Source organism: Xiphophorus couchianus, chromosome 4 (genome assembly GCF_001444195.1).
Source record: "Xiphophorus couchianus chromosome 4, X_couchianus-1.0, whole genome shotgun sequence".
NCBI classification, from domain to species: domain Eukaryota; kingdom Metazoa; phylum Chordata; class Actinopteri; order Cyprinodontiformes; family Poeciliidae; genus Xiphophorus; species Xiphophorus couchianus.
Window position 1 is genome coordinate 5474812 of NC_040231.1, and position 144179 is coordinate 5618990.

At 36.4% G+C, this 144179-nt stretch overlaps 5 protein-coding genes across 6 annotated transcripts; 2 read left to right on the forward strand and 3 right to left on the reverse strand.

Annotated features, from left to right (window-relative positions):
• Positions 1–6848: 6848 nt before the first annotated feature.
• Positions 6849–22145, reverse strand: ttc17 (tetratricopeptide repeat domain 17). 2 transcript variants are annotated; one of them, XM_028014207.1, is made up of 25 exons: positions 21944–22145; positions 20713–20802; positions 20417–20586; positions 20202–20313; positions 19710–19841; positions 19240–19349; positions 18999–19146; positions 18445–18584; positions 17896–18056; positions 17288–17400; positions 16407–16559; positions 15535–15650; positions 14463–14619; positions 14271–14342; positions 13752–13976; positions 12945–13164; positions 10697–10813; positions 9946–10241; positions 9688–9841; positions 9474–9594; positions 9143–9302; positions 8774–8857; positions 8110–8229; positions 7869–8012; positions 6849–7769 (listed from the first exon to the last, which is right to left on the reverse strand). In XM_028014207.1, exons 1-25 carry the CDS (start codon positions 22112–22114, stop codon positions 7638–7640), a joined length of 3618 nt encoding a protein of 1205 aa, XP_027870008.1. In that variant the 5' UTR covers positions 22115–22145; the 3' UTR covers positions 6849–7637. The 2 variants fall into 2 exon arrangements, with proteins under 2 accessions (XP_027870008.1, XP_027870007.1); XM_028014206.1 differs by having other exon boundaries at positions 10697–10816.
• Positions 22146–22212: 67 nt separating this feature from the next.
• On the forward strand, positions 22213–32199 carry traf6 (TNF receptor-associated factor 6). Its single transcript, XM_028014208.1, has 8 exons — positions 22213–22376; positions 24805–25156; positions 25438–25588; positions 26061–26219; positions 27609–27680; positions 27931–28008; positions 28088–28411; positions 29713–32199. The coding sequence occupies exons 2-8, from the start codon at positions 24834–24836 to the stop codon at positions 30316–30318; spliced, it is 1713 nt and encodes a 570-aa protein (XP_027870009.1). The 5' UTR covers positions 22213–22376; positions 24805–24833; the 3' UTR covers positions 30319–32199.
• Positions 31270–56352, reverse strand: trpm5 (transient receptor potential cation channel, subfamily M, member 5). Its single transcript, XM_028014204.1, has 26 exons — positions 56222–56352; positions 53096–53163; positions 50601–50754; positions 50329–50509; positions 48799–48965; positions 48499–48676; positions 46504–46568; positions 45968–46153; positions 45586–45685; positions 45343–45461; positions 43721–44062; positions 42942–43085; positions 37982–38105; positions 37613–37758; positions 36813–36925; positions 36621–36722; positions 36179–36434; positions 35414–35532; positions 35127–35259; positions 34855–35029; positions 34499–34667; positions 33415–33593; positions 33063–33195; positions 32795–32867; positions 32588–32678; positions 31270–32486 (listed from the first exon to the last, which is right to left on the reverse strand). Exons 1-26 carry the CDS (start codon positions 56246–56248, stop codon positions 32341–32343), a joined length of 3690 nt encoding a protein of 1229 aa, XP_027870005.1. The 5' UTR covers positions 56249–56352; the 3' UTR covers positions 31270–32340.
• A 2689-nt stretch (positions 56353–59041) lies between these two features.
• On the forward strand, positions 59042–59638 carry LOC114142693 (cyclin-dependent kinase inhibitor 1B-like). Its single transcript, XM_028014095.1, has 2 exons — positions 59042–59459; positions 59553–59638. The coding sequence occupies exons 1-2, from the start codon at positions 59042–59044 to the stop codon at positions 59636–59638; spliced, it is 504 nt and encodes a 167-aa protein (XP_027869896.1).
• Positions 59639–69286: 9648 nt separating this feature from the next.
• Positions 69287–115139, reverse strand: kcnq1.1 (potassium voltage-gated channel, KQT-like subfamily, member 1.1). The gene is made up of 17 exons (XM_028013905.1): positions 114474–115139; positions 106265–106355; positions 98986–99112; positions 98459–98537; positions 96904–97000; positions 91153–91293; positions 86199–86309; positions 84379–84474; positions 84077–84193; positions 82634–82772; positions 80107–80163; positions 76701–76818; positions 73100–73175; positions 71175–71269; positions 70913–70959; positions 70722–70783; positions 69287–69861 (listed from the first exon to the last, which is right to left on the reverse strand). The coding sequence occupies exons 1-17, from the start codon at positions 114827–114829 to the stop codon at positions 69595–69597; spliced, it is 2076 nt and encodes a 691-aa protein (XP_027869706.1). The 5' UTR covers positions 114830–115139; the 3' UTR covers positions 69287–69594.
• Positions 115140–144179: the final 29040 nt, after the last annotated feature.

The following is a 144179-nucleotide window of genomic DNA, read 5'->3' on the forward strand; positions in this document are numbered from 1 at the left end:
AGTGAGTATTGTATTTATGTTTGAACAGTGCAGAAAATGTATAACATCTCATGCATATTGACTTGGCCTACAAATGGCACAGCGGGCTCTGCAGATAAAAACTAACATTAACACAATGAAGCTTTTGAACAGGAAGACTTACTTTAACCTAAATAGTGTATGTGTGTGCCAACATCTGGTGCATTTTTGGTTAAAACATGATTGATCTGATTCGGTGATTTACAGTTTTTCCACTGTCTTTAGTCAGAAAGTGCATAGTAGCCATTTTCTATTCCTTCCAATCACACATTTATTGACAGGATTATTTGCTTTTTAGAAAAAAAACATTCTGAGCTATTTTGATCAAATGACACACTTTTGTAAGCTGTTAGCTAGTTGCAGTTTGAACTAATTGTTTTTGATAAATGCGCTAGCTGTTGCCCAAATGCTAAGTGATGTGAGAAATGCACCAAAGCGACTGAGAAAAAATAAATTAGTGGGGGGTAAAATAGTCTTAAATTGTAATCAAGTAACATAAGTATTACTTGAAAATATTACCTGATTAAAAGTAAAAAAGAAAATGCGATGCTGTATAACTGTGCCGATAAATATACACTGCTCAAAAAAATAAAGGGAACACTTAAACAGGTGTTTAACACTTAAAGTGTTCCCTTTATTTTTTTGAGCAGTATATTTTTCTAAATTAACTGAAGTAAGTGCAACAGAGTAAATGTTGCTACCTATGGCTGATTGTTTTATATGTAAACGCATAATAAAAACAATTAGATCTATACTGCCCTGCGACAGACTGGTGACCTGTCCAGGGTGTACCCCGCCTCTCGCCCGGAACGCTAGCTGGAGATAGGCACCAGCACCTCCTGACCCCACTAGGGACAAGAGTGTAAAAAAATGGATGGATGGATGGATGGATCTATAGTAGGCATTAATATCATGTACATTGTATTCCCTTTGAACTTTAGCCCTTCTGTGGGTAATCAATGCTGCTATTACATGAAGGCCCAAGAAGTTTGATAGAAAACTTCAATAAACACCACTATTATGACCCATTAACCCAGCAAACCAGTCATGGATCATTTTTGGAGACACTTAAAGCAAAGTTAAGTGATTAAACATTACACAAAAGGTTTAAACATTTTACAAACCACTACTCAATCTGAAATGAAACAATGGAAATAGTGTAGTACAACTACAATCCTACCAAAACATGGCTGTCTACCTAAAATGACAGGCCTGGCAAGGATAACATCTGGCAGAGTGGCAGCCATGATAACTCATGAACAGTTGCAGAGCTCCAGAACTCAGGGAGAACTGTCATGTCTAACAGGATAACTGTTAGACATAAACTTAGAAACCCAGCTATCATGGAAGAGTGGTAAAAAGAAAGCCAATTTTAAAAGAATGCTGTGTCATGCTTGCTGTGACATGCGCAGCAAGCATGACACAGCATGTGAAGAAAGAAGTTCTGGTCTCTGGATGAGACCAACATGCAGACAATACTTTACCACACACTTTCAGCCTGAAACGTGGTGATGACAGAATCATGCTGTGGGGATGCTTGTCTTCTGCCGTTATGGAAGCTGGTCAGAGTTGATTTGAAGACAGTTGAAGTCACATCCAGAGCAAGGAAACATGTCCTTAACTTGAGACTAGTGGAAAGATTAAGATTTCAGCACATCGTTCAGAGGTGCTGGAATCTGAATGATTCCAGCACATGGTTTAGTTCAAACCATATTCTTGTGTTAGCATATTCCAGTCAAAGTCCAGACCTAAATCTAACTGGAAGTATGTGCTAAGGCCTTAACATTGATGTTTACAGATGCTTTCCATACAGTCTGATTTTCTCATTTTTATACGTGTCTTGCATTGTTAAAATAAAAATCTGCCCTAAATAACTTTGGAGTTTTTTTGCCTCTAGAGATACCCGGGTTGGAAAACAAGTCCAAATCATCACCCCTCACCAAAATGGTTGACAACTGGTAGTCTGTGATACTGTTAGATTTGGGTTTCTTCAGATATGGTACTCTCTTTCTTGGGCAAACATTTCTACTTTTGACTTTCCCTGGCATAAGGAGAAAACCTGCAAAAAACCTTCTGGAGTCTACTATGTTGTTCTTGGGTTCTTTGCAGTCTGTTTGAACATTGCATAATCTGAACCAATGGGTAACTTGTCATAAGGTCTGTTCCCGAGAAAATAGTGATGGTTTTAACTGTTTTCCATTTGTAAATTACCTTCTCACTGCAGAATGAAAGGTTTTTAACTGTTTGGTAAAGGTTCTTATAACTTCTCAGATCGATTAGCAGTGATAACAGCTTCTCTAAGGTATCTTTCTCCTTCGACATTATGCTAACACACATCTGTATAATTTAGATAGCAGACCTTGTAATTGAAAGCATTTGATTAACAATTCACAGGTGATATTTTCCCATTGGATTCAGTGGCACCATAGATGTGCCAAACAGCTTTGATCTGTGTTTTCATAAATATTAGGTACGATTTAAATAATGTTTTTCCCTCAACTTATCATATAAACAAATTTGACAAGAGAGAAGGATTCTGAATGAAGTGTAAGGGACTCACTGGTGAGCTGTCCATGGTGCTGAAGACCTGTTCAGATTGGAGTTTAGGATGATCTGCACAAGGCTGCAAGATGTTTGTGGAGATCAATTAAATAAAAATAAAATTAATCAACAATCTTTTTGAGATATGTTTTTTTTTTCCTTTTTTTAAGTAAAAACATTCAATTTTCTGTTCCTAGTCTTTATAATATGATGTTTGTATATTCTTTGTAAATACACTGACTGAAACATGACATTAGTTCATTAGACATTAGATGATGAACTAATGATAAATATGTGTTGCATTCCTGCAATACTTAGCTTTAGTAAAAGTGAGAAGAAAGTCCCTGCTGTAAGAAATTCAGCACTAAATGCCAATGAATATTTTGTTGCACCATAATTGCACCATAAACTATGGTTAAAAACAAAGCAAAACCCACAGAACCCATTGTGAATACATGCATTCATGTATTTATTTACGTACTTCTTGCAGAGTTCCCAGGGACCCGGTGTCTATTGTCAGCAGTCAATAGGCCAGAGGTGAGGTACACTTTGGAGGTGCCTTAGATACAACCAGACAACATAACAGACATTTCATAACTAAGCACAGTAGCAACAATTTCAAATGGGATCTTTGACCAATTAGTTTCTCGTCGTGAGTCACAAAGGAAAATGCTTTGTAGGTATGATTTTGCAACTTTACATTCTCCATCAACCCCTCTAGAGTATTCCTTTATATTTCCATAATCTATAAGAGAACTACTTCTGTGATTCCATGTTATAATTTACTGTCCAAAAACAGACCCTTTCCCTTTTTCTTTTTGGTGTATGAATAAAACTTGAGACATGGTTCCTGCTGTTTTGTTATGAAGTACATGTAATTTGTTGTTCAAGAGTTTGCTTTATTTGCAAGTAAGAAAAGTAAAATAAATAAAGAAGCCCAGATAAAATAAAGAAGCCCATTCTAGTAATCCACAGTGGAGAGATGGGATACACCTTGAACAGTTCATTAGATTATCGATAGGTGAAGGGAGACAAGTCATAAAATCTGAGTAATACTGCAATAAAATATCTATTTATGGCCAAGATAGGTAGATTTTTGCTCAACTAATAAACTGTAAAATATGATTGAATTGTAGACAAATAATTGAATTGATGAGAACTGTCTCAATTTTCTAGTGAACACATAAAATGGAATCTGAAACAAAGATTCAGCCTGTGTTTGAAATCTTAATGCACTTTATCTCAGTGCCTTTAAAAATAGTCTTTCATGTCCATGTAGGGAACTCACAATTATTACATAATGTCTTGCATCACTTTCATTCAGTGTTTCTAAAATAAACCATGCTGAGCTAAATTTACACTTGCATACGCTGAGCAAATTCCAACATGCCTATGAGCATCAAAAGTACTATAACTACTATAACTATAACGACATATGACTGAAAAGTCAAAAGCTATTCCTTTTGAGAATCTACAAAGCTGATTTATTAGGAAGTGAAGGCAGCATTCATCTGTCTGCAAAGTGTAATGAATATTTATATATACTAAATCCCAAATAGTATTTTTTCAGTGAAGCTATTTAACTGGTTACTAACATACAAATGCAAAAATAAAAAAAATAAAATAATTTTAGTGAACTCAAAAGCTAATAAGTAGCTCATCCTTTGAAAAATAAGAGCAGTTTCTTGTATTTATTTAAAAGTACAAGCTGTACAATTTGTTAATTCAAATGCTGATATATGGAGAGTGGTGGTTGCTGTGGAGAGGATATTTGAATCAAAATTTAACATATCTGGTATATAATGTTTCAAGATAAGTAAGCTTGTGTTGATATAAGATTAACGCATCTTGTCTGCCATTGCGGTAAAAAAATTAGCTGCCTCAGCTTCAAAAGACTTAACAAAGGACTCCCAGTGAGAATACAATCGCTCTGAAAACACTCAATGGGAACAGAGCTTTCACACACACCCATTCAATGCAGTGTTTCTGTGGTGTGCCAACTCACATGCCTATTACATAACAGGGCTCCTACTCCCAGGCCTAACACCCCTGACAAATCCATGCACGCTTTGCAGCACATGAGCTATTTATACACTGCACCCAAGACAGGGATGGTCAAAAATACTGCTCCAGTCAATTATTCATTGAGAAACATTCCAAAACAAGAGTGAAAGAAGAGGTTTGGCTACACAGACATGGAGAGCGGGGATGACAGTAAATATGATCCATTTGCAATGCAGCAGGTTTTGTCCACAGTGGATCTAAAGGAGAGGGGAGGGCTTTGTAGCTCCAAATTTCCCCTTGCATGTGCTTTTCTTTCTGTTTTTTTTTATAGGATTCCGTGCATACACTTCAGCTCCTCTGCAACCATCTTGTTACTTCACAGGATTCTAAAAATAGCAGCTTGTTTTGTGCTGGAGCCATTTTTAGAACGAGTATTTTCAGGGGGAAAAAAAGCCAGCAGGAAAAAAAGTGCCTTTTCACATGAATACTATGTGGCTGTTCCTTCTTATGTGAATGAACACAGTGTTCCATCCTTAGTTCATGACGCTCCATGCTGCAGAGGCAGCAGCACATTCCAAGGCATAGCTCTAAACAGCCAGGGGGTAATTAATATCTCAGCTTTGTATTGTTTTAAAATATATACAAGTGAAATATTGTCTTATTACAAGATAACCTTTTTCATACTTCACTATAATAATATTATATATGTAAACTGATAAAAAAAAAGATCCTTAGCATATTTAAAGAATGCTGGAAATGCAGTACAGAAATTTAAATAGTTTATGTTGGAAGTAACACCAGGTCCAAAATGTGAGTCTGGTTAGCAGCAAACAAGGACAAGTTGAGTGACAATAGAACTTAACAGAAAAGCTTGTTTAAATATGCAAAGAACTCATTCTGGAAACAATTTTTTGCAAGATAGATCATCACTGCAGCCATGTAAGATTTAAATAACAAAAGAAAAATAAATAAAAATGCATATTCCGCAGTCTTACGGCAACTAATAAACAACAACACAAAAGAAGATGGGGAAAAAGGTAGCCAGTGAACATCACTCTAAAGATGGAGTTTGCCAGTCAGCATCTATGTTAACATTTGGTGTATTTTTTGGAATGTAAATTGCCAAAAGCATTGGTCACTTATCTTTACATACACAATTTTTTTTAATGACATCTCATTTATGACACAAACTATAACTGGGCAGTAGATCTCTGCAAATCTTACTCTGAGAACCTCAGAGATCTTAAAAACTTGTATTTATGGTATAAAATTATATGACTAAGTTACATGTTGGGGGACAGTATTTACTTTGGTAACAGGACAAGAAGTTGTACTGAATTCATTTAGGAGCATCAGAATAAAAAGGTGGTTCAATTTCTTTTCAAATTGAAAATCATTTATCTCTTTTCCTTGAATCAACAATCATGTACTTTGGACATATTTTCTCATTAGCAACTGCAGACTTCAATGTTTTGTAGACATGTTTTAGACAAAGGTCCAAATTCTTCAGAGTAACACATTCTATTTACAAAATTAATTTAGACTGTATAGCTTCAGAGCTACGTTCCACGTTTTCCAACAATAGAACTTCATAACAAATAGTTCAGAACCTGAAATGAATTATTTATTCCATCCAGTAAAATCTGGACTCATAACCGACTATTTTAAAATACTTCTACAACTTAAGGAAATTAAAGGCATATAAAATCACTTACCTCATCAAATAATAAAAAAATCTATGTGCTTCAGGAAAGGAAATCTGTCAAAAAATTACTAATAATCTTAGAAAATATTTCTTACCAGTAGAAGGTTTTACTCAACCAGGATATGATGAATTTCCTGATTGATAAAGTTTTAATGGTCTCACTTTCTGAATTTATATATTTATTGCAAGAACAAAAATCTAAATCTGTATGCTCTAAAAAACTGCTTCACTCAAGTGTGTTTATATAACATATATTATATAATGCACAGTAATTTTGTCCTTGTCCTTTGAAGACATATTTTAACAGTATCTAAAAGATTAAGCGTTAAAATGAAAGTGGTGTCGTCATACTGAGAGGGAGATAATGTAGGAGCTGACAAATGATATCTGGCTAGAAAAAATCCAGCAGTGCCACCATTAGGCCAGTGACTTGTTTTGTATGAGTTTAAACCAGGAATTTTTATATAGGAGCAGCACAAATGTTTATAGCTTATGCTAAACTAGGAAGAATACAACCAAGGTTTTCACTTCCTAGGGGAATGCATACATCGCACCAAGAAATAAAAGAAAATCCACAAGCTGCCTTTAAAACTGTACATTTAATACAGATTTCTTTTTAATAGACTGTCAATGATAAATTCTTTTTTGTCATGTAATTTCCACGTTGAGAAGCAAATGAAATGACATGTCATTTTCACTCTTATATTTAAATTAGCTTGTAGCAAAATCAGTTTGTAGGTCCCATATAAATAGGAATGACAAAAAGAAAAAGTGCATAAACCGAGAATTCCCATTCATTGAAAAAAGCACAGAGAGGGCATTATCGCTCAATTAAAACTCGTTTAACTTCTGAGTTGAGAAGCACATTCCCCTATCACCTCAGCAAAAGATTTCTTGCAAAAATACTGTAATACAGCCTTTTCATTTAGAATTTAAAACTGGCACCAACAATATGTCATTATTCTTGAAAACAGAGGAGCAAAACGTTATTTTTATTTTTAAAATGTCTTCAAGAAGAATAATAATAAAGTGTTCTGGTTGGCCCAGGTTGAATTAAAAGTTACATCAGAAGTAGTCAGACTTTAAATGTATAACTTACTTTGAACCCCACATATTTTTAAAGTTAAGCAAACAGAAAAAAACATGATATGAGCATCACAAGGTTTTGATTGTTAAATAGCAAAAGTCTTGCAGTTATGGGGCTAAATTATCTACAGTTCAACCTAATTAACAGAACCTTGTTCGACCACCAATGAAGAAAAGGGGCCTGGAATACACAAAATTAGGACTGTTGACTTTCAACTTCCTGTGGTAGAGAATGTCTGAATGTGTGCATGTGTCTGATGTGTTTATGGTCAGATTGAGTGGTTTAGGGTTGGCGACGCTCCCTCTTGGTGAGCAGATAACACTGAATGGTTCTCAGTCGATCTTTGGCAGGGGCGAATTCTGGCTGCAGCTTCAAAGTGGATTCATACCAGTGCATTGCTTTCTCAAACTCCTCCTGTTGCAGAGACGAAACAAAAAGATTTAAGATACTGCTACAATACAAGACCAGAAAACATACATCAGAACCAACAATTATTTGATTTAGTGTTGTTACCATTGCAATATAAACATTCGCAAGGGTAAAGTGGTTCACGACAAAGTGCGGTGCAATCTCGACAGCCATGCGAGCGACTGTGAGGGCATCCTCCCATAACCTAGCGTTTTGAAAGATGTTGGCCAAGCTGATAAGTGGTACATCCTGTTCCATAATTTGAGCAGAAAAAACACAATACATATATTTTATTTATGGATTTATTACTGGCTATAAGTAGACTAAATAATTGTGTCTGTCTTGCCTTCATGTGATGAGGGGCATTGTTAAGGGCTTGCCGCAGGCAGTCGATGGCTCTCTTGCCTTGACCTTTCACTCTCCAGTACAGTGCAGCCATGCTGGATAACACCCAAGATGTCTGATTCTGATTGGAGAAAAAGAAATCTAAATTAATTGAGTTTGAAAAGTTAATACCATTTTAGTTACCTGTTCACTTGTTGCAGACCTGTTCATGTTTCTCCTTCCCAACACAACTCAATCAGAAAAGAAAACTTGCATGTTTTATGTTTGAAATTGTAACATAAAACAAAGACATTTAGCAGAACTGACTGAAAGACATAAAACCACCAAGTCTTCAATCTCTCAAGGTTCTTCCTTTAGACATTAGAGAAAACTTGGCTTTGATGTTAGAATATCTGAAGACAGTTTTACTCCCTCCATAAAACAAAAATAACAATCAGTAAATATACAGTAAATGCATAGCTCTCAAGTGGTTGCCAATTAGCAATGTTCAATTTAAAACTCAATATATATTATTTTTGTCTGTACTGCATGGCATTTAAGATATTCTGTACTTACAATTCCATCCAAACGGTGTAGAAAAAAAAATTGTCCGAAAAAAAAAAAAAATTACTGGTCATAAGTAAATATTACTCCTAAATTCTCCTGGATCACCTCAGTGGACTTACCTTCTCCAAGACTTTAGCAATGCGAGTTCCCACCTGCTCAAATGACTGGGGAGGAAACTTATCTTTCCCAAGGTTCTGCAGAACCTTCAGAAGTGACAAAAAAAAAAGATCCCAGTGAAACTCAAAATATAATCTGATACTTGGATATTTGATTAATTACATAATCTGTAATTTATCAAACTGGATGTGTGAAACAAAAGGCTTTTAAATAAGAATAGTAACATTTTTAACCACTTTAGTCAGAGTGATTCGGTTTATTTGGTTTTGCTTTAATATTAACTGAAACACTGCCTTCATTTCAATCTCACACATACAGCTTGAATTGTTTTGGTCATTAGTTTGTGTAATCATTGGCCTCAGCCTCTGTACCTCTCGCAGCTGGGCTTCCCCTGTGTAGTGGATGGAGGCGCGGTTGGCTACACCTGCCAGGTGGTCAAGGGTGTGCATACTGGCAGGTAGGTTGGCATTGCATAAAGGTTCAGCTGCAGGTTCTTGGAGTGGGGTGGCAAAGTCTATGTGCTCTGTGATGCTACATTAAAGTGGTGATGAGACACAAAATGAGAGATTAAACACCTGTTTTACATGCTTCTAATTTAACACGATAAACAGACATCATGCTATTTTGCTGCTTATGCCTAAATAGGAAAATATATTCCAACTACTGTGATTTTGACTGAATTTATTATGTTGACAGACTTACTCAATATTCTTGGCAGAAACAGCCAACCAAGTACTAGCTACAGTAGTGAGGTCAACCCTCCGTGTGCGCTGGCACTCCTCTGGTCCAGGCCAGCCAAGACTTGTATAGTCTCTCCAGCGACCTGATCAAAAAGCATAAAAAGATCCTCATCAAGTACCATTTTTCCCCATGTTTCTGCCTTATTAGGCATATAAAAAGCAGGTGTTTTTGCTACCTGAAGGACCGGGAGATGGAATAGTTGGACCACTGATTTCCAGTACAGAGCTCCCTCCAGGTATCGACTCCTCGTTTTGACTGTCATCAGTCATTGAGACACTTTCTGACCCATCTGCCTTTGATTTACGAACCCGTTTTACCTGGAAGGTGATCTAAAAATTCGCAACAAAAACACACATTCAAGCTTAATAACTTCAGTCACATTCTCCAAATAATTTTTATTAATTCAGAACAAAAGCTCAGTTTTCACTCTTACCCACTCTGCTCCCTCATCATCCTCACAGTTTCCAAAACACGGTCCACTTCCTGCTCGGGCCCCCATGACGCGGTCATTCTTCAGCACTCTGATGCCTTGCAGGTCTCCGCGTTTTCCTCCCACATCCAGCGCTCCCTCAAATGCTCCCATTAAGTCCTCCTTCAGCTGCCATTCCTCCTCTTTTTCCACTCCTCCGTCTCCAAAAGATGACGACATTTTGGCAGTTCCTGTGGAGGAGGGAGAAGCCTGTTGCTGTGTTGTCGCCTCACCTGAGCCATTACTGTCTAGGATTACATCTGAATGATTGGAAAAAAGAAGAAAAGCGTTGAAAACAAACAAAAAGAAAACTAATCAGGATTAAATCATCATCTGCAGTTTTTTTGTTCATGAAGCAAATTCCAAAAGCATCATTATGAGCTAAACTAAACAAAACAGTTTCAGTTCTGGGAATTAGGAAAGCATAACCTATTTATTTATTGTGTATAACATAATGTCACATGTTTGTTTCTTCTTCTTAAATACTTTTCTAGACTGAAGTAAAATTGGGTTGTACTGTAATATCAAGCTGAATTGAATTGAGAAGAATGGGATTATACTAACGGTTGTAATGTATCAATGTGGAGGAAAAAGGTTTAAATACTCTTGCAAAGCACTGAATGTTAAAAATAAATTTAATATTAATTGTGGGCTAACCAGTTTTCCTAACTGTTTATTAGTTTTCATAACAGATCAAATAAAGTTCTGATCTTACTCTCAAAGAGCAACATGTCTTCAATGGCAGAACTGGCAGTTGCGTCCTGCTTCTCTTCACTGTCCTCCCATTCCTCCAGCTGTATGCCAAAGTCTTCCTCAGTCATGCAGGTTCCATCTTCTGGATCAGCGAAAAAACTTCAATTAGTATTCTTAGCATTACTACTTTCATTATATTCACATTGGTGGTTTTTAAAACATATCAATAGAAACCAACACCTTATTGTAATTTACATATAAAGTTCTGATTATATGATAATCTGCAGAATCATCATTTTGCTTCAGCAACTGTGTAAGACAAAGTCATTTGCACAAAAGCTCAGGAAGATACAGATTTTACATATGCAAAGAAACCTGCAAATTTCACACCAGAAAATATTTTGTATTTTAAGAAACACAAACTATGGTTCCTTTTGTAGTTTTTTATCTTCTGTACTCTGTTGACTTTCAGTTTTTATTTGAGCTACAGTTCTTTTTTTACAGCACAGAAATTGAGACTTTTATTCCACTTCCTTCATGGCTCCATATTGCATTTGAAAACAAACTCCATTTGTATACATTTTAGAAGTTGAGCTGTTGAATAAGAGACTCCTCAATTTTAAAGAGTTTGAGCAAACATAAACAGACACATTTCCGTTCAAGCACCAAGGAGCTACCTCTGTAATCTTTACTAAGAAAACAGGAGTGTTGTGTTAGAGCTTGTTTGAACTCAAGTACTCAAGAACGTTTTACCGCAACAATATTTAGCTTTAGAGAATAAAATATAGTCTTATCTAAAGCTACCATTAGCTATTTTCAGCTGCTTAAATTATTGAGAAGCAGAATTTCTCCACTTCAAAGCACTTTTCTCCTCAGCTGCACCGAAAAAAGAAAACGCATGGTTTCTGTTCAAATAAAGAACACATCATACATCACAGCATTTTTTACAGCAACTCTAAAGGTCCTCAGAGGGGACAACATGAAAGCACATATCACACAGACTCCTTTTACTTCCTCTGTCCAGCAGAAAGCTGATTTAGATTTTTTTAAATCTGGGAAATTTCCCATTTAATCTTTTTTCTCTGGGTTCAAAAGTTTATTGTCACCAACATATTCTGCAATGCAAATGTATTATTTACCTGTTCATCTTATATATATATACATATATTTCAGTGTAGTACCAGTTGGAGATGCAATGAAAAAAAAACAGTGGCAGTTAGCAGTCCACTTGGTGGCTAATGATGCCACCTTGTGGTACAAGTAAAAAGTTAGTGTTTATCAAAAATAAGAGCAACTTATTCTGTTCTGATTGGTAACTCTTAGTAATGGTTTGAAATTTAAGAGCTCATCCCTAAGGCTAATAGATTTCAATTCAAACTGAAAAAATATGTGGAAAAAAATAGGACTGGGCTTAATTCTTTGATTTTGATTATTTAATTAGAGAAAAAAATGTAACTCCTTTCATTGCAGTGTGGATTGTCAAAACAAATAACATCTGAAAATGTGTTTAAATGAGAATATACAGTATGTCCAAGTGCAAATGAATGCAGCATAAAGTGATCTGTGACCTATGAGGATAGAGGACCTCCACTCTGGTGTGTTTGACTGATGGCATGGAGCAGCACCATTTGATGGCGGTTTTGCATGATAAAACAGCAATAGGTAACACAAATGTTAGTTGAACAGCATTTTTGAGAACAAACTTCATAGATAAATATTATTACAGAGACATCGCAACACTTTTATTTATGCAGTTTGGGTAATTATGCTGTATTCAGACTGGGTAGAGAGGCATGTTAAGAAAAGGATTCCGATTTTTTAAGTCGCATTTCAAATAAAATGCAGTGGCTGTAAGTGTAAAATTAAATACTTTGACTGAAAGCCCTGTATTTAACAAAATACATTTTATTCTCACAGTTGTGTGATTTAAAAGAGAAAAATGTAAAGCTGCTTGTTTGCTTGAGGCGAGACATTTTGAATATAACTGCATCTAGATTGGTTAAGTTGGATAAACTACAGTATGAAAGAAATTAGAGTACATCGTCATTACTCCATTCCTACATGATTCATGAAGTATGAATCATGTACTTCTCCTAGTCATCAACCAATATCTATTTAAATGTAAACCTTTGCGTACGGACTCAAATACTTTGTTTTATTAAAATATGATTCATTATTTTATTGCACCCCACCAGTGACAGGTTTTTTTTGTTTGTTTTTTTCTACATATTTTGAGGAAAAAATGTCCTTACTCTGTTTAGGTTACTTACGTGAACAAGGTTGTCGGTGGGAAAGATTGTAAAGCGAAGGGTAGAACTGAAGACAGCGTAGTAAAGGCAGGTTGGTGCGACATTGCTCGCAGGCAGCAATAGATGAGAAGGAAGACGACGAGGACAGGGTTGTCTCCAGAATGTGGCGAAACAAGGCCAGAGCACCTGTCACATTGCTCTGGGCTAAATGCACATTCACCAAGCTGAGCAGGGCGTGAGGCTGAGCGAGGAAAACAAAACGAGACAGAGAGGAAGTTACCTCAGGTGTAACATGCGAATCTTGACACGGAGATTTAACAGACATCTATGAATCTGACACTGATAGATAAAACAAGGTATACAGTCTAAACATCCTTGTTCACAAATTGCAGTGTTTAAAGTGACATCTCTTAACTTTCAAGGTGCACTGCTCTTTGAGTGCACCAAGTTTACCTGAATGCAGCATATGCAGGGGATGGAAAAACAACCCCACACAAAATTGTAATTTTTGGCATTTGAACTAACTTACATTAAACAAGTATAAAAACTGCAATATGTGAGTTAGAACAAGATGTAATTATTAAACACTTATTCTAGATTGTTTGAGACCTACAAAAACAAATAAAAAAGCAAAAACTATTGTTTAAACTATTGCTAAAATTTGTCATGTCTCACTCACACCCTGGATGTCTAACCATTTTTTATTCATATTCACAATCACAATTTCTGAAGATACAAACCAATCTAAAACCAATTTTTCTTTTTAAGAAATTTCTTGAATATGCTGTTTTAAAATGCATATTACTTTATAAACCAACTTTCATTTACCTCAGATGTATTGAATGTCAACACATGGTCCAGCAGCATTTGTGCATGGGGGGTCAAACCGTAGTGCAGCAGCAGGTTAGCAGCATTGGTGAAGGCCATGTGATGGTGCGAAGGCGGAGCAGAGTTCAACACCTGACGCAGGCACTGCAAGGCACGACTGCCGTTGCCTTTGGCCTGCCAAAATAGAGCTGCCTCATTGTTGACCAGCCAGTGGGGTATAGTGGCCTGAACAAACAAATTAGCTCTTAATAGGAAGACTTAGTAAAGTGCAGAATAAATTTAAATAGGAGTATGTGGATGTAATATGTAAGCGCATTTTGAGAGGTGACAGATGCCTTTTATCAACCAAACAAAAACTTAAGTGTCTGAACAATGGCTGAACATTGTGTGAATAAAATTTTTGATGTTAAAGATGAATAAAGTGTTTTATATTGTTTATTTTTTACGTATATTTTGCTGAGACTGTCTATATTATTGAATGCAATATGCTGCTGTGAAAAAATAAAAATGAGAGTTTACTTCTTGTATAGCTTGTGCTATTCTGTCGCCAACTTGCTCCAGTGTAAATCCTCCACTGCGTAAATGTAGCATCTGTAAACAAAGATGTGTATATATCATTTAACTTTATTTTGAAAAGAGAGTAGAAATAAAACAACACAACATTTAAACCAACACAGTCGTATATTATTTAATCAATGAACAAACTGATACCTCAGATGCAAAGGAATCTGGCAGCTTCTTTTCTTCCAGGGGCCAGTCTAATGAGGCGGGGAGGAAAGCTGGATATGGTTGAGGGACAGGACTACAGTCTGGTGGACTGTCTACTGAAATGGGGCCAGCGCTGCTATACAGGAGAGTTGCCACTGGGCTGAAAAGAAATAATTCAATTGTGTTATGAAATGTTTTTAATGTGCAGCCAATGTAGCACTAAAATTATTATTTTTTGTTGTCGTTTGGTCTGTAGTTTCTCAATAATCCAGAGAACATGCCAATGTGAGATCAATCTATGAGTAATTAGGAAATGTTAACAGACCTAAATGACATTGCCCAACATGCTTTAGATCACAGAGCAATGTAACCACAGATGCCTAAAACAATGAAAATGGGAATATATTGCAAATGATATTTACTAAAAATATTTAGTAATATTGTGCATCCCTATTTATACACAAATAGGGCTTGTTGTCAGTTATATTTCTCTGCCTCAGTGCAGAGTATCTTTGGTGTATCTCAAACAAGAACAGCTGATAACAGAAGTTCCCGGAGGCAGTTTTGCATAGTGACAACTTAATTAATTCTGACTGGTTTAGCAAGGTCTTAATTTTTAAACAATCACAACAAAGATATTTTCCAGAATCACGATGCTTCTAATTTGCAGAAGCATCAATCAAACTAAACAGCTGATGAGATTGCGCAACTAACCAAATCTGGCTAAGATAATAGGTCACATTAAAGTTCTACAGAAAACAAACAAAAACAAAGTAGCAAAAGCATCCACACACAATGCATGAAGAAAACTCAGCATGCTGTAATTACTTCGGTCTTAGTAAAAAGGTTTACTCGGTGATGTATATACATATAAGTCACCAAATAAGGTTTTATTGGATCCAAATTATGAAAGAAAACCATAAAAAGTATTAAAATTCACCTAAACATAATTACCTTTAGAATCATTTGAAAGAGACAAAAATATCTTTAGGTGACAGATTAACTTTCCAACTGTCAATTTAAGTTCTTGGTTAAAGAATATTTATCAAAAGTCAATCAAATAATGTGAACTAACCCCAGGCCCTGTGCTTCAGGCAAGAGGAAGTAGGTTGGTAGCAGATGGGCAGGTGGTATACTTGGGTACTGATGGGCACAGTCTGACCTCTGAGGCCACAATGTCCTCTGTGTGTCCTAAAACAAAACCACATTTTCAATCATTCCTAATCAGAAGCAAAGGCTTTAGTAAAAATAAGACCAGAAAAAACATCTAACATAATTTACTGTTCTGGCTACAAAATTAAACAAATCTACAGTTTAGATCAGCAAACCATAATCTGTCAAATATTAGAATGATGAATCAAACAACGTATTATATTTAGCTGGTTCACAAAAAAATGAATTGAAATTTATTCAATAACACGAGCAGTTTAAATCTGTGACCTTTCTAGTTTATCTCTAAAACATAAAATTATTGCAAGATTGCATATAATATTGGATATGATATAATATTGGAACAACAGTGCAGATGTTTCTTTCATCCTGCTTATGGGGATCCTCAAGGCTCCATTCTCATGCCACTTTTATTCAATATTTTTATACTATTCTTAACTCAACTTCTGTGGTACTAGAACATACATTTTAATTTCTGAGACACTGAGAGTGTAGGTACCTACAAGTACCCAGTTTAGTTTTTAGCTTAGTACTTAGTTTAAAGACCACACACATGCAAAAAACTTAGGCATCGTCACAGACCCAAAACTACATTTTAACAACCAGATAATACAGTTTGTTACAAAATTAGTCCTTGTTTTCAAACCAATACTATAAGGAAGATATTTCTGTCAACAGAAAATCACAAAAAAGTGCATAATTTTATGTTTATCAGGTCTGCTTAATTTAATAGTCTCTGTAGAACAAGTACAAGTAAAGTGTCAGTGTTCCTCTTGCCTGTGTGTACTCCTGATGGCCACCCCAGAGGGCTGCAGCAGGGTCCTGATCACCAGACACAGTGGGACGGAGCTGGGGGCTGGAAGCTGTCTGGTTGGAGCTGCGTTCTGATACAAGCGCCACACTGGATGCTACAGACAAAGCCTCTCCAAACTGTAAACCAACACAGAGAAAGAACTTTAGATTCAGCTAGCTGATGCATCAGTTTTTTTATTAACTGTGTTAATAATAATTTGTCCTCAAATATCTCTTTAGGGTCTCATAGTGAAGTACTACATTACTCTCATTTCAGTTAAATATAATAAGTAATAATAGGTTAAATGTGTCAAAATAGAACTCAATATTTTCTAGATACATCCATTATCCAAAAGAAGGTATCTTGGATTAATGTAGTTTTTGATCAAATATATTAAACACTGCTGTAGTTTAAATAATCAGACTGAATAGCTTTTGACAATTTAATCTTTGATTTTAAACTTTCCTTCAAGGTCTGTATTTTCCCTAAAAAGCAAGGTGAATGTATGTAACTGGGAGGTTTTATAAGAATGGTAATAACATATCTTTGCAGTAGAGAGAATCAGGGGTGGAAACTTTCTCACCTCCACACCCAAATCATGTTCAAAGTTCCTGAAATATTCTTGGCTTTTTGGCTTGTCTTTATCGAGGTGGGGAGGGAGTGCTTTTTCACTTCAATCACTTTTATGGTTATTGCCATAATGAAAACTCTACTACTGGGTACAATAATTTGCTTACATGATATTCACAAGTGCCATAAATAAAACAAATATACACTTATAACAATAAAGAATAAGAATACCTGCTTGTGTGTACACTTTTGACTTACACTTCATGTTCTACTTTTTTTCTATCCCAAAACTCACTTGGACATGGTGGACATGTTCAAAAAGATCACCCCGGTGATAACGCACAGGAAGATCGAAGGGGCAGTACAGACGGCGTTGCTGCTGACCTAGTGGGCACATCTGATGATTTCCTGAAAAAAAAAAAAAACCCTATGGTGCTCAACACTTTGGCATTATTTGTGTCTTACAGCTCATTAGGCAAGTAAATAATGACATTATGATTATATAAATAGTTCTGTTTCAAAACACAAAATGTGTATTGTTGTTGGAGGGAGGGTGTGGTTCATAGTTAAACTACTAAGGTGTGACTGACAATAAAATGCCTTGCTGGAATTGCTGACAAGTGCTGTAAAAAAGCTGCAATTCAAATTTTTCACAAGAGTGACATCTTTACACACATTTCACATCAAACGTTTCTTTAGATTTATGCTGTCCCAGTTTCTCTCTGCTGTCCTACTACACAATGTCCGACAGTATTGGAAGTTGTATATTAATTTCCAATATAGTAGAACTGTGTTGGAACTACTGTATGTGGAACTTTAAAAAGTGAAAGCACAAATTTTAGTTTTTGTTAAATATTATTTTTCTTTCATGGCCTAGTTTAGCCAAAAGAAATTGTATCTCACCAAGCTGAGCTTCCTTGGCCATTTGGGTTTCATGGATAATATTGCGCAGAATCTGCTCCTCTTGCAGCAGCTTGTGTTTTTCTAGTGCCTCCTGTTGGCGGAGGTAGTGGTCATGTTGCTTCTGGTACTCCTTCAGTTCATTCAGAGTCCTCTGCAGGGATCTGCAACCAGACAACCAAAGATGAAAAATACAGAATAGTTGTCAGAAAATATAAACAAACAATTGACAGTTTGCCAAATCTAGGCATTTCTCAATTCCAAGTATTTCTACTTGTTATCAACATGAAACTTATTTTGCAATGAAAGTAAATATACATTCAGCACACTGTCACTTTTGACAGCAATTTTTCTTACGGATATTCGTCTGGAAAGGAATAACAAATTACAAAAATGCTTTGCAGACATACCAAACAATCTGATGGTACAGAAGCTTATGGCTTAATCTTGCAATGTACCCAGTTTGAACTCTCATTTTCTGTAGGGAATGTAGGTTGCATGAAAAAAAGGAACAAAAAACCTGCAAGAGCCTCCGCACAAGCATTGGCCTACCTGTGTTGAGCTTCTAGGCGCTGCTCCAGCTTTTGCTGACAGAGCACAGCATGTTTCCTCCTCAAGGCCTGCTCAAAGCCTGGCTGGGCCTGCAGTGCCTGCTCGTAGCACAACACTGAGTGGTTGTATTCCCCAAGCATCTGGTGAAACAGCAACAGAAGAGTATAAATCAAGACAATGAATGCAGCGCAGGTCAAACATACTGTATATATACTGTATATATATATACAAACAGCAGAGTATAAATATCAAAGCATTGGGAATTCAGTTTATGTTGTGGTGAAGCAGTTTTTAATTTAATGTACAAATCTGTTTTCTATAAACAGTAGTTCCTGAAAAATAAATGTCCTCAATTCCAACTATGTTTATAGGCAACAGAAACATTACATACACTTAGTTTAGGAATATATTGTCTTTTTTAAGGTATCTCCAACAGACAGAGGCAAAAAAGCAGAGCTAGAAAGTGTTTACACTTAAGATCCTTTGCATATGACCACTCTTTGAAGTAGACATAAGAGCTTTCAGTGAAGCTGACAGGTTTCACTTTTACTTACAGCGTAAATGTTGCCCAATGTGTAATGACTTGTAAAGAGATCTGAGGTAAGGTCTAGGGCAGCGTGGGCAAGAATAGCAGCATCAGCTGAGAAATGGGCCCGGTGCAGGATGTTGGCCATGTTTATCAGCGCTATATCCTTGTGCTGTCTGTAAGAACAAAACACACATTGACACACCTGTGAGCATACTCACAGTACACAATATAGTAGTGCAAAGGCCTTTTGGCCCACTAGTTATTACCTTGGAGAAAAATGTAAAGCACGCACTACACAGTCCACTGCCCTCTGAGGTTCATTTTTCATACGCCAGTAAAAGGATGCCATGTTATACAACACCCAGGAAGAGGAATTCTGAAAAACAAAAAGCGTAAAGTAAAAACATTTTAAAGCTCTATAAAATGCTACCTCATAGCATTGATGCACATTAAGCTGCACTGAACAATGAATCTCAGATGCCCATTAAGGCTCACATGCAGATGAAGATGCAGAATGCAAATAGAGTATGTACTGCGTTTATATTTCTTTCAAAGGTACAGACATTGTCACATGCAGACTTCAGTTGAACACAAAATAAACTCAAATAACAATCTCAAAAACATCTCAGATAAGGTTTTTCAAAACAGACCCAATTCTATAAAAGCAGCAAATTATTGTTGTCATTTTGTTTTTTTAATACACTTTAAGGAGCAAAGTTGTTCAGGAAAAGTTTACCTTCAGGAAGCTCTGATGAATGCGGTGGCCCACTTCATCAATAGTGCGGCCAAACTTTTTAGTTAAAGAACTAAAAATAGGATCATCCTTAGAAAGAAGAGGGGAGGTCAAGTTTGCTCTCTCCTGTACACCCTATGATAAAGCAAATGAAAATACAGATTATACAGAATTGTCCCATGTTGTACAGTCAGCACTTTTCTAAAAAAAAAAGAAAAAAGAAACTTTATTTCAAGTTGTTATACAACAAATAATTACCCTAGGGTCCTTGTTCATAATCTGTTGTTGGAACTAAACTGAAATTTAAAATATTAACTTTAATTTATGATTCTCTGCAGGTATCTCTAATATAACCTCTTGCTTCTGTTTTAAAAGAAAATAATGAGGGCAATGTCTGTCTGCAGAGCATAGCATATCTCTCAAATACTTTTGCTCAGATTATAAACGCATGCTACAAATTACTGAGTGCAATCAAAAAATTAAACAACTACTCACCCTGAGATGCTGGAAAGCATGAATACTATAAGGTAGTTCAAAAACTTTAGCACAGTCTGGCTTTTCTAGATCTGGGGGCAGAGCAGATCGTGAATCGACATAATCTTCAGGGCTGCAATGAGAGGAGAAGAATTTGATTATGTCTTAATCAAATTCCACTGTCATATTTCTTGTAAAATCACAACTACTTGTTTTGACATTTTATTAAAGCTTACCTCATGTCTTTACTCTCCAAGGAAATATAAGTACCATCATACAGATCCAGGTCTCCCAGTGGCACCTTAGCCATTATGCAATCTGAATCCTCTTTGTAGTGCCGCTGCTCCAAACCTGTATCTCGGTCTTCATTCTCCTCAATGTGAATCTTTTGTGCTACTAATTGCTTCTGCTCACATAACGTAAACAAAAACTAGTCTTAAAATTAGTAACGCCAAAATGAAATGCAAAGGAATGAAAATATCCAACTGTCAACTCTTTGACTACAGTAAAATCAAAAGAGAAACCCACACACCTCCAAAGTCTTGAGGTAGTTTACACGAGTTTCTTGTCTCATGAAGATTACCACATCATGAGGATGTTTTAGATTTAAAGGAGAGTCCACCTGAATTGGAATGAGGCAGTGGATTAATCTCTGGATGTAGGGAATGTAAATTAAATATTCATCTGCCGCTGCCATGTTCACAAAAACTGTGATTTGCCATTGTGGTTTGCAGTTTTGAAAATTTTATAAACATATCCAGAATATAATTTACTGTCTATGAGTTCATACTTTGAAACAACATAGGTGGTATTTATTGCTAAACTTCTCATCCACCAAAACTGTTTTTCATTCTTCTAAAGATAAGAAGCTAAACAGCCATAAAAAATGTATATGCTAATTTCAGAATTGACATATGATATAAGGGGCAAAATTACTTTTTTTGTCTAAGGCAGAATATTGAGTGCCTAATACTAATAGTGAAAACGAAATGCCACTGACTATTTATAATAATAGTCAGAATAAATGGATTTTCACAAGTCAGTTACCTGACATGTATTATAACCTCTTACACGCAGAGTTAAGAAAAATTGTTAAAGACCAATTGGTAATGTCTGCAAAAATGATTTAGATATTTTCTATTACAAGAACCCACATTTCCAACAAGTTTAAAATGTTAAATGAGAGGATAAATGATTCTAGAATTTAAAATTTAAACCTTGTAGATGCCCTTTTTTCAGTCCGAATGAGTGATCTTGGTATCATCCACAAGCATTTAGAAAATCTGCAAACCTACTCGATGAGGTTAACAGCACAATTATTGTACTTGTCCACATCTTGAACTCACTCCAGTATTGCTAACTTATCCTGTCAGACCCATTAATTAGCGCGTCACTTAAAACAGGAACTATGTGTCTCGCGTAGATTAATTGCTTCTTAGACGTTTCTATCAGATGAACGTATGTTGCTTTGCGATGATGTGGTCATCATCTTGAACTGGACTTTCACAACCGATTGACAGAGTGACGTTATCTTACTTAAACACGTCAAGCTACGATACTTAAACATTTTGATTTTAGACCAACACTTGCACCCTTTCTATAAAACAAGACCAGGGCTTGTAAGTTTTAGTAGGTTCCAATAAATACAATTACAGAGCAATGCAAAAAGTCGTTATTACTAATTTATAGGGGGGAAAAATACTTAGCTGTTTAGGCTAACCACATAACGTAAGCGTTAGCAGGTAGTAAGCTAACTGGCATACTTGTTGTTGAATTTTCCCATCCTCTGTGACGACCCAATGTGTCGTGGCTCCTCCGGAATCCACTATAAGTACACAAAGAAAGACGAAAAGCTTCCCCTGGAAGGACGTTTTCTGTGTGTGGTTGACACGGCAGGGCAAAGACTCAGGACAGATTTTCCTGAGGTCCGCCATTTTTCTGTCTCCTGCTGCTCTGCGGCAACGTCAGTCTTCTACCGCGTGATGGTGCTCGCGTGCCCAGCAAGCGAAAAAATCTAGCAGCCGGAGTCATCTTCGATGACGTAGGAAAAGAAAAACAGGAAATCCGAAACTAAATGTTCGGCGCTTTTCAAGGCAAAGGTGGCTAAATTTCGGAGATAAAACCCGGGCTTCCACCAATTCAAAGTTATTTCTACTGCACCAGGAGGCGCGTGGGTGTGTGCTCTCAACAGTTTACGTCAGTATACGTGTAATTTCTCTTTCTTTTAGTCTCTTCTTAGTGCCGCTAGGTTCGAGGTTGCAGTTCCGCATCTGGAGGCATGACTGTCAGGTGAAACAATTGCTAACTTTTGTGAGCATAAGGTTATGGCTTGAGAAATGGGTTTGACGTTGAATAACTTTGCTAGCAGGCTAAGTCACAACAGCTAATAAACATTTCGTTCGAACTTAGTTGTAAGTTAGATACAAATTATAACTTTAGCCATACGAAGTAGTTTCTAAAGCCTCCTTATTAAAAAAAATCAATTAGAATTCATAGGTGAGTAGATTAAGGCACGATTCCTGTGTATGTTAGTGGTAACCGATTGACAGCAAATAAATGTACATTGATTGGTCAACTATAGTGACAATAACATAGTTGTAAAATACAGTTTATTTACACTTGTTTATAACGCTCTATTTGTTTTAGCTTGATTTATTTCGAACATGACTGGAAAATAAAAGAGTAAAAGAACACGAATACAACGCTGATATAGTGATATATTCGAGCCTCCATTATCTTAAAGCCTAACGAAGAGTATGTCTAATATGCATGTTGTGCATCAAATACAAATACCCAAGACCTATAAAAATGTCAAACCCTCCTTGTTTAAACACAGTTTCAATTAAATAGCTTCAAATCTTTTAAGTTAGTACATTTTTGGACATCCCTGCAATTCTCCACTGAGACTAATCCACCTTTCACTCTACGTACTTATAGAATCAAAATATTTTCATTGTTGTTATATCGCTAAAAATGTCAAGATTATATTTTCATCTCTGGTCATAGCTGCCACTGAAAACATTTTCTATGCATTTACAAGCAGCAGGTTGTGTCTTACTTTGTACATTATTTGTGTAGTTTTGTATTTGAGCAGATCAACAAATCTTTGCACATTTGATTTTTAAAATTGTATATTTTTCACAAAAGCCAACATTGTTAACCATGCTCACTTCTCTTTTTTTTGTAATTTTTTTGCAGTTTTATAGTTAACGGTTTAAGTGCTGTTTTATGGCGAGTGAGTGACTTCTACTCAACACTCCAGATCTGGTACAATAGGAGAGGAGGACAGTGTTTGAAGTGATTTGTGATTTCACAACAAGTGTATTCTCAAGACTCCACTGGACAAATGCATCCCATTCATAAACAATCCTTCCTAGAGTAATTTGCATTAAAATTCTACTTATCATGGCAATTGGTAAGAGGTTATCAAAATAACCTTGGACAATTGCTATAAGTCATTGACTTTGTAGCAATATCTCTTTCTTGGCAAGCATGTGCTGACATCGGACGATTGTTAGCATAAATCGTCTATTAACTTTGCAGCAAGCCTTCATTCTGAGCAAGAATGAAATAAGCAGTTTAATTGGAAGCTAGTTCTGTATAATATAAATTCATAAGTACAATAAAATAAACAAAGATTTGTTTTCACATCAGTTAAAAGTAAACTAATTAAAGTATTTAAAGTTTTAGGTCGCCAAGCACAGAACCACGCATTTCTGTATTCATTTCTTTTTTAAATATTCTGCTTTGTTGAACCTTTTGGAGAGATTTTCATTGGCAAAAAGGGATGAAATATACTGCTCAAAAAATAAAGGGAACACTTAAACAACACAATATAACTCCAAGTAAATCAAACTTCTGTGAAATCAAACTGTCCACTTAGGAAGCAACACTGATTGACAATCAATTTCACCTGCTGTTGTGTAAATGGAACTTTGTACAGAACAAAGTATTCAATGAGAATATTTCTTTCATTCAGATCTAGGATGTGTTATTTGAGTGTTCCCTTTATTTTTTTGAGCAGTGTATGTTTTTATTTTTTTCTAAAATCACCACAGTGTTTAATATAAAGTCATATGCCTTTGCACATAATAATAACACAGCTGTGTAGAAAATAGGCAAACTGCTTGTTAAGAAAGATCACTTAAATCAAAAGTAGGGATATATAAATGTTGGCTTTCCTTAATTTGGCTTAGTGAATTAATGGAGGAAATTAAAGTGTTGCTATGTTGATATGAGGAAGTTAAAATGGGTGTTTAAAAAGAACATGAGGTAAATAGATGTTTTTAACCTGTTAATATATAGATTGATATACTGTATCAATTATTTTTTTCTTTGTCTTGTCATCTGAGTTTGAATAATAGTGTGCCATCCATTTTACAGAAACTAATAATTCTTTCAAAAGCTGTATCATTGAATCAAATGATCAACATCTTTGTATAATTGGGTTGAATTGGCTTTTGTGTTGTATTTGTTGTGAGCTGGCATCATATAACTTCACTGTTGAACTGAAAATCATTTCAACTGTCATAAAATAAAAAACTTTTGAAACATTTTTCTGTCAGTGTAAAGAGCAATTATTAGTTCAATTTAATAAAAAAAGGTATTGATTTTTGTCTTCTAGCTTCGATTTGGCACTCAAACACTGTACAGATGGCTTGCTGTGAAAGCAATAAGGGGAGTTTGGAGGAGGACAGCTATGACGGACCAGTTGGATCGCTATCTGAATGTGCCTTGTTAATGCAGGAAAAAGAAAGGGAATCCCTTTTAAGCCCATCGGAGAGTCCTGGCACTTTAATGAACAGCTCATCTAGTAGTCTTCAGAACACTGCCCCACTTCAGGGTTATGATGTGGAATTTGACCCACCCCTTGAGAGTAAGTATGAGTGCCCAATCTGCCTGATGGCCTTAAGAAATGCCATTCAAACACGGTGTGGTCACCGATTCTGCAAGAGCTGCATTGAGAAGTCTATTCGGTAAGTTATTGTCTTGTATTTTAGACTACATCAAATAACTGAAATAGGATTTAACCAAATTGTTAATGCAAAACAAAAGGTTTATTCTTGAAGGATTTTTGTTTATTTTTTATTAGCAGCACAGTCATCTGTAAATTCCCTAGTCCTAATAATACGCTTCACTTTTGTGAATATAATGAAACATTTCAATTGTTTTTCTGCCCAAATATAAAGCCCCATTTGGATGCAGATTATGTTAATGCCCTGCCTAATTAATTGCTACTTTTCCTCTTGCAAAACAGTGATGCAGGACAGCGGTGCCCTGTGGACAATGAAATGCTGTCAGAAGACCAACTGTTTCCTGATAATTTTGCCAAAAGAGAGATTCTATCGCTAACTGTTCGTTGTCCAAACTCTGGCTGCACTGACAAAATGGAGCTACGACATTTAGAGGTTAGAAGTTTAATGGAAGAAAAACACATTTCTGATGCAGTTCATCCAACAGAATAAATATGACAATTCCATCGAGCTTTTTTTGTGAAAGGACATTGATTTGCAAGTTTAAAGAGATTTGGATGCTTGCATTCAGTTCCAAGATGAAAAACAATTTTTAGGTTGCAAAGACCTTATTTTACTAATCATTGCAGCAACCACATACTCTCTGTGATTGTTCTGTTCCCGCTAACAGTATTCAGTCTTTTTGCATTCTGCAGTCATTATTTTTTGCTAGTATTCCCTCTGCTTAAATTACATTAAAATATTTCTGATCCATGTGCTACATTGAATTTTATATCCTGTCTACTTTAAGTAACAGATTTATTTCTGTCCCATCTTATTTTTACCTTAAGTGACTTGGAGTAAATTGAATTGAGTAAAGCCAGTCATGTAATTAAGTTAACTCATTTACTTTGTTCTTTCCTTCCAGAATCATTTGGCTGTGTGTCAGTTTGCCACTGTGCCTTGTCCGCAGTGCCAGCAGCCTATAAGAAAGGGCTACCTAGAGGAGCACAAAACTGTTGAGTGCCAAAGAAGGCCCATGTCTTGCCCAGACTGTGTGGCATCCTTTGTTTTTGAGGATAAAGAGGTACTGCTGTCTCACTACCAGGCATGAAATTGTGTGAAATATAACTATAAGTTAAAAAGAAAAAAAATATATTTAAAAAAGGCAAATCATAAAAGGTTTTATAAGCAAACCTTGTCCTCGATGACATTTTTTTTTACAAATTTTATTTATGAATCTACGCAAAGACATAGGATAAACACCACTTCAATCTAGTAGCAATTTTCAATTGCATGTTGTACACATCATTATAGCTTTTGCAATTCTTCCCTTTATAGAAGTAAATCAAGTTAGCTAGGCTAACTTTCTGGGTAGCTACTGTAGCTACCCAGCTCAGCTGCTGTGCAGTCATTTTGCCCTTATTTTGTCAACTGGTGATTAAAAATAAAAATCAATCCAATAATTTTTTCCTTTTATATCTGCTTATTTCTTGGAGAGTTGTTGAGTAGTTTGAAAATGTCTGGAGTTATAGGTAGGACCTCTAAGCCTGCTGCACAGCATTGTGAAGTAATATGTGGGACCTGGGTATCACTGTGCTATTCTATGTTCCATATAGCTCTGGCATGAAAGACTTTAAACTAGTACCTACCAATAAAACCAGTACTACATTTAATGCATCTGGCCTAACAGGAGGTACTTGGTACCACCATTGTTTAGATATTTTTACAAGATGATGAGATTGCAACCAGTGGTGTAAACTTAGTTTGCATTATTTTGTGCTTGTGTAAGCAGATTTTCTCTAGTGCAAACAAGTTTTGTACATTAATATATAATTTTAGGGGCGTCCCGTGGTGGCATAGCGGTTAGCGCGACCCGTATTTGGAGGCCTTCAGTCCTCGACGCGGCCGTCGCGGGTTCGACTCCCGGACCCGACGACATTTGCCGCATGTCTTCCCCCCTCTCTCCTTCCCCGTTTCCTGTCAGCCCACTGTCATATGTGGGACACTAGAGCCCACAAAAATACCCCCTGGGAGGGGTAAAAAAAAAAAAATATATATATATATATAATTTTAAAAAATCTAAATCTATCCATAAAGGTTCACAATGGTTAAGGCAGTTGTGTATTTATTTATTTATTCTTTTAATTAATGCAGTTTGTTCATAATTGGGTATTTCACTAAGTGCTGAGAGAGATGCTGTTCTAAAAACTGAATTGTTCATTTGAAAATGTATTATGATCATGCTTTAAATTGCTCAGAACATAAAAAATAGCTTAGAACATAAAAAAAACTACAAAAATTTTCTGTGCTTACCAAGTGCTCTTAGTGAGCTCATTATGATTTCTGTAAAATTAATTTTTAACATTTGTCACTTTAGTATATCAGTAACTGCCTCATACCTATTTATTACTGTTTAACAGTACTGATGATGACAAGGGTTGGTCTTTTAATCTCATTCTGGTTTGTCGCTTAGCTACATGAGCAGCAGTGCCCATTTGCAAGCGTGAGGTGCCAGTACTGTGAGATGGATCTGATCAGAGACCAGGTGAGAGTCACAGTTGTGTCTGGTGCAGGAAATGAGCTGTAAGCTGTAAGGCTTACTTACAACTAACAGCTTCCCCTTTGCTCAAACTTTAGGGAACTGTTCCTCATGTAGTCAATACACACATGCAATTGAATTACAATATGTTGGCTCCGTTGTAAAATCTGAAATTCATGATGCATTGTTATACTTTTTATTTACACATTTAATGCTGTTTTTGTTAAATAAACATGATTCATGTTATGTTTTTCAGATGGAATCCCATTGTGATATAGATTGCCCAAAAGCCCCCATTGCCTGTAACTTTAGCATGTTTGGCTGTAAGGAGAGGGTATGTGATTTGTTTTGTTACACAATTAAACAAATATATTTCTAAGAGTGTCTGACCACAAATTGTTTTTACTTTACAGATGCAGCGACATGACCTGGCTCAGCACATGCAAGAGTTCACACAGATGCACATGCGTTACATGGCGGAGTCCTTGCGTGGCCTCAGCCTCAATGGCACGTCACCCAAACCTCTCAGAACTCTAGGGCCGTCCATTTTGGCCGAGGATATTGGCGCTGCAGCACCAGCGGCAGCCTGCAGCGGGCTCAGAGGAGCTGTGAGCTGCAGCATCAGCTCCGCCGCACCCCAGCCCACTGATGAGATGCAGAGGATCAGAGAGATGGATGGGCGATTGGTGAAGCAGGATCACCAGCTGCGTGAGCTCATCATACTGAAAGAGACACAAGTAAGAGCTTACCAACTGCTCTTAGTGATCTCATTAGGATTTCTGTAAAATATCTCCACTGATTAAAATCACAGTATCAGTCCAATCAGCAAACCACTGAAATGTTTTTTTTATGAGTTAGATGAACTTTATATCAATAATTCTAAATAAACGTGAGTGTGTCTTTTCAGTCAGATTAGCTACAATTAATGGCATGGTAATTTCAGTCCCTTATTGTAGAAATGCTGGTATATTTCTCTCTGTCTAGCTGTTGCATTACTTCTGCCTGCTTGTTATGTAGGCTTACGTTTGACTTTACTTTGTAAACTTTGCATGTAGGTCAGCAGAACATTATTGGTTCCTTTTGGGAGCCAAAAATATGTTAATTATATCACTTTAACAGATATCATATTAGATCTCTGCTAATAAGTACGTTTCTTTCAGAAAGAAACTGCTTTACATGATCTCACTCGCAACATATTCATTTTATTTCACCTCTCACTCATTTTTGAGTTATATTTTTGTAATAAGAAAAATATTGGTGCCAAATCTTAGGCTCTGAATGCACAGATATAAGCATGGTATATTCTTATAAATGATATAGAAAAAATGTGTGGCCACACAACATATTGCAGCGCCACAAAAAATGATGTAGTAGGTGTGCTGGGACAATAGGCGGTGTTGGAATAGTGACAGAGAACAAAAACATAGACTGTCACCACATTTATTTATGAGCGTGAGGTGCATGCAGGATAGAAAGAGAGAGATGGAGCTACAACATTATCATTTTTCTTTTCTGTTGTGTTTGTTATTTTGCTTTCCCAATTCTAGGTATATTATTTATGTATTCCATAAATGTGAAGAATTTTCAATGTTCAGTTATATAAAAACTTACAACATAAAAGTGAGGTTTTGAAATGTATCCACTCTGGGACCTGGTTTCAAAAATGATCGTTTCTGGTCTCCCAAGAGTCCGAATCTGTGTGGACTCAACCTAAAAGTCAAAAACATTTTGCAAATGCACCTCTCTGTTTGGGTGGGGCCTTAGATTTCATGTATGAAAAATTAGGATTTGGATGAGGATTGGTCAGTGATTTAAATGAAAGGCAACATTTTTGTAAATAAATGCTCAAGATGGAGTTGTCACCTGTTGCTATCTCCATTCAAAGAAGGACTTTCTTCTCATTTTAGCCAGGTTTTCACTTTTTTAAAAAGGAAGAGATTACTTTATAACTTCTTAAAGTTAAGACTGATGGATTATGATACGCTGCTTAATTTACTTATTATGTTATTACTAACCTTATGCTCCATGTCATTGGCAGGCAGGGCAGCTTGCAGAGCTGCGTCGTAGGGTCTCAATGCTGGAGGAAACCGTGAAGGAGCTGGAGGCCCAGCAATGCCACGGCATCTTCATCTGGCGCCTCAGAGGTTTCTCTACCCTCCTGCGCAACCAAGAAGCAGGCATGACAGTGGTCGAGCACAGCCCTGGCTTCTACACAGGCCGTCCAGGCTACAAGTTGTGTCTGCGCTTACACCTGCAGACGCCCAACGCCCCACGCTGCTCCAACTTCATCTCCCTTTTCGTCCACACTATGCAAGGAACTTTTGACGGGCAGCTGACTTGGCCTCTTCAAGGAACGATCCGGCTTGCCATCTTAGACCAGGGACCTGACTGTCAGCATCACATGGAGGTCATGGAGACAAAGCCAGACCTGCAAGCCTTCCAGAAACCCGTGATTGCACGCAATCCCAAAGGATTTGGCTACGTCACTTTTTTGCATCTGCAACAGCTGAGTCAGAAAGCTTTTTTGAAAGATGACACTCTGCTGATCCGCTGCGAGGTGACGCCACGCTTTGATAGCACTTTTCATCGGGAGGGCCCAGCCGTGCAGCCAAGAGGACCTGAAGCATCGATTTCAAAAGAATAAGATCAAGCTTCTTTATTTGGGATTGGTGTCATTTCGACTGTATAGAGCACAAGTACCAGTGTTTCAGTATTGCCTGTTTATCATAAAACATACACAGCAGAAAAGAGAAAATCAAACCACGCTTTCATTCATCAAAGTGAGTTTTCTGATATTTATTTGTTCTCCAATGTATGAATCTTTGTTGTTTTCATGAATGTCTTTTAAGGGAGTCTATGTCTTCCTCTGAAAATCTGATCTGATTTAATCTTGCCGTTTGTTAGATGCATGGGAGTGGGTTTGGTACGATTTGAAGCGATGTGCTTCTAAGTAACAGCATAAAATTAGTGGATTACCACTTTGATGCAGATTTGAAGTTTGTGGAAGATAATTCTAGTTATCTTTTATCAGCTTTAATATTTAATTTACATTTCAACTACTATTACTCTTAGTATGTATTAACCTTTGATTCTAATCAATACTTTACAAAACCTATTGTTATTTCCCCAGTTATCTCTAACAGATTTCTTTAGAAGTGAGAAGGCATGCTGGAACTGAGCTTTTTTTCCCCCAAGTTACAAGTAAAAGCATAAAAAATGCGTTCAGCTCTAAATCTGAGCATAGTCGACTTTTACTCAAAATGAGGAGTCTGCCTTCTAAATTCAACACATTTATATTTATGATGTGGACTTGATAAATCTTAATATTATGTGCCTGTCTAAAGTTCATCTTAGTCCGTAATTTCAAAATGTACATGTTTTTCTTAGGTAAAGAACTGAATAAAAGAAATTAGTTGGATCAATAATTAGTTGTCATCTAAGTAAGTGTGGAAGGTCTCAAAATACAAGTCTCTTCATATTTTCTTGTGAAGTCATCCATTGGTCCATATTGAATGCAGATATATCAAGTGCAGAATGCAGGAAAAATGAAAGATTGCAAAAGACTTCAAAGAAAAACAAAACGGTGAGCCTGTAGAAATGTGGAAATGATTTTATTGAGTCCACATTTTGTATTCCGACATTTGATATGAAATTATCGACAATAAATGCTGCAAAACATCAGGAAAAACAGTTGTATAATCTAAATTGCCACTTAGCAAATAAAAAGGCATGAAGAGATAGAAGGAAGTGAAGCAAATAAGGTGCTCCTATATAACGTATAAAAGATTCTACCACAAAAAAAATTTATTATTTAATTAAGCCAAATGGAGAGACCGACATCCCCTGGTTTACAGTTCACTGGATGTTTAGTGGAAAGTTTTTAAATCAGTGCATGTGGGATGATGTTTCAGCATTTCTGAGAAGAACAAAGTGATTATAACTCTAAGCTGTGCTTTAATAAAAACTTCACATCATACATTTTCCTTAAATCACTGCCAAAAGTATTTAAACCTGGTGTACTCTTTAAAATTTCCAATCATAATCAGAAATGAGAAAAAAAAAGATTTACAGTCATTGAACATCATAGAAGATATTCCATGGCTTCCATTGTTTTTTTCTGCTGTTTTAGCTGCAGAAATTTAATTTTCAAATAATATTTGATAGTTTATACCTATTCCTGGGTAATGTGATTAGTAAATATAAATTTAACATAAGTTTTTACTTTTAAGTTTTACTTTTTAAAGCAGTTTGCTGCTTGTTGAGAAGCAAAATGCTTATTTTACTTTTTGTTTTCTTCTTTGCAAACGATGTCATTTGATTTGACTATGTAAACAATGCTACTGTCTTAAAGTTTTAGAATATTATAGGATGGCTTCTTAAAATTGTTATTTGTTGCTTGTTAAAATGTTGCTTTCTGTAATCATTAGGAACCCACATTTTAGGATCCACAAGTAGCACCTTTGAAAATGCCATTTCCTGCGTTTTAGCAACCTGCTGAAATAAAACTGATATTCCATTTTGTTAATTTGGACTTTGTAATGTACTCATTCCTTTCATTAGTCATGCAGCTCCAAAAGTAAGGATAATCCACACAAAAAACAGAAGTGCAATGAGGATAAGAAGAAGGATTGGACTGGGCATTTGTTACAAGTTAGTGCTGTGACTATTATTCATCAATGTATGGAAATTTCTTGTTGGCTCCATATCCCGGGTGACCAGGTTTGGGTTCTTCCTCTTCTTGTCTGGCTTCTTGCTCAGAGTGACTTTGAGGTGTGTCCGCAGTGCGGTCTGTCTTGCTGCCTGTTAGAGATGCTGACATGGCATGTAGTATTAGTACAAAACGGGACATAAACGCTCACCATTGTCCTGCGTCGTTTTTGTTAGACGTCACAGGTCTCTGATTTTTGACTCACTTGGAGCTTTTGGAGCATCTTTGTCACATTTGAGTGTGCTCTGCGCAAAGCACTCCGCCATCCAGGACAGCACTTCTCCACAATATCGAACCTACACAAAGATGGAGAAATAACTGGGGATTAACCAGTCTCTGCACTTCCATAAGTTAAAATACAGTTACAGCAGAAGCAGCCATGCAATGCATCAAGGTGATGCTGCCGATCTACCTGAGCTTCCACTGATACCAGTCGCCTCTCTTGGTCCTTAAAACCACCAACGATCTTTAGCAAACTCTGAACCCTGAATAAAAACATAAAGCTTAAATTAGTTTTAATAATATTACTTTGTGAATAAAATTAAAGCTTAAAATAATTTGGCTTTGGACATAGTGTACATGGGGCATGAAAATGAAAAAAAAAAAACAGGCTATCTTTTAATGATCTAACAGATTGGGAGTTCATGGATTTATGCTCCTTAAAACTGCAAAATAATTACTTCGAGGATGTAGTCTTGAGTTTCTCCTCACTGCTCTCCCAGTGCTGGCGCTCCACTTTTGCCAGGTAATTCTCTTTCTGCACCGTCTCCCATGTTATGAGCCTCTGGTCTAGTCCTGCTGGCAGCTCCCTCTCTGCCAACACACAGGGAAACAAGCACACAGACACATGCAGGCAAAGGGAATGAAACAAACAGAATTCCCTTGAAGGTAAAAGGTAAGATGCAAAGAAAACAACACTGTGTGCTTTGAAGTATTTCATTTTTTTTTTTATAAATCAGCTCCCAAAAAAAACAAGCAGTTGGGAATGGTTTAAAAGTCCCAAATGGAAAATGGATTGTAGAACCTAGATACCAAGATGTTCTTGCTTGGACTCGGGCCGTTTAACCATGCAGAGGATGAGCTGAGAGATGTGGCTGATGATGATGAAGGGTGGGGCCAGCGCAGGCCGGCTGTGGTATTCCACGATCAGGTTATATCTCTGGAACTTCCAGAAGATGTCTGTATTACCCTGCACCACTTGGAAGGTGTAACTGCAAATTGTGGTACAAATAGTCAAAAGTATTATCTTGGGTTTTTTTTAGATACAGTGCCTTGCAGAAGTATTCGTATGCTTTGAAAATGTTCACATTTTGTCAATTTACAACCAAAAAAGTCAATGTAGTTTTCTGGTATTGTAATGGGGTATACCAACATAAAGTAGAAACTGATTAAGTGGAAATAAAAACATACATGTTTCAGAAAAGTGTGGCATGCATTTGTATTTCAGTCTTAATGATAAAATAGAAACACCATTTGACTTAATTACAGCTGCAAATCTTATCTTTACAAACTTTGCCTCTTCCTTTCACTCCTCTTTCAATGGATATTCTAGAACCTTTTTTAATAACATTGAACTTAGGAATATTTCACTTTATGTGTAATAACTGCATATAACATGTTCTATGCTTTCTGAAATGAATGACAATAAACAAATTTTTTTTCCACAGTATACACATTTTTGGAGCTGTATTTGTAGAAACTGACACATTTGCTGATTTTATTTTTTTATTTTTATTTTTGCCAGACATCTCAGACTGAGTCAGATTGGACAGAGGGCAACTGTAAGCACAATTTTTAATTCTTTCTTCAATTCTCAGTTGCATTTAGACAAATTTAGAAATTTGACTGGGTCTAACCCATAAATATGTTTTAGTTTGTATGTTTAAAGCTCTTTTCACTTCCCAGCTATGAACTACTTGCATAGATTTGTCACATGAAACACAAATAAAAAAACAGGGAAGTTTGTAATTCTTATATTTCAGAAGGTCAAAATGTTCCAGAGGTGCGAATATTTTTGCATGGCTCTCTAATTCACAATGAAAAAAAAATTGGATTAATTAAATGTGAGTTGTTGACATCAGCAGCGTTCTGCATGTATTTTATGCACTTGACTGACCTGAACATTGCAATAAGGAGGTTGAGCAGAAGCACATTGGTGACAAGAAGGAAGATAACTAGCAGCAGAATGACCAGCCAGTTGGCGTACTTATTGGGGCACGGCGGTAGCAGACCCTTGAGAATCTCATCTGAGTCAACGGTGCAGTTAATATCTGGCATTCGGGCAGCTGGGTCACATTTCAGGAGAAAAGAAATAAATAAATTAGAAAATCTTTAGGAATGGTCAGAATGTCGTCCTTGTTTGCAATATTACAGTTATGATTTAAGTTGTAATATTTTTTGTATTAGAAAAATATGTTTATATGTTCAAACTCAATAAATGGCATCTTCCAACATGGTGTATTTGTTCTTTACCATCTATGTCATCCAGTGGAATTTGGCCAAATATGTGCAGATAAGGGCGGTATAAGGCTCTGCGAAACACCCAGTCAATCCTTGGGTCATTAGGGTGGAGAAGAGCCTGTGTAGCTACGCCATAAGCAATTAACCACACACTCAGAAAAAAGAGGAAGAAGAACACATCCTTCATCTGTAAGACATGAATATTTTACGTTAATGGCTAATTTAGTGGGAGAATGTCTAAATTAATAATTTTATTTCCTAGTAGAACCATTTGACTTGATCACCATTCTTTCCACAATGATGATCTTGGGGCCGAGTTGCTTATGTATGGCAAAGATGTGGATGAGACGTAGAGTAAAAACCATAAAATCTATGGCCAGGACTGTCCGTCCAGCTTCAAAGGTGTCTTTCGACATCCTGCAGAATCAAAGACAAACATTGGTTCAATACAGTATTTCACTCCCTAATCAACTCATTTAATTTGATGATGACCCTCCCATTTTTATAACTATTATAACAGAACATCCATACATTCTTTCATTTGCTCTTTTCATTTCCATTATTGTTGTACCTGCAGGAAACCCCAACAACAAAGAGTGAGATGGCCACCATGTCACACTTGTTCCAGTTGTCCTCTACGTAGAGCTTAAACTTCTTTAGGATGTTCATTTCTTCGTCAGTGAAGAAACTCTGTCATAGAACACAGTTATTGCCTTAACATCATGTTTTTGGAGGATTTTTTATCAATTTAATTTATTGCATCATGACATACAAAAATGTATGCATTGGTTATTCAACAAATATGTCCATTATATCTGCTAATTCTAGCATATGGGATACTGCTTAAGAGACTCGTTTATAAAATGTCAGAGTATCTCTAGATGTATGTATGCATGTTTGTATGTATTTTGGCAAAGTTAGATAATGCAACAGTGGTGAAGTCGTGTCTTATGTCGGTCTACTGCGCCCGGGGGAGCAATGCCCCAAGGGATCACTGCAAGAAGCGATCATGCTTATCTGACCTGTCTCCCAGGGAGAGAGAGAGTAATGCAGAGAGGTGAGAGGCTCATGAGTCCTCAAATTCCCTACAGAGAATGAGCTCACTCTAACAAAATCACATCATCGCCTACTCAGATGTGTCTGACTTGTCGGGACTGAATGCTTTAGCACATCTCATAAAAGTGCTGCTCCTTCACAAAAGGTGTGATGTTCTTGACTAAGATAGCTAAATATTCCTGACAAATTGTCCCAAAAACAGGATGGGCTAGGTTGACACGGCTTTGAAAATATTAAGCGGAATACTTTGGGATCATGTGTGATTCTTTATATCTGTCACCTGTCGAATTTCTTCCAGCACCAAGGTGAACACCCAGAAGTAGAGCATTATCTCTGGAACTTTAGGACCATTGGGCGGTTCTTTGAAGTCCAGAAGAAGAACATAAGTGAAGAGGCAGAGGAAGGCGAAGTACATGATGACGTTGCCAAGGAACACAGTGACAGGAGCGCTCCAGAAGCGACGCCAGCGGCGGAGCAGGAAGCGCCACCAAACACTGGCACAGCTCTGAGATGTCTGACCTCCAGGTGCAGCATTCCTGAAAAAACAGCCATGCCACAAATACATTGAAACAAACACACTGCATGCGTATAACACAAAGATATTTATTCAAGGTCAGATAACAACATATTAAAGCTTATTTTAATCAAGTGTCTGACTATGTTAGATTTTCTGGCAGTTAATTAAATGATTTACAGTGAAAACACTTTGAAGGCAAACTCACAAAGGATCATCGTCATCTGTTAGCAGTAAAGCCTTTTCTGTATCAAGGCTGTCCAGCTCCACAAATTCTTTTTTACCATCACGATTATCCAGTTCTTCATCACTGAAACACAAACCAGTCTGTCAGTGAACATAAGCAAATAAATACATGCCAACTGCATGGTTAAAGTTGTGTAATACAATTTTTGTTCACCTAAACATAATGAGGTTGGTCCAAATAAGGGGTGGAAAGAAGAAAGAGACCACAAGTTTGGAGATGGCGGTGTCTGTCGTCATCGCCCCCCACCAAAGCTTTGTGAGGAGAGCCTGTGGTGAGAGTTGTCATTAGGATTATTTCTAGCAGTGAAGGATTAACTTGAATGAAAAAATGTTTACCACAAGGGGGCACTATAGGTCTTTCTATTTAGACACCATACTGCTCTGGGACTACATTCTTAAGATAACACATATTAAGAGTTATATAACCAAAAAAACAAACAAAAACACACCATATATGATTTACGTTTGGATTCACAGCTGCAGTTTGAATTTAGTCTCCTATGTGTCGTGGAACCTGCTAGTTAGTCATGACTATGTCCACCCTAACAAAATAGTGTTGTCGTGCATATTTTTAAAAATAATACACATGTACTGAATCATAATTAACTGCTTCCAAGTAAAAAAAGACTACAATATTCCAACTGCATCCTTTAAATAAAAGATGTTATTCGCTGTGCGCTAACTTTCCCTGCTGATACTGAATACCAATTAACTCTCACTGATGACTTTCTAATGACAAGGACATATCTTGGAGGGAAATTTGGGAAGAAAAAATGCACTGTATGAAGTATTTAATGGAATACACTGCTCTGATTAATAACCATAATGAGAATGTCACTAAGTAACCTAGATATATGTGTCAGGTTTCACAACATTGTTCTGCAGCAGAATGACAAGCTGAGTAAGAAAACTTGGGCTCCAATCTCAGGAGGCCAAATGTAATCTTCTTGTTACCTGAACTCCATCGTGGGCAAAGAAAGATTTGGCATCAGCCTCAGTTGCCAAGTTGAGAACAGTGGATTTACTCCAACAGTGTGTTCTTCTCACTAACAAAGCATAGGCCCTGTCTTCACTGTTGGAATAACACTCTCCAAAGACATCTGAAAAAACCCCGACAAGAACAGTCAGTAAGTGTCAACCAATTAAATCCTTTATGTTGGACAATTTCCGTCTTTCAGGTTTAGATTTTTGTTCTCTTCTAATGCCATTTGTTTGTGCTTCTCTCAAGACAATGCTGGTTTGAGGTAGGGGGTATGCTTACTTGACCTTTGGGTTCTATAACCACACTGTCAACTCTTATCATCGGACAGTTTAAGAACTCACCAAGGGCAAACTGCTCGTACTTGGCCTCCTTCATACTGCGTGCAGACTCAGCCTCAGATTCCAGGCGTGCCATCTCTTTCAGAATCTTACATCCTGCCAGGGCTGCTGCAACTGCCTCGGGGCCCTGAAGGATTAAAAGAAAGCTGGATCCAAGAAATGGGGCTGGAAGAAACATCTAGTGAATTTGGGAGTGATTTATTTTTGCATCTCAATCACTGTGCATGCTGCATCAGCTATGTTTCAGAGGCAAATAGTAGAATTGACCCTTTAGTCTTTATTTGCTGTTTTAAAAGCATAGTTCTGGATTTTTTAAAGTGAGCTTCGGATAAAATATTCCGAGAAATCTAACATCAGTAGATAACTCTCATAGTTTGTACACATCCAGATTAGATTATCCTGAAAGCAAAAGCCATTGGTCAAGGCCACAATAGAGTTTCAAAGAATAACCCTAATCTTATTAAGGCCATAGAAGATTATGCAAATACTTATCTATGAACCTTTAAACTGTCATCATGTTTGCATTGGAAGGTGGTGTTGTCATGAAAGTGGTGTGGATGGTGGTGAGGCAGACGCTGTAGACCCAGGTATGATGAATAAGGAATTTAATAAGGCAACACACAGTCCAAAAACAGTCCCAAAGCCGGGCAGCACGGCCGAGCTAAAGCCAGGGCTCGACGCCGGTAGCAACCGGTTAACGAGGGACGAAAGGTAGACAGGGCACACAGGAACGGCACGACAAACGCCAAGGGCGGCAAGTAACGACAAGGACCCGACAAAGAACAGACACACAGGTGACACTAAATACACTGGGGGTAATCATAGAAACGAGACACACCTGGGAACAATCAAGGGGAGGACAGGACAACGAAGAGACTTAAGGGGACAGAAAACTCTAAGTAAACACAGAAAGACACAGATCATGACAGTACCCCCCCCTCAAGGGCGGCTACCAGACGCCCAAGAAAAAAAACAAAAACCCAAAAAACCCAACAAGGGTGGGTGGAGGGGTGCCGGACGGCGGGCCAGAGTCCAAACTAACAAAAAAAAAACAACCCACAGTCGTGGGCGGAAAAACAAGAAGGGTCAAGAGTCCATAAACAACAAAAAAAAAAAAAAAACTACCCACAGGGTGGGCGGAGGCAAAGGAGGCGGGAACCACTGAGGTGGTCTGGCGGTCGTCCGCGGCAGCGGGAACTACGGAGGTGGTCCGGCGGTCGTCCGCGGCGCTGGAGGCGGGAACCACGGAGGCGGTCCGGCGGTCGTCCGCGGCGCTGGAGGCGGGAACCACAGAGGCGGTCCAGCGGCCGTCCGTGGCGCTGGAGACGGGAACCACAGAGGCGGTCCGGCGGTCGCCCGCGGCGCTGGAGGTGGGAACCCCGGAGGCGGTCTAGCGGCCGTCCGCGGCGCCGGAGGTGGCAACGGGGAGTCCCGGGGGCCGCCCACAGACGGCGACGACGAGCCCCCCGAGGCAGGGTCTCTGGTGGAGCACAGGGGGTCTCAGTGGGAACACAGAAGGTCAGGGTCTCGGAGGGAACGCAGAAGGTCGGGGTCTCAGGAGGATCGTAGGGGGTCTGGGTCTCTGGAGGAATGCAGAGGGTCTCGGGAGTCGGGGTCTCGGGAGGAACGCTGAGGGTCTCGGTCTCGGGAGGAACGCTGGAGGTCAGGGTCTCGGGAGGAACGCTGGAGGTCAGGGTCTCGGGAGGAACGCTGGAGGTCAGGGTCTCGGGTGGAACGCCGGCTGGAACGGCCTCCGGTGCGCCGGCCGGAACGCCGGCTGGAACGGCCTCCGGTGCGCCGGCAGGAACGCCGGCTGGAACGGCCTCCGGTGCGCCGGCCGGAACGCCGGCTGGAACGGCCTCCGGTGCGCCGGCCGGAACGCCGGCTGGAACGGCCTCCGGTGCGCCGGCCGGAACGCCGGCTGGAACGGCCTCCGGTGCGCCGGCCGGAACGCCGGCTGGAACGGCCTCCGGTGCGCCGGCAGGAACGCCGGCTGATTCGGCCTCGGGTGCGCCGGCTGGAACGCCGGCTGAAACGGCCTCGGGTGCGCCGGCTGCGCCGGTTGGGGGTGCTGGTCCCGGAGCTGGAGCTGGATCTGGGCTGGCGGAGAAACTGTGCGGATTGGGAGGCAGAGGGTTACCTCTCAGCACGGCAGCCGCCGTCAGGCACTCCCTCTCTGCCTCCTGTTGCAACTCCGCCAGCCCCAGATGCGGACGTCGCGGGATCCATTCGTCCAGCATAATCACCAAGCGTGTGGCTATATTCAGGCGGTGACGGGCAGAGTATGGCCTTGCCACCTCTTCGACATAGTCCTTTATGGTTTTCCGCAAGCCCCCTGGGTCCATGATGTAATTAGCGTGCCTCACCGTACTTTTGGTCGGGTCCTTCTGTCATGAAAGTGGTGTGGATGGTGGTGAGGCAGACGCTGTAGACCCAGGTATGATGAATAAGGAATTTAATAAGGCAACACACAGTCCAAAAACAGTCCCAATGCCGGGCAGCACGGCCGAGCTAAAGCCAGGGCTCGACGCCGGTAGCAACCGGTAAACCAGGGATGAAAAATAGACTGGGCACTCAGGAACGGAACGACAAACGACAAGGGCGGCAAGTAACGACGAGGACCCGACAAAGAACAGACACACAGGTGACACTAAATACACTGGGGGTAATCATAGAAACGAGACACACCTGGGAACAATCAAGGGGAGGACAGGACAACAAAGAGACTTAAGGGGACAGAAAACTCTAAATAAACACAGAAAGACACAGATCATGACAGGTGTACCACTTGTGATCTTCCCGTGTAGAACATGTTCTGATAATAGTACAAATAACAGATCTGCAGTTAGAGTAACTATTTAGCTGAAAAGTAAGGCAGATTAGAAATGTTTCACATCTTCCGTTTTAAGAGCTTATTTTACTGAAATGGATCACCAGAATTTCACTTCACAAAAAATGCTGTAATATTCCTTTATTTTTTATTTTTTGGCATTATTTTCTACCTATGTCCTGTTATCTAAGGGATGAGAAAATCACCCCCTCTGTTCGCCTAAGAGCTTTAACACAGTCTGTGTGTCTATTCACTATTAAGTCTGCATTTCATTCGGTTTTCCTTTCATTCCTCTCAGGATTCATTTTCACTTCATTCAGTGAACTGAAAGAACCAGAAGTAATTTATTACAGAGAACTTAATTTACCACAGGTTACATTTTCTGATTGAAAATACAGATGTGTTTTATCATTGTCTGGTGATTTTAATCACTTAGTGGAATAAATTGAAGCCGGTGACTTGCTGGACTTGAATATGTTAGAGGTTTGGTTGTTTTATTCGGAATCGTAAAATGTCAGTGAAAGAGAGACACAGACGTTAAACAATCCTTTATAACCAAACTTTTCAAGTATTATGTTCATGTGTTTTCATACTGAGAGAGAGGAAATTGGCCCCAGGCACACTGAGATAATGATAAAAATGGCTGAAAATGTTTGCATACCTAGCACCAATACCAAATGACTTGTCTTTGTCACACTGTTTAATAATCGAGGGCCCATGTAGTGCAATTTCTTTCTTCTGGTGACCAGAGGAGATGTGCATAAGAGTCCCTAACCTGCATAGGGTGATCATTTCTCCCTTTATGTGGGTTCTGGCCTCAGGGGAAACATCTAAAGATTATTAGACATAGTCATCTTGTATGTAAAGAGCTACCAGCATTCATTTTGCTCAATAAAGCCTAATGTGTTTCAAGAAGCTTGGGTGATTTCACTTCCTTTACATACCTGAAGAATGTTGTGGTAAAACTAATTACTATCAGTATTAACCTCCATCTTTCAGGGAGATGACAACAAGGCATATTTCCCAAGATACCAAGCTATTTTCTTGTAAGTAAGGATTTACACTTTGATAGCTTTTTCTTAAACAGAAAGACTCTGGCTCATGGGAGCATACCAGTTAAACAACGCTCTTCATATACAACAAAAATCTCATAATACATCTACTTTTCTTACCTTTTTTTTATAACACTGCCTGTCCATTCTTCATAAGATAACATCCAGTTAATAACTTACAAGTACATCAGCACAAGAGCGGCAGTGCAGTCGTTAAATTAAGAGTATGCATAGACTCTCCATCCCTATTTCATTTCAATGTATTATGATTTCTATCCCTCATCCTCTGTTATACATACATACAGACAGACATGCATGCATACATACATATAAGCCATAAGATGAGTATATACGCTGCCTTGCATTTAGATTAAGCTTTCAGTGAGAGAGAGAGAGAGGTTTCAAACAATCAAGTTATGAATGGTGCTATCCAGGCGACAGCACGAGAGGGAAAATGTCTTGCAGTGGGGGTGTGCACACACTGCATGCAATTAACAGGCTTCCAGATAATATTTGAAATAAGAAGCCAGGAAGAAGCACATTAAGGTGACCACTTGTGAGATTACAATAATTGGTTGCCTCGCTACAGAGATGACTGGAGAAGAAATTAAAAACGGGAGCCTTGAAAAATTGTTTAAAACAAAAAGAGATCATCATTGATTTGTGTCATTTGAACTGTTCAAAGAGAATCAATCCCATGTCTGGATATATTTCTCATTAACTTTCGTTAGGACTAGATATGCTTTCCCTATCTCACCAAGGGCCGACTGCCTCAGCAAGCGGCATGACCTTCATTTCAATAATGTTCTTTAAGATAAGATTGCTTTTTAGCTCATCTAGTTACAGCACTCTTTTATCTAGAGTGACATTTGCATATGGCAGGACTGACCTACACCTGCTCTGTGTTTGGCATCATGCCTCTTGTCACCGTTCATTTGAAGTTACACTCTCTGTGTATAACTCACACAAGCCTGCAGTTCTGATAGAGTAGATTTTTCCAGTGCCAGGCATATTTAGGGTGCTGCTGATTGATATATGACAAGCTGGAACTGAAATAAACAAAGAAGCTGATAAGACTGACCATGGCCCAAAAGTAGTTAGCCATCTGCTGTCGGTTCTGAAGAACAGCCCAGAGAAAAAGATCTCGCCAAGGATGTTCACAGTGCTCCTCCAGCTCAGGCAGGTTCTTCTGGCTATGGAACAGTCGGCCCTTTGGTGGTTTCTCCTGGGGTGCATAGACAGTACACTGCATGTATTAAACATGTTTAGTAAATGGGGCAGCTGCAGACACTCAGCACAACATTCAGTGCCTAAATGAATTATAGAACTGATGGTGTTCATTACTGAAAAAAACAATTCATTCTTCTGTTTCATAAAAATCTAAGAAAACCTAAAAGACAATTGGAGTGCAAAGAAGAGTACAGAACATGGAAAATAGTAAGTACTAAAATCAAGTCATATTTGAGCAAACAAATATGACTTGATTTACATTGGTAAAATGCTGTTTTACCTTAACCACAGCATGTGGTTAAGGTAAAACAGCTCCTGTTGTCAATTAAAGATTCAATATCCTCTCTGAATTCAGTGTACCAAGAAATTTAGTATTTTATCTGATTCATTGTAAATTCTGATGTTTCAAATGATACAATCTGAGAAAGTCAGAAGACAAAATTAGCCACAAGTCAGTTGCAAACTATGAAATGTGTCAAAAATTACCATTTAAATGACAAATAAATGGGTTGAGAATAACCACTTAGGTTTAGAATTTGTCTTGACTTCCAAGTAAGAAATTTGTCATCTGAAATCAGTAATTATTCACTCAAGTTCACAAATGAGTCACAGTCTATGTATGTCACTCACTGCTGGCATCTTTTGATAAAAGCCTTTGCAGGAGTCATGCAGAAAGTCCTTCAGGACTTTGGCGACTTCAAACAGGGTGAAGCGGGGTTTCCCTTGCTCAGAGGGATGGTGTCCTGGCGGACCAGGTGTCCTTGCAGCCCCAAGCAAGAGCTGCTTCTCTTCATATTTTTTCAGAAGCAGATTGTGAAGGAGGCTCTTCTCCGACACAGACCAGTAAAGCTCCTGTAGGCGACCGTAGGTGAGGAACTCCCCCAAGTTCACCCCGTTGTCCACAAAGAGGCGCACAAAGTCTGGTTTGTCGTTGATGAGGGCATCCATCATCACTTCCTCAAGGTCACAAGCCTGCAATAATTATAGGGTTTTGTATGGTTTTGTAGCAATCAGTCACAAAGCAATTTAATGAATTGTTTTATAATGATTAGCTCATTGACTTTTTTTTTTTTACAACAGTACACATTTGTGTTCTTAGCTGAATGCAATCTCATGAGAAACAGCGAGTTAGTAAGTCAATAAAAAGAAATGTTATCATGTTGGATAGATTTATAGCCATCCTAACAGGACAGCTCTATGGCTGGAATTATTTATTATCATAAAATGTGTGCTGTGTGAGCAAGGATGATCATAAGTCTACAGCTTCATTGTTGACAAAGTGATTCAATTATGATTTCAGCAAATGTTAAAAGTATAATTTGACAAACTAACAAAATAATGTGTAATATTAAATATCAGACATTTTTGCAAAGTCACAGGAGTCAGTTGTCAGCTCAGGGTAAATCAAGCATTCGTCTGGTTGAAAGTAGTTTGCGAAGTTTGCGATGTGATCAGTTGTACCGTGCCTTAATGTTTGCACAACATTGCATAAAAATTAAAATTGCAATGGACTAATAAACAGAATGGACTAAAAAACAGAAAAATGTAATTGTGAATCAGAAAGTACAAATCAGATACCGATCTGTGTTGTTAGCCACGCATAGTGTAATATTTTTTACAGCCCGCACAGCAACACATATGGGGAGTGACTACACATAATCAACTGAAAGCACCAGCTGTGGTGCAACAGATAACTTCTCTTTGCAAGTTCTTGTGTTTCTCCCACATCCCTGCTATCCTGGGAGGTGAGCCATGTTGCTCACGTATAAATATGGGCATTTAATGTTGCAGCAGTGACCAAGTGATAACATTACAATTTTATGCAAAAGCTCTGCTTGTACTGATCAACATTCTCTTACCTTCACATTATTAATGTTTGAGCAGCTTCATCTGACGGCAGCTCAGACTACTGTCTGAATATTTTGGCTAATAATTATTTTAACAATTTCAACATTAAGCCTTTTTCCTTAAATGGTAAATTGATTTCCACATTTACAAAAACAACAACAGAACAAGATCATAACACAGCAATAGTAACATCCCCTTACACTGTGTGAACTGTATTCCCTTCATTGCAATGCACTTGCACTGTAGGAATGTTAAAAAGTGACACACATATTTACAAGACATGACAGAAAGTGATCCTAAACTTAGTACTATCACCTTTAAACCAATGTAAGTTGTTATCTGATCCACCAACATACATGGCAAGATGAAATACAGATTGACAGAGTCATTCAGTATTTACCCACCTTCCACTCCACATCTCCATTAAAGATGTCACTCTTGGCAATGTCCACTCTGTTCCAGGCCACTGCCAGCTTTAGCTCATCCAGAAAGTCTTGAGCTTCTTGACTTTGACTCTTACAAGCTGATAAACACACGGACACAGAAAATGCCAACAGGTCCACAGGCAATGAAGAGTTCAACATTTCACAGACAGAAATGCAGAAATTGTGCAATCGAAAGGATTCCATCTGTAAGAAGAACTTTACCCTTGACAAGAGCTTTCAGAATGACAGTATCCAGCTCGGAGCTTTCCTGTTCAGGGTCGTGGACAGTCAGAAGATGACCGTGATCAAGTACTTTTTGGATCTGTCAGGCAAGTTGACAGCCAGTTAACAGTGTAAACATATTTTTAAACTCTATAAACTTTGAAAAAGAAACATTAAATTCATTAAATATTGAATATTTTGCTTGTCTGTCATGCTACATTTAGGTAATTTTACACAAATTTCTTAAGATAAATATGAAATTCACACAGTAGCTTGTCTCACTCTGTTTCCCAGTGTGCCCCACTTTTATCCCAGTGTTCAATACTTGACAAGTGCATATCTTTGTAAGTGTCTGCCTCCCTGCTGTGTGCATGGCTCTCACCAGCTTGACCCAGTTACTGATGTCTGTGCTGTGGTGGGCATTGGGAAAGGTGTCCAACAGCAGCTCATGAACGCTGTCTGCGTCCCAGCAGCCTCTGTTCATCAGCGTGACTAGGATGTCAGCCACGCCTCCAGAGCCTGCCAGAATCAGCCACGGTGTGGAATTTCCAATGCCCTTACACATCCTCTGCAAGAAGAGGAACAATTTTATCAGCAGACAGCCATGTTGTTTAGATAGTGCTGTGGTCTTCCATCTCCTCAGTTATCGCCCTGTTTATGAAAAATAATTGTTGGACAAGCTTTTTCTTTTAGATGAAGAGATTAGTTGTGAGGTAACATGAAGTGTTTGTCATTTGTCCACCTACTGCTACTTTAGCTGATCAGAGCCTGATTCTACTAACATATGCTAAGAGTTATCTAAAGAATCAAAAAATGGAAATCAAAACAGCAAAATCTGACATTCTGAAAGACCATTTGGGGTTATTTCTGTTTTACTGTGGAATAATTAAGACAGCATAAGGAGATAAAACAGTTTACCTTTAGAATTCTGGGCTCCCCATGGACCAGGAGACACAGAACAGGGATCTCAAAACTTCCTGTTCCTGCAATAAACATTTTTGTCTTTTACAACTCTGATGTTAGTTTACTGCATAATGGGTAAACATACATTGATTAATTAAACCAAAGAGGAATTAATAGATAGTATTTCCAAAAATTGTTGTGTGGTGTAAAATATTCTTAAAGATTATCATTATTTTAAGGGCAAGGTCTGTTTATCATCGTGGAACAATTTCTTTTTAAGTTTAAACACTCTATGTATAAATGCATTAAATAAATTAGGAAGGTCAGAAATGCTTGCTGCCACATTTGCACAAATGGAAAACATAAAGCACTTTGCAACAGTATTCAGACCTTGAGACTAACATATTGTTTGATTTTAAAAGCATTTTGCAATGTTGCCACAGCAAGCTTCAGTGTATTTAATTGGGATGTTAGAGCAAAATAAAACAATTATTGTAAAGCGCAAGGAAAAATATTTAAGCTTTTTATTATATTTTCAAATTGCAATTCTGATGTGCATTTGCATTTAGTCCATTTTCCTCTGATACCACTTAATAAACTATTCTTTCTCTAATTGCCTTTAAAAGTTAACATCTTTCTTGATCACAGTACAAATGCAAGCTCTCTTTGGAGGCCTTGAAGGTTTCTCAGAAAGGCGTATTGAGCATACTACATCATGAACACCATTGAAGACTCCAGACAGAACAGAAGGTAAAGTTGTGGAGATGTTAAAAGTAGGGGTAGCTTATAAAATAATATTCCAAACTTTGAAGAAAATAGACCCTGGTACAACTGTCTACACCAGGTGGTAGCAGCATCATGTTGTGGTATGTTCTTTTTTTTCTTTACCATCAGAGCACTTTGGATGAAAACCTTATAGACACCACAAAAGACAAAAATATTGACTTAAGGGGACTTAAGTAATCCCCGTAAACATTGATATAATCAAAACCGATTTAATGGTGATCTTGAACAGCATGGATAGAGTGTGTATACAGTGCATATAGTTCCTGAAGAGTTAAGTAAGTACATGATGTGCTGCCATGCCTAATGTTTGAGGACAGCTGCAAAAATGTCTTGCACACAAGCTGAGCGGTAATATCTGTATAATTTAAAACAGTGATAATGCATGCAGTGTTGGAAAAATCTAATTTATAAATGTTTGTCAGTGAATTGCGTTCTATTATCAAAATATGTCATTTTAAAATGTTTTTCATTATATCTTCCTATATATCTGAGAATTAAGAAAAATTGCTTAAACAATATTGCTACATGATAAAATATAAAGTTAAGTTATTAATTTTAATTTAAAAAAAGTAAATACACAATGTTAAATGTATAGTCCCTATAAGCCAACTGGATTCCATCCTTAACCTAAATACTGTAAAAATATATATATATATTGTAGACATCATTAAATCCTAAATAGTACATAATTAAATAGATGTAAAAAAGTTTTTAGTCTGACTGATCACTGAATAATGGAAAGGAGAGAAGCAGTGTCCTCCAATGGCCCAGTCCTTCCACTGCTTGTATTTGTGGTTGTTTTTCCTTTAACTTTGCACAGTGATGGCTTTGAATAAGGAATAGCAAAGTTTAGCTACTTAAAAAAAATACTTCACATGACTGCTGCACTTCTCTACAATGCTGAGACACTTTGAGTTAAGCATGCTACAGCAAATAGTCATAAAATATGAATCATGGTTTCTTTTAAAACATTCCTCTATGACACAGCAACATGTTTTATGTACAGAATTACAATGCAATTAAACTGAATGCATGTATAATAAAAAACAGTGAAGGTTGCAGTTACATGAACAAATTTTCACTTATTTTTATGATCTTTCAAATATTTTACACAAGCAAAAATATCGCAATGCTAAATTTTAACGTATTAATCAAATAACAATAGAACATATCATTTTAGCCATTGTCTGTACCAAAAACATATGCGAGCATGAAGGGTATTACCTCCATAACCAGTGCGTTGAAGGGAGATGTGTTTGAGAAGCTTCACTCTCATTTCACTGGTGGCTCCTGGTCTGTTGGGATCCTCTTCCACCAACACAAAATGGGAATGGTGGCTGTCCAGGGAATACACCGCACCATGGGGCAAGTCCTGTGGTGTGTATGCTGCAGGCTCATCCACCTTGTGAAAATTATCATAACAATGCACAAAGACTCAGGAGAGCACAAATGTACAGTATTGAGGTTGTTCACAGATGACAGTGTGGCCTTTAGTGGCAATGTATTGTGTATCTGAGTGGAAACCTTGGCAGTGAGGAGAGCCTCTCGGTTGTGGATCATGTTCCAGGGTGCGATGCCAATGGCCACAACACGAACTTTAGAGGAGGTGCTGGCCAGAGAGTGATCTCTTACTGCCTGGCCCAAGTGCTTAGTGATGCCAAAGCGAAGGCCATTAGTTAAAATCCATGCCCCTGAAGAACAGAGAAGGAGTTGCACAACTACTGCTGCTCAGATGTTCATATTTACTAATCAAAGGCATGAATGTCATGTATAGCTTTTCATAATGCGCTATTATTTTTCTATAGTGGGATGATACAGCTGATGATCAAGAACTTATGTGCAATTTTTAGTGTTTCAGCAAGATCAAATTAAAACATAGAGACTCAAAAATGTACATACACCCACACCTGATGTAGTTTATCAGGCTGCAGATAAACTACATGGCTTTTTGGACTGTCTTTCTGACACCTACCAAGCTTTTACACATAGTCCCCATATTTTTGACATGAACCATTCCATCTGCTTTTTTTTTTTTCATTTTTTTATGTTAAGAAGTCCACTTGGGGGTTCATGACAAGGCTTTCAAATGTGAAAACACTTTTCAACATGGGGATGACAAAATCATACTGTGGGGCTTCCAGTGGTACTGGTGTGACTGAATCACATCCAGAGTCTTCAACTTCACACTCAGTTAACAGTTAGAAATTTAAAACATGGAGACAATTGGGTGTCCTAACTTGGCAATTCTCCAAAATCCTTTCAGAATCGTTTTTGAATTGAGGAAGTAGCTAAATAATGTCTGGGAACTCCATGGTCTCCATCTTATTAAAAAATCAGGGGACTATTGTCAAAGGCCAAGTTTGTGTCAGGAAAAAGCAAAGTTTTTGAGCAAAATCTAATTACTTTCATCAAAATAAAATGGGATCTTTTTGAAAAAGCCCTTTTGATGATTTGAAAAAGTGTTTGGTTTATCTTTAAGTTGCCAAGGAACATTTAATCAATTATTAGTGATGGTGTATGTAAGGATTGCACATGATTAAACTGATTAAATGCACATGATTAATTAAATTGTTTGAATCCAATTCTTGATGTCTTAAAAATTACTGTACATAAATAAGGACTCAAGTACATGAATAAAAGTCTAAAATTCATATAACATCATGCTGATGATGTGTATATGAAAATTCTGACTTCTAGTAAATTGGACAATGCTGAGTTAAACAGAAACACTTTATGGAAATTTATAAAAGATATTAGACTGGACGGTTCTTTCTCAGATTGCACGAGAGCAATCACTGCATATTAGATTTCTGCCCATCTAGTCATGAATAATGTACTGGTTCTGCTAAAAGTGAAGTATGCAACTTTACATTGTGCATAAAAACATAAATAAATGCAAATAAGAAAACCGATTAAGAATTGAAACATCGTAGACAAAAATATACTGCAATGGTATTGCTGATAACAATTCTGCCACATTGCAGCAGAAGGCTAGACACAAGTTATTCCCTTGCTGTGAAAAGTCAAGGCCAGCTTTGGCCCATTGATTATAACCTGTGCTCTGTGCAGCTTTCACAAGTCCTTTTCTAAGAGTGTCCCTGAGCCAGGGCTTCATCTGAGCCAGCTCATCTCCTCCCACCAACGCCACTACCAAGTGTGGAGGAGAGAGGCCCCAGTCCTCTGTCAGCATCTTGTAAATCAAAACTGGGTCTGTGTTGCTGCACACCCTCACAAACTGCATAAAAGGAAGAAAAATATGATGTTAGTATCACATGTTCAAATCAATTTCTGCAGCGTTTTATTATTTTATTGTAATTTAATCTCACCTTTCCTTTAGTCTTTGTAGGTCCAATAAAGTCAATGTCACCCACTCTCCCAGCTGCCCAGTGGGTTTTCTCCTTCATTTTGTTAGCCAGGCCTTTGGCTACTTTCTCAATAGTCTCATCCACTGTAGAACAACATGAGCAGCCAAGGAGGACACTGCAAAGACACAGATAATTGTTCTGTGTCATAAAGTCATCTTTAGCATACAACAGGAAACATTTAATTTTGAGTGACCCTGATGCACTTCTTGACAACAATATACCAAGTTATAAACTCTCTTGTAATCTGTTGCACAGTATTTTCTAACAATGTTATGGTGTTGCTTACTTTGGAGCAAAAGATTATCTAAGATGCTCATAATATTTCATTGGCACTTCCAGGTAAATAAAGTCACACTACCTCCACAAGTTCACATAAATTAATTTCTTTACAGACATTTTAAAAATGTATTAGAATGTTAACCTGTAAACTGTGTTGTATGCATTTTGGTGGAAACATTTCCTCTCTTGCTAATTGCGTTTCTTAGAGACTGAAATATATCATATCATTGAACAAATGTGAATATGTGACAAAGACTCATTGAGTAAATATGAATGTATTATTGAATCAATTGTATTATTCAATCAATTACAGAAGAGATTAAATGGGAAGTCAGTCACAAATTCATTTATAAGATTTTGGGAGAGTCATTAACAACAAACACATAAATTATGAAACAATGGTGAATCTTCCTGAGAGTGACTGGTCTCCCAAATTATTCCAAGAGCGAGTTAGTGACTCATTCAGGAGGTCACAGCAGAACCTAACACACAACATCTAAATCATTCCACACCTTACATGTCAAAGTTAATAATATCTATATAATTCAACAACAACAGAGTGTCATGCTTTCCGTAGAAAAGACCTGAGCACTCAGGCAACCCGGATAGTATTTTAATGAAAACCTATAGGAGTAAATGCAGAGAAAAATAGGTAAAGGAATGCAACATGAAGGCAGACAGAAAAGATCCAACAAGGAATGATAAGATGTACGTAGTTAATTACAGTCACACTGCAGCTGGGATAGAAGGCAAATGCATATACTGAGGGAAGATGAATAATGAACACAGAAAGAGCCAAACAAGAACTCAAAGGATCTAGAACCAAAGGGAAAACCTTGACAAATAATCTAAGAGACATAAATGCAAAAACACCAGAAACAGAACACAAGAATAAACTCAGAAACTACATGCAAAGCAACAAACACATACAGCAATGTCAAACTAAATATGCAAAATCTGTTAAGCAACAATAAGGAGCACAAACAAATATACAAAGACAAATTAAACCCAAAACTGAAAAACTCCAAGAGAGTGACAGAGATTGGATAAAAAAATGCATTCCTAGGAGAGTTCTCTGTCCCAATAATTGCTGAACAAAAAATAAACAAGATGTGCCTCAAGTTTGCCAATAAAAACATTGTGATGACACCATAGATTTGAAAACATGATGTGAACTGAGGAGATAAAAGCAAACTAAAAGGTTTGTTTGGATTGCTTTTGTTACCTTGACAAATTAAACAGCTGAGAATTGAATTTAGTATTTTCTCATGTTATCTTTGTCTGATATAAAATTTTCTTTGAAGATCTGAAACATTTAACAGTAGTTAAAAAAAAAGGGGGGGGGGGACACTTTTTTTCATAGCACTGTAGAATTTCACATTAAATAGTAGAACTTTATCAATATCAAACAAAAGAGGGACATAGATGGAACTTTTAAACAAATTATACCTTTAGGCCCCTCCCTTCTCAATCTCTTGTACTTTAACACTGCCCTACCTGCAGATGAGGTAGTCATGCAAGCAACAGGCAAATAGCCATAGCAACTATGAAAGGTGCAGCAATACATTCGGTTAGAGACTTACCTTTGGTTCCAGCGAAGTAATTTTTTCTTAGCATTGAGAATAATAGGACATGCCAAAATAATGTGATGACTTGTTTTACATTAGAGGCTTATCAAGAGTTTAAATTTTTTTTTAATGTTTAAAATCCTGCACAAGATGAAAACATCCTTCAAAGTATAAATATTTTTGCCCTGATGTTTTGAAGTTTGTAGATTTTTGATAAAAATAAGTAACTGAGATCAGTAGAGGAATTCTGAATGCTTTGTGGTTTAGCCGTGTCGTCAATAATCCTCCTTCCTAACAATGTAGCTCAGAGCTACATTGTTATACACAGCATTCTATTCTGCAGCTTAGAAATGATGTTTTCTCATGAATAATTAAAATAAAAAATCTACTTGGATCTAGTTAAGACTTTTTAGTAATGCACAAATGTTTGCCTCCTGTCGCAAAGCCTCCAAATTAGTGCACTGATCTGAAAGAATTCAATTATGGTTTCTTTGGAATAAAACTATTCGCTTCAGAGTATGATAAAGTTAGTTTAACAGATTTTTGTGCTGTTTCATATAGAGATATTTCGGTTGTGTTACACACATGCAAACCAATGCTTTGACACACCTGTGCTCCTCTGACCACTCCAGCATGTGTCCACACTGAAGGCATCGTGTTTGTGGCTGCAGTGGCCCCTGCAAACAAATAAATACACAGACATTAATCCCAGTTTCCACTAAATCCATTAAAACTCACTCACCAGCCTTATATGACAGGAAAGAGGGTAATAGGTATTTGTGGCTAATGCAAAGCTGGAACAATTTTCATTCACGCTTCATATGCAAAGTGCTTTATCCAGTCCAGTAGCTTGAACTAACAACATAGCAACCATACTTCCTCAATAGATGAAACTGGAATGTATATGGCGAACTTATGAAGCAGGACTGATTTGATTCAGAACAATTTGACAAGAACGTCAACACATTTGTCTCACATTTACATGGATTCTAAAAATATTACAAACCTCTGATAAAAGGAGGTAATATATTTAATCTTCTTTAACATGATATATGTCCCAAAGAAACACACTTATATGAGAGAAATATGAAAAAGAAATCCTGCAATAATCCATTTGCATAAGTGAGCACGCTAGTAAACAAATATATTAGTCTGATCCAGTCCTAGTCCCAGTCTGTCAATCACCCTGATATAGGTACTGTTCCCCATGCTCTCTGCTATGCTGCAGATTCTTCCTGATAGAGCATGCCACAAATGCTCGGGCTAATTAGCATGGCTACAGATAACGTTGCATAACGTTGTTTTCCAGTAACTGCTCAATGTATTGACAACATATTGACAGTTTTAACAAACATGTAAGAAACTTATTTTAAATAAAAGTTAGATACTGAAACTTTAACTCATAGAAAACATTTAGACAGTTTTCTAAAAACTGTCTGAATGGGCGCGTTGCATGACTCAGTTGATGTAGCACATGTGCCATGTACCGAGGCTACCGGTTATTATGGATTCAGTTCCAGGTCTCAAGCCATTTGTTGCCTGTCTTGCCCCTCTCTCTCCACTGTTTACCACCTATATACTGTTCAATGAAGGCCACTAGGGCCAAAAAAATAACTAAAGAAAAGCAATCTTAAATCATGAAGTTTATGTCTACATGTTTTGCTGAGGGTGTGATGTTCTCCTTGTGAATAAGTTATGTTTTCAGCACAAAGCACACATTGTTTGTGACCCAAAAATGTGTGTAAGATTTCTGTAGACCAAAGCACATTCTCCCACTAGATTTTAGAAAATTCTAACCAGACCAAAATGCTTTCTTTGAAGAGAAGGCCTCTGTCATCAACCAGTCCAGACATACAAGGAATGCATGAACTTGTCGTACTAGTAGAACCTGTTCTTCAGAGAAATTGCGGCATCTTTTTTCATTGCTACTGTCAGGCTCTTGGCAGTATTCCAGACCGGATTCTATTTCTTCTTTTCATCAGTTTTGGAAAATCATCCAGGTTTGTTAATGTCTCTGTTGTCCCGTATTCCTCCAACTGTTGTGACTGTTTTCACTCCACTATAGTATGCATAGAAGTAAATATTTAAGTGTGCAGAGTTATACAAGCGAGCTATTGCTTCTCTTTTATGTATTATATAATATTATATGAGATTTTATAATGTTCTTCCTCAAAGATATGTTTAGGGGTTTTTTATTTTTTATTTTTTAATTTGTTTAATTTAATTTGAGAACAGTTTTAAAAGGCTTTATTGTGGACACATTTTTTACATCATGTTTGAAAAAGAATGTATTTTAAAGACTGTAAAAACTGAAAAATATTCCCAGGAAATACTTGTCTTACAGTGATGGCGAATTGTGTGGAACTGCTCATTTATATTTACTCCTATAGTTTGTTTCAGAAGAATATCTTCATACTTATAGAGAATTTTGTAACAAAGTATGTAATTAAAAATATGTCTTTGTAATTATTCTGGTTTTTGATACACTAAAGACATCACCAGGAATTACATCTGCGAATGAAGATGTTCCTAGAAATAAATGGCATCCTATCATTATGCTAACTCATTTTTTAATGATAAGATTTTCCCTGTGCCTCAGTAAACACAGTTTTATCAGTCACTTCCATTTGCATTTCCATCTGAGCTTCTTATGAAAGGTTATTAATAAAATAAGAGACAAGCATGTCCGAATCAAAAGAAAGGAGAAAAAGTCTCTGTTTATTTTGGATCCAGAAAAGAGACATTGTGTATAATGCAGAGGGGAAAAAAGCTAATATCTGCTTTGCAATCTGTTTCATATTATGAAGGCAGCTTGCTACGGAATGCTTTATTTGACTACAGGTATGGGTGGAGGAGGAAAACTACTACTGGGTATGCAAACAGGATAATTTGCATGCGAAGGAGGAGAAAAGGATGTGGGGCTGTGTGCGTGTGGGTCTGTGTTCTGAATATGGGTTTGGAGGAGAATATGTCTTGGGAAAAAAGAAATAATTCAGACACACACCTTAAACTTTGTTCAATGTTGACATTATGAGCTTGATTGCAGTTTGAATGAAGTGCAGTTTGAAGTGGGAGCTTTGTTAGCTCCTTGTCTTATACAAGTGATACTTTGCTGATAAAATAACAGCAAAATATAGGTTAAAAATTGTCCATGTTGTTTTATTCTGAGCTTTAAAGATTATAATTTTGTATTTCTCGTTGATTTTTGACAAAATGTTGTTTGCAAATTAGTAACAGAACTTTATTTATTTATTTACAGCAAATATTTATATAAACAAATCCTGATTGCACATTTCAAGTTACCCAGAAATTGCACCAGGCCATCCTCACTGCGCTTCATTTTGTGAGAAGGCCTTTAACCTTTATGCTTTTTCCTATTTCTCTGTTCAATTTACAAGTGCTACCCCAGAGGGAATTTTGGTAGTATTTATTTTTTTATTACGTCTGCAAGGACACCACCATGATATAAAGTCCCCTGAGATAATGTAGTTTCTCAATACATAAATAAAATAGAATTTTAACTACATGCTCCCCAGATGAGGCCCCAAAATTTTACTTACTCAAATCCTACACTGATTTTACCATATTTCTTTTATGATTGTTGATATGGAGCAGATTTACTAAAACACAGCAAGAGGCCCACAGCTTTTAAAGAAAATACTTTATCAATCGCCTAATATGAGACATTTTGATGATGTTGAAAAGGGAAAAAAGAACATTGCAGTAGGCACTCACCAGAGGGGTGTCTTGTTTCTCCGGCATGGCCAACACAAACTTTTCTCCTTGTTCAGCTTAACCACAGCAGGAGAGCAGGGGAGACTGCGAGTTTTCTCTTCAGGTGAAGGTAATGCTGTTCCCTTAGCCAATGCCTGAAGCTCCTGTGCACCATTACTTTGCATGTTGGCTAGCCATATCTGCTCCCATCACCACCACACCTTTATTGTTTAAGCCAGCTGCTTTCTTTACATTTGTGGCACATTTACTTTCTTTTTAAGACTTTTCTATATTTTTTGCCATAGCAACTTCTGCACTGACAAAAAATGCGGACAGAGCCCTCCACATTTGGTAAAGTGTGATACAGATCAGCCAAAAACCATCAAATAAATTCATTATTGATTGCAACAGCAATACTTGACTATAGGTATTTATTCAATACTTATTTAGCAAATCTGAAATAATTATCTTGATGTAAATATTAAGTCCTCAATATACACTAATAGGCCACTTTTTTATGTACACATTGCTTGTACCTGTCCTGACTACCTTTTGCTTTCAGAACAACCCTAAGTTTTCATGTTATTGATTCAATTAAGAATCAGGCACATTCCTCAGAGATTGAGGGCTATATTGATGCCATCATGCAGTTGCTGCAGATTTGTCAGCTTGACATCCACAATATGAAACCTCTGATCCACCACATCCCAAAGGGATGGTCATTAGAGTGGAGTTAACTTACTGACATGTTTAAGATACTAGTTTGAGGTTATTTGAGCTTTGTGAAAGGTTCTGAATGATCCTGCTCTAAATAGACAACACAAGACACGAACATTATAGTCACGAAGGAGTGGGAATGTTGAGAAACATCAGTCAGATCAGGCAAATCTGATCTCTTATATAAAATTTTGGTGAACCTGTGGGCATTGTAGCTTAAGATTCCTGTTCTTCCTGTTTGGATAAAATACCATGTTGTCTGATGTTGGTGTAACCCATCTGGGTGAATGTTCCATAAGATGTGTACTTAGAGATGATATTATTTTTTACTTTGGTTAGAAAGAGTGGATATTTGAGCTGTTGTTGCCTTTCTGTCATCTCAAACCCCTGTGGCCATTCCCTTCTGACCTCTGGTGTGAACAATGTATTTTCATCCACACAGCTGCTGCCAAATGTAGATCAGCAGTTTCTGAAATACTCAGAGCACCCGACTGGCTTCCACAACCATCCCAAAAGACACTTAAATTCACTTTCTTCTCTGCTCTGACGCCCAGTTTGAACTTCCTCAAATTGTAATCACCATCCTTAAACGGGTCGAGCTGCTGTCATGTGATTGGCTAATGAACATTTTTTTTCAAACAAAACATTGAACAGATGAATCAAACATAGTAAATACATGAATGGGCAAGAAATAAATGCACCAAGAAGTGCAAATAAGGGAGTTACACGCCTTAGAACATCAGACATTTTAGGAGACAATGTGTTCTTGTAAGAGCTTAGAGTGATTCAGAGGTTAGAGCTGTCATCTGCCAGAGAAGAGATCAGTAGTTAAATCCTGGGTTCTTCAGTCCTCATGTCAGTGTCCTGCCACTAAACCTTTTGTTCCCTCTGATGTGAATATGGAAAGGTTCTTTGTGAATGGTAAGTGATGCTTGTTGTGGTATATAATCATTTACACCTTTTAGAATTTTCTTGTCAGCCCTCTGTTGAAATTCATCTCCTTCTTTGTTTTCTTCTATAGTTCTAGGTATTTCCCTTTATGTCTGCCGTGCTTTGCTTTAAACTGTGTTGTGCCGAGGGTTTTAAGTGTGCTCCATGTAATATGCAATGAGACACTCGAACAGAGAAGAGGGTGGTTTTCCTGGTTTGATTTACTTTGCTTGTTACTCCTTCTGGATTCAGAAACATCTTAATAGTGTCAGATGATTTTTTTTCCTTTTCAATTAATGCAGTTACATACAAGAGCAGTTATTTACTAAAATTGATCTATAGCTAAGGAATTGTGCTGTGCCTTTTTGAGGACCTGTTTCCTTCTTTGTTTTTTTTTTTTAGAAGACGGATTCTCTTCTGTTAGTTGAAGATGAATAAAAATTTAAACAGCAACACTATGCCCTCTCAGTGTTCTGCTCTTTCTTCATTCGCAACCTCCTATTTTATGGTAACGTGTATTTACCCTTGTATTGTTATAATAGTATAATTTTTCAAACCCTACATGAGATAGATGGAACTTAAGCACTTTTTTTTATTTAACTACTATTTCTGGTGATTTATACCAGGTTAAATCAACCAATTATCCATCCAACAGTTACAATACTAACATTTTTACATTTAAGTTTTATTGAGGAACCAGTCTGACAACATTCAAAGTTTGCACCTTAAACGTGTCTTTAACAATACATCTGTTAATTAGCATTTTTCATTGTTTATTTAGTAACACGGAAGATCTAGATAGTATCAGAAGTGACTCTCAATGACCTGATTCAAGTGTACCCAGCCTATGCAGCAGTGCATTCAGAAGGAAAAACATCACTATTGTTATGATAATTCTAAATTGACCTCTGCTTGTCAAGGCAGACTTTGATAGAAGTGGAGGAGTTTGGGGTCTCAATAGTTTTCATCAGACAATGATCCAATTTCACCCCCTCAGTTGCTTCTCCCTGGTATAGACAGCTGTAGCCAATCAGAAGTCTCTATTCATTGTGTACAAACAAAACATTGTGAGCCCTGCAGCCTTTAAATTGTCCTGCATGGCCCTATGGACATGTGTAGACCAGAGGGACTCATCAGCAGCATCTCCTGACAGACACGTTTTTCCATCCAAACTTCTTCAAAATTACTTGCACAATGAATATCGGATGCAGAGAGTCTGTTTGCAGGAACCTCTTCGGTCCAGTGGACCACGACCAGCTGCGTCAGGACTTCCAGCTGAAACTGAAGGAGATGATGTCGCAGGACAGCCAGCGTTGGAACTTCAACTTCCAATCTGAGATGCCGCAGCTTGGCAGATTTCAGTGGGAGAAAATACTTGCATGTCGTGCTGCCTCTTTCTATCAGGAGTCCCCACAGCCAGTGGTTGAAGTTAATTCTCCAAGAACTGAGGACGATGGTAGTGAGAGCAACAATGATGAACTCCATGGCACAAACCAAGAAAACTATTTAAGTGTGTCCAACACACTGAAGCGTCCTGCTGAAAGAATGCCTAGAAGAAGGAAGAGATCACTCTCCAAACCTGTAGCAAAGTCCAATGATGCAAGAATTACAGGTACAAGGACATATTCCTAATGGTGAATATTTCCTATTATAGCTTCATAATAGGAGCTAAAATCAATAAATTGTTCTTTCTTCTGTTTGGCAGATTACTTTGCAAAGAGAAGACGGTCAGTAGAAGCTAAGAGCATCGTCACACCAATTTCAACAAGGAAACTCAGTGCCGGACAATAAGATGGACTTGCTTTGGAAAACGTTTGCATGACTATTTTTGATCGCCAGAACTAAGAATTAAGAGGGAAACCATTATTTTATTTTTTAGTCGTGTTTATCTGTATTTATTTTATTTATGAGTATGTTAATTTAAATAAAGTTGCATTTGTTTTGTTTTTGTAAGTATTGTTGTTGAATTTCTTGGATCAGCTCAGCTACTATTGTGAAATTGATAAATTAAAGGCTTGTAAATTTGTACAGTCATTGCAGATCTAATAAACAGTGTAATTGAAGGAAGCGCAGATGCTTCAGATTTTGTGATTGCATTTCCATCTAGTTTGGCGTAATGAAACATTCCCTGTAGTTTTCAGAGAAAACAATGTTCTACTTCACTAATTTGCAAATAAATTCTCCATCAACACATAAATAACTACATGAGTCGATGCAGAGGGTATCTTAAAAGTTGTATTACTAATTAACAAGTTTTAATCATGACTTTTTGTGCAAATATTTTTACAAAAAAATATAAATCACAAAGATTATGCTGTTCACTTCTATTTTTGAAATCCAAATAGTATTGAGTTTTTACACAAAATTAGATTACAAAGTGCAATATGTAACAATGAATTTAACAAATGCTAAACTTGCTTTAGAGCAATCAATATGAATCAATTAAAATAAACTAAAGCATTACTAAACTAAGATTTGTATTGCATCTTGAAATGATAAACAGTTGAATTTTTTTCAATTCCCCTTTAAAGCCATACAACCTTTGTGATCTGTTTTTTTTTATATTAACTTGATAATTAATAGTCCAGCAACCTGTATCTATAGGATAATGTTTAGCTTCCTGAAATGCAAGCATCATAGTTTTCCCCTTTGTTCAGTTTTTCAGTTTAATAATTTTTCAGACTGTCTGCAGGCTTATAAGGCAGTATTTCTGTGTTAGCCACAGATGAATGGGTTCATAAGTGTCTCTCTGAAGTGATGGAAAATGGAAAGGAAGCTGAATGTTTAGAAACCAAAGGAAGAAATTTACTATACAGTAATTGCATTTTATGGGTCTTATTATGCAAAATTTCATAATCACAGTTGTAAGGAATGTGCTGCCAGGCTTAAAATTATATCCATTAACATTAACTGTGAGTTCCAAATTAGTCCATTAGAAGCTTAAGTATATTTGTGTATTTGCTCCTTTTATGTTTGGGTTTTAGTTGTGAAAGAAGTCTGAAGAGGCCATCTGGCCAGAGAGCAGCACAATGGCCACAAAGGAGAGTGTGCCATCTAATTCACCTGCAAATTAGTTCTCACGTCCTTCCACCCCTCTCGGGACCTTCTTTTTCTCTTTTCTTTTTAGTTTTTGTCTCTTTTCAAGCTCAAAGAAATGACATGTGCCCAAAGCAGACCCAACTCAGCCTGATATTCTCTACTTTTGTGAGAAGACGGTGGTCATTTTAACATAGAAGCTCAGAGTATGAATCACATTTTATTCCACACAATGAAAGATCCAATGTGTTTTTATGAATAAGGACAGAAGAAACTTTCTTTTTGTCATTTCAAAAATCTGTCAAAATTCCCTTGGGTAATGAAATTCCCCACAAAGTATCATAATTAATTGCTTAAAGATGCATACAATAAGCCCTGCGACAGACTGGCGACCTGTCCAGGGTGTACCCCGCCTCCCGCCTGGAACGTAGCTGGAGATAGGCACCAGCAACCCTCCCGACCCCATTGGGGACAAGGGTGAACGGAAAATGGATGGATGGATGGATGGATGCATACAATAAGCCTCGTGCATCATCAGTGAAAGAAATTAGATGTAAGAACAATGGCAATTGTTTTAATTAACAGAAATGAAATGCATCATCTTCATATATCCCTAAACATGAAAACCTGGTCATTTTGCCCCATTACCATTTTATGGTTTAGTGGCTTTGCATACTTTAAACAGAGTTTTGTAAAAGTAATGCATCAATTGGCACCTATCCTGATGTTTCCCCTTTGACAACCAGCAGTTAAATACAATGTCATGTACATATCACGTACAGATACTCTGCTGCAAGGACATATAGTTGTGCAGCTCAGGTAAATACTGTCTACCAGAAGGAGGTCACTCATAGTTATTTTGGTGTCATATTCACTTATATGTCATAGGAGTCAACTGAACCAAAGAGAGGGTAAGAACTACATTCAGTGGAAAAAGAGAAACTATATAATCTTCAGAAAATGACCTACAACTAAATCATTTTTATTATGTTTTCCTAAAATTTCTCAGGAAAAATAAAGGTGTACCCAGGGGTACAAAATAGGTTTATGTATACAAAGTGGGAGTAAGTTAAAATGAACATTTTAACACATGGGTATGAAATGGGGGAAGCACCCAGCAAAGGGGCAAACTAATTTGTAACCTTATCAGATATATTAATATTATTAATAAAATATTATTATTTATTTATTTATTAGAAACATGTAAATATTTGGTCTTGGTCATTTGTTTGTCTATGCCTGTCTAATTAAACCCTCAGTCACAGCAGAAATGAGTTGTTCACAATGAGTCAGGCTCCAGTAGAGGTTTGTTCTTGTTAAAAAGGAGCCTTTTTCACATCATCATCACATGTATGCTTACTATGAAGAACTGTGACAAAGTTAACAACCCGATGAAATCAACCAGTCACTGTTGCCACATGCTTGTTCAGGAAAAGGAAATGTTGCAAAGCCAATGACTCGACATAATTGAGTGTATTTCCTGAAACTAAATATTTTCTTTTACCAATTGTCATGTCAGGTTCAACTTCAATACACCATATTAAAAATATGATTGAACAAAAGTGTACTTATTTAAATCAGATGTTTTTCCTTAAACCTGAACTTATGATTGGACTGAATTGAACATATTTCTATATTGCCTGTTAAAAGTGTCTTGAGAAGAAATCTGTTATGAATTGGTGGTATGTAAATAAACCAGATTTTGTCTTGGTGTTCTGTTTAACGTCAGACTCACCACAATACATACAGGCAAATAAAAAAATGGCTGTATATATTGCATCTTAGACTGAATTTAAATTCAATACAAACAAAACAACTAGACACTGTCAAATAACCTCAATTTAAAAATAAATAAATAAACAGGGCCAAAAGGGAAGCAACTGCCGTTGTCATTGACTTTAACTTTGAATTGTTTTATGTCGTAGATGAAAACAAAGTAGAATTTCTGTCCATTGTAAAACAAGGTAGGTTTTAGTGTACCGTAAATATTCTTAGTATGGTATTTGTCTGGTAATCTCCATCCAAATTGGTCCTGCATATTTGTTTGTCTATTTATTACCTAAACAGCACCAATTAAAGGGGTAAAACACAACGTTTAACCACGCTGGAACCAATGTAATAAAATTCTCCTCTCCTCTTGGCATAGTCAGTACAAAGGCCAAAATCCCATAGCACACTTCAGGAGGGTGCTGCCTATTGTTGTGGTCACCAGAGGCAGATGGTCACTTAGGCTCTTTCACCACATGGTCAGCTGTGTGCAGGAATGCCTCGGCACCCCATGGATGGCCAGCAGGAGAAAGGTCACCATCTGCTGCCTAAAGGTTACTTATGTAAAAAAACAGGCTATTAACCGTTTGTATAAGAATCCACCCCCTTGTTGTAGCTTCGAAAGAAATATTGCATCAAATGCAAGCTTGAATGGTTACTGAATAGAAGCTTGATTTATTCTTCAAATTGTATTTCTTTTGAATAAGATAAAATGGAAAGTACCAAAAAAGATAAAAAGCCAAAAAAGCATTATGTGATTATTTTCAATCCACCATAATACACTTTTTAAAATCTTCGATCATTTATTGTTGTGGAGTATTCCTGACAGTTACAATATAAGGGAAATTATATTGAATCAATATCAAGTGTCTAATTACCATTAGACATATAAATCACTTCTCTAGTACAAAGGCTAAATAAATGTTTTAAATAGAATCAGAAAAAATGGATTATGCATATAAATAAAAATTGAAAAATTCCCTTCTCACCCACCGCGGGTGGTTCTTATCCTCTGAGCTCGGGTCCTCTACCAGAGGCCTGGGAGCTTGAGGGTTCTGCGCAGTATCTTGGCTGTGCCAAGGACTGCACATTTCTGGACTGAGATGTCTGATGTTGTTCCTGGGATCTGTTGTAGCCATTGGTCCAGTTTGGGGGTGACTGCCCCGAGGGCCCCGATGACCACAGGCACCACTGTGGTCTTCACCTCCCAGGCCCTCTCCAGTTCCTCCCTGAGGCCCTGGTATTTCTCTAGTTTCTCGTGCTCCTTTTTCCTGATGTTGCAGTCACTTGGTATTGCTACATCTACCACAACGGCTTTCCTCTGTTGTTTATCCATTAGGACAATGTCTGGTTGGTTCGCCATTACCATTTTGTTGGCCAAAGGAGGAGATAAAAGCCACGGATATTAAGACTAGAAAACTACTAACAATGCTTGGAGGGTTCCATCCCAAATCCAGCACCCTGAGACTGTACACGAGCCGCAAGGAAGGAGGCAGAGGACTAGTGAGTGTGAGAACCACAGTCCAGGACGAAACAACTAAGATCCATAAATACATCAGGGACAAAGCCTCAACAGACAATGTGCTCAGTGAATATCTATATATATATGTATATATATATACATATATATATATGTATATATATCTATATATATATATATATATATATATATATATATAGATATATATATATATCTATCTATATATATATATATATATATATATATATATATATATATATATATATATATATATATATATATATATATGGCTGGCTATATATATGGCCACGTATATACAAGGTTGCCTAAAAAAGCAAAAGGTAGGAAATCTCTAGATTTATTTTCCAATTTTTGTTCCCCACAGAGTTTGATAGAGAACACAGACGGCAGACTATGCACCCGTGTTAGCTATGAATCCGTGCCAGGATTCATAGCTTTTGGATTACAGAGCAAATATCGCGGCAAGCATGAGACAACACCTCTCTGGCACTTAACGTGAGAAGGACCTTCATGTAGACCTACTGAAGTGGAGATGAAGCAGCACCAACCATTTGAGGAGGTGAAGAAAAACTTCTATGAGCCCAGGATGTGCACTGGATTTCTTTATGCTGCGAGTCTATACTGACACTAACAAGATGTTCAACACCCCAGGAGATAATCAGTTTCTGCCCAACTACCCCGCCAACGAAGAGGGGTGATTGTTTGCACCGGTACATTTGGTATGCATCAGCTAACATTGCCTCACCTTTTGACCTAATGCAAACAGCACATCTGCCTAAAATAAAACCTTTGGACTACAGCTCCATGTCTAACAATAAAGGTCACACTTCCTGTGCCCTGTATGCGGACTGCACATTTACATTGACCACACAGAATGTGAGATTGCGTGATCAACTGTTTGTGTTGCTAACCAAGCAATGGGGAAGACTCTGTCCAGACTTTCCCATTGGATTGTGGTATCCATTTCTCTAGCTTACAGGGGTCTACTGATGCCCCAGGGTTTGAGGGCTCACTTCATCAGGGGCATAACAACTTCCTGGGCTTTACTTGGGGGGTGCTGATGTTTGATATTTGCACTGTGGCAAGCTGGTCTTCGCTGTACACATTTGTACAGTTTTAATGTTTGAATGTTAACTCACTCTGTATTTTCTGCTGCGTCTGAAGTGCTGCACTAGCTTGCTATGCCCAGCCCAGGTTTGATGGCTGCTCTGCAGGGCATTTATAAATGTCCGATACTTGAGTTGTACTGAGTGATTCAACTAAAACCGAAAGTAATGCTATGCACACAACTACTGTTCCATAAAGGAGACGAACAAGATACAACACATGGCTGCCCTGCTCCTCAGTGTGATTTGGTAAAGAGTGGCTATCAAGTCAAGTAATGGTGGTGATGACAGACAGGTATATAGTGCAGGTGGGGCCTGTCACTAGTCGTCATCACACCATTTGCCAAGGAGGTGTGATTAGAGATGGCTTCAGTCATGACACGAAGGGGCATGACATCCCATCCTCACATGTTGTACCTTGTTCCTCTCCTACAGTAAACAGAAATGATGTGCATAACATTACGTTTTCACACGCCTTAGATCTCTGGCTGATGATGTGCTGTTCCTTCAAGAGATTCATACTATAAGAGCATCTGAACAGAAGTCTCACAGAACAGAAAAAAATACATCAATTCACATTTTACAGCAAGACTTACCGTGTTGCAATTATTTGGAAAAGCATACCTTTTAAACACATTTCATTTCAACAATATGTGAACCAAACGGTCAATCCATCTTTGCATCTGTGGGCTGTCTTTATTTCACTCATGCAACAAAGTTGAATATCTACAGGCCCAAAACTGATGATCCAGCATTTTTCAGAAAAACCTTTGAAAGTCATCTGACCTTTCAAACATAAATTTAATAGTGGCTGGGGACCATAAAATACTTTGCCTCAATCCTGACAGCTCAGCAAGCAAAATATGGAGCCACTCTAATGGTTCTAAATAATCTTATCACCTTTACTAATTTAGTTGACATTCGGCAACTCCAGAGCCCAATATATGGAAAATACTCTTTTTAAGCACAAATCATTTTCTTGCATTGATTTGTTTTCACTGGATGCCAAGCTTACCAAAAAACAAATACCATGACATTTTGATCTTAGATCACGCCCCAATCTCCATGACACTCAGACAGTACTCCTCATAGGATTTCTGCACACCTGTTAGCAGAACGAATCCTTTCTAAACATGTCTGCTAAAAAAATTACAGCATATCTTGAAATTAGTGGCACTTGTGGAAAGCGCTCAAAGTTGTTATAAGAGGCCAAATTATTACACACGGGTCAGCTTTGGAAAAATCCAATAGGATTAGTTTAGGTCACTCTCAAACATTGCAAAAATATTCTCAAACTTAAATATAACTATAACATGATTTTATCACAACAGGTTTGCGACCAAGTCTGGCACTTTAGGAGGCAGAATTTCGAACAAACCTCATACACTTTTAGCTTGACAGCTTGCAGGGTAACAAGCCAGCAGAGCTATGGACAAAAGAGCTTTACAGATCTAATGACATAGGTGATGTGGATTACTGGCTAAAAAATGTAAACACACTGAGGCTGGATGAAGCCTCTCATGAAGCCCTTTACGCGGAAATATCTCTGGCAGAAATACTGAACTCTTTCAGGTCAATGCAAAGTAGAAAAACCCAGAACAAGAACGAATTGGCATTGAATTTTAATACAAATTTGCAAATCAAATAACTAATTCTGATGCCAGAGAGGGATGAAACAGAGCCTTCATCATACCGTCCAACTTCCATGTTCAACATAGATTTTAAGATAATAACTAAAATACTAGCAAAACAGCTAAATATGTATATAGAATCCATTATTCACACTGAGCTGATCATAGCATTTCTTTATATGCAGACAATATTGCCCTGTTTGGATCAGACCCTGAACAGTCAAAACCACATTTGCTTGTTAATTCCTTTGGGAAGGTCTCTGGTTATACCACTAACTGGCAGAAGCCAATATCAATATCTAAAAAACTGATCCCACTATTTCTGCCACCAATGTCAGAAATATGATGTACTAGCAATATAGCTTTAAGAAGGCGGAGTGGTTCATCCCCGCTACTAACAAAAAGCCTATCCCACAAGACTTCTCTTTCTGTTCTTCTCTCACCAAAATCTCAATTATTTTAGATATTTATAACTGAGACTCTACGTCCAACAGACTACAAAATCACATGAATTACCATCTGAGAATAATGTATGGTTAAAATCTCTCCTGGGTCCCCCTGAAGCAAAACATTTGATCTCAGTGCTGGTTCATTTCTTAAGTACTTAAGATTAAAAAATAAAAGAAAACTGGGAAGGTAAGCTTGATATTGAGATTAAGGATGAAACATGGGATGAAATATTAGTGAACATCAAGTCTTATTCAATTAATGCTGTCTTCAGTTGACTCAGTACATTAATTAAATTCTAATTAGATTAAGTAAGAAATGTTCTAATCCTGTTCACTACATTATAGATGTAAGGCAGGTGAAGGTCCTCATGCGCATCTTTTTTGGTTTTGTCCAAAATTACATAGCTTTTGTTGGTTCATCTTCCAGGGGTTTTCAGCTGTCTTTATCTCTCTGCTCTGTCGCTACTTAGCACTTTGAAAAATGTGCAACATACGCAAAGCTCCAACTCTATGCATGAGGATTGTTACGAGGTTTATTCTAAAACTCTGGAAGTTCCATTTAGTCTCCAAGACCTGGCTGACTGAACTCATAAGCATTCTACATGTGGAAAGACTGAGATACAAGTTATCCTGTACTGTTCTGGAATTTTCTGGGATACAAAATCCAGTATTAGATCATATGAATGCCCAATGACGCTCCCTTTATTCAACCACCTTACTTAAGTGTCTTACAGATAAGATGATCAGCTGTACAACTGAGCAGGTGTCACCGAAAAGAACTTTACTCCTGCTTTACATTTACTCATTATTTTATATTTTGCTATTAGTTATTTTTTCTGTAAATGTTCAGGTGCACATTGTCTTAATGTCCTTTGATATAATTGAACTTAAAAATCTTTATAAAGAAAGTGTTAAAAAAAATTAATGTGGCCCTTCTGCTTCAGTATGTTTTCAATTATTAAGATAAGGACATTTGAGAAAAAATAAGAAAAAAAAAACACTGGCAACTCCAGTGAAGGAATGTTCTTCAAAAAGCTGATACCTAAAAGGAAACATTGTCTTAGCTTGTGCACTGCTAAATTATTCAGAGGAAAAAGGAAATAAAAACAGGTTTGGGAATACCCAGGATGTTAGCTCCTGTCATGGCCAAACTTTAGGAGAGAGTAGGTAATGTTACAAAACTTTCCCTCAGTAATCAATGGCTATAGACTCTTTTTAAGGTGCCATTGACAATTGTAAAAAAAAAAAAAAAATTTAAAATTAAATAGCAAAGGTTGTTCAATGAGTTTTTCATATATATACTGTATGTATACTGTATATATATGATTACTATATGGAACGGAAAAGTAAGGGGAGTGAGCCAAAAACCCTTCTGAGACAACTGCTCAGTCTGCTATAAAGCTTCTGTTTAACATAAAATACTTACATGGAGATTTATTAACCTTCTGGATAGTTTTTTCATTACTGTGACACTTTTTATTGTAGTAATATAACAAACCTCAGCATCACATTTAGCAGCAAATAAGACAGGAGGTAAGTTTGCTTATAAAAATAACATTTAAATGGTTCACCCCGGGCTGTACCTCTTAAGTACTAAGGTGGATTGATGGTATTTTGTTATTTTGTCAGTCCCACCACGGAGCAAATGCATGGCTGTATCTTGATCCTCACTGTCCCCTGACCTAAGCGACAACTTAAGTCCACCTTAAGTGTGCAATGCATGCAAGATGCCCTCAAATTTCTCACAAAATGTAAATTTCTAAATATAATTGAACAAGTCTGTGCTGTCAGCAAAACTGTTTACAGTTTTTTTTTCTGCTACAGAAATAAATAGTAAATAATGACTATACAAACATTTTAAAACCGTTTTGTCATTTGCTTTTATGGTATTTGAAAACTATGAATAAAATAAAAATGATACAGATAATATTCAATATTAAATATTGAAGCTTTCTTCTCTCACAAGAATTTCAGAAACAAAAACAGCTAGAATAAAGATTTCATTTTAAATCTTAATACTTTTAAATAGATCAAAGTTAGAGCTTATATGGAAGTTGCCCAACAGACATAATTTGAAAGGCATTGCCACATGTCCTGGTAAGAGTTTTGCCAAAATGTCATCATGTCAGTATTTCAGCAAACAGCTGTAGCTACATATGCTCGTCACAGACAGGAGAATATGTCCAGTGCGTCTTTACCCATCATAAACAGATGAGCAAACATTGTGAAGCGCATTCAGGATGTCTGGTTTCAAGTTTCAGCAGCTCTCATCCTGACTGGCAGTGGAGCTGAGTGGAGGGTTGGGGCACAGCATGGTGTTGGTGTTGTTGGAAGAGAAGGATGAAGGGGAAGAAGACAGCTGGTCATTAGTCGGCAGGCTGTCCTGGCTGTGGAGGACATTACAGGTTCGTCTGAGCCGAGGTCTCAGCCGGCCTCTGACTTCACCACCACCGACATCCCTCTGGTCCAGCAGGAAGGCAAGGGACTCTGCGATGTGATTCAGCGTTTGATCCATGTGTGTTATCTGTGAGATTTTCAAAAAAATATTGATAAAATGAAATATTTAGAACTAGATGGGTTGTTTTTGTTTCCATCACAAGATTACATTCAAGCATCCTGGGAATAAATGCCACATACTGTAATTTTATTGCCAGAATGATATGCCAGTATGCAACAGTTTAATTGGTTAAATTAATTTATCTAAATGTGTCTAATTTATCAAAAGGTTAACTAAGAAAAATAACACTCTTTTTGATATGTATTCAATGACAATATCCAAGTATCAATAAAGCTTAAAATTATGGATTGCACAATATATTCTGCATTTTTTTGTATACAATGTTTTAGAGAAAATGTTAAATACGGCACATAATAAGACAGAGCATTTACTCTGGTAATAAACAAGAAACTTCATAACTTAAGGAATTCTAGAAAAATCTGATTTATGAATTATTTGTCATGTATTGCTTTATTAAGTGTGTGTCCGTTAACTCTTGTAAGAGGAATTGTGGGTAGTGAATTCAATTCATATTTGTAAAATATCTACAATATTCAAGTTTGTTACTTGAATTCATAATAAAAAAGAGTAAACACACATTTCATATTTTATTATAACAAATGACGGAGAAAAAAAGCAACTGTTGGCATATCCAAAACCACTTTCAATTGTGTTTAACATTTAATAAGTTAATTGTGTTGTCAACATTCACTCAAGAGGACATTCACAAGTTGTTCTTTCATAAAAGCCCTCAACCTTTGAATACAAAATGAACATTGTCTGATTTAAATACAAGACTTTTATCTAAAAACAATAAATAAAAATGTGCAAACCACTTGAAGTAAAAGAAGGGTTGTAAATTTCTACTAATATTACACAGTTCTTACCTTGTCCTCCATCCTGTTGAGCCTTGATCCAATGGAGTTGTTTCCTTTATCTCTGGTGCGATCTTCAGAGGTTGACATTAGGCAATGAAATGTAAAAAATAAATAAATAAATAAATGAGAACATTAAGTGAAATGGTTTTTTTGACAGTTAATATAATCCATTTTCAGGTAGAAGTGTAGTGATTTATTACCTGAACCCGTCTGGAACAAAGTCATTTTCCCCAAAGACTGATCTAGTCTGAGAGAAACAATAGAGAGCTAACGTCAGAAGAATATTTATAGATTCCCTCTGTGTTTCCTCTGTCACCCTCACACTCTGCCGTGTTCCAAGATATTTTCGGGAAGGATTGTTTTTCTTGATATACTTGCAAAAAGATATACAGTACATCATAAACACATTTCATTACTCAAGGGAACTAATTAATTTAAGCTCATTTTACTTAAAGAGTATACCTTCTCTGAAGCTCCTTGATCCGCACCATGAGGTTGAGGTGACCCTGAGAGTACTGTTCAATCACATCTCGCACATCATATGGCTTACGGGCTTGCTAAAAAACAAAAACATAAAAACATTGACTAAATTATTGATTAAATGGCATTTAAAACCTATACTTTACAGGTTGATTAGTTTGGTTTCAGTTTTTAATTTTTTTTTAAAACAGCACTGTAAAAGTTTTAGTCTTTTTTTGCTGCCAAGACTGGTGTGCATTTACTGCGTTGGGGACATTTACAGCCCACACGCTAAAGATTAATTCTGTACACACATCATTTTTTTTTATCAGTTTTGCTTTAATTGGCCAGTGTGGACGAAACCCTGTAAGAGCTCATTTACAATTTGCTGCTGATGAGTTCTTGTGATCAGAAAAATGCTGGTCATTGCTGTTTGATGTGTGGGCCCTGTAAACTGCTCACACAACTACATCGGTAATAGGGTTTTAAGTACTAAGATACAATAATGTGTTTGCTGCATTGTAGCTATAGAATAAGGCATTGCAAAATTAGGCCGAATATATGGAAGCAGCTTTGTTTAATTCAACTCTGCTTCTGAGAGATGAGACTTCACAATAAACCAGATAAATCACTAGTTTTGAGTTCAGTATTTCAAACTGATACAATTTGCAGTTATCTCAACATACACTTTAAGCTCTTTTTTTAATGCCAATCAAGTATGAGTATGAAGCATTCACAAAGTAGTTTATTTTGTAGACATTGCATTTACATTCTTCTGATGAGCACCTTAATGTTCTTTGTAAATTCAAGTTAGAAAAACAGATTCTTAATTAGTCAGCAACTGATGTTTCTCCAGGATTAGTTGACCTGAACTCAGTTCATGGCTATGATCCTAACGCCTTTATTCAATCATTTCATCACACGTGCTGCTCAAAATTAGACGTACTGGCTCTGGTTAATCAGTCGTGTTTATCAAAAACAGAACAGTTCTTGAATAAATTATAATATTTCTAGTTTTAAGAAGAACATGTGTTAAAACTAAATTACAGAGTAGATTTTATCATTTTCACTTTGAAGAACTTATAATACCTCTTTCAATAAGATTATATAAACTTTGGAAGTGCTTACAGTACTTTGGTTCCTAATCATTGTCATCCTTCACAGTTGTAAAGTATTAAGACATCAGCATTATTCTAAAAAACATGAAACCCTCTTCATATTTTCCCGACCTCTGTTTTTAATCTGGTTGGCTTCTGCATAGGGAATATTGTCACCCAGTGCTTGTTTTGTCTCACCTACACTACTTTTAGATCCCTTTTCACATGTGTCAACAAAAAGCCCTTGAAAACATTCTGCTGGTTCAAATCTCTACTGCAAGACAAGAACAAACAAAACAACCTACATCTCTCCTGTTTTTGTTTTTTTACACTTGTCATCTGTTCATTTAAGAATTAATTTGAAAATTCAGATTTTATCTTTCAGGACAACACCTTTTCTATATTAATGAATAAAGTCATATACTTTTACTTCAGTTCTTAGGTCCTCAATGCAAAATCTACTCGTAACCCCAAAGACCAGGTATAGAAGTCACTGATATTGCTCTTTTCAGACGATTGACCTTCCCGTGTTCTAATATCTAGAGCCTGGACTCATTTAAAATAGCTGCTGAAAATATTATTTTTTCAAATAATAAACTAAAATAGGCATTTTGGAAATCTTACAATGCTTTTTTTGACTATCTATTTACTTTGTAGACCTATTTTGGTAAAAAAATAAAATAAAAATAAAACGTAAATTATATATATATATATATATATATATATATATATATAAAACTTCTCTAATTATAAGGTATTCCATTATGATAAAAAAGGATACCAAGAGTTAAAAAGAAACATAGTATAGTAATAAAAAAAATATGCTCTTACCTGAAAATTTCTCTTAGCCACAAAATAACGCATTTTCTGTATGACACGAATGGCTTTTCGGTGTGATTCCGTCAATCTGTGACAACATGTTATAAAAAAGTTTAGCTTCTTAGTTCTGATATCTCAACACACCTTGTGAGTGGATGCATCACACAAAAAGTTCCTGAACAAAACATTAAATTAAAGCAGGATCCTTTGTGTTTTTCCTTTGATTTTCTTCAGGGAAATAGGTATCACGAAAAAGCAAAGAAAAGATGAACGTTATGCCAAAACTCATCAGGTTAGAGAAAAATATCAAGCATGCTCTTCTTCCCTGTACAGTCTACATCAAAGCTTCTCCCTCATTACCTTGCTTCCTTTTGGTGTTACCAAGGTGATGAACAGTGAGAACAAAGCCAGGTGAAAAATAGTAAAAAGCCCACAGTGATTATGATGCAGTTAGCCTGCATTATTAGGTTGTGGGAATTATTGAAAAGCTGTTACCCATCAGTTTCATTACTCTGTAAAAGCAGTCAGTTAGGATGTGTGGTGGGAGAGCTGCGCATGTTTTGTTGAGTTGCATTTGCTGTAGAACAAGGTCTTTAAGAGCTTCATTATGGACTTTGAAAAGGCTGGATTTTCACATCTGACTATCATAACATTTGGTCAAATTAACATAGTGAACTGTCAATAATTTAATCTTTGAGCTATTATAGAAACCATTTCCATCATAAAAAGAATATGGGTTATTGATATAATGAAAGCCCAGGCAGTGAATCCAATTTTCTATTAATTTAGTAGGGAGATATTGAAATGCTTTCAAAGTGCTGTCTGAATAGTAAAGGCATTTCTTTCTAATGAATGTTGTGATATGAACTTATTAAGCCAACATTAAGAACATTGTCATCCTTAAAGAAATAGTTCAACATTATGTTCAATAGATCTCCACAAACTTGCAGAGATTATGTTATGGATTGCCTAAAACACCTAATTCTTGTGATAAATGTGAAAATGAAATAAGAACTCATTTCTTTGTATTTATTTCATGTCTGCCAACAGGTTATGAGTTGGTTTTGTCTTTAAATAACCCCCCCGCAGTCTAATCAACTCCAGTCATTAGAGTTCGTCTTACACGCTGAGGTCTAATGGAATACTCAATTTTAAAAGTGTATATTTAATGATCAATGATAAAAGGAAATAACCATATTTTAAAAAATTTTAGCAAATTACATAGCTTCATTTTTTTAGGTAAAATTATACAAAAAGGTATATGTTTAAAGGCAACTAGGGATATACGATCATGACAAGTGCCTAGCCTTAACTAAAATAAAAATATTAAATAATATTTAATATTATATACAATGCTTCTTGAGAACAAATGGAATACTAGGTATACGCCAAAGTAGAATAAGCATCAAATACCTCTGCATCTTATATTATTTAGGTTATTAATGTAGCATCTAACTCTGACAATCAGTGTCGCACCACAAACAAGTTGTAGTGCATGGAAATAGTTCATATATGTTCTGATACGTCAGGACATAAAAGGTTGCTTTTACCTTTATGTTATTGTCTCATCATTTTTTTTTTATTTCATTAAATTTAGAGATCAACTGAGTATCTGGGAAACAGCTCATTTCTCTCAGGGAAAGAAAGAGAAAGAGTTCCCTCAGGTGGTTCAGATTATTAACAGATGTTATCACAAATGTCATCAGTTTAGCTTTCGGTTTCAAGCTTCTGGTATTCTAAGGTAAGTGAAGGATCTACAAATAGTGTGAGATTAGGCGAAAAATTATTCTGTCACTGCTGGGATACATAACACACAGACATATCAGTTATGTATGAGTGGCACATATGTAACATATAAATTATTTGAGAGAGCTGTGGTGCTGATGCGACAACATTTTTTTGACTTATCTAAGAAAATTCACAGCAACCTGGCTTATCTAGTGATCAAGCGATGTCTGTTACAGTGTCAAATGCACTGTAACAAACAGACGACTAGAGATGCTGGAGCCTTAGATTCCTATGACAATGTGTCTTCTTCAGCATTGAAGCAAAAAAGGCAGCAATACAATAGTTTGACAAGGATGTTACAGTACATCACTAGGGGCAACAATTATGTATACATCTTCCTTTTGCTTACTTGGATACAAAGAAAATGGGGATTTATCTATAGGCCATGCTTCACACAACACAGGCTGTTGATCATGATGCCATAGTTCATGAGATCAAAAACTGAATCGCTTTCATCTTTTTCAAGGAACAATGAAAGAGGGTTAACTAAATTACTGCAGATGGAACATCAAGATTGAATGAAAAAGTAAGGCTTTATAACTACAACAAGAAAGTTGAAACCTTGACAGAGCTATAAATTGCTACTTGACTGAATTAAACATTAATTTACTGAACACTGTCAAAACTCAGTCACAATTACCTCCCAAGATCACAATAAAATAAAGTATCATAAGTTAGAAGTTATGGGAAACTTTTCAGTTTTCTCTGATGTGGTTGCAACACATGTGAACAAATTATGGCTGTGTTTATTTTTAAATATATATCATATCATAGCCTTGTAAGAAGATGATATAAAGCTTTGCTTAGAACATTGCAAAATACAGACAAAAATATTAACGTGAAATACTACAACAACTAGTACTACTACTACTACTAATAATAATAATAATAATAATAATAATAATAATTATATTCCTGTGACATTGGAATCCCCTATAAATCTAACAAGAAATTTGATTCTGAGTTATAATTTATTAAATTTTATTCTTGCACTTTTCTTGACTTAAAGTTATTTTACTTTAAGTATATGTCTGTGTATTTTGTTTTGTTTCTAGAAAAAGAAATGCTAAATTTCTCAGTAGCCCAGAAGTCTTTAATTTCAAAAATAATGATATACTGCAATATTAATTGTAATAAATGTGATTTCTTTTTAGATCAATGCATTGCAAGAATTCTTGAAATTTCTGTAACAGACATAGCAAAGCTTTTCTTCTTATGTACTGAGCTTACATAATAGGGGCATTTTGGAAATGTATGTTGGAACTAAAAAAAACCCAATAAGGATTTCATTTTCACTGTGTTCTCTCACCACAATTACTAGAAATAGTAGTTTGCCTCATAATGATTCAATTTAGCATGGGATTTGATGTGGCGTTTCTCTGCGAGAACAGCTGGTTACGTATTTTGGAGCCAGCAGAGCACAGTTATCGTGCCAACAACACGGCTGCGTGCAGTTCTCGCTCTGCATCATTACACCACCATTTAGAATGTGAATCCCACGGGTCAGAACTGTCGCTCCATTTGTTTCACTTACGGTGCATCTACATTATACTGCCTTTACTTAACACTCACTTCCTTATATCAGTGGCAGTCTCTAGCTGTGTAAGTGCCTCAGAAAACACAAGGGATTCTCTCTACCACACAATCATGAGCCCTTTGGGGTTGGCATAATGCAAAGGTTAATTACAAATAGCATAGAAAATCAAATACAAGCAGACCATCTTTTGCCAGTTCATGCTTAAGATTCACTCACACATAAACACTGATTAACACTGTGTGGTTTGATCTAATGCAATAACATTGTAACAGAGTGATGGCAACTCACTGTGATACTGTGCTGGCTAGAGCCAAATCACTTTCTCGCTCAAACTCCAGCTCCAGGTCGTCAGCAAAGCTGCAGTTTCTTGGGAGTGGAATGGCCATAAGGCTGGGACCTCTTTTTACTGTAAATTCACAAAAAACAAGTTAACTGTTTTTAATGGGGCAACATCTTCTGTACTAGCTTTGCTTAGCTTTGAAAGCAGATGAGATACAGGTGTATTTATAAACATTTTTCAGTATTTTTTTGATATTTTGTTAAGAGATCTTTACATGATGTGCTACTTGAAATTACATAAAATTAGTTTGCATTTGCAAAAAAAGGTACATAAAGGCAACAAGAACAAAAATGAAAGACAAAGAAAAACATTTACAGCACATTCGTAAAATCCCAAATGATCTGGGAAGGGACCTGTTCATTGTGGCAAAATTACGACTACATGTGACCTTGCGTGTTTAGAGCAGAGTTCTGCTTTGCATTATTCCAGAACTGCCACTGAGAAATAAAATCTAATTCAAAAAGCAAAACAAGGCAGTGACAACTCTAACCTCCGTTTGTCTTACACTCTTGTCACACTAATGCATATCTCTCTTGTGTTTCAGTGACATAGGATGGGTCCTATCTTTAAACAATAAATCACCTGGATAATGCCTTTATTTAGCCAGAAAGATCTCACTGACATACAGCATCTCAAAAGAGGAAGTCCTGGACATAAATTTAAATAATTTCAGTGAAGACCGAAAACAACTTTCCAGCTTTGTTTCCCGACAGTTTCGACATTATAGCACACAATCTTATCACCAGCTAGTAAGTAAAAAATAAAATAAAATCCAATGTTTTTGGTAATGTGGAAGCATTTTTCCGCAATAATAACATTATTTGATCTCGTTCTATGCCATGCAGACTCTCTGTCTGCATTAATAAATATTCATTCTCCATAGAAAGCAGATACTTAAATAAGCTCCAACTGACACATCAACTTTCTGATTAAATGCCGCTCGGAATTATTTGACAATGTGAGGCCCCACATAAACTGTCTCAGGTCCATTAAACTTGCATCTTAAAATGATCAAGAATGAAAAAAATTAAAATATATATAACATAGTGTCATTTGGCAGCATTTGGCATCTGCTGCATCAGGATGCAGCAATTTATGTAAACTTTGCTACTGATATCCCAATATACATGCACTATAAAACACAAGTGCACATTAGACATAGCAAGAATGCTTAGATGTAACAACTTCATGTTCCATAAGATCTGTTCTTCTTGTCTGCTCTTCTGCCTTCTTTTTTCTGTATTTAAGATGTTGAAAATTGACAATGTTTTAGCTGAAAAGATTTCAGACAGATTTTCAGCTCCACATCTGCATTGAGCATTTTAAGAAAAAGATGGTCAGAAGGGGGTTGAATTACATTTATAACTCATATCTGAACAAATAGTAAGAGTTGTCAGATGTACTGAAGAACCCATACTGCATATCAATAAGTTTAGAATCCCATCAGTGCTGATCAATCAGTATGTTCTGCTACAATATGTAACATTACAGCGAAGTTTCAGGTGTAACAGACTGTGATGGCCTGTAATACTACTATTACTACTAATGATAACAATAAATGTTAACAGTCATCAAGAAAAATCTCAAATAATAAAAATAACATACAAACATGTTATGTAGGTATAATAATAATATATTTTATAGCTACCATTCAAAAAAGTAAAACGGCAGCTTATTTAAAAATGTCTATAGAGTGTCTGTAGCGTTAAAGAAAAGTTGTGTTTTTGATCTTCTGCTGACTGGTTTCCTCAGTAATTTGATTTTCTGACTGGATCTGCTGGGGATACTTTATTGTTCTGGACTTCTCCTCAGGGTTCTTCCAGAATGGTTGTGTGTAGGAACTAATCTGGCATGTCAAATGAGGTATTTGATGGAGTCCATGATATCATATCCCATCAAGATATCTAGGTTCTGTTAATTAAAATCTGTCCTATCTTATGAATGTCTCGCACTAAGTTGGATGTACTGTTCTACTGCTCCATCTTAATTTTAAGAACAAACTTGATGCTATAGAAAGGGGAAAGCATTTTTATTTCCCATAGACCCTCTATTTACCATAAAATAATGCTGGAAATTGATTTTTTTCACCTTATATAGCTCTCATTTGAAAGAAGAAGTCGTTGAGAGCTGTACTTATACAGCTAATTCAATAACAAAATATGATAAACATTATCTCAATTAATCTGTTGATTTAGATACCAAATATTTTCCAAATACCAGTGTGTAATATTTAAAGTAAGTTATTGGATGAAAAAACAAATTTAACAGTGACTATGCTTAACTGTGTAAAAATCATCATGTTTGTATGATGCCTTCACTCTCCTTGGCCTTTTGCCATGCTGCACCACATCTCTGCAGCAGCCCAGAAGGAAAAAACTACACACACAAACACTGACTCTTAAGTGGTTCTTTCTATTTCTTCCCTTTTTCTGCATGTTTCACGGCCACCACAGTTTGGGAGGAGGTGGACAGCATTCAGGTACTTTCAATTTCCCGTTTGCACTCTGAGATGACATCAAATAATGCATACTAGACCTTATGTCAACCTCAGTAATCAGATCAAAAGCTTCTCTGCAAATAGTCATTACAGAAATCTTTTCAGCAAAAAAGAAAATATTCATTTCATGCAATATTTTTTGTCTTTTCCAGCAATTTAATGTAGAATGTAAAATTCTAAGAATGCTCGGAGTCAAAGAGTAAACAACAAAGTCAACTTTTTTAAAGCTTATTGTCATCCTAAACACTAAGTCTGTCAGTATGTCTTAAGGGTTCAGTACTTATGAGAAACCCTACTGAGAGTAAAGCACGTCTTTCTCTTTGATGAAGCCTAACATAACAGTTTTATCACAATAATTGGTCATGTGGGGTTGTCATTTTTGTGGGAAATAGAAACACAAAATAGTTAAGTATTAATTAATGCAGAGCTCTGACTGTTGCTGAGGAAGGCTGCAAAGAAACACATTGATTATTCAAATAAGAGCAACCACACCAGTTGGAGAAGTGTGACTCAACAGGTTCATGATTTTGATGTGTGAAGAATAAAATGGTGTGAAGTGCCTCTGCTTTAGCTGGGTTTGGAATGGAAAGGTCCCAATTGTGCTGAAAGCTAAAACAAATGTAACTTGACATGCTCTTTTCTCTTGACAAGCAAATTTTTACTCTCATTTACAGAGTCAAGAAAACCGCATACTCTGCTTGTCAAGGGGTTGTGTTAGAGTCCTTGACATGCAGAGTTTTTTAATTATCAGAAATAAAGACAAACATTCAGTTATGGGTCAAGTGAACCCACCAATCCATGTCTTCACAGAGGTGTCATTGATGATGATGAATGTGAAAGAAAATACAAAAAGTTACCTGGGGGTGATGAGCTGAACTGCAGAGATGACAAAGATGTCCATGACTGCTGGCAGTCTAAGGCACACACAAACATGAGCATAACTGCAACTGTATTGCTTAAAAATATAGCATTTGCAACACTGTTCTATCTTTCTATTAGTGGTATAAATAAGAAAAGGGAACGCAGTCAAAGCCAAAAGAAGAGGACACATGCAGAACATAGACACTAACAGCAGCTCACCACGTCCTCCAAGTGGCTGGCTTCCTGCCAAATGAGATACACAAACATAACAGCAGAAGTGTGAAGAAAGACAAAAAGTAAGAGAATGGAACAATCAGAACTACATTTAGCAAAATAAATAAATAAAAAAAAAAAATCAAGTGATACAGAAAAAGGAAAAAAGGTGCCTCAACTCTCTGCTTCATCAATTCTCTTTACAGTTATAGAAATAAAAGAAAAATTTCTACCAATGATAAAATACATTTTTCATCACTATTTCCTGAACCAAATTTTACACCAAAATAACCTTAGATGGAAATATTAATGAGGTAAATATAAACAGAATATATTATTGCACTCAGCTAATAACATATAAAGTTTCACCATTTACTGCTTTATTCATATAATCTTTTGAATTGAGCACCAGTTTGATATCTTGACAACTGACAGAATGTGAAATTAGAGATATGTATGTTACTATTAAACAAAAAAGCCTATGCAAAATACCCTAAACGGGTATTGCTAGCAGAGAACCATGGGAAGCTGATGCACATGTCATCATCCAGTCAGCATCCATCCTCACACAGCAGTGGTAATTTAGAAAATCCATTAAAGTTAAAAGCAGCATGCTATAGATGTTAGACATAGAGCCTGACCTCTTGCATCAATTTGGCTTCTTATCAAAGACAGTGATTCACTGTGAACATTCAGCCAGCATATACATCTGTACAACAGGGAATATTAAATTCTACTGTTTCACAGAGAACTGAGTGCAAAGCAAAAACCATTTGCAGTTTCACGCCGGTGTTGGTACCACAGTCAGACATCTAAGCAGCTTTTCATGTTAGCGCCTGGTATAAAAGAAAAAGGTCACCAGCTAGACACCACAAAGAGCATCATCCAATTAGGTGTTACATGCTATGGACGTGCTAAAAGTATCCATATTTATCTGCTTTTGAAACAGACAGCCCCCTCTAATATCTTATTTTATTCCACTGTGAAGAGACCCATCCATTAATTCCCTGTATGTGGGTTTGTGAATAATAAAGGTGATGTTTCCCTTTTTCCTTTTGGATCTTTTTAAAAGAGAGAAGAAATTCTTCAAAACATGATAAGAATGTCCATCCATACATCTGTTCCATAATCAAAGAACTGCTAGCGAACTATGTCTCAAACTTTGTTCATCTTTTAAAACATATAATGCTTGAGCTACAAAAAAATACAGCAGCAATATAGAAATCCAGAATTGAATGTCAAAGAGGAAGGGGGAAAACATTTCACTTTCAAAACTGCAGCAAATGGAATTAGGTTAGTGTGTAAATGCCAAAAATGATGTAAATAAAGAAAAGGTGATGAAATTCAGATATAAACATGTCTCTCTAGTGAAAGGGAGACTACAAAATAAAACATTAGTGTTTGTGTATAAAAGACATGTCATATGAAGTGTAAATTATGTATGAAAAACAGTATTTATAAATAAAAAACTGTTCTTTTTCATATTATTCAATTTATTTAGCTTTTTTATATATATATATTATTTAATGGAATAGCATAAAGAATTAAAACTGTTTCTGTAGCAGATTTAAGCTTGGTGGGGTCATTGTGGAACTTGAATATATCCCGACTACCTCAGAGCAAAGGCAGAGTACACTGACAGAGGCAAACAACAATGAACATCATGCAGATGATTTATGGCTTTTGTAAATCAAGAATTAATGAGATTTGTATTTATGTTCTTAGAGATATTCAAATTAATATTCAAATTAAGTACCTGATTCTCAGTAATTATTATAGTAAGAAGAGTCCAAATAATATTGTTAAGCATAATTTGTGGAACCGTACGCCTATGATTTGTTTAAAATGTTCAACGTTTTGATAGAAAAAATAAAACTACATTTAATGGTATTTGAAATTGTTCATAATTCCCTCCACATCGACTAAAGCCCCAGTTGCACATGAACAAAATAGCCCTAAAAAATTATGCTTCCAACGTCATGCTTCATTGGGGGTTTCTTGGTGTAAATTGTGTACAAACATTAAAAAAAAAAAAGATCAAAAAGTCCAACCTCAGTGTTTCAGATTGTAACACATTTTCCCACATCTTGGTTTTATTTTTACATCACAAAACAGGCTATTTTAATAGATGTGTGTGTATATTACAATGAAAATAAATATAATTTAATTAATATTATTTGTCAAAACATTAAGTTTCCAGTAGTAAATTGACTGAAGTAAATATTGAATATTCTGAACTTGAATAGGGGTCCAACAATTTTTTTAATGCTGTGGTGTAATCTTTATGTTTTCTATGTCCTGTTTTAGTACCTGTGCCAACAGTGCTGTAAACATCTGAACTTAGCTCCCTTCCGCTGTCAAAGACAGAGTCACAGGTGATGCTGGCGACAGTGGGAGAAGCTGGACCATTGTCCTTGTCAGTACTCTTCAGCTTCCTCCTCATCTTCACCTGCACAAGTAAAAAATGTGTTTCTCTGACATTTAAATGACATAACCCCAAAACAAAGTTGACCTTGTGTCAAAAAATAAGCTATTTTGCTTATTTTGCTTTTGCTTATGTATTGGTGACATTTTTGACCCCTGGAACAAAAACCCTCCCCACGGTAGTAACATTTAATATATATATATATATAGAAGATCACCCATAACATTAAAGCAATTGACATATATGGTGAGTCTGATATATCTTGTTGCTTAGTCAACACTTCTTTTTCTTTCACTTAAACATTTTTGAACATAAGTCACACCTCTGACTTTTACAGTACTCGCCTAAAGCAGTTGTAGTCCTCTACCTGTCCCTCTCAGCAGGACATCAATGAGACATGTGAAACTGCTTAATAGCTTAGTCTGATGGGATCTAATGACAGAAGCTGTAAGTAACACATTCACTGAGAACCCACCCAGGTGCCCCCAGGCAAAAAAGATCTATAGAACCAAACACTTTATGACCCATCCAGATGTTCTTTTGACACATCATTGCTAGTCAGAGAAATTTTGGTCACAAAAGGAAGAAAAAGCAAGAAAAATCAACAGCATTTGGCTTATATATAAGTGAATATACAGTTGTGAATGTCAAATTATTTTGTAAGAAAAAAAGCAAAGTATCAAGGCATACAAAGACAAGTTGAAGGTTATTGAGTGAGTTGGTGTCAATAGTTTTCTTCACCTAAATAAAAAAAAACATTTTGTATCTACTCAGTGTATCTCTATCTGACAATAAGAACTGCTTGATGAACTTAAATAAGCAATTAAGACAAAAAAGCAAAACCAGAACAATCCTATATGACAACATGTTTTCTGTCTTTTTGAAACCTATACAAACATTGCTCTCTTACATGCACCTACCTCAAAAAAAAGAATTAAATGTCACAAGTCATCAGCATAATCCAGTATGACTTTTTTTTAATCCAAGCCACAAGAAATGGAATGTATGACACAGTTTGAAGAGTATCAAGGGATTTGAATTACTCAATATTTTTATTCAACCCCCTGAAGTCTATGTAATGTAGTTGGTGATGGTGCTCTACTTGCTGTCCTATTTCTTTATCTTATTTCACAGCACAGAATAATATTCATGAAGTAAAATAAAAACATTCAGCAAAAAAAAAGATACACCTTCACACTTGAACTGGTCTTAATTTACAATCCACAACATTCCAGGGTTATTCCCTTCAAACTACATTATTTGCCTTTGTGTATCTGAAATTATGGTAGGAAGTGAAGAGGAGTGAAATCCTTAAAATGATTACTAACCGATTTTTTTTGCTTGGGGCTGGAAAGAGAGGAGGCAGGAATGTTGGATTTCTTTCTCAAAAACAGCTTGAATGTAGCAGAATCAAAGTTATCCACCGCAAAACATCTCCACGATGTCTGCAGAGACATGGAAATAGAAATGTATTGGAATGATGGATACACTTCATCCTTGACCATATTTTTAAAAAGACAGAAAAAGATGCAGGAAAGTTTGCTCTCAGTAAAAAAAAAAGTTGGGCTGTGAGACCATTCAGTCCCCCCGGTTTTCTGAGGTTTCCTTTGAGGTTTTTTTTTTAAAATACCTGTATGAGACAGGCAGCTGCAGGAATCTGCCTGTTGAAGTGTTTCTGTCTTTGCTTTTGCTGCACCTTCAGAGCAAAGCCAGAACCTAAAATTCCCTGTGAACAACAACAGAGTGGAGATTTTTTTTTTTCTTTTTGCTTATTAATTTCATTTTAATCCCACAAATATGAGCATGAATGTGGGCCAAAAACATTAAATGTTTATTGGAAAAACATCACGCGTCACAATTCATTCATGGCTGTTTTCACGTTTATTGTGCTGTTCATTAGTCTCAATGTTTGCAGTTTTCTGGAGTGCAACGCAAAGCTCGACGTCATTCACAGGTAATATATTAACAAAGACACAGCAGGACGGATCATCTGGGAGATGATGGACAGGGAGAGTCTGACTAAAACTAACTGGATATCAGACAAATTCTGGGGTTTATGTCTGCTTATTTCCAAGCCCCAAAACCACAAACCACGACTCATTAAACCTGCAAGCGACTTTAGAAAAAAAACAAGCCCAAAGCCGCTTATAATAATCGGACTTGGCGAGCGAAACTCAAAATACGTCCTGTTTTTCCAGCAACAAAATGAGCAGCTCCCTTTTCCCTCTGTCGTTTATGTTTCTGTCGCTGCTGATAACTGTCGCATAGAAACAGCGGTCACTCATAGAGGAAATGAAATAAAATTACAAAAGATAATAGTAACGCAAAGTAATTTCGATAAGTAACTGTAGTCTGACTACTGGATTTGAAATAGCAACGCGTTAGATTACTCATTACTGAGGAAAGTGGACCGACGTCAGTAACCAATGTCAGTAACGTGTTACTGACATCACTGATTGTGAAGATATACCTCTTTGCTTTTACCAGCCATATTACACTGTGCAATACTTTGATAATATATATTTTTCTTTAGTCAATATTAAATCATATGATACTGATTTGCACATAGGAATGATTTCTAAATACCGACATATTTCTGTTAGTTTCTTTGCCTTTTATAGCTTTTTGCATATTATATTCTTCATGTGTTTAATACTTAATCCATGTGTTATTAAAAACGTTTTACCCAAGTCTTAATTTGTGGATTAATTTGCTCAATTCTTTTTTTAAGTGTGGATAGCTTGGAGTGTTCAATAATTATTTCAGTTGCTGAACAGAAATTGCTCTTAAAATTCCTGGGATTTAGAAACATGGCTGTGCCATATAATTAATTTCTGGTCATAATGGGTCAGCAACCAGTCAGTCACAAATGCCTGAGCTATTGATTAGTTTCAGCTTATTTACTGTTCCTGTTCAATATTAGTCTACTTCAATAGACCTTTGTTCATTTTGTACTAAATGAAAAAGGAAATGTGTGTTTACATGCAATATCTCAAAAGCACAGGCTCCAATTTTCAACCATAAGTTCCCATAGTGAATGTCAATACACTTTTCCCCCAGGTAAATTTCTTCTGATCAGTGTTATAGAGAGCAAACAGAGAAATGTTTGGGAGCAAAGCTGGCTTGATTGACATGCCTGGGAGTCTATAATTTAGTGACTTATGAGTCACAGAGAGACAAAACACCTGTGAACTTCAGTTGCATGTAAATTATTTTGACTCATGGCTTTTATCTTGCTGTCATCTGTCGGTAGAGTAGGCAATCCATCTCTGACAGACAGTTACACTGTTGTTAGTTATGTTAGCTGTGTTGTCTGTTGTACTCAATTTTCTTTTCTCCATAATTATGGCTTATGGCTTACAATAATTTAACTACCAAACTCTCACAATGAAGATATCCATAATTTGCATTTTCACAAAACAACAAATCATACTGAGTGCATCCACTTACTGCAGGCAGAGCAAAAAAAGATATGGCAAACACAGAGAAGCAGGAGGCAATGGTCTTTCCAATCCAGGTTTGAGGCACTTTGTCTCCGTAGCCAATTGTAGTCACAGTCACCTTTAAAATAGAAAAATAGAAGAAAAAAATGTTTGTCCACTATAAATACAAGAGATTTTTGTTATAAAACCACTAATACAATCATGCAAGTAATTTCATTGCAGTTCTTATGTGCCTGTTCTTCACAGGTGTTCAGTTGTGTGACAAACCATGTGACATGTAATGTGCGACAAAGTGGTTCAGTTTCTGTTTTCCTCTTGCCCCTTATACATATTCCTGATTTATTTAATGTGTGTAATTGGTGTGTTGCCAATTTGGAATAAGATCAGTAAGATTTCAGATGATTGAGATAGATTTGAGAGCCTAAAAAATGCTAAACAATAAAATTCATCAGAAGATCCTGGAACTGCCAGCTGATGCTGTTTTCCATTCACCTGTTTTGACCCTTTGACTGTAGTCCTAGTGTGACTACACTACCTCACACTAGGACATTAGGTTTCCTCAGTGAAGAACAGCTTATATTAGTTGCCGATTGTCACAATACCATGGTTGACCTACTGTGCACCGCCCATGGATTCCCTTGACATTTTTTCACATTCTGTGAAGATCAAAAACTTCAGTCTCTTATCTTTTGATTGTATATGATAAACTAACTCCCACAAAAAAGTGCATAATTGTGCATTTTAGTCCATTCTTCAAAACAACTCAAGCTGACTTGAATGGCAGAAGGTACACATCAATTTACATGTCTTGCAACATGTTCTCAGTTAGATTTAGACGTGGCTTTCTTATTCAAATACATAAATATAGATTGATATGAACCATTTCATTCGGCTCTGGCTTCATGTCCAGGGCCGTTGTCCTGTTTATATGAGAACGTCTGTCCCAGTTTCAAGTGTTCCACAGCCTCTAATACCTGGTAGCTACTGTAAGTCATCATATTCAGCTCTGAGAAATTTGTCCAGTACTATATGCTGACATGACCATGTCCCACAATGTTAACATTATGTTTAGGGTGACCTGTAAACTTAGTTTGCTCCACACATATGATTTGCAAATAAGCCACAAAAGTTAAATTTTTCTGCCATCTGACCAGACTACAGTATTTGCTTGCTGTATCTCTTATATGGCTTTTAACAAACATTTTGTGGCTTTGTTTTAATAGTGGATTTGTTATTTGTTGGGTCAACATTCATAACATATTTTGATGATGATCAAACGTTTTTGGTTGTTACATCACATTTTTTTTAAATATTGAAGGGTCAAAACACTGCATGAATGCTCTGTAAATATGCTGTACCTTTTCTCTCTCAGCAATCACGTTGTTGGCTAGATCAGAAGCACACATCTAGTTCAAGGCGATAATTATAACACCTGAATATCCTTCCTCCTTAAAATATCTATGCTTTTAGTACATCTATGAATTATTTAAATTGATTTTAAGAGGCAATAGTCCTGTCCTATCTTCATTATAATGCTTATGTTCTCCTATTCAATAAAATATTTCATTATTTAGGCATACATGGAGCATTTACACATGTCATGAAGAGATTTTTTGTTTTTGACTGCTTCCATAACAATGTCTGTGAATTGAACTGGATTTATTAGTTGTCTGTCAGCAGTTCTTCCATAAGGCAGTGACTAAGGCAGTGTGCTGAATAAACTGCCTCTTGATATTTGGGAGCTGTAACACAGTAATCTGCTGGGAAATACCCCCACCCGTTGGCCAGTACAGTAGGTAACAATGCAGACTTTGGACACAAGCCACTAGAGAGACACTGCAGTCCAGCAGTTTGCATGGGAAATTCCCCTGCTGTTTACATCTGGCAACAACCAAATAAAATAATAATGGATAATATTGTAATAACTGTCAAAAACATAATCATGGCCGACTTAAACATAACTAGGTCACTGAAGTAATAGCTTGCCAATAATGTAAAATGCTTTTTGAACAAGTAACATACTAACATGTCAATACACCTGCAAGTTATAGCTGTACATTATATAACTTTTTTATAAAAAAATATATATATATTTTAGATATTTGTTGAAATTGTCACTGTGTCATGAGAGTAATCTATGAGATAGATAATCTGTGAAAAACAAATGTTTTATTGCATTTAAAATGTAATTCACTTTATTCCATTTAAATGGGCCAAATTATTACATCATGTGCAGTTATTACATTAAAGGTTTTTGTTACATTAATGGTTACAACACATACCTCTTCATCAAAATTTCCAGGATGAGAAAAAGTTGGTTTCAGTAGATTTCTCATAATTGTAAAAGCATAACTTACTTGTTACTTGGTTTGCAGCCATAATAGATAGACGCCTATATTTTAAAAGGCATAAAGAAGCAAGAGTGGAATCTAAAACACCTGTGGTGACCTGATTTCAATGGCTTTCCAACCATTACAAAGATACTCAATTGTCAATTTTGTAAAGGGTTAAATTAGATGGCTTCATGTTATCTACAGGGTGCTCTTTGATTTTAAACTGTTTTTTTTTTCTCACTGACCATAAAGACATAAATATAAAATATAAAATATTGTATTGATGGTCAAAAGGCAAAAAACAGGAATAGTTTATAGGCTTTAGGCCAAAACCTGTCAAGGTCTAGCATGGGTATTGCATTATTAACACTCCTTTTATGTTGTATGGCTTTGCTTGTTTGTGTAGCTTACAGTCACTTCCTGAAGAACTGCAGAGTAACTTATTTTTGAGGAAAATACTCAAAACAATTCTTGCTCTTTGTAATAAATCCCCAGTCTTCCTGACCACAATGTTGAACTTTTACCTCGTTGGTTCTCTCTCACATGTTTCTGCTGTAGAAGAACCAAAAACAAAACCATTGTGTGTGAAAATGGATAAAAAAAAAATCAATCAACCAAAACTTTTATTTATGTAAGAAAGGTTATCGACTCAATTGAACATGTGTGTGCTTTTAAAAGAGTCCCTTAAGTTTTTAGAAAGCTGAAGTTCATCCCATGTTCTCTTCACTATTTGTGTTAGTCCCTGCATTAGCAGCCCACCGGATCTACCCACGAGTTTACACACTCCTACTTCAACAACAAAACCACAGAGAGAACACAGACTGTGTTTGACCTCTCACAGTTGAAGAAATACAGCCCCAGGGTAGTCAAGGGTTCTTTAAAAAGAACAATATTTTTAAAATACGATCATAATCAAAGATCAGAAGTAAATCTATTATTCAACAACATAAGTGAAGCCATACCCAGCTATCAGGTATTTTCCATATGAAATTAGACATTCAACTACTCTTCAATCTGCCTTTAGCACCTAGAGCAATCCTGAACTAGTGAGAAAGAAGCAGAAAATACAATTCATTGAGCAATAAAAAGCAAATTTTAATGGGGAATTCCCAAAAAATAAAAGAATGCCTCACTGCAGCGAAGTGACATAATCTGTTAGGCACATCTTTAGCAACTTGGCATTTTATCTGCTTGCTCTGCAATGTGAATCGCACAAGTAACCAGCTTGTTTATGCAAAAACTAAAATGTTATCCACACTGCAATAAATCATAATTTGGACAGTGGACGCTGTAAAGATGCAGCTTCAATATTTCTTCAAGTGGTTAGTTAATGTGTATCTTTTTAAATGAGATAATAATGCAGATGAATTTTACATTATGAAAGGAGCTATTAGTAAATGAATTACATTACTTTGCTGCTGCTTATCTTTATTTAAATCAACCCATTTAACTATGGGTCATATAGAAAAATGCCTCAATAAAGATTAGCAGTTTCTATGTTTAAACTGTTGTAATTGTTAAAAGGTGTTACAAATCAATGCAGTCCTAATTACAACATTTGATCAAACATTGTATAAATATAAACAAGTTTAAAATGTAGCTCTCTGTGTTCCATTATCTTGTTTTTTACACTGAGTGAATATGCACCAGAGATGAGACTCTGACTCAGTAGAGTCACATGACTATTGTAATGAAGAGATGGTGTTTGCAAATTGAAGACTCTGTGATTAAGCAGGTGATGATCTCCTATGAACAACACCCTGCTGCCGGGTTTAGAACTGGCAGACAAGAAGTGTAACATGGGAGCACAAAATCTCCAACAGATGAGTAACTTAAATAACATTACAAATGTTGAAAATACACTTTGAAAAACAGTGCTTCATGTGTTTATTTCTTGTAACAAGTGTCTGATAACATTGTCTTGATCGTTTTAAATAGTAATGTGAAAGGCTGAATTTCATATTTATGTACTCTTAATTGATGTGATCATCAAAACTGCCATAATCGATCAAAAAAATTGTTTTATGACAAAAGTGACTAAAACCAAGGCAAAACCTTACATCTCACATTGTAGTTGGAAATTTTAGTCCACTATGTTAAAGTTATTTTTTGTGCATATTTCTCTTTTGGTTCCATAGTAGCAATTCAATCAGGTTGAGATCCTAAGTTTAGTTGGGCCGTTGCAACATCTTGATATGTTCAAGCTACAACAAAGCTGAAACCTTGGCTTCTGCAGACTGGTAAAATACTATTAATTTGATTCAGATGTGTTGAGCCAGTGATAACTGCAAAACATTCTAGAAACTGGTTCATTAGGCCTAGAGTGATAAATTCCAGCCATAGAGTCTTTTGATGTTTTTTCTTTTTTTCTTTTAATACTAAATTGTCTGACTTTGCTGTAAATTTGCTGAGACATCCACTGAATTTTTTTTTTAAATCTCCAAAATGATGAAATAGCCTAAAAGCATTTCTTAGATTTATGGACAACAACAATTGTTGGTCACCTTAGTTGATGATCAAATAATCACATGCATTAACTCAGCTACTTTTCTTCATATGTACCACAGGGGAGTGATTAAGTTTTCCCATAATTATAGACATATACATAATCAGTAGAGGTAGTCTTACCACTCCCCACCACAACGCATCTGCATAGTTTTCAAAACCAGTGGAACCTGTGCTATCAGCGGCATCCTTTTCTGCCAGGTAGACAAAGTACGAGGAGAAGATCAGGCTCAGAAACCCAATGTACAGAGTGGTGATCAGCTCCTGAAATACACATGAAGCAAAACAATAGTTATTTCAATCTTAAACCAAATATCTTTTTAAGGTAAACTACTCTCTGATAGTTATCACTTCCCAGAGGTGTCAGTTTTATCAATCTTATCTGTTTATGGTCTTTCATATATAAGTGTTATCCAAATGGCATATGGATTTGAATATTCATGTAAACATGGTATGTGAATAAGATTACAATATCTCTCTATCCCATGTGCTCTCTTAAGTCATTCATCAATTAAAAAACTGCCCTTTCAAAAGGGCATTTTATTCACTTGCCAACCATTAAACATCAGCCTAAAAATCATCTTAGATTTTTAGACAGTCATTCTGTCCTGATGACAGAATAACATCAGGACAGATGCCATTCTATTGTTATTGAATATTGTTATTCAATATTACCTCGAATAACACTAAATAGACAAAACTTCTCCCAACTATTACGTCCATGCTTTTACAAATAAGGTAATAACACCCTCTCACAGTGAAATTTAGTGTCTGCCTTGGGAACTTTTTAAAATTGAAATATTAGTTGTTGGGTGTACGATAGCATGGTTTTGAAAAATATTTTTGAGAGGCTGCTAAAAATGTTAACCTCATGCAATGGGCTGCTGGAGTCTCGACTTTCTATAAGCTTGCGATTTGGCCAGGTTACGAGAAACTTTCAAATTAATGCTTTATTTATGACAATCACATTTTGTTTTTATCTCAACCTACCTACAGTCAAGGAAAAATATACAGGACGGCTACTGTATATGTTCTGTATATAAGTTTGAATATGTTCTGGTATTATGCCAACTTTATGGTGCAGAACTTAGTTCTGCTGCAGAAAGACGAAAGATAAAACTGTTATCTTTCTAAGCTGGGTTGTTTTGAGGTTTGCTTATTGTGTTCCTGAGTCTCCTTCTTTCTTTGATTTGATCAGTCTGATTCATAACTTGTCCCTAGTTATTCCTCGTTACTCTTGTATAATTCTGTTTTTATGTCTAGCTATTCTTTAGTGTTAGATTTATTTCCTAGTCCCCTGTGTACTGTCAGCTGCTCTTTCCTCTCACATCTCCAACCTGTTAGCTAATCAGCCCAGGTCTTTTGTTCCAATGGTCACCCTTGCAGTTTTTAAACCCCTTTCTTGCTAACACTCCTTGCTGGTTCCTCCTGTAATACCCTGTTGTCCCCCCCCCCACATTTCTTCCTGTTAGCATTTTTCTTGGATTTTTGATTTTTCTTCTGCTCTAACTTCCAGTGCTCCTTTGTAAGTTTTTCATCATTTTCTTTCATAATAGAACAGTCACCATGACCCATGCTCCCAGCCCCTGCCTGCATTTTGGAGTTCACCAACAAACGCATCATGATAAAAACAATGCTTTCAAATATACACAGCTTTATGAAGAAGATTTTTCCATTCGTTGCTTTATTGTCACACATAAATGATTATTTGATTTATTAAATTAAATGTATTAAAGGCCTTACATCAAAAGTTATTGCTACCCTTGCTACCCTTCAATATGGCGCTACTCAGAATGTTCTCATTTTATTAATTCACCAGGGAGGAAAACTTGTGCATTTGTTTGTACCGCCATCATTTCCATCAATGAACTGAATAACTGAGCCTCCTTGCACTCTTAAAAACAGAAAACTTTCCACAACTTTAATGTTTGTAGATTTTAGTGTTGAGTCTCTTGGACTAAAATTACTCAGGGCGGATGTCCTGATGTTTTTTCGAGCTGTTGCACTGCAGATTGAAAAAACAAACAAAAAAACTGTGGAAGGTACCCCACATGACCAATATTGCTCGTTGAGTGGATAAGTATTTACTACCACTGCCTGCAACAGCAGAAAATAGGAACCAAATGAAAAGAGGGAATAGTAGAAACACAATATCTACCCCTGCAGCTTTGCTTCATGCCCTCAATTAGTCAGAAACTTTGAGCACTCCTCTCTCCCCATGTGCTGCATTGAAAAAAAACCAACTTAAGCCATATTCACAATAAACAACTAACTACAATCTGCCCAGGAGGCAAAACTCTTGTATATCGTTGATGCATAATCACTTACTATGCAATTTAACATCTGCTTTAAAAATCATGCTCCTCAGTAGTAATTATTTAGAATGACTTCCTGTTGAGTAAAACTATTCCATTTGCTTTAGATGGAATAGTTTTATCTGGGTAACAACACAAACCCAGATAAAACTCTTCTTGTCATAAAAACAAACCAAAAAAACATGTAAAAAATTAATGGATTAAAGTATTGAACAGATTTCTAACCATTATTCAATGTGTAGTTGCCATTTTCACCTGGCAACCTCTACTGAACAACACGCATTTCCATATGCTAGAGACCAAACTAGACTTAAACCACAAAAATTATATTTGCAAGCAAGAAAAAAATTATGTTATTGTCAGTCTAGAAACTGCAGCTTTCAACACCAACATGGCAAAAAAATTGTAAGATTGTGTTGCAAGGTATTAGTATTCATAAAATAGTACAGGAAGAGTGCAGAACTCAGCCGACTTCAAAAACAAAAACCACACTGCATTGTGGTTTTTGGAGGTTACATGGGGCTTTGGAATATCATACGGTCATGTTACTCTTAAAAAGGTAATTTGAAATGAAATGATGAGTAAAGTGCAATTCTCACAGAGACAACACCTTCACAAGACACAGATGGACTGCTGATGCCTTTAATCAGAACTGAGTTTTACAAGGCCTCTCAGAGAGTCACTCTCGTAATCACACTCCTCTATTAGACTCCACTGGTGTTTATGTGTGAAGGCTGAGCCCTATTATTGGGTCCAGCTCATATATGTGAGAGTAATTTGATGCTGAAGCCCTCAAATTTCCTTTTCCACAGCCTTGAGTCCATGGCAAACATGGGTTGGATAGTGAATAGCTTCTGTCTGTGGAGAACATATTTTGAATTAAATGTCCATGTTTTGTGTGACCATCAGGTTTCAGCTGTTTTCAAAAGAAAGGAGGAAAACTGTGATGGATTTATATGGTAATTAAACAAAAATATATAAAAATTGTCATTAATATGAATTATGTGCAATATTAATGGCATGTGAAGTCCTCCAGTGCCTAATGAAAGTATTCATACTGATTTACCTTTTATTTACATTTTGTCACATTATAATCATAGACTTAAATGTATTTTATTCATATTTTTATGATACACCAACACAAGGTGCATGATGTTGAAGAAGTCTCTTTAAAATTGTCTTTTTTACAAAATGAAATCTAAAGTGTGCCTGTCTATGTTTTCATTAATCCAGAAACACATTTTGTTGCAGTTGTAGCTGCAAGTCTTTTGTGTCTTGATCAGCATTTCATATGTAAAGGCAAAATTTTCTGTCCATCCGTCTTCACAAAATAGTTCAAGCTTAGACACATCAATACTATTTACAAATATCAACTTTCAAATCTGTCACAGATTCGGAATTAAATTGAGGTTTTGACAATGACTGGTTAATTCTAACAGAAATATGCGCTGATCTGATCCATTGTAGCACTGGTGAATGGCTAAGTGTTGTAGCTGTTGTCCTGCTGCAGGGTAAGTTTCCATCTTAGGCTCAAGTCTTCTGCAGCTTCTAATAGGTTTTCTTCCTGGACTGTCTTGTATTTACCTCCATCCATCTTCCCATTAACTTTGGCCAGATTCCTTGTCCCTGGTGAGTAAAAAGCTTTGCTGTACCATGATGCTTACATTACCATGTTTTACCATAGTCATGTCATGTTCAGACTAATAAACGACTAATAATATATGTTGCTAAATTATCATGGACCTTGGTTGTTTCTTTGATTAATGTGCTTCTTGCCATGTATGTCACTTAGATGACAAACATACTTGATGTCAATGTCTTGTACCCTTGCCACTAAGATATACTATTTACATTTTAATATGATGGATTCAACAGTGCTCAAAACTTGGAATATTGTTTTATAATGTAATACTACTTTAAACTTCACTCCATTTTTTTCTGATTTGTCTGGTGTGTTCTTCATCTTTATGAACATCTTTGTTTGCCAATGTTTGCTCAATTTTTCCCAACCAAAATGCTCATCTGTATAAATACACCTGCTGCGCTCTTCCCTCCGTTCACCTTGAACCAGCCACCAGCAAGTTCCAGGAGGAGAAAGGCTGTTGTACTCCAATTGTCGCACCAGTCAATTTAAGGATGCTTATTTGTTCCCCGAAAAATGATTAAAAAATAAAATAAAAATAAAAAAATAAAATGGCAAATTGGACGTTATGCTGCTAGCAACAACTCATAGGTGGAAGTGAGAATGCTGCCCAACACAAATAATGACCCAGCCGGAACACAGTGTGCTAAATAATTAAACATGATTTATCGAAGCTTTGAGGCAGATAAATATTCTTTGAGAAATTTTACTAATCAAGTAAGTCAAGGTACTCAAATCATTCGAGGAAACATTACAGCCCTAGTATCCATGAATGCAAACCCTAAGTGAACCCAGGTTGACCTTCATACCTAGGCAGATCTCCATCACTCCTCAGCAGTACCACTAACTGTGGCACAGAGCCATCCTTCTTGTAACATTTTTTGAAGGATGATTATTTTGAGCCCTGCGACAGACTGGCGACCTGTCCGGGGTGTACCCCGCCTCTCGCCCGGAACGTAGCTGGAGATAGGCACCAGCAACCCTCCCGACCCCATTAGGGACAAGGGTGAACAGAAAATGGATGGATGGATGGATGGATGATTATTTTGAAAGTATAACTTGAATAACATGAGTATATAAATAAGATTAATAGACAGTGTGCTTTTGCTTTATCGTACATTGGCTTCATATGCATTTGCTTTGTATTTATACTGTTTTAATAAGTAACTTTTAACAACCTATAAAAATGCACCAGATATTACACCTGATGAAGTTATTACTCAAGATTAATAGAAAAGTACAACAATGTACTTATTAGATCACCATCTGGCATTGTCAATTTTAAAAGTATACTCTTTGTGAACATTTTGTTTTATCTGTTTAAACGTTTTTACAAAGCTGTCAACATCACCAATCACTGTTTGGAAAAGGTCTCTCATATTTGCCCTGCACCAATATTAACTGCCTTCATATCTAAGGTCAGCAGCTGTCGATAATCCTCAGCAGCTATAAGTGATATATTCATCATGAAGGCAAGGAAGAACAGCAGGTGGCCCTGAATGAGTAAAATTCCTGACACCCTGCTCATCACTCATCACTTTCATATGGACATTAAAGGCAGCTACCATGGCCACTGGGGATAATCACAGCCACCTCTGTGTCTCGGTTAAATGACACCCTGGAGAAAGACATAACCCTTTCCAGCTAATGTGTCTATAAAACTAAAAACCCAACCATGTTCATAATTGAGCTTTTTCTTGTACTTCTCTGCTCTGAATACTGTTTTGACCGTATGATGTATATTTACGTGAAGACCATCTATTTCATTGCACAGTGAGAAAAATAAAACATGATGTGGAGAGGCTATTACTCCCCAGATGGTGAGTCCCCAGTTTATTTATAATAGTCTGAAACCCCAGTGACAGGAATGACTGTGGACTTGAAATATACAACACATTTAGAGCTGTGATTTTGTACCTGCCGATGGATGAAGACAACTGAGCCCAGGAGACGCCAGGTTCCTCCCTGCCTGTCAACATGCAGCATTCGCAGGATCTGCAGGAAGCGAATCCCTCTGGAAAAATGCAACACTTTTTACCTGCTGACAATATATGTTTGCCAAATACAAGTAGACATCCCAGTGCAGACAATAGAATGGAAGTAATAATAAATGTTACATAAAGTAAGCTGCTAATGAAATGCACTAAATGATTTTAAGGTTAGGGTCATGTGGAGGACAGCTGCCACTCTGACCTGGGGCTCTACATTGCCTTGCAAAGCTATTCCTACAACATAATCTTGCCCACAGTTTGTCAAGTTACAACCACAAACGTTTCAGTAATGATGTAGGATTTTATGTTATAGACCAATGTAAAGAAGAGCCAAATTGTAAAGTGAAAGGAAGGTTTTACCTGACACTCATTTTTTACAAGTAAAAATCTGAAAATTGTGGTGTATTTGTGTTCAGTTAACAGACAGGTCAGAGATAACATTCTGAAGACGTGCAAAGAATGTTTCGGTTTTAAAATAATAGCCCAGATTTCAAAGATCTTGCACAGCATTGTCAAATCCATCATCTTAAAAGAGTATGGCACAATTTCAAACCAAGTTGTTAGTTATAGACTTTAACTGAAAGACCAGACAAAACGACCAGCAGTTGAAAAGCCAATAAGAACAGTGGATGTAGCTCCACATGTCCATAGTTCAGGTGGAAGAATCTGTTGACAGTACAAATATTGGTCATGGATGCCACAAATCGGATTTTAAATTCAGAGTGGCAAGAAGAAAAGAGTTTTTGAAAGAAAACCGATAGAACTCCTGTTAGCAGCTTGAAATACTGTTTGACAAATAGAGGAAGCACAGCCAGGATGCAGAACACCAAGCACAGAGTGCTCTGCTCAGATTTTCTGGTTTTTATATGCTATATGAAGCAGAAAACAGACAATGCACATTGCCCTGAACACATCATCCCTACAATAAAACATGGTAGTGGCAGGATCATCCAGTGAGTAAGCTTTTCTTCAGAATAAACAAAGAAACTGATCAGATTGGAAGGCAGATCAAGCAAAATACAACAGTGGCAAGTTTTGAAATAATGGGAAAATACTTCAGACATGAATGCTAGATTATCTTCAAAGTATTAACTTTAAAGTATTGGGGAGCTGCATATAGTTGCATTCCAGACTGCTCAGATTTCTATTTGTTAACAGGCTTGTTCTTTTTCATTCACTTCACAAATATGTTACTTTGTGTTGATCTGTTGCATAAGAATCCTTTGAAATACTTTCCAGTATGTGGATGTAATCTGAAAAACCTGAAAAAGTTTTGGGGAAATGAATACTTTTGCAAGGCATGCCTGCACACAATAGGACTAAAATATTGACAAGTATGGTATAAATTAACATCGTAAATTTATACCTTGTTGATTTATACCAAAGTAGAAGAGAGTTTAGGGTCCTGGCTGGGACTCAAAACTGGGACTCTAAAGAGTTTATGTCTTACATTTTCTACCTGAACACACAGAATTACTTACCTTACAGCAGAGGTGGCGAAAACCTGGCCTTTCGAGCCCACTGACAACACAACTATTGAAGCAACAACCACTATCAGATCTGTGATAATGAAGCACATGAATCTCTGTTTAAATTTGGCATAGTTAGGGACATGAACATATTGGAGTTGTTCATCAATAAGACAATAGAGGTTTATTTTAGGATAGAAACATATTAGAAAAGGAAAACACTTGGGTTTTTTTAAATTCAAAGTAATTATATTAATCAGGTAAAATGTGAAGGTGTGAGTAATAATAATATTCACAGTGGCACATTTGAGAATGAGCACCTGGAGGCACAAATCTCAACAATAGAATCTAAACATAAGAAAATATTGCAATGACAGTTTTAATTTCATGCCGAATTTGTCTTAACTATCTCATTTTAGGAAGAGGCTCAGGCTACATTGCTGGTTATTGTTTAAAAATTGCAAGAGTGGGTGAGGAGTGACATGTCTGCTTGTGTGCATGGGTAGAGAAATACAAGTGTATGGGGATTGTGTTTTCACCTATAATAGATATTGGCTTCCTGGCAAAGCGTAGTCGGCCCCAGATGCCAACATATTTACTGCGGCAGCCTGCGGACCAAACGCGGACGAAATATTCCACACCGAAGAACACCACAAGGACGATCTCCTGTTAGACAAATGAGGCAGAGAGACAGAAGGACAGAAAAACAAACATCAGATGTTGTTACAGGTTACTTGGTGCAACAGCACCTGAACAGCCGTTCAGGGTTGTGCCTCCTTTGCTTTAAAACAAATATGCTTAAATTATAAATGTGAGTACTCTGCAAAGCTTTTCACAGTGTCTTAATCTTGTCAACACAATTAATTAAGGATTATTGATTCTCCCTCAGAAGAGACGCCATTCGTTAATGTTTCATTCGTGTCACCTCATTGATGAGTTCTGACTCGGCTGCAGTGCACTTGTGCCTGATTGATATGTGACTAAGACATACTTGTTCAAAGAATTTATCTGTATTGTGTTGTTTTTAAAGAAGGGTTCTTCAGATTGTTTTTCATCTGATTTTTCTATCAAATTATTACCGTTGAAGATTGTGATTTCCCGATGTAAACAAAGGCATAGATTTTTATAAAAGATGGATGGAGCAACAGAATATGACCTAATTATTGAGTATACCTCTGCAGATAAGCAATTTGTTTATGCTTAACTGGCACCAAATTATGGAATTGTCCTTTGATTCATCTGCTGTCTATATGTAGCTAATTCTGATTTACTGGTGCATAATATCTAGTGGCTGCTTGGTCATTTTTAAAGGTGACATCTATGGTTAGGTGCCATGGAAAAAGGCTTAGCACTGTATTTAAACAGTGCAAATATTTATATATATTGACAAATCAGGAACAAATTTATTTTGGAGCAACCTGTATAAAACAAGCAGGCCTAGTTCATATCTGGTAACATGCAACCTATTCCATTCAAACCAGTTATTCCAATTTCAATCCAATTAATTAAAGAATTCATAATATACACTCTAATTTGATCTAGTTCAGTTCTGGATCAACTTTTATCTGACCTGGATTGGTTTAGTTCTAATACTTAATAACAAGGCATATAAGTGTTAAACTATAAAATATCTTAACCTTGGCCATAGTTGATTAAGAGCTTTTATTGCATTGAGGACAAAATAATATTTGTAGTAATTGCACCTTATAGATAGTAACCTGCACATTCAAGGTAAGGAGAACACATTCACATTCTAAAACAAGATGGTTCTCTCACTAAGACTTCAAACTTAAAGTTACGCTCCCCAGACCCAATTTCTTCATTTTTGCGATACGTTAGAGAGCATTATTCTGCTCAAAAAATCCATGAAAATCTCTTTCAGTGTGAAGACCCAGACAGGTCTCTAGCTGTGCAGAAACATATGCAAAAATTGTGATGCCCTTATATGATTAACTTATTTGGTGATTTAAGCTGAAGAAGCTAACGTGTTGGATCAGATCACATGGGCCAGCTTTCTCTCCCTTTGTCAGGTCACCATTGTACCTTTGTTGAGCTACATTTGATACTGGACGCTACAGACTGGAAACACCTCACAAGATTTACCTTCTTGTTTTAGAATGTGTTTTGGTTTTGGAGCTGCTCTAACCAGCTATCTCTGGTTGGTCCTATTGGTCTAAGCAACGCTACGATATGTTAGTATCTAGGCCTGACCACACATTACTCTTGGACTTGAAGTAGAATATATAGGTTTTTTTCTTCTGTAGGCAAATGATTAACAAGATGTCCTAAACATTCAGGTGAATAATTTATCTGAGAAATTAAGATTACAGCGGCTTTCTGTTGTACAATCTTACTAACTGCATATTTCAAGTCCTTCCCAGATGACTTTATTGGATAGAAGTAACTTTCTAATCGCTGGTCTTCTCTCAAAACTATTGTCCAAAAGTCTTCACCTTGCTGATGCACACAGCTCCACCTGCTGCCAGTGCTGAGCAAGCTCTGCGTTGGTGGAAACATGATTCATTAGTGCCCTCTTCAGGTGGAAATTAATTATTCTGTTTGATGGACACTTAAAATCTTAAGCCCTTTCCCTACTGCAATTTAACATCTGATGTTGAACGTTTTGATATTTCTAGGAACTGTTTCTTTCAAGGAAATATTCTTTGCAACATTCCTGTCATATATTATAACACTTTGGTGCAAAACGGCAGATTTTCATTTTTTTCCTAAGCATAGCTAAAATAAAAGGATGATTGAAAATGACAAAAATTAAAAGACAAACCCCTGCATATCTTTCCCTAATTAGATTGGAAGGTTTTTTCAGTAATGGAAAAATATAGGTAGTCTGTCCTTTTTATTCAATAACAATGTTATGATTTTTTTTTTTAATCTTGCATAGAATGAACATGAATCTAATCATTCTACACAGTCTAAAAACTTAACCCACAAAGTTTGGAAAACATGTTTGTGTCACTTACAAATATTACTTCTATACTTCAATGTAATTCCACCTGTTCATTTTTTTTAAATTCATGGTGATTGAATACATTCAACACAACGGTCTTCAACTATTTTATTTTCATCCCAGTTTATCGCCACCTTACAATAAAGAAGGACCAAGACATGAGTCCAGTGAGTAGAAATTAATGATCTTTTGTAAAATGCAGTTTCATCCAGCTATGTCTTAATATTTGACAGCCATAAGGAAAAAGAACTGAGAGAAAGTCAATAGCCTCTTCGATTTCTTTTTTATGATGACACTATCTACAGCGTGAATGATGGGAGAACACTAAAGGGTTCTGACAAATGATGTTTCCATGTTGAACTGCACATTTTTCTCAGCAGTGTTCTTGGTAGTGCTTTCTTTATCAGAGTCAATGAATATAAAATAGCACCGTTTGAAAAGAAACTTGGATGAATAATATGTTTAATTGTACTCCCGGAAGCTAATGTTCAACCTACTGCTTCATTTTCTAATTTAATCACTGGTGGTTTTTACTTCGCGGTTGAAAAATAAGCTGCCTTTCCAAAGAAAAAGCAACAAACCAACAGTGAGGGATAAAAAATATGCACAAACCGTTTTAAGTGTTAAAGTCATGTATCATCTTCTTTTCAATTCATTCTAATGTGCTGATTGATTTTTTTCTCTTTTTTTATTAGTTAAAGTACAAATATAATTAAATTTTACAGATTTAAGTGAGTCAAAGGAAGCTAATGTGTAATCACAAATTGCCAAATTAGTCAGACCAAACAGTGACGTTTTAGCTGTATCTTCATCTGTATTTTATGAGGTTTTGTCCATAATTTAACACAGAAGGTACAGCAGGAAAATGTTCTGCAAGTGTGATGAGCAATATAGAGGAATACCTTTGAACTGGAAATGTTGCTCACAGCAGAAGAAAGACAAAGGCCAAATATTTTCTTTGCTTTCTTTGCAAGTTACGATTTAAAAGCAGCAGCTGTTTTTGAAAAAAAGGTTAGCAACTCAAAAATCTAAAACCCATTTATTAAATTAGTGACAAGATTTTAGATAGAACCAAAACACATACAACATCATTTAGTCATAATTGAAAGTCAAATTGTATATTTTAATAATGTAAGTTACTTCAGATTGTTTTGAAGTTTATTTTAGGCTTCCTGTGTATTTAACATCCTAATAGTTGCCATAGGAACCTATATCATTAAAGTTCCCCGTCTTATTTTATGGCAGTTTTATAGATATATGGGGAACTATGTTGCATAAAGACATGTCTGCTTTCCAAAATCATAAATTAAGATGTCGATATGAAATTGTCTTCAAGTGTGTTAAAGTAACAAACATAATCTCCACACAAACTGAGAAATAGGTGATCTAAGCTATGCGGCTAACTTTTGTAATGACTGAATTTCAACTCACATTGTGTTTCAATTGAAATTATTTTACAGCTGTGTGAAAAAAGTTAGCTTGAGGGGACATCTTGCTGAAAAGACTGTGAAGACTGACCCATTTATATGATTTCAGAGGAAATCTATTTGACAGATATACAACACTGGTGCCCAAGCTACACTAATGCCCTGTGAAGCCAGTTTCATAGATAATCGAGGAAGTTGGAGCGGAAGTCACTGCACATGTTTGCTGCAAGGAATCTAGTAGATTTTCTGACCTCGTTTTAATCACCATACCATCAGGGATGTGTTGTGTGTTCCTTTGTATTTTGGGCAAATCATAGTCTGATGTTCATCCACGGCAAAATATACAGCCATGCTAGTGATTTCACTGTAGTGATCAAGTTGGAATAAGTCGTGCAATTAAAAAAATCTCAAAGTCATGTATCATATTCTTTTCAATTCATTCTAATGTGCTGATTGATTTTTTTCTATTTTTTTATTAAAGTACAAATATAGTGCATTTAAGTTTGTGTTTGTGATTTGCTATATGTGGACATAAAATAAAGTTTTAGAATGTGCCAGAGAATTCTTCAGAATTCCATTAAAGGCAGATATTTGAGAATAAAGATATAACAATTAAAGAGACTAAAATCAATACATCTTTCTAACCTCTAAGTCACATAATGATCACAGGCCCACCTTTTACTGCTCCTGCTCTTCCTTTTCTCTCATTACAGAAGCCACAAGGAGAACAATAAATCTAGGATTCCTCCCAAAGTCATTTCCCCCACACAGAGTCTAAGTCCCAGGGTTCCTCACGGCAACATCTTTGACCCAAATCAATCATCATTTTACATGCAAACTTTGTTTATACTCCCACTTATGTAATTTCTTAGAAGACAAGGAAATCAGCAATGGGTAAAAAATATATCTTTATTACTAATTAAAATTTGCAGTGAAACATCTTATATCTCACCAAGGCATTGGGAGTATAGCTCAGAATTACAATTCACTGTGAAATTTGACTAATTTATTTAAATGGCCCATATTTTGCATCCTAAAAAGTGAAAAAAAAAATCTTTGGAGCAGACTGCCAAGCATCTGACCAAAGGCACATCAGCACATCAGCCAGAGCTGCATCTCAAAGCACAGGACAGTGTGGTCTCTGTTAACCTTGAGTGTGAAGGAAGAAAGAAGGAAGACAAAAAGAAAGGCTTATGTCGTAGAGGAGGAACGAATGAAAGGGGTGGGGGGTCAGAGAAAATCTCCCAACTAGAAAGCACCAAGTACTAAACAGTCCCCCTGGGTCAGAGAACAAAACAGATGAATGTCTGGGATTTCTAGAGGTTCAGTCGTAAATATTAATTATTCATTATCTGAGTCGAGAAGAAGAATAGGAAGATTAAACATCTCCTGAGGGGAAACCTAAGGTGGAAAATATTTTTGCAAAGGAAATGTCTTATTTCTCAATTGTGTGATAATGATAAAATTAACAATTCTTCATTTTAATTACAGATCCCATTCACACAATCACGCTTTACTGTTTTCCTGATGAAGCTGATAATATACTTCTAGGATCTGGCACTCTAATATAACAGCTCATGAAGCACTCGTTCTCGTCTCATCCAAATATTCTCAATCCAAGGTGAACTTGTCACGTGCAGCACTCTTCATTTCTACACAGAGCAAATCCTCAGCTCTTTTTTATTCCTTGAATGGGTTTTATTTCATCTGAGTTAGAGGGACTCCGCCACCACCCAACAATTCTCTGGCTGAGAAGATTGGGGTTAAGTTTATCCCTTTAAATATTGATTTTAGAGGAGTTGCGTTAGCTCTGTTAAGCCAGCAGGAAACACTGAAATTGTTTTTAAAAATCCGTTATGCAGTTCCATTTAAACAGTTTTATTTGAGTCACATTTTTGAACCTGTATGCAATAATATTACTTTTAAGGACATGAGATTTGACTTTTGTGATTTTTTTATATTAAGCATTTAACCAATTCATTGACAGATTTTATATTATTACAATTACCCAATCAATTTGCACCAACACAATTTGTAAGTTGATATTCTTCCTTCCAGATTAGCTTTAGATTTTGATTCATGCAGTGCAGTTGACAGACCTTCACACTCTAAGTGTGTATTTTTTGGCGCTGTATGCCATGGTATTTCAATAAGATGGAATGTTATGAATAGTTCATTTATTTCAATAGCTTATTGATTTACATGAAACACATCATATAGATTAATTGCACACTGATGTTTCCATGGCTTTATTTCCATTGATTTACAATGATTTTCCACATACAGTTAATGGGAAAAAAACATTTAATATTCAAATATTACCTATTAACAACCCAGTAACAGAAGTCCAAAATGAACTTAATCTTAGCTCAACTGAGCAAATAATACCTACAAAAACTAATACTGAAATTTACATCCAAGGAATAGGTAGTTATTATTTTTTGTGAGGAGTCAGTTTTCTACCTGCCACTGGCATACTCCACATTGGAATTTAGCTTTATTCAATCCCAAAGGAAGTGTTCATATTAACATCATATTCATCCACACATATTTTTTATTTAGTTGATTAATCCTATCCAGAGTGTAAAGCAGGATAAACTCCAAGCAATGAGAAGACAAACAACCGTCAACACATGCATAATGGCAATCTGAATAATCAAATAGTAGTCTTCGATTGTGGGTGGAAGCCGGAAAACCTCGAGAAAAGCCCACACATTTACAAACAAAAGATATAAATTCCACACTGAAAGGCAAGTTCTTTCACAGAATGTTAAAATCTCTGTCCTTGCAGAGATTTTAACATTCACCTTCAAGCTCTGCTTCAGGAGGGTTATTCTTTGCTCTACAACACAGCCTTACATAGCATTTAGTTAGAGGTGATGCTAATCATCTAGATGAAATTCACAAAGCTCGATGATAACGCTGATATTGGTGGATATGCAGATCGAAAGAAAATCCTTCTTTGATTTTATCACTGATTGAATCAAAAATAGCTACTATGTGCACTATCATCACTCCAGAGAAAATAAACTTGCTGAGCCAGTATAATATGTTCTTAATATGATGTTTTTGTCACCTTTGTTTTAAATGCCAATGATTACTGCTTTTTAGGGCATTTTTAACTTAGAGTATTCCATGTAAGTTGAGTTTATCACAGTTTGTAATGTTGTCAAAAATAGTTTAATACTCAGATGGAGATTGCACATGAAGGATTTGTTGCCAAGACAAAAGTGATATTTTTATGTTATGACTGTTGTGTTTTTAATGGTTATGGGTTGTTATTAGTAGCATCTTCATGTTTTGACATTGCATTTACATTACAGCCTTATCTTCATCCTCCTTTATGTTTCATTGGCACTTGACTTGCAGTTTCATCTTGCTGTATTTTTCTATTAGGAATGTCAAAATATTTGAATCTAAACTTACCATCCAGAAGAGAGTTGTGTAAGCCAGAGCTTGGAATTGGTCGATGGTAGAGAGGACACTGAGGATCAGACAGGCCAGAACTATGAGGAACCTGTATAGATCAAAGCAGAAAATGTCTTGATTGAAATGTTGTTTATGTTAGAAGTCACTTCCTATATTCCTGTGGGAGCTGAGTCTATAATTAAGCTGAACTGAACCTTCTACACCAATAAAAAACACTTCTCAAATCAAAGCTCTATGTTGCTTGCAGTCTGTCAGGCAAACATGAATCTCCTCAATCCCTGCTCATATTTATGTCAACGTTTCAGATTCTGATCAAAAGTGAAAAGCCTTAACTCAACTTTGGTGTTTAGTTCAAGTATCTGACAAAAAACTGATGAAACTGTTAGGAAAACTGTTAGGAAAAATAAGGAAAACTGAACTTTTAGAAAATGTATGCATTTAAATGCAATGAACATGCAGAATGTGTCGCATGTTAATATGCTGAATTTTACAACCCACTTACACTATCTCTAAGTACTAAATTACTCTTTGACCAAAATCCCTCTCGAGTTGAAAAGTGCTTCAAATGTGACAACAAAAAGATGTTCAAAACCCTTCAAGCTACTTATAAGAAAAAAAAATGCAATTCTTCAAGTAGAGGCTTGAAGCTGCTTTGACACTTCACCACAGAAAGAAGTAGCATCAATATAAATCCAGTTCTGACTCTTAGAGATTACAAATTTAGGGATGAACTGGATTTCACGAGTCTTTTATGAACATGTTTTTGAGATCTGAATAAAAAGAGCAGTTTGTTTTTGAAATTCAGATGTAGTAACTTGCAACCCAAAATAAAAGTCAGAATACAGTCTGCTACCCTGTGTATATCATTTTTCAGAGCTGTTCATAAAAGTCAATATGAGGGATCCTTTTCAATTCCAATCGAAGAAGAGTCGGGCAAGCAGGGTGAACTGCAATATAACTCACGAGCCCATCTCAACTTATCTCCTTGCTCTCATGTGTTTCAACCCATCAAGTAGGGCCAGAGTTCCTGTTTTCATTTCATTTGCTTCAGTTTTGTCTCTGTTATCACGGCTCAATTTGGATGAAGGTGTTTCAGCGGTTCAGCTATTTACCAGGTAAAATAGGAAATGAACTTTTTATGAAATTTTGCAGAAAGGATGACATTGAAGGAAGGACAAACTCATTATTCTGCTGGCAAGAGGTGGTGAGAAATGTGAGGATAAAAGCTTGAACGAAAGTGAATGAAATAGGAGATCGCGAATAAATCCAAAGGCTTGTTTTATACTTGTGATTCATTGACCTAAATAGAAAGCAGCATGCAGTTAACATGGAATTAGAAGTAAATGTGATTTGCATAATAGCCGACAAGAAACAATTTGCCAGATGCTTTTCTTCGTCTATTATTGACAAGAGTGTAAAAGAAATTACTGTAATGACATCATCAATTCTTTTTTTATACCCATCTAATCTTTGTCAAGGTCACAAGGAAGCTGGAGCCTATCCTAGCTTTAGGGTTTCCACACATCCCTTAAAATGTGGAATCATCCAATACTTAATGATGTGTGTCCCATATTTCTGAGTTATCATAAACACAGGATCTTCTTGGACATCATCTTTATCATATCAACACGTGGCGTAGCTAAATACCCTGACTTTTTAGATACACCTCACTTAGACTCTCTTTTGCCTTCAAAAGTGCCTGAATCCTTTATGGCACAGATTCAACAAAGTGTCAGAAGCATTCCACAGAGATTTTAGTACATATTGACTCGATAGCAAAATGCAGCAACTGCAGATTGGTTGCTTGCATATCCCTGATAGGAATGTTCTGTTTCACCACATTCCTAAGGTGTTCTATTGGATTGAGATTTGTTGACTGTGGATGTCATTGGAGTACAGTGAACTCACTGTCATGTTCAAGAAGCTGGCTTAAGGCCATATAAGCTTAGACGTGGAAGTAGTCATTAGAAAATTGTCTGATCTGTCTGACTTTTTAGGCAGACCTAAGAAGACACTGTTGCAGTAAACAATGCAACTAAAGAATTGATTCTTTGGTTAATTGACTGTGTTCTTCTAATTCTGAAACTAAACACAAAGGCAGATACATTATTTCCCAACATTAATTTACTAGTAAGTAATACTACCAGGTCATAATCACAAGCAGGTTTCTTTTTCACAAAGTAAAACAAATATGTGCAGTACATATTTGCAAAGTGGTTATATAATATATTTGCAATCTAATAGACTTCCCTGCCTTTTTAAATCTGCAGCAGTGAACTAGAAACATGCATCACTCAGCAATTACTTGACAGGTCAGAACTTTTTTAAATTTATTCTTACCCCCTTCCTCTTTGATCATTTCAATACCTGCTTTGTTTGTGGAATAAAAAAGGCTGGAATTTTAAGCATTGCATTGCATCTTATCTGCATATAATTAGTGCAATCATCTCTTAGAATCAAGGGTAGAAATTGAGCACATCACATTTTAAAAACAGAGGATGTAGTGTCTTGCTGTGTTGAAAAACCCCAAAAGAATTGATAAGGTAATTCTAAAAATAAAAACAAAATCTTCATGAACCCAAATTTCGACATAGAAAACGTAGCACAACCCAGAGTTTACTCCATGCTGCAGTCTTGGTAGTGTTAAACCCAAAAAAGAGATTACTAAGCTATGGTTGATATGGAAACAAACAAGTAAATTTACAGAATTGAACATGAGCGTGAATTTTTTATGTATAATTTTTGCTACTGTTTTAGTTGCTGCCTGTTTTAATACTTGGTCAAAATTGACCCTATTCAGTGTTTACAGTAAGCGTTGGACCTCTTGTAATCGTTGCTCCTTCAGACTGGGGTCTTAGGAAGTAACAGTTTTTAACATTATCTTCAGGCAAAATAAATCCTGTATGAATGAAACTCAGAGAAGAGTTTCATTGTAAAAAATGAAACACTCAGCCAGGTTTCACCCTGACGTAGCTAAAAAGCTATAAGCTAATGGAACATTATCAGATTCTGTGGATCATGTTACTTTCAGATGAATATCTCATACTGCTATAAGATTCAGGATTAATAAAGAGACTATGTAGATTGCCTCTTTGATCCCCATTACTCCTGTTAACCCATACAGTAGATAATGGTAATTTACTGAACAAGTAGAATAATCACCATCTCAATGAGTTGCTGCTCTCCAGAGCAGAGAACATGTGGCTGTTAAAACACTGCTGAGTTTGGAAATGATAACATTAACTAGATTTACTGCAGAGTCACTCTGTGTTATCACTGCAGAGCAGACGGACATGGATCCCATACATAACTGTGAGCATCCAAATTGTAACATTTACATTATCCTCTCAGTGCACCTGGATGATATCTGTGAGCGAACCTTAAAATGGTGACAGCTGCAGACTGAATCTTCACAATTAAGACTGAAATATCAAGGTAAAAAGTCACAAATGTCAAAATGCCTGGTGAATTACAGCGAGTCAAACCAAGGGAACAGCTTTAAGATGTGTGAAACGCCGTTAGTTGAAGGTATAGCTAAAATAAATTTCAGGAAATTGGCACCAAATAAGAAAAAGCAACAGAAAGGCTTAGAAAAGAAAACAATGGAAAAGACAATGAATTCAGAAAAGCTTCAATGCAGAACAATGGAGAAGTAGACAATTCAACTTTGTGTCCATCTCGTGACACATGGTGGTGATACTTCAAAGTCAAGGAATTTTACCCAACACCAATTTTTAACCTGTTTTTTTTTTTTTTTCATTTAAACACTTCCAATATGTCAAATTCAGAAAATGCATAAACCTTTGCAACTGTAATAGTGTATGCTTAAAGCAAAAAGTGATACTTGCATAAAGCATGACATTTTATGACATCAATAAGAATTTGGTCCTTTGTCTTGTCTTTGAAGATTTAAACTTTTACTAAAGAATCATAAGTAATCACAAAGTTAATCCTATTTGAGTAGACCTGATGGAAAGTATGTGTAGCAACAGTTTTGTTTGCACCACGAAGACCCTTATCACTTCTTGCTACTGCTTCCCGTTTATTGAAGTCCAGCCAGGAATCCAAATGCCCCCCCTCTGAGCCAACACATACACACACAGTCAAAAACGTGCACACCACACGTCAACACAGATAAAAGACCGAGGAGGGATCTGCTCAGGGCTGCTGGATAACACCACTAAAGCAGATGGTCCTGTCTGAAATGACTAAACATGGAGACAAAACAACACAGTAAAAATGACACTGGAGTCCCCTAAATTCTGTCCCCAGGATGTTGCATATGTAAATGAAAGTCTGTTTGTCTTCTGGAAAGTGAAAAGTAAAATAGCTGTGATAAATATTTAATCACTCGTCAATGCATGTTTGTGTCACTATATGTGTGACAGAAGGAGTGGAAAAAAAAGAGACTCAACAGCAGAAGGAAATCTCCAAATAGTCATTTTGATATGGCAATAGCTATTTTTTCAGTGAAGCCCTATCTAATTTATTTTATGTCATTTGCAATGACGATAAACATAAACAGTAAAACAATCCTGAGCTTTGATTGCTGCTTCACTATTTATTTAGCAAAGACTTTCTAACTTGTCTTTACCTCACCACTAACTGCTCCATCATACTACAATTCCTTTACCTCAAGGCCCTTAGAAAATACAGCCTCTGTCTCTTTTTAGTACCCAAGAGCTTGGTGTAGCAACGGACAAAATAATACATTGGCTCAGCAGCACAGGCTCCACTGAACTCTAAACAAAAGCTCAAAGCATTCCACTTATCTATTATTGATGGACAGGTTCACTTGCACTCTGTTGTACTATGTGTGTAGAAAAGCATAAAGTAAGAACTGGGAGTTACCCTACTGACTATGTCACTAGCTACTGTTATGTTTATTCCATCAAGAAATAATTACTAAATTGATTTAAGGCTGTAACATAGATGGTGTAAGTCTTTGTCAAATTATCAGTCCAAAGTGCAGTCAGTATGTAAATAATAGGCGAAAGAATGTTGTTATTGTGGTTCACTGAAAATGTGAGCATCTGTTGAATTAAATTGCAGATATTTTGGGGGTTAAGTTTGACAAGGTGTGGAACAGCTGGAGCACCTTGAATTTGAAAACAGAAAATCACACAATTGCAGTAAACAATAAAATAAAATACTAACAGTAAGTCAAAGTGTGTCTTTAATGAAGACGGATAACGCTTTGTGATCTCTTAGTCTTTTTGTTAAATCATTGATGCATGTCTGAACTTCCTCCCTCTGACTGTTTGTCAGAATAAGTGGTTTAGTTTAACAGAGCTGAGTCTGGAAAACACTTTGAGATATCCGTTTTCTTTTAACTCTCCCAGCTGACGCATCTACGCCCAGCATGTGGGGTGCATCCATGCTGCTGCTGACCAAAACATCCCATTTAGCTGTTTGTCACTCGCACAGAAACACAAAGAAAAAGTTTTGCTGAAACAAAAAGAGAACAAAATATGTATAACCATTCTATGTTGCAGTGTTGCAATGGATTTGATCTGTTCCATGAAGCTAAATATGTACTTGTACATATTTACATATTTTATGTACATATATTGTACATAAAACATGTTATTCATAATATTTACCATAATGGAACAGATCTAAAGCCCAAGGTATACTGTATCACCAAACCTTATCCAAGTGCAAACACATAAGAAACACTCTGATAAGGCTTTGGGTAACTTTGATGTTTGAGTTCTGGGTCAATGACAAGAGCATGGTTGTTCATAGCTGCTGTTCAATCAAATATTTGCAAAACAAAGTTCTGTACTGAGCCCCAGATACCTGCAGGAAGATTTCATATCACAAAACTGTATGCTGATCAGTCACACTCAGAATGTCCAGTACCTCTGATTATGATCTAGCTACAATTTATATAATAAGTATTTGCACAGTGCCTTGCTAAAATGTTTTTACCATTTGAACTTTACCACATTTTTATCACAAAATATTCTCAGACTCTATGCAACTTCAGTGTATTTTATTGGAATTTTAAAAGATACACATGCAAATTAGTCTACAATTGGGATGTAAATCGAAAGTTATGCAATGCCTCAAAATGGTTTTACTAATAAAAACAAAAATGAAGAATACAGTGAAATCCTGAGAGAAATGTTCAAGTACGGGAATAACTTTAGAATGGGACAGAGGTTTACCTTTTAGCAGAACAACCACCTTAAACATATAACTATAACAGCAAATAACTTTAGATAGGAACATGTTCATATTCAGAATGGCTTAGTCAAAGTCCACATCCCATCCAGTTGAGAAGCCATTCAAAATTTATGTTTCCAGATATTCTAAATCTGTTTAAATAAACTTCAACTATATTGCAAAGAAGAAAGGGTAACAATTTATTCTAGACCTATGCAAAGCAGGGAGTTTCATAAAATAAGTTAAAAGACTTGAATTTTTATTGTTGAAATGGGACTCTAAATAATATTGATTCAAATGCATGCTATACTTTATTCATAAAAAACCTTTTAAGAACCACGTGTCTCCATATTTCTTTATATATTTATCTTATTATTTTACAGTTATACAGTATTTTGTGTTGAGCTATCATATAAAATTCCAAAAAGATGTATTAAAGTTTGAGGTGAGAAATTGACAAAATGTGGAAAAGTTCAAGATATATAAATGCTTTTGCAAGGTCCCACATGAGGTTTCATATGTTTCCACAGAAAATGTGAATTCAATTGTATTGTCCCTCAATCCAAAGCTGCATTTTCCCGTAATGTCAATTGAAGGGGCCATGAAATATATCCTTTATTTAACTCTGACCTTGTTTCTATCCACAGCCGGCTAACACAAACACATTTGGAAATATGAGACGTAAAAATCAGCCATGTAGACCTTCCATCACCACTTTTAGCACAAATGTGCAATTTCATGCTACAACCTGCTGCATCACTCTCACCAACCTTTTACAGTCTCTCACACTGCTAAGCGTCTACAATCAATACAAAAGCCATTGACATCATATTTGTTTTAGGGGGTGCAGGGAAAGGCCAATTTCATTAAACCCTTAGGCCAATAAAGTCATAACATTAGTGAAACAAGAACCTTCCAGTAACATGGCAAAGAATGCTGTGATGAAGACAGTAGATGAGCTGCAGCAAATAAAAACATTGGACCCCAATAATGTAATTAAACTAGTCAGTAAGCACAGTTTTTCTAAACATAAGCAGATTATACAAACACAGAATTGAAAACTGACAACTATACGCAACAAAAGCAGGAAGATTGTTTCTCAAGAAATATCATTTAAAAATCCAGTAATTCAAGGTCTCTCTTGAACAAAGACAGTGTTTAACCATATAATTCTCTTACTGAAATGCTCTGTGAACTTGCCGTTTAAATATGCTGGAGTTGCATTGCGTTTGCTCATGTTCCCTTTGAGTCACTCAGATTCTAACCCGCTCCGACAGGCCGCGTTCCTCTGTGTCCCCACCGACACCAGAGGGTCACAGGGTAGCAGGGCGAGACCGGGCCGCTGCCTCCTCCACAGCATGCACCCTGCCAAGTTTAGCTGCCCGCTATCAGTGCCAGCAAGCAGGGATGGACAGCACACATGGGGGTGAGCTAGAAAACCATATCCGACATTCCAAAACCTCTGGCTGGTTATCATCAAATGCATCCAGTTTAAAGCTTGTGAGTTTCATGGAAGTGGATTGCATCAATTCAAAACATAAACAGTGATTTTACTTGATATTTCATCTTTGATGTGCAGAAACTAGAAAGAAAAAAAAATAACATTGCATCTGGCAGGAGAGATTATGTGTGTTTTTTAAAGGATCTCTGAATACAATGCAGTAAATCCTCAATGCATCTCTGGATAATTAAATACAGATTGGTGCTTAGACAAAAAACATGTTTCCAAATTAAAAATATATGTAATAGTGTCATCTCAGTGCCCCCAACGTTTAATACATTTTAATGGATCACATTTATTTTCAGCCTAGTCCTTACATCCTTCCCAGTGGAAACTGGAGATGCATGGCTATCTGATCACCATCTTCCTTAAATTCAAAAGATTAACAGCTCTTTGTTGTAAGACCTTCCAATGCCACACTTTGCAAGTGCAACTAACTCCCTGTTTAATTTGAATCTGTTTGTAATAATCCCACGAAATACCCCGCGGATCCAGAAGCTTATAGATAAAGAAGGTTTTGAAGAAAACACTTACACCGTGAAGTGATACATGAAGCACTTCCAGCCAGTCGGCCTTTCCAGAAAGTTATACACTCGTCCCTGGACGTAGGCGCGGGTAACAGCTGGGCGAACCTCGGTGCTGTACACCGACATCCGCACAGACATCCGGGGATGAGACAGGTAGGGGTCCAGGTGACCAGGGGGAGCTTCAACACGGGAGCTGCCTTCTCCTTGTATTGTGTCGTTGCTCCCCGCAGCTGTTCCTGATTCATGCCCATTGAATGCGGTTTCCGAGAGCTCCAAATCCGGTGGTCTCTTTCCACGTGCCACTCCTGAAAACTTCCTGGAGTTCTTCGTGTTCTCCCGCCCGGGAGTAGAAGAAGTAGACATCTCGATCTTCTTTCTTTCTTCTATAGCTTAACTTTTTCACAGTTTTTTTTTTTCCGGTCACTGAGTTAAAATGACAAATGTTTGCTCATGTGCGCACACCTTCTGTTGCGCGCCTGATCGCACCAAGACGCATAAAACTAGAGGAGGCTATAAACTCTGTTATTAATGCTCTAGATCACAAGGACGTTTTTTTCTCTTCCTGGAAATAACTTCCCAGTTCTCTGGGTTGTTCAGGAAATGACAGGTCCCAGACTTGAATGGGTGTCCCTTACCTCTTTAGAGCGCTTATCAGCCCGGAGTTCTGTCACCAGGCGGTGCGCTATGAGCCGCCAGCTGTTCGGTCATTTACCAACTGTATGGCTGTACTGTTGAAAAGCAATGCAGAGGATGAACTCTGACCTCTCCAAAGAATAAGCATGAAATACTTCACTTTCCTCCCAAAGTGTAGACCTTTTTTATACGATGTTTGTAGTAGGCTAAATAAATGAACATTTCAAATTTGCTATTGAACTCAGATTTTTGTAGAGTTAAATAAACTGGCAAGACTTTTGTAAAATCCCTTAACCTCACTTTAGATATAATTTGTCACCTCTAAAACAGCTTGATATGGTCAACTTTCATATTTGTTGTATTTAGTTGTAGATCATTATTTGATCATCCTTCCAAACCTAATCTTTCAGGAACACATTCCTCTGCTGACATCACAGAGGGAACAAGGCAACTAACCATTGTTTTATTTTTGTCATGAATTGCAGTGGTGTGAGGTGGTGAGGTAGACGCCAGGAGATCCAGGTAAGTGAAATAAAGAATATTTAATGACAGAACTAATCCAGAAATGTAGTCCAACAACCAAGGCAGCACTGCAGAGCGGAAACCAGGGCTCTTCACAGGTAGCGACAAGGAGAAATGAATGGACTGACACAACATCAGACAAGACGCCAAACGAGACGAGGACCCGACAAAGACACAGACACACAGGTGACACTAAATATACAGGAGGTAATCAGGGAACTAGAAACACCTGGGAACTAATCAAAGGGAGACAGGACAACACGGAGACACAGATACACAGGAAACTCAAAATAAAAACACAAATCCTGACAATTTTTTCAATTTTTTCTTATTTATTCACATGTTTTTGATTAAATTTCTTCTTCAAATGTGTTAAGTTCTAAACCCCATGGCTGCAACAAGCATTCATTCTGCATTTAAGAACCAGTCATGGATTTCATGAAGATTTTGCAGCAATAACATGGAAATGTTTTTTTTGTTTTTTTTATAAGAAGAAAGACTAGAGGACACTGGAATGCCTATATTTCCTTCATCATTAGATCTTTAGCGATAATTTGTAGCCAATTGGTTGTGAAAATAATAGGGCCTGACTAATGTCTTTCATTTAGATACATTCTGAAGTCCTAACAATGTTTCATACATTGTTAGGATTGTACTAGAGTTTGGGGAAATTGAATACTACAGGCAGCAAATCTGGATGTCCACTGATTTTTTTTTTCCAGTATCTGTGATGTTTATATTTAGCTTGCTACTACATGCTACCACATATACTGTATATCTTAATCCTATTGATAAACCTTTCTTTCCTCATCATCACTGTAGTTTTATGAGAATCCTTAATGTTCCCAAATAGTATTTGTCCTTAGACATAGTGAGGAGTCCTCTCTGTGTAGCTCTGCACCAAAATATTCTGCATGTATTCAGGTTTAAAACAACTCATTATTTATTCAGTATGCATGCATACAGAACCTATGCACTTTAGGTTCTGTATATTTAGTGAAAACATGTCTAGTGTTACAACTTCAATTTCTGTTCAGTGGTTTTCCGATTAACAACTATGAGTTAAATTTTCTCAAAAACTTCAGAACTATGAAACAGCTCTTAAGTTAAAGTTTTTGACATGGTTAAAAGACTATTGTAGATTTAGTTTCCATCTCCGAATCTTTCACCTATGGAATTCACAACTAAAGTTGCAAATAAGCAGGAAGATCATGGTGGTCACAAATGTACAAAGAATTCCATCTACATGGCTATGACTTATCATTTTATCACATTTCCTCTTCTTAGCCTGGCTCACATTCAAAAGCAAAAAAAAAAACAAATAAACAAAAATGGAAAGAAAATCTTCAGTTATCAGAAAAGTTAAAAAATGTGATCCTATTTTGAGCTAAGTTAATGTTATATATCATTGGTTGTCCCAGTTTGCAGATTTATTTGCCAGATAACAATATTGATAGGCAAAAACCCATTGAGGTAAGTTTATCAAGGTTATTGTGTGGATTTCTTCCACTGTGACCTTGGCTCAGGTAGTCTAACGGAGAGGAAACAAGCTCCTCTGGAGCACATTTTAATAGGAGTCGAGTGTCGTCTATGTGATGACAGGATCTGTTGCCAGGTAAGTATTAAGCACCACACATATGGACTTTTGCAGCAGGATGCCTTCCCTATCATTTGAGATTTTGTCTGTTGTACAGAAAGGGCATTGGTCTTGAAAGTCACCATTTCTATCACAGCTAAATGATAGAGAAAAGGGAAAAGCTACAATGGTCATCTGGTCAGGGATTAAAAACTGGAATCTCATCCAATGATCTATAAGCCCACTTGAAAGGTAAAAAGTGTCACATTTCTTTTAAAATAAAAAAAATCTACAAGAATATTGAGTCAGGGTTTAAAAACATTATTATTTGGTAGGGCCGTTGCCATAGTGAGCACAAAATAAATGTTTTTAACTGTGCAGTTTCTATTCACATTTTATCCAATATTTGGTTTTGAGTTTAATACATCCAGGAGAGAAATGCAGATATCATTTTTTCTTGTTACAGCTTATTCTGGGGGATCCAAACACCGTCCCAAGCCAAAAACAAGAGACAGATGAAGATTTGTTTTTCCTGTTCCAGGTCTTTTCTCAGTGGGACAAGCTTGGAAAACCTCCAAATGGAAATATCCTGAGTCAATGCCCGAAACACCTCAACTGACTCCTTTTGATGAGAACGAGCTCATGCTCTATGCCAAACCTCCTGCATGACAAAGAAGAGGTCCCTTTCAGAAATACCATCCTCAAAAAGACACATAGCCACAAATCCCCTTTTGCAGATCTTTTTTTATTCATATTATACAGGATGATCTGGTGAGTTCACTAGCCCTGTGTGTTTGCAGATCATTCCCATGGGATGAACCGAAGGGTCATAATCTGCAGTTGAGCAGCATTCACCTGAGTAATATACTGTATATTCAATCAATGTTGGGCATTTCACTGTTTTATTTTTATCCACATCAAGATCTTTTGATCAATGTATTAATGAGATCAGATGAACACTGGATGGTCATCTGACATGTCTTGTTTGCACCCATGGGCTGTGCTGCTATTGCAGACTTTGCTTTGTCACTACACCACTCTTTTTCCTCTTCTTCCTGTCTTAGCCTTACAGCTCACAGTTGTTATGGGTGTGGAACAACTTCCTTCCACTCATGGTGAAACAAAAATATGTTATTGAGGATTCACTTTGATCCCCTTATTCTGTATCTGATCCTTTCAGTTGATTGTGAGACACAAAGTACACAGATATACAGTGAATGAAGAGTATGATGTGAAAGGTTTTTTATGCTTACACCAGCCAGCCTCTGCATTTTGTGTACTGAATAGAGGTACTCATGTACAATCATAGAGTCAGACATTTGTGGGACCTTGCCAGTGAGCACCTGGTGGTTGGGCTTTGGTTCTTGGGAGATGGCCAGGCTCAGCCTAAAAAGACAACAGGAGGCTTCTAATTGGTCCTGTCCTTCACCGAGAGGGGAATTGCATTTGGGTATCATTGGAGCCTGGTGCCAGGTCAGGCCTCGACCAGGGCCATTTGTATAATTATACTAACATTTTCTATTCTTCTTATTTCTTTCCTCTCTGGTAGATTGTAACATTCTTAAGATGCTTTTGTATTTAAGATTCTTAAGCTTTATTTTGTTTACACCATCACTCTTATTTGTTTGAGTTTGCACTACACCTTTGCAGTAGAGATGGGCTATGCTTTTCACCTTCCTAAAGGACACAAGGAGCTGGAAATGTGATATTAACTTGTATTTGCACTGTGTGGTTCAGGTGATATTATGGGATTCCATATGCCAGCTGAGACTGCAGCTCCTAACTTAGTTTAGGAAGTAAAAAAAAGAAGAAAACAACCACAGAAACAACAAGAGTAGCATCATTTTAAACAACAAAAACAGTACAAATATTAAAGCACAATTTCTATTTATGTTATCTAATTTGAATAATTTCTTTTTAATAATTATTTTCATTTACTAACATGCACCATGTAGAAATGTTTTATTATATTCAGAGTAAAGAGTCTTTCTAAACAGTCTCTATCCAAATGTTCAGTACAGCCAATAGAAATTAGCCATGGGATCTCAAATTTTATTGTGCCTGTATTTCTGAGTAATGGAAACACATTAAGGAAATGGGATCTATCCTTCTATGGCCATACAAACAAAGTACCAGTGACTAAGCCTATTCATGTAAAGCTATAACTAATAAAGCTGAGATATATGATGTGCAAAGATGGGGTTTTACTGTAGATTATTTATTTTGTCATATAACCCAGTTAATAATGATAGGGTCTCAATCATGTGCATCACAAAATTCACTCTGTTGTGCTTCAGTGGCCTTGTTCAGTAGCTGTTTTCTTTTAACTCTCCTTTTCTACACCAGAAGTGACAAGACTATTCGTTTCCAAAGACTTTCCTGAATGCAGCTTGAAACTGTTCTCGCTTTTGCTTGAATCTAAAGCGCAGAGCTGTTGTATCCTTTGCAACCCTCATTCAGTGTGCAGAATCCCCAGGCTAAAAACACATTAGAAACCTGAAAACAAAGAGTCAGCCTTCATTGATTTCCATTTGAGCCTGATGAAACAATATTGCAATACTGTACAACTTTATCCTGCTTTGACCTGCATGAGATTGGAAATTAAGAAATGATTTTTTTCTGCTGTTAGTCTGTGTTACATTCATGTGACCAGCCTGTCACTACCAGTCCTGAAAGAACACAACTGTTCTGAGTACTCCACTGATGTTTCAATCCAGTTTGATTGTTTATCAAATTATATATTATGTATATTTGAAATTTATTCAATCTTTGTTTTCTGAGAAATGTGAAAAACATCCTCTAACATTGCAAGTATGTATTTAAAGTGTAAACTCCTTCTAAACTTGGATTTTTCAAATAAGTTTGAGATAAGACTTGGCTTAGGTTAAAAAGTGTCTACATTTTGTTATAAATAACACCCATCAAAAACTTTAAATGCATGAGAAACACCCTTTTCAAGGCTGTATAACACATTATTGTAATTTATAGGCTTGCTTTTCACCAACTAGACATGAAGTGCCAGTGGCAACAAAAGTCCCTCCTTTTATCTCTCTTTCTGTTGTCAGGGTAAAAAATGGGAACCAAAAACCTCAACACAAGGCAAATGCAGCATCAGTCTTGTAACTATAGAATACAATATACAGTCTTGAGGGCACACATTTTAGTACATAAAATAGAATATATCCAATCATCATTCAATAATTAAAAGTAAGATACTGTAAAAGATTATAAAGTAAAAATGTATCAATGCAGTAATTCCATAAAGTCGCATTATTATTGATTTGGCTTCACTAGCAAAAAAACTTACTGTTCAGAGAATCAGTGCATAAAAATATTTATCTACTTGCTTTTATCAATACTACTAATCTAAATCTAACTCTGATAAAAAAAACTGTTCCATCATGACAATCACAAATACTGTAGAGTTTGAAAACCTCTTTTCTTTTAGATTTCTATTCTTTTGTGAGAATTATTCATAGATGTTTTTTAGGCTTTTGTGATACAAATTATATAAGGTTGAATGTAACTCTGATTTTAAAACCAGAGCTCTATTACAATCAATTGTTTCAATTCAAAATTCTTTTTGCCTGAAATAATTACATTTAGTGTGTTTTCAAACGTTTTTTGATTAATCATGCCATTTTTCATTTATTCAACAAACTAAAATTCTATTAGATGTAGAAAGAAGAAAAGATTTACCATTACAAACGTGGCACCATGTTGAGGAAAGGAATTTGCTCAATTACTTTTGTGTTTGCTTAGTTTGTTACACTACATAAATGTTTTAGCTAATCAAAAAAATTTATCAGGAAAAAAATGGTGAGTAAATAGTTAGATATGTCAGTTTTTAATTATTTTTTTTTTAATCAGGGGAAAACAACTATGAATAGCAGCTTAAAAAGTAGCTGATAGTTGGCAACAAAATTTAAAATAAGACATTTGCAATAACTCATAATGAGCCATTTACATTGAGGATTTACAAACCACTCTTTTTGGCAGGAATGTTTTATTTAAACACACAAAATAAATTGGGAATTTGTTCTTTTCTTTGGTCTGATCTTATGGAACTTTAGCTTTACATGATACTTCACAGCATATTATTGGTGTGGTTTGGATCACTGACATGCTGCATAGTCCAAGTACTCTTTCACCACTCCATATATTTTCCCAAAATCATGGGGGTCATGAAGACTGTTTTACTTTTGCAAATGTGAAACAGGTCTATGTGTTCCTTTTGATAAGGGGTTTTGGCCTTGGAAGTCTTTCATGGGGGCCGTTTTACCCAGTTTCTTTTCCTATAGTTGACCACTGATCTTAGTTGAGACAAGTGAGGCCTGCAGCGCTTTAGATGGGAGTCTGTGTTCTAAAAGTTCTTTTTTTTAATTATCTGAAACATGTAAGTGTAACAAAACAGCAACATCTGAAAAAAATTGTCAAGGATAAAATAATTTTTTTCCAAAACTGTTTGTCCAAAGTTTTTTAAAATACTGTAGGTATAAAGAATTGCCACTGGAAGGAAGCCTTGTTGGCTTCCATAGGAGTTGTGAAATGAAACCAAACATACACTCCTACATTGATCATTAACAGCAACCTATGGCTCCCACTCTTTGGGCCTTCCACAATAGCTCTTAATAATTCGGCTAAGCATTTGCATAACCAACACATTTTTAAATTTAGATAGATATTTTATGGAATCAACATTCCATAGAAGAAAACCTATCTATTCTCTTTTTGAAAATGGTTTGCATTTTTCTTTATTTTAAGATCTAAACATAGAAGTAAAATGTTGGTTCTTTAAAAATGACCACAATTAAAAATTGCATAACAATTTATCAAAAAAAGTTGTCTCTCAAAATGTTATATGACATTATGGCTGTCAAGGAGTTTCATTTATCTAGACTAAGGGCAAAAATGTCTCTTTGTTTTGTAAAGGTTGCAGACCCCTGACTTAGACATTTATACAGTTAAATTACTTTTCCTGCAGTAATAATAGTAGTAATAAGGTTATACTCACAATTCAAATAAAAATTGCATCCTTTGACTTTTTACCTTGAGATAATCTGAATTGCAAATTATCTCAAGGTACGGCGGGGTTAATTGTCCTTCATAATACGTTCACACATTCAAGTTGATGTTCTTCAATAAAATGTAAAGTGTGGCGTTCTAAAGTTTGCCTGCTGGCCTGAAACCTAACAACTGCAGAGACCACTGGAGTAAACATGAGTCAATGTCATGTTACATTTTCATCAAAAAAGTATTCACTTGGAAAAATGGTAAACTGTGTCTAGAGGGAGATGCTCCTGGTCAGCAACAAGGTTAAGGTATGGGGTTGTATTCAGCTTCAGAATGTCTAATAAAAAGGCAAGACAACCGCCGCCATCATCAGTCAGGCTTTGTTTGTGCAGTAGTATTTCATGTGGCTCAGTCAGGTTTACACTTGTAATGACTTTATCATAGCCTTGTTCTGTTTCTCCTCTTTTCTCTGAAAACAACAACAAATGCTGAATGATTCCATTACTAAAGGATCAGATTCAGAAATGAAGCAATCTCGCAGGATCAGAAAGGTTATTTAAAAAAGAGAAAAAGGTTGCATATACGTACACAAAGTAACCAACATATGTTATTAATAATAAATAAATAAAAAATATAAAAACATAAACTCAAGCTCATGACAAAAACATAATTTCAAAATTCTGCTCACTTTGTGTCTCTGAAATAGCATTGACATATAACAACAATAGATTATTAGTTATTTTATTAGCTACCACTGTTGTATTTTGAGGGCCACTCCCTACTACAAATGCATTTAGGATTACTACATAATAAGTGATTGAGACACAGCAGCATAGAAGTACCAGCTGTGAATCATGCCAGACGCCAGAGAAAACATAGAGAGGGTGGCTGGTGGACAGGTGGGAAATGTCAGCATCTGAAAGAGACATAAACAAACAGACAAAGGGAAGCTGGGGATGAGGCTGACACAGGAGCAGCTGTGACAAACACAACATTTGTAACTGTATGGAGGAAACAAAAGGGCTTAGAGACGTAATGAGTACCTGTAAACATTTGACAAGGCTCTGTCTACTGTTTGAGGGTTGTTCAAATCATGTTTTGCAATTTTGATAAAGTACATTTACTTTATGTTGGTGTGACATATGTCCTTAATTCAGTTCATTAAAAATGTGTTTTAATTGCATTTCTTTTGAATACAGTGTAAATATGATTTAATATTTGTGTATTTAGACAGCTCTTCAAACTACAGTACCTTACAAAATTATTCAAACCTCAACTCTTCATTGAACATTTGCCTACTTTTGAAATGTTATGTCGTAGAAAGCTAGAATTGTGCATCCTGAGCCATGGCTTCAACAGACGGGGTAAGATCTGACTCTAAGGATGATGTGTTTGCTTGGGTGCAATTAGAGGGCATAGCTGTATCAAATCCCAATAGAATACACTGGAGTTAGTGTTTTTAATACCAGGTCTACATACTTTCAAAAGGCTTTGTGGATATGTTTAATATCCAAGCCTGGTAACACTACAATCAATCTACAGCTAATGAGCATAGTATTATTTGTACTACAGAACATTAGTTTCTTCTTTGAGACATAAAACAACTAATACATCTGACAGAAGGGCTTCACTGCCAGCAAACTAAAGAAAGGCCTAAGCTCAACCCCCTTTAGCATGAGTTCTGAAATATTTTTTTTATTTGTAGAGCTATTTTCATAAGGTCAGTTGTGACACAATGTCCCTAGCAGAGCCTAAAAACAAAGAAACATTTTGTCCAAATTAGTAGTCACACCAGAGACTCAAAAGCTGACATGTTGTAATATCATGGAAAATGTAGAACTAAGGGAAATCCATTGGAATTGGAATTGTACTGACAAAACATTTGATGCAGAAAGATATAAAAATTGTGACATTTAAAATATTATTGATTTCATATTGTGATAAAATCTTGAATGAAGAGAATAATTTCCATAGCACTATTATCTCATCAAGTAGAGTCAAACACAAATAAAACAGATCTTTACAATATTGAGATATTAGTAAATACAAAACAGACATACTGAATTCTGTCATTATTGAATTACTAAAGGCCAGTCCTAAAACATGTGTTTTGCTTTGCTTTTAAATAGAAGCTATACATTGCACATGTCAATAGAGAACATAACCCCCTGTGTAGTTAGGGACCTAAATATTTGATCAAGGTATTAAGGATACAATTTAAAAAGAACTCTTTGAAACACTTTGCCATTAAAAGCAAACCTTCACAGCTGGGGATTTACTGGTGAATCTATACTCCATGCTGATTTGTTGTCTCAGCTAGTTAGGGTGTTGTTTCTCAGCAAGCACATTGCTGTATGTGTTGCAGCCTCTGAGAAGCTTGAAGGAGAGTTGTTTCCTTTCAAAATAGTAGCTCAACTCAGTCGTCGTGTTGGCCCAGCTCGCTGATAGCTCCCTCAGGCAAAGATTTTAGCACTTAACACTTGTCTGTGCTACAGGTTATTTCTGAATCGGTTCCCTTGTCACTCAAATGCCAGGAGTTAAGTGTAATTGCTGCTGTTGTGTCCTCAGGGCACTAGTGATCCCCACGCTGCGAATGCCGTGTGCCCCTTCGGAGGGCAGCCTTTCATTTACGATACAACAGAGAGGCGGAAGCTGTGGGAGCATATTTATGTAGGGCAAAACATGCTGCAAGTGTGAGAAACAGCAACAAACATTGAGAAATTAGAAAGCTTTGTTTTCAGAATTTTGTACCCAGGCAGCATGGCTTTGGTTAGTCGTTAGGATAGTTTCTGTTTCCATAGTGTGAATATTTTGACACAGCCTTAGATCTATAGTTCTGCAGTAAAAAGTCACAAGCGCATAAGGCATATTGTAGAGTATGTTTTTTTCATGGCTGGGAATAGATCCAAGCAAATGCAATATTTGCTTGTGTTTTTCTAATATGTGCAGAGACTTACAGCGTAGCCCTGTTTCAAGATGTTTTTCAGCTCTTATAAAATATACAATTGAGGATGTACATCCACAGTGGAGACAAAAGGCTTGGAGTGCTGGAGACTTTTGTAATATACTTACTAACTAACTTACTTACTAATATACTTATTCTAAAGGGACTTTTAAGCCTTTCATTAGTTTGTTGACTTGGAAAAATGGATAAAGGTGTGATAAAAAGAATAGTAATCTGTAGAAGAGGAATTGGCCTCTTAAATTTATGATCTCTGAGAATGAGGCCGACATCTTCCCACTGTTCAGTTAGTTGTGGATTTCCCCCTTGTGCAGTCAACTGAGACAATATCTCTTGTCAGCTGATATAATCTTTTTAAAAAATATATATTGATGTGCAACGGATGACATACTTTCTTCAAGTTATTATTATACTGTGTAGTCTGCAGGACCCAAATGCAGTCTGGCAAAAAGAAAATCTGTTTCTAGAAGCAAATAGACCTTGATTACTTGAAATAAGATTCAAACCAGAATGAAAGAAACGGTAGAAGGCAAGAAATAACCAAGGAATCCAGAGAATCTGACAATGGGCAATGAACCAAAAGACACATAAATCAGTTTATACAGGAGGAGGTTATTACAAAATGTTAGACAATCTTAGGTGTGTGGATAAACAAATAGAGAACTGATAAAGTGGATGCTGGAAGAAACACATGCGTATATAGAGATTTATTTTTTTTCATTGATGCAGTCCAAAGCTTCTAAGTAACTACTGGCTACCATCACAAATGGGAATGTGTAAATAGACAAATTATTAAGACAAAGATTCTCTGGTGATTGTCCCAAACATGATTCAGCACCACACTATGTCTATGTTTACTTATATGATATAAATATCAGGTTAGTTACTATTAATGGTAAGGGCATATTTCTGGAAGAAAAGTGTTTTAATGTTTTTTGGACATCACCAAGATGGTGTTGGGCTAATTCTAGAGTTAAACCAATCAAAAATACGTTGTACTGACATGAACATATAGTTCCAAGGCCTAATTAGCTTGAAAACATGGTCTTACCCCATTTACTCACATTTACCAAAACATATGTATGCTAATTTACAATTTTACTGTTTCAGACACGATGGGTGCATTTTAAAATTAGGCTTACTACACTGTAGAGTTGTGGATTTTCATGTTAAAAGTTAATGGCTTTTAACATGAAAATCTACAACTCTATAGTTTATCAATATGTCAATATCAATAAGTCAATATTGATATTGACATACTGATAAACTCACATTGATTCTCATTCTCACATTGATTTTTAAAATTCTGAGAAAAAATTGCCCTGTTCTTCTCTATAGATCTTTTTAATACTTGCTCTCTCCAATTTTTCTGCATGTATTGCCCTGCTTTTATCACAGTGTGTCTTCCACTGTGATGGCATTGATCCACCCAGACATATTTATATTCATTTCAAACATAAATAAAATCAAAATAAGAAGATATTTTACATTTTTGAAAAGTAAAGTACAAAGAAGCTTTCTGAAGTTTCTAATCAAGTACAACTGATAAGATTGCAGGCAATTTTGAACACATGAGAGATGAACGGAATAAATGTACTGTAAACAACTTCTGCTGTCTTTGAATGGATTCTGAATCTGGCATCATTTATTAACTGTTTTTTTTCCAAACAAGTTCAATGATTACTTTGTCAAAAAGTCTTCTGCATAATTTAAAAGGCTATTTATGGTGGCATATGTTGTTTACATAGTGGATACATGTTGTAGCTATTTAATCTGCAGTGGCAAAACAGTCCTGCAAAAATTATTAATTCTTATTATCTGGATCTTGGGATCTAGGGCTCCTTCCATCTAAGTTCTTGATTTAATGCCTCATATTCATTTTATGTTTCTCAAGAACGACACTGAACATGTAATAATACCTCATTCTGATGATTCAAAATTTGCTCAGCGTTTTATTTTTGATCAATTTAACCAAGGACAGAACTGAGAAGTATGCAGATACATTATTTAAGTCAAATTGAAAATTAAATTCTAAATATAAGCAGTTATTAATAGTTCTGTGTGACATACTGAAGGCATTTTAATGAATAAAGTCAAAAATACATTAATGTGCTGTAATTGGGCGTGCTGTGGTGGCGTAGGCCTCCAAACGTGGGTCGCGTTAACACGCGACCCACGTTTGGAGGCCTTGAGTCCTCGACGTAGCCGTCACGGGTTCGATTCCCGGACCTGGCGAGATTTGCCTTATGTCTTTCCCCCTTTCCTGTCAGCCTACTTTCATTTAAGAGACACTAGAGCCCACAAAAGAGCCCCTGGAGGGGATTTTAAAAAAGTGCTGTAATTTTTAAAAGGTACAACTAATACTGAGTCAACTGTCGATCGATTTCCACAGTGGCGCAAGGTTGTTTTGCTCAATTAATTTTTTTAGAACTTAAATTTGATTAATTTTTAACAGAACAATTATACAGCCATACATCAGAAATAATTGACATAAGTGCTGACAGTGTGAAGTTTTCCATAAATTAGACATCTCAGCATGACATTTTATAATATCAGCATCACCATACAATCCTAAAATAATTATTCACTTTGGGTGACAGAGTTAGGCACCATAAACAAAAACCCTAACTTGTTAGACTTGTTTACATGAATAAAGCTTCTGCTAGACTTCAACATAGGCTGAAAGTAGATTTTTGAAGTCTGAATAAATATTGTATCTTTTTCATTTGGTAAAAATCCCTTACTTTTTCAACCCAGGCGTTGTAGGAGGGGGGCTCTAAAGCTGAGTTAGTTTTTGATTCTGCCCTTCAATGCTCATACAAGTACAAGTGCATCACCTTGAGAGAAGACACATATAAAGGTTGCTTGTTTGCGAATCCCTGCACAAATAATAAAATGTTTGCATCAGAGCACTGGGTCATTGCACACCAACCTTATTCGATAAAGCTACGCTAAGTCTGAATTGTATGGTCTGTGCAGCTGACACAGTTACAGCTGAAATCAGATGTTTACATACAAAAAAGATACTTATTCTATGGATCATTCATGCATCATTTTAGGTTTGCTGCCTCAAGCTTCTCCCAATATTAAAACATTCTGAAAACACTTTCTAGAAATTTGAGCATTTTATTTTTCATTTTGCAAATAGAAATAATAGTAGTAACAATAATTGCCCTTAAATAGGAAAAGCTTTTCCTGAATAAATGTCAGACAATGAGGGAGAAATGTTGTCTTTTTTTAAGAGTGCATCTAAATAACTGGTTTCAGCAATATTTACTTTTCCATATTTTTGACTAAATAGTATAATATATATTATAGGCAAACATTACATACAAATACCTAAATCTAAAGACTTTTTACACTTTAATCCCATCTGATCAAATAAATTTTGCAGAAATTTTAATGAGGACATCCGTGGCAAATCATGTCGTCAGAAGTAACGCTGTAATGTAATACACAGTATGCATTATCGTATCATGTTAGATATTCAAGATGCACTATGACAAAGATTTTAATCCTAATCCTGTTTGCAAGCATCACCCTAAGCATGACACAGATTCCATTGCACTGTGGTTTTGGCACAACTAAAAATTAGATAAGCCATGCCTCATTGACTTTGCAAAGCAAATAGCATGACTCAGGGCATCAGTCTGAAGTGAGCACTGTAAGCATGCTCAGCCCTTTGAGTTTTGCATTGTGTGGAAGGTTTTTCTTTTATATCTTGTCTTGTGCTGTAGATTTGGAGTTCCGCCTCTCTGTCCTGACATCACAGAGCACTGCCCTGCTCAAGATGAAATAAGTAGGAACAAAAATGTATCTCCAAGCTCAAGAAAGGAAAGTAAGAGATGAAAACAAACTGCAAAAACAAATAAATGTGAGAATGACATGTAATGAAACAGGACAAAAAATTAGTTGAGGTGAGTCAGTACTTTATCTTTTACTGCAGTAAGTCACAGTCAGAGATTCACACTGAAGCCAAACACTGACTGTGGCTCACAGTGTTTTTACTAAGACCCCTTTATGTGAATCTGCTAAACTAATTGGATCCAGTCTATAAGTGGATCGCCTGTGACAAACCCTGAGTGAGACTGTGATAATAGAAGGAGCTATATACAATGTTGTGAATATTTCAAACCCTCTGGGAATCCAATTTTTCTGCTTGTGCAATTCAGTTCTAGAGCTGCCTGTAAATGTGATCATCATTCTAAAAAACAAATCAGTCCGACCCATAAGCCCTAAGGGAACAGTGAATGGCTTGGAGAATGTATGATGAAATGGTACAATCAAGACAGAAGCAGAGGAGGAGGATGTATGGCATGGCATTGCTCCATTTAGTTTGATTCCCGTGAATGTTAGTAAGGTGAGAATGTGTTTCAAATGTAGTTTGGTGTATATTTTGATTTGGGAAAAACAAAGACTCTGCAAGTAGGGATGGGGAGAAAGGCAAAGACAGTTGACCTAAAAATATAAAGCTGTCAATAGTTGACTGAGGATGCAGAGCAGAGGAACTTGGCTTCACACACAAAGATACAGAGGCGCTGCTCCATGTTATAAAGGAACAAGATAATATTAGATGGGCCCCCACCCATGGTATTGTACTACTAGTAGAAAAAAAAATTTATATCTACAACTAAAAGACACGATTTAGAATCCATCTTTTCTGATTCTTTTTTCTTCCACATTCTCTCTTAATTTCCTCTTTTCTTTTCCCCCTACTACATCCCCATGCTTTGAAATCTTTAGTTTACTGCTCTACTCAAGAGCCAGGTCACTGATGTGAGCCAGGACAAGTGTGTAGGACCAGATGTTTCCCTGGTCCTAAAAGCTTGAATTAAATGGCTAACCTGCATCCGTCATTAGCATGCAGTCAAGCATTGCAGAGATCTGCTAATGAGCCAATATTGGAGCCAGGTGTGCTGAGGCAGGGTGACATCTAAAAATGGTAAGACACCAGCCCTGGGGTGGAGCTTGAGATCACTGTTCTAGATTATATTTCATCTGCAGAAGACTAGTCTCTATGGTATTTGTACATGTGAACTACCTCAATAATATATCCCTTAAGAGAGGACACAGTGGGGGTCATTTGAGGCACCTTCTTGGTGTTGGTGAAATACATTTATTTAGTCTTGTCAGCAATGAGTACCACATTGTGGAAGTGTGTGCTGTACCACAAACCTTTCTGCAGAGATTTCATAGCCATAGTGGGGGTTAATCCAAAAAATGAAATAACTGTACCATCAGCGTAAAAATGCATGCTAGCATCTGACATATTTTGTAGTAAACTTGCTAATGGACATAATCAACAAGAGGGTACCTAATATTGAACCCTGTGGCACCCCCTTGTGGACACTCACAAATTCAAAACAGACCATTAGATTATACACTGTCGCCTGTCACTCAGGTATTAGTAATTTGAAAGAAGCTCATTTGATTATAAACATTGTTGATCATAAACCAGAGATTCAAATTTTTTTTGACAAGACGCAAATTTGATATTGGCCTGTAGTTAGCTGAAGCAGCTGAGTCAACTTCTTTTAAGGTGGTGACCCAGAGTAACATGAGGAATGAAAGCTGATTTCCAGACAAATGGGATTTCCTTGTTTGGATTGAAAGATTAAAAATAATTGTAAGGGTCTGTGGTACAAAAGCAGATGCCTTTTTCAAAAAGTATGGCTTGGGGGTTTGGGGGGTTTCTGTGATCTTACGCTTTGAGGGCCTTATGTATTTGTTGCACAAATGTAGGAAAAAAATGAAAAGAGTTTGCAGAAACCATTGGTGAGACTGTGCAGGGAGTCACAGAGGCTACTCTTGAAGAGTCAAACAAAGAACCAGATGATACAAAATGCTTGTTAAAGCAATTTATGACCTCATAAATAGTAGACTGGGACCAAGTCTTTTAAAACAAATTCTGAAAGAGCCTGAAGACTTTTATTAGCAGATAAGCATCCAAAGCTTATTTGGGTTAATAAAGTTATCAAGCAATAGTAAAGTGATTAATAGGTTGAGACTAGCATTTTACTTACTTTGATGAAATTTATCATTGATAAATGTTGATAGGATCTACTTCTCCATACTGACTTCTTAAAATGTCTAATTTGAAACTTAAAAAGAATGCCTTTAAAAAAATGCTATTATGTCTAAATCACACTTCATTTTTGAGGACAAAAAGCAGCCGTGCTCTTTTCTCAGTTGTCTACGTCTATTTGAGAAACAGTTCACTTTTCCTCTTGGAAGTAGTTTGTCTGACAGATGAAAAGGTCACAGAGGAAATTAAGACTTGTGAAGCTGAAAGCATGCATTTTGTCCACAGAATTTTCTGATTCAACAGTCCCTAACAAAAAATATGTGATCCTAATTTATACTCATTTGTCTTTAATGTTTGCTTTGTTGTTCATGCATTAGTACAAGTAAAAAGTACAGACACAAACAAGGATGTAATTACCATAAAAATTGTCTGCAGTGGCCTTTTATCATTGAGTAGAGCTTCTGCTCTTTAGAATACGCTCACATTTTTCATTCTGATGTAAAGCTACATGGAAATTCTGTCTTCGGTCATAGTGATGGTCATATATATTACCCCAGAAACGATATATCATATGAATAAATCAGCAGCTCTGATGGCTCATATTAACTCACCAATAGGCATTTTAGGGTAAAATAGAAAAATATATATATATATGTTATTAATTATTCAACTTACAGGAACTGATTCATGACATACTGAGACAACAACATAATGCATCACATTTGTTGAATGTTGGAAAAATATCTGGTCCCACCAGCAAATTAGACACAGTGCAACCATAAATAGGTACAGCACATGTGATACATTATAGCCTATTTACAACAGAGAATGGTGCATTGAATGCATCATCAAATATATTTATTATGGGCCTGTTGGAATAAAATTCACAGCAGATGTCAGTCTCAATCCAAGTAATTCTCACAAGCAAAGAATTCTAAACAAATTAATACAATAATTAAGGTATGTGTAGTAAAGTGGAATAATAGAGAGAATGAGTGTTGAACAAATGTACAAATGTGCAAAGTCAATACAATAGCTGAAATCTGTTTGTAATTAGAAAGTAATCATTCCCCCCGTCAGTGCAAATTAATATCAACTTGTTTAATTAAAGTTGATGGTCTATAAAAATGTTTCTTATTTCCAAGGTATCACATTAGAAGTATTTCATGGTAGGTAAAAGGAAAAAAAAAACGATTTTAGCAACCTTAGTGAGGCAAACACACTGATTGTATTGGTTTCAGAACCACTGGAGCTTTTAAAGTTCCAATGTTCACTTTTGGGGCCATGTTCTGTAAAGGGAGTCGAAACAATTTCACCATAAACCAGCAATGACCAGGTGTTCTTCACAAAATTTGTAACAGAAAAATTAGAAATAAAATATAAAGACATTTTCTTTTCAAAAAGCTTCAAGAAGAGCTGAATTTAGATTGTGCAATTTTCAATGAAAACTACATGTAACACAATACATTGAAATGACCCCTCTGCTCTATAACTGCACAATACTCAAGTTGTTAATTCTAAACACCTGAACATTTTTTTTTAATTTACCAATAATTTACTATGGGAGTTAAAAAAAAAACTTTAGGAGCAACTACACATAGTTTCTTATGTGTAGTTACATTTAGTCTTAACGAAATGTAAAGGAAAGTTATGGGCTTATTTTTGTTGATTTGTTTTTAGGCATGGATCACTTAGGTTGCTGAAAACATGTTTTACAGGTTTTACTCTATCCTCACTAAAAAATTGCTAAAACCCAAAATAATAAGAGAGGGGATTACAGAATTTTCAAACCTTTCAAATTTGGAAGTTCACAGATACAGTATTTTCTAAATATTTGGTATGATTGTCTTTATTTACCTATACACATTGGGTCAAATGTTTTGGATATCCTTCCATAACCTTCTTAAAATAGTTTGCTAACAATTTGGAGCACAACTCCTGACAGAAGGGATGGAACTGAATCAGGCTTACTATTAGGCCACAGTATTCATACACATCTTTTCAGCTTGGTCCACACATTTTTGTGATGGTAATCTCCAAATAGTGTCTTTTTTTTGTCCTTTTGTAACCATATTTTGGTATGCTTTTGGTCATTTTCCATTTTGAAAGAGCCTTTTGTACCTAAACTTTAACTTAGTACAGTATTTCCACATACAGATCTTTTCTCTTGACAATATGTATTTTGTTATCCCTCCTGCACCCCAAAACTCAATTTAACCCTCACAACTGCTTCCAACCTTCTCGTTTGGTGTCTAGATAAAATGACTGAGATTAGGACCAAGGACTTTTATTTCAGTTTAATCAGAAAAGGGGACCTGTCTCCAGAAATTAAAATATCTGTCCCAAGAGCATTTGAGAACTGTAATTGAACATTTTATGTTACTTTTTTTCTTGCTCTTTCTGTAGACTTTCAGCCCATGTTAGTACAGGACTCAGATCACTGTGGATAATGTTTCTCCCACCAGCCTCAGAGAGAATCTTCACAACGTCTTTGTCTTTTGTTCTGTGGTTTTCAAGTATATCAACCAAGACACATTTATTTTTGAAACGGAAAACATATTTAATTCGATTTATTTCATCTTATTCATAGCACTATTTCACAACATGTCATCAGATCTCAAGGCACTTTAGAAAGAAAGTAGAATTATTCATTCCATTTGATGCTAGATATCAAACTGTACAGTCAAATTTAGTGTATTATTCAAATTGTTTTCTATCTCAGGAAACCTAGCCGAATACATCCAGCCATTGACTGGCAGCATTCATTTATCCTGAGCATGCAGGTAACGAGAGTGAACAATTGATTACCTTGTGCCATTGACTTTGTAGTAATCCCTCATACTGTGCTTGCATGCAGCGACAGTTGAAAGGAAAGCTCCTCTTTAACAGGAAGAAACCTCTGGTAGAACCTGACTCAATGGGAGCAGCCATCTGTCATGATCGACTGGGGGTGTGAGAACACAGAACATATGCACAAACAAACAAGAAGCACTGATCTAGAAGTATTTTCTATGTTAAAGATAAACAAAAGGGTAACAGCAGGAGAAGGGGAACATTAAGTTGATGTCAGCACTAGCTCAGCAGGAAGGTGTAACAACTAAATATAATGCCAAATCAGATGAAGCAGCTACAAAGAGGAAAGAACCAAGAGAAAATAGTTAAAAGTCAAAATAACAGGAAATAATGCTGACTAGAACCTAACCAGAAGCTTACAACAAGGTGACACAGTTATCTGGGTTTTCCCAAATTGTTTAAAATCATTGTAGTGTTAGAGTTTTTGACCTTCTTATTTAAAGAAAGTGTAGTACGTATATCTATATATTGATATATATATCAATATTTTGGCATTTGTCAGATAGAAATCATTTTGGCCAACAGACATCAAACAGAAAAAGTTTTGTCTGATTTAACACAGTGAGGTAAAAGAAATATGTCTATTTTCATGTTGTGTATATAAATGTCTAGAGCATCAAGGGTATCCCCCCCCCCCCGTTAATGATAATCAATCTGGCAGTTGAAGCTTGGTCCAGTCTAGTTCCTCCGATATGACAGTGAATCAGATTGGTTGGTGTGTAGTGCAATGCCAGAAACTGAAAAAATGAAGCTTTAACTGTGGGTACATGAAAGATAGACTATGGTCTTAACAAAATGTAAAGGAAAGTTATAAACCAACGGATGTTTATGGAGTTCAAGTAATATTCCGAAGTTGAATAAGGAGAAAGTACTTCATAATGCATCTTTGGGTGAAGCACTTTTTGATTAGAAAAGAAAACTAAGATGTTCTACAAATAAAGCTATACATTTTCCAGCACTATAAAACAGAACCATGTTCTATGCATTCCAATGGGAATATTGCAGAGGAGCAGGGTAAATCCAGCAGAAAGCCCTGCCTGGAGTTTTGATCGGTCTTCAAAAGAGAATCTGTACAGCTTAGTTCAGCACAAGTGGGGTTTTTTTGTTTTTTTTCTGACAACTCAGCAGCTTCTACTTTTCTTTGATAGATATTTGCTTGTGGCCCAAATTTCAATTTATTATTAACTATTATTTTCCATAGCTTGGCAAAAGAGTCTGTCAGACTCCTTGCTCAAAACTGTTGCCTTCAAGGCGCTTTGGTTTCCAGGGCCACCCATGCAATATTCAACAAGACATTGCAAAATAACATTCTGGCTGATAAGAAAGGCACGACTACAGAAGTGGGCACGAGTATCGAACTGGTTTGCCTGCACTCCTGACTTGCTATTAGAGAGTGTGTGAATATTTTTCAAAGGAAAGAAAATATAGAAACATATCCTCCCATGCAAGTATGGAGAAATAAGGGAATAAAATAACATGTGATACACTTAAATGTTGGGACAAGAAATTCAACATGAATCCTAATGTTGGTAGAAAGATAGAGAGAAAGGCATAGCTAAAGGAGATGCTTCAAAGGCTGGGTTTTGGAACAGCATGATAAATCCACCGTACTGCAAAAATCTGTAATATTTTATCTGTTTCCTGCAGGATGGGCAATTTGTGGTGACAAGTTTCAGAGTGACCTATTAGCAACTCTGAGCAACTTTGACTAACATTAACTACTGTAGCTCTTTGACTGTTTCAAAAATCTGTTCATTTTGATGCCAGTTCTCTGGACACTCTGTCCTTCATATTTTAGATGTTTTCCCATCTCAGCACACCTGATTAAAACTGACTAATTATCATGCTTGTTCTGAACTTTCTGACATTATGATGAAATAATTAGATAGTTTGAATCAAGTGTGTGGGAGCAGTTAGAAACCAAAACATGAAGAACAGTTGGTACTTAGAAACTGGAGTGAAAAACTGTAAAATAGTAAATTATGCATTTCCAAGTATCCAACTATATCAGGTTCTTTTTATTTATATGCAGGATTTGCAAGTTTAATCACAATTGTTGTTGTTTAGAAGGTAATCATCTTGCATGGCCTTTGTGAAGCTCTTTTTCTGTACCATTAAAATTAGTTCCATAAATAAATTAAGCTAAATAGGTTTTCTACATAGATTAAGAAGTATAATAAATGTGAATTTATTAAAACATATTTTGCTATAGACTCCCCCCAAAAAGCCTTGACAAATTAATTTAGAAAAAAAGGGCTTTATACAGAAATTCAAAAAGTCGTCCAAGTTATTTTTATTTTTGTCATTTTTTTTTACAAAAGGATCTGCCTGAAGCCTATTCAAGTTCACTCTTGTCCTTCAGTACTAAAAATAAACCTATATTATGATCATCATTGAGTCATTGTACACATTTATGGACAATGTACATGAAGAGGGTGTATATTGTACATATTCTTCTAATATGTGTGGTTTGTAGGGAAAATAAATATTTAATAAAAATTACTGTGTTTTTTTTTCTGAATGGGTTAATTGAATTGATATTAATCACCTCCATAGTTTTTCTAAGTTGGTGCCAGAAGGCCATAAATGATTAATGCTAACCATAATAATTTTCTGAAAATAGTTTTTTGTCAAACTTAGTGCACATTTTATTTAAAACATGTGTTATTACTATGGGGAAATATTTAAGCAATTCCTCAGAGCAAAATTATTATTTAAAAAGACAGAAATCCATAGATATGAGATGAATTAATAAATGATGTGAACAGGATATTAAAAACAGAAGTCACATCCTGCTTGGATTTTGGCATTTCTATTGGGACAAAAAGTATATTGACATATAGGTGACACTTAGGTGAAGTATAGCTGGTGTTATGCATTATTCAATGAATCATAATTTTCAGAATTTTTTTCAAGGTTTACGCTTGTTTTGTCGTTACCACAGTGGTGTTACTTGAGGACAGACCTAATTTTGAAAACCTTGTGAGGAATACTAATGTGGCACAATGGCCTTTTCAAGAGAGTGGAGCAAAATGCAGTTCTTATGTGTCATGGCAGCAGCTGTAGCTGACAAAACTACCTATTTTCCCCCCCAAATATCTTAGTGGATATTTAATTTATTCTCTTAAAAGGCGTCCATGGGCAGAGTTACACGACTGGGAAGAGAAAAAAAAAACTAATTCTTGCTTTTAAAAAACAAAATACAAAACAATTACTTGCCTTTCATTAAAATAACCATGACAGTTTAGTCTATACATATGCTAATCTGTCGTCCTTCAAGTCTGAGTGCTCTTCCAGTGCCAGATTGGATGTGACAGCATCATATGACTATACCTACATCTGAGAATTTTGCTGCACGCTTGAGGGTTGCACTCCTGCTCCTCTGAGTTGACTTCACTTTTCCGCTTGCCATAAAATGAGAGGTTAAAGTGATATGAGATGAAACCCTGACTGAGACAGAAGCAGGACAGAGCTAACCAAAGACATTCCACCACCCTGACAGCTACAGCAGTGGCATAATGTGGCTTGAAATTTAGCACAGGCTTCTTTATTTTCAGGAAGCTTAGCTCCTTCTGCCAAGCGCACATATTTTCATCCAAGAATTGAGAAATTTCAGTTCCTTTAATAAGACGGGTTCTTTCCTTCAGGCTCCCTGCTGATAACATGAAAATAAAGTTATAACTGAACTATAAAAGTGGCATCCAGGGCTAATTATTACGGACTTTATCGAGGACAAAAATAATTCATGGATTAACATAATGACTGAATAATCTATATTTTATGAATCTTTTTAAAAATGTAATCCTTCAAAACCAATCAGTTCTCTAAGTTAAGAACATTTATTTGACAACTTTCATAGAAATCATGGTTAGCTATAAAAAAACAATGAAACTGGAAGCAATCCTCTAAAATCATCTTTGTAGAAAATGGGGTATTAATAAGTTTATATCATAATGGCCATATTGTGAATGAAGTAGAACAGTGGAGTGGAAATAAATAGTAAATCACTCAAAGTTAAAACATGACATTCCCATACATTGGAAATATTCACACATCTGATAATAATTTGGAGACTTTTTCTGTTTCCAAATTATTTCTGTAAACAGTAAAACGTTGCCAATTAAGACATGAGATTTTAATTGTCATTATGTTGCTAGACCATCACAAAATTGCAGTGGTGCCCTCAGTGATTAAGAAAAAATAGAAATAAGAGGGAATGAATAAAAAGAATGTAAAAAAGTATGAAGACAAATATGCAGATAACTTTAAAGTATACTTTAAAGTATACTTTAAAAGTCATTAAACATTAAAAGTCATAAAAGTCAGTACAGTTTATGTATACATAAACTGTACTGACTTTTAATGTTGCATTTGTAGTTACTCCACAGGAATGACCAAGGGTGAGAAGGAACAACATCAGCAAGAGCATGTAACACTGTGAATATCTGTTAGTGTAAAAACTCTCTAGCAGTCTTTGAGGTGCAATGAATGGGTATGAATGTGAGAGCAGGGGGTCCATGAGTCTGTGTGAGTGTGTCTGCAGGGGAGCCGAGTGGGAGCAGAGTTGAAGCAGCAGGAAGGTGGGGTGGACGGATGGCTCTCACAGCTCTTGGAAAGAAGCTGTCCCTCAGCCTGGTGGTTGTGGTTTTAATATGACTGTAACATTTCCTGAATAGCAGTGGTATGAGCAGTTTCTCTTCTGAGTGGGTGGGATCAGCAGCAATATGACTGGCCTTCCTTTACAGTCTGCCAGCGGATGAGTCCAGATGAGGTAGCGAACTCTCTACGATACGCTGGGACCTTTTCACTACCAAGGCCACATTCTTTTTGTTCTGGACTGACGAACCACACAGTCATACTGAGGCAGAGTATACTGCCACAATGAATACAATATGTACTTTACTTACAGACCACAGTTCTTTAAGTGTCATTTAGTCTTTATCTCACTAAATGACATAAAGACTGCTAATATGACTAATGACTAATTTGAAAGAAGATAACATTATGTTAAGTCTTAAGTCTTTAGGGTTCAAGTTTAAATCAAGTTTGAAGTCTTTATTATTATGACTAATAAGTGGAACCCAGGTGTGGCTAAAACTAGAGTCCACATCTCTGAAAATAGGCCATGGGAGATTGGGGGTGTAATTTACTGAGGTATAATGGAAAAATTCCTTTGTAGAGCGATATAAAAAGAATACTAAACTCCATTGACTTCAGAAGTAACTTTGACTATTCCTCTTGAAAGTGAACAGAATAATTACCACCAGTCTTAAAATGTTTTAATGTTCTTCATTTTAATTGTATTGGGGCTTTATAATAGATATAGATAGTAGAGTTGGGCTGTCGTAATGTGGATGTTAACTCTGGAATCATCAATGTTAACAGAAGTGCCAAAGTCAAATCTAAATATACAATATTGAATATATATTGCAATAACATAGAAGAACCATGCAAGCAAAATACAGAGATTCATTTTTCATTTCACAATGACTTGTGCACATACACTTTTGATGCATGTCCACAGTAAATTACATTTTTCATGTTGAATGTGGAAGTCATATAACAAGAGACATCTTCATTTTAAAATATGATCTGCTGCCTTGAATCGACTTAATCATTTTTCTCATCTGGTCCTCAGTTGTGTGTGCCTTATATGCATGTTGTGCAGTCAAGTGTAACATCTCACAATGCAGCTATGCTTTCACTGACAGATTATGATCTACTGCTGTGATGAAAAGAGCAGTGCTTGGATTTCACGTCGACGGCATGCAGTAGCGCTCACGCAGTGACTGTTCAGCATTTTTCCTGGAGCGATGGCTTCATTTTTAATCTCAGCAGAAAAGACTCAAATCCATTTGGGCTATTGTCTGTACAGTGGTTCCTATGAGGTCCCATTTCATAGCGCAGCTAATGAGCGTGAAACAAAAAGAAGAGATCATACAACTGTGACTCAACAGCAAAACAATATATTATTCTGTGTCAAAGTGTACCTAAAGTAAATGTGAATGTGTCTAAAAAAGATCCTTCTGGTCAATCGTCACATCGTTGTTTTAAGACAGCTTGACATCTACAGTGCACTGAAGGCAAGATTATAATGTCAAATGTATTCATTCGTGTTGTTGCTCTGCCATTTCTTAGAAAAAAAATTATTACTTTTTTGTTGTTTTGGTTGTTTGTGGATGAGATACTGAGGTGGTAGGGTTTGCTTTCTCTGAAGCCTAGTTTAGATTTGTGGCAAATGTCAAATAAGATCAGATCTAAAAACTGATCCATGTATGCAGGATACAATGACACAATGAGAATGCACTGAGACATTATAGCTCAAGTCATGTTTAGAAGCGCTATGTGATAAAGTGTAGATATAAATTTATCCTGGATCAAAAAAAAAGAAAATAGCTGCTGCTCGTAATCAGCACAGTTTGTGTGCAATGCCTTTTAGATTGTTAGCTTTTAAAATAAATATTTAAAAATGTTAGAAGCTACAAACACAGGATGTCTTTCACTGCAAACCAACCGCTTTATGTTAATTTCTGCAGTGACAGTGAACAAAAGCAGCTGTGAGTGCAGCACCAAAGCTCCAGATCTGCCCTGTCAGTGCTGCAAGCTGTGTTTTCACGGGTCTTTGCCAGCATGTTCAGACTTAAAACGGGCACATTTCTGCCTCTCAAAACTGGTGTTTTGATGTAACAATATACTGCTTTTCTTACATGCTACAATTTATTATGGAGCAAGGGGAGGGAATAAGTGTTGTTGCACATTATGAGCCACGCAGAGCCCATGGGAATACAATAAGAAGTAAAGCTGCTTTTTAAATGCGAGCATATGTTTTTAGCCTTTTCTTCAGAGCATTGTTGGGAATGAAAATGACAGGAGGTTGTCTTTAGTTAGCAGAGGTGAAAAGATGTGTCGCAGCTCAATCAGCTTAGACTTATCTGTTTGGGATATATAGTGCCTTGCAAAAGTCTTCCTTATTCTTCATATCCCTACTTCTTTTTCAACAACTTTATATGAAAATGTTTCCATAATCGTACAGTAAAAAGTAAAATGATACATTGTGTCCTCATTCTCTTTAAATGAAAATCTGAAACCATGGGATGTATTTCTAAAACAATATCTAAAGCCTGGAACATCTATCAAAGTACTGTTTTACTTCATCAATCATTCACTATCCAATCCATTATCCAAAAATGAAAAGTATTGCAGAACTTTAAACCCAACAAGACATGTTCCCCCACAATAAACTGTCTGGCTTGGCATGGAGAGGAATAATCAGTGAATCAGGCAATGTTAACTCTTGATAATCTGTGGGGATCCAAAACACCAGTGAAGCCTACTACCTGTTTGAACTGTGACAGCAAGTAGGGGCAGGAGCAAACATGTAAAATGTTTTATGGTGAGGTTTGACATAAATTTCACTTTTTGCTCTTATTCAGGAAATGAATGCCCTGTGTGTTAGAAAACGAAATGCCCTGAAGATACCAATCTCACTGTGAACCATGGCAACATCATGCTGAATTTTCCTCTTCAAAAGGAACAGGATGATTAACAACTGCTAAAAATGTGCTTTCAGTTAGAGAAAAAAAACATTTTCTTTAGCAAAAATAAAAAAAACTCGATCAGAGTTGAAGGAAGTCAAGTCAAACTTATTTATATGGCACATTTCAGGAAAAATAACTGAAAGATCCTGCAATCTTGGAAGAAAAGCAGGATTGCTTTTTAGTGCAATTAGTGTTGTTTTAGCACAACAACACTAATAAATAAACCATTTATTTGCATTTGTTACCCAATTTTATCATATAATAATATACAAGACTGCGCCACCTGCATATATCTGGCAGGTTACATTTGATAAGGAATATTCTGGTAAGTCATTAATGAATAATCTCAAAACCAATAGTGCCAGAAGCAACTTTTTAAGTACCCATTGATAGACTTTAGTGGTAAAATACAGAGTAGAAATACAGGCAAAAATAAAACAAACGTTTCTTTATACAGTACAGGTATAGAGAAAAATGCACAAAGACATTGCAGTATGGGGGAAGTAAGTACAGAATGATCACCATTGTCTGGTTTTAAATTGAGTTCATTCAAAGCATGTAAAACAAAAGAAAAACGATTGTGAGGAAATACTTTTTCTCAGTGCTGTATAATGATAATGCAATCTGGAAATATATTTCAGCCATCCATTAACAAAATATATATTTTAATCTGAATTGATATCTCTCTCTAAAATCTGTTAAAAATAAAATACGGAAATCTTGAGCAGCTTCCTGTTCTTGTGAAATCTTCCTTTGAATTATCTCTCCTGTATCCTTTGGTTCAGATTCCCTCTTTCATCCTTCCCTCTCGTGTCATAGTGTCTGCTTGCTGTATTTTTAAGTGCCTGAAAAGTCAAGGTGAGAAAAAACATCTAAAAATGAAGCAACACTCTCTGAGCCATCTGTGACTAATTCATCAACCAGTCTTCATCTATAAAGGATATGTCTTTGGCACTTCTTTAGAAGACACTTGATAGGGTGCACCTGCAGATGACTTTGATACTGAATTTCCTCCAGGATGACCTGATTACAGGAACAAGAATTTTTGGGGATCCGGTGACATGACAGCATCATGGTGTTCTTCCATGTGGCAATAATTTCCTCTCAAGTTTCAGTGTTCAAAAATCCTGGGGTCCAAATCCCCTAGAGATAGAAAGTATTTTTATTTCTTTGTAAGAGGTCTCAAAATTTTATTTGCACTTTTACTAAAAAATAACACATTTGATGAATATCTGGTACAGCTGGTAATCCACTTACACAAAGATTTTAATCTGAATTGACATCTCCCTCTAAAATCTTTATGTAATTAATTAAAAACTTTAAAGCAAGAAAACTTTTGCGCGAACAGTGCAATCGAATATTTTAATTTAAAACTCACACCTTGTAGACATATTCTTTACACAAGAGAGATGAAGAGTTTTAAGGATATTTTCTTCAGAGGACATTAGATCCTAATTTATTTATGTTAACAAGTACCAAAACAAAATTGCCAGTATTTAAGTGCTACAATTTCACCCTTGATGTTACAGGATATCTCTGCTGTGGGGGTGAATCTGCCTTGCTTATGATGTGTCAGAGAATTACAGGTAGAAGAATGGGTACAAAGAGTTTTGTGTTATCAAAGGTTATGCTTTCATACTCTGAATAGATAAACCAAAACCTTCCGCTAAGTCTCAGGTTATAAGGTGTAAACATGTCAAATACAGCCATCAACACTTCTGTAAACCCCATGACAGGTTTTCAAAAACATCATATCTGACATTGTTTTACTAAGACAGTGATACTCAAGTTCTAGATTGCTGCCATTTATGTAAAAGTTTTAAAATGTCTTCCAGAAATTTTACATCTACCTTATATGTTTTATATTTTGTGTTGTTGCTGCCGTTTAGACATGCAGAAGTAGAAAGATCCTGGGATTTGTGCATTTTTAGTGCGTGTTGAATTCCTACGTGATTAAAAAAAGTATGATCTGGAGCCTTTGGAAAACCTTAAATATTGCCAAAGTTATCAGAATAGTTATCAGAATTAAAATAAGAAGTATTTAATTCAATAATTTCTCAAACCTCAGTCACTAGCAAAGAAGGATGTTTTGTTTTTCAAGCTTTACATATACATTTGCAATTGAGATTTCTGAGATCTTATGATTTTCCTTTATTTTTTAAGTCCTGAAGTCATGGGGCAAGTCCGTCATTGTGAAACTTTCTCACTGCTTTTAGTTTAAGATTGAAAGGCAGTGTGTTTCTCTGCTGCTGTTGCTGCTGCTGTCTTGTCAGGATCTTATAAGTCATTCAATTTAGAGATCAACTTTGATGAAAAGTTGAAAACTTTAGTTTTCATCAGATATTAAATGTACCCTTGTGGTTTGTGAGAATCCTGTATGAAATAGTTTAGTATTTCTTTTGGTTTATATGCATTTTCAAATAGAAACTTCAACATGATTTTCTTCACTGAACCATTGTAGAAACAAAATAATTTTATCGTCACTATAATCACATGCATCGATAGCATGCGATAGTATGCCCATAGTAATGGGCATGCTATAGAAATTCATTCACCAAGTTAAGTAAGTCTCTAAGCCAATATAATTAGAC

Coding starts and splice junctions, on each gene's coding strand:
- kcnq1.1 (XM_028013905.1), bottom strand. CDS start 114,829: ATGTCTACTTCTTCTACTCCCGGGCGGGAGAACACGAAGAACTCCAGG. Junction 99,113..106,264: donor ACACAACTCTCTTCTGGATG/GTAAGTTTAGAT, acceptor TTTGTCTAACAG/GAGATCGTCCTTGTGGTGTT. Junction 70,960..71,174: donor ATCAAGGAGCTTCAGAGAAG/GTATACTCTTTA, acceptor TGTTTCTCTCAG/ACTAGATCAGTCTTTGGGGA.
- LOC114142693 (XM_028014095.1), top strand. CDS start 59,042: ATGAATATCGGATGCAGAGAGTCTGTTTGCAGGAACCTCTTCGGTCCA. Junction 59,460..59,552: donor CAATGATGCAAGAATTACAG/GTACAAGGACAT, acceptor TCTGTTTGGCAG/ATTACTTTGCAAAGAGAAGA.
- trpm5 (XM_028014204.1), bottom strand. CDS start 56,248: ATGCCGGAGAAACAAGACACCCCTCTG. Junction 50,755..53,095: donor GAGTGGTCAGAGGAGCACAG/GTGTGTCAAAGC, acceptor GTGTCTTTGCAG/TGTCCTCCTTGGCTGCTCAT. Junction 37,759..37,981: donor GTACGAGCAGTTTGCCCTTG/GTGAGTTCTTAA, acceptor GGGTTTTTTCAG/ATGTCTTTGGAGAGTGTTAT.
- traf6 (XM_028014208.1), top strand. CDS start 24,834: ATGGCTTGCTGTGAAAGCAATAAGGGGAGTTTGGAGGAGGACAGCTAT. Junction 26,220..27,608: donor TTGTTTTTGAGGATAAAGAG/GTACTGCTGTCT, acceptor TTTGTCGCTTAG/CTACATGAGCAGCAGTGCCC. Junction 28,412..29,712: donor TCATACTGAAAGAGACACAA/GTAAGAGCTTAC, acceptor TGTCATTGGCAG/GCAGGGCAGCTTGCAGAGCT.
- ttc17 (XM_028014206.1), bottom strand. CDS start 22,114: ATGGCGGACCTCAGGAAAATCTGTCCTGAGTCTTTGCCCTGCCGTGTC. Junction 20,587..20,712: donor ACTACCTCAAGACTTTGGAG/GTGTGTGGGTTT, acceptor TTATGTGAGCAG/AAGCAATTAGTAGCACAAAA. Junction 13,977..14,270: donor TAGCACAAGCTATACAAGAA/GTAAACTCTCAT, acceptor TTGTTTGTTCAG/GCCACTATACCCCACTGGCT.